Source organism: Schistocerca nitens, chromosome 3 (genome assembly GCF_023898315.1).
Source record: "Schistocerca nitens isolate TAMUIC-IGC-003100 chromosome 3, iqSchNite1.1, whole genome shotgun sequence".
Lineage (NCBI taxonomy): Eukaryota > Metazoa > Arthropoda > Insecta > Orthoptera > Acrididae > Schistocerca > Schistocerca nitens.
The window spans coordinates 650463342-650607520 of record NC_064616.1 but is presented as its reverse complement, the minus strand read 5'-3'; the positions used below and the strand labels follow the sequence as shown (position 1 = coordinate 650607520).

General features: G+C 40.1%; 1 protein-coding gene across 8 annotated transcripts; it reads left to right on the top strand.

The window, feature by feature from the left end:
- Positions 1–41693: 41693 nt before the first annotated feature.
- LOC126248615 (protein phosphatase methylesterase 1) lies at positions 41694–143977 on the top strand. Of its 8 annotated transcripts, none has more exons than XM_049949768.1 (11): positions 41694–42091; positions 72269–72455; positions 72530–72639; positions 72994–73239; positions 86391–86456; positions 94042–94261; positions 123328–123514; positions 123919–124010; positions 125298–125396; positions 131761–131861; positions 134357–135061. In XM_049949768.1, the coding sequence occupies exons 1-11, from the start codon at positions 42030–42032 to the stop codon at positions 134424–134426; spliced, it is 1440 nt and encodes a 479-aa protein (XP_049805725.1). In that variant the 5' UTR covers positions 41694–42029; the 3' UTR covers positions 134427–135061. The 8 variants fall into 8 exon arrangements, 5 of the variants coding, with proteins under 5 accessions (XP_049805725.1, XP_049805726.1, XP_049805727.1 ...); XM_049949769.1 differs by lacking the exon at positions 134357–135061 and adding an exon at positions 141522–143977 and having other exon boundaries at positions 41698–42091; XM_049949770.1 differs by lacking the exon at positions 131761–131861 and having other exon boundaries at positions 41701–42091.
- The last annotated feature ends 202 nt before the right edge of the window (positions 143978–144179 follow it).

Here is a 144179-nt window from a genome sequence, read left to right as displayed (position 1 = left end):
TAACTGAGTTTGGACATTATTTTCAAAGCATGTTGCTAGTCCTTCTGGCCCTAACGAAATGTAATGGACCTCAAGGAGGCAAGAATAATAGTTGGTACTAATCTATGGAACGATTGGAGAAGGTTACAAAGAAAACAGGTTTCGCATCTAGTAGATGAAGTGGTGCAAATAAATTCACGCCCACGACGGGGAAAGAGCTTCTTTCAAAGCTGACCAGTCTTCCATTTCTACGATTGTAGTATGTAAGTGCAAATGTTTTCTAGAGGACCCGCTGAAATCACTGTTGTCGATTAAGATGCCAAATACCGTAACACCTGGACTACAATTACCAAATAAAAAACATATACCTCAACCTGCGATCGTACCCTCTATCTCCTGCTCCAACTGTACACCACAAGCACTACCTCATGGCTGAGGTAGTTACCATACATGTGGTTACAGTGTTGCCAGATTGCCACTCTTTAACGTCCTTTTTCTGTAAGATGTACTCGCCGGACGAAATTTTGTGACAGCTTTCTTTTTTTCCTGGCATGTGAGGAATCGCACTGCGAAGCCCGAGAGGGGGAATTTAGCTTCACCCTGTATAGGGAAAGCTTGATTATAACCACCCAGTACATTGCAAGAAAGAAATTCATATCTATTATGTGTAAAACGAAATATATATGCAGACGTCAGTAGCAGGGGAATGTCTGTTCTGGGACATTTCTCATATCAAATGAATATGAAATTAATTGATCACCTAATCCCCCCCTCCTCCTGATGACATCATGGGATTTCCGCAACGGACCCATGGCCACCAATATGAGCGCACTTTTCTTTGTCACCTTCCCCTCTGGGAAATCCCACCCTCTCCCCTCCCCCTCACCCTCTAACCTCGCTGTTACAAGGCACTTTTTGAATTCCGTGTACTTTGGAATGGGGTTTCTGGTGCACTTTTCCTTGCCACCTCCCCCTCTGGGAAATTCCCAGCTTTTTTCCCTCCCAGAACCCTGGGCCACCTTTTATATCAAATTAATTGACTAATTAATTAAGTTTAGTGAAAAAAATTGACCAGAAATAGCTCAATTTAGGGACCTCCGATTAATCCATTGGTATTCTGTTGTGAATACGAGCTGCTTCAGATAAGGCCTGTGTTATTAGAATGACTAATTAATTAAATCGACATCCTTTTGTATGGGACAGCTCTCTTTGGTGGATACTACCCCCTTCTGAAAATATTGATTAATTGACAAGAAATCGATCACAGTGTATGGAATATTGTTTATTTAAACAATTTATGGGATACAGTTTGAGGAATATTCAAACAACTGCGGCGCTCTTTTATAAAGTCGTGCAAGGAATACATATCATGAAACACTCAATGCACGTAATTACACTGTCAGATATCGCGCTAAGTATATCTGGCGACTGCTGGGCTGCACCACGCATCGCTGGAAGGAGTGGCGCGTGACTAATGTTGGCTCCCACACTGCCCTGTGAAGGACCGGCACCCGTCTCGCAGTATTAGCATGCCTTGAGTGGCTACCTCCTGTTGCATGCCATTACTTGGGGGAATTCCGCCCAACCTGTCCAAACCAACACAACATGGTGTCTCGGAATACTGTATTCCTTTTTTTGTGACCATCCAGTAGCCAGATCACCCTGCAGCTGTGGCCCCCTTTGTTCATGGCTCTGTTCTTTGCCACCTCAATTGGCTACTTCTTGTTTGTGGGTGCGTGAACCAACCTTGCCAAAACTGTCATCCAAAATATCCCCGAATACTGCCTTACTGGTTCACACCAAATCAGTGGGAGGAGCTTGAGTCTATATAAGCCCTACCCCTCAACCCTCGGCCACATTCTGCTATCGTTCACCGTTGGGTAAGCTCGATTTGATTCCTTCCGCATGCATTACTAGTCTGTTTCCTTCATCGTCATCTTCTCTGTACCAACATGATGTGTTCTACAGCAGTATCAGACAACAGGAACAGTAGTGCCAGTGGTAGCAATCATCCAAGGCAGCCGCAGGAACGAGAATTACCTGGAAAGTACAGATCCAAATCGGCAACTGTAACTTTTTCTTCCACTAAGAATTTCGTAGTAGCGGTATAAACAAATTTCGTCTTATTGTTTCAGTATATGTCCAACATGCAATTGGTGAGCTGAAAGCTAGCAGCAGCGACAGGATCAGCAGCAACAGCGTTGTAACTAGTACGTATATTTTTCTTCTTCGTAGTACTGTGTGTACATAGTATGCTGCTGTTTGGCAAAAATTTCAATGTATACGCAATATGGTGCATATCCTTTCTTGTTGTTGTAGATAATTTCCTGGCAGAAGAAGAGGAAGAGGGAGGGGTATGTGTCGAGGATAAGAAGGAGCCATCGCAGATCATCTTTATGTGCATTTCTAAAAAATATTTTTTCTCATAATTTTTGAGTTTATATGTTTGTTACTAGATCATTATGTTACAGGTGATATCAGTGAGAGGGACAGAAGGCTTTTCGTCAGTTCAGGCGAGGACAAAATGCCACAGCGGGTGAAGGAGACGGAGAGAGACCTTAATTGGTATGAGAGGGCGTTGGGTAACCTGACGGAGATGCCAAGCAGCCAGCGGGAACTAGGTAATTTATATACATGTAATCATTCTACTAACAAATAATAATAATAATCAGTGTACTTTCTTTCCTTACAGCAGCTAATGATGTCTGGAAAGCTGTACTTAGTTTTTTTCGTTATTCTCTCTCTTCTCCAGTGACTACATCAGGAGAACCATTGCCACAAAACACTGTGGTCGAGGTACTGGGTCAGCAAAGCCTTCTTCTCCAAAGTGGGATCTGGTGAGATATGCCTCCTCAGCAAGGTCGCCACTAGTCACCACATGAGAAGCTGCCACTGCTGGTGAAGTTTACAGTCCCAGCACTGCTTTGGCGTCCAGGGATAGTTGAAGATCAGACTCCCACCCCTCATGTAAGCTGCTCAGGGCTGCAGCAGCCGCAGCCAAGCTGCACACACAGGCCTGATACCACATCATCTCCTACTCGTCCAGCTTCTCGTCCTCGCCCATCTCACAAGGAATGTGCATCTCATTGTGTACCCCTCAACAATTCACCAAGCCACCTTCACCAATGAGGTGGACGTGGTCATCATCTAGTTATAGTTGTAGTAATGGCGATGATCCTGTGGCTAGAATACTCAGTGATTGCGGACGCCTTTTTGGAGCGGATCTCGTTCACTAGAACTGAGAATCCTGGAGGAGGGTATCGCGACCCTGTTCGGTTTCTCAGAGCGTGCCTTCCTATCGTGGAAACTGTGCTCCTCAAAGTGGTTAATGATCCTACGTGTCCTGCCATTAACTGCAGTGCAGTGCTGTGCATTTGCTGTCGCATTCCCCTAAAGATGCCTTTGGCATTGAACAGACGAGTGTTAATTATCTTTGGGTGATAACAGGGAGCATATCAATCGATGAGTAGTTTAATGTATCCACTTGAGTGCTATGGACTGGTTTTCCGAGATGGAAGTTAGGGGTCAGCTGAAGCACTGAGCTGAATACTACATCTATACATCCATAAGCATGTCTATGATCTGGTAAATGGAGGGTCTAGCTATATAGAGCTACCTGAAAATGTAGCAGACAAGAAGGCTTGCATTAATGTAAAAAAAAATAAAATGGTTCAGTCTTGTTTTGTATGATTAATTCTGACTTGCGAGAGAAATTACAATGTACATCCAGAGCGTACAGGTTAATACCACATGGGTAAAGATACTACCTCCATAAGATAAAAGTTTGTCAGTATCGAGTTCCCCATCAAGATCCAGCGCATACCTATATTTGAACCTCAGAGTACTGGACTATCAGCCCATGTTTATGGCCTGGAGAAATGTAAGTCAGATGAGCAGAACGAGCATATTGTTGTCAGCACTGTCCATTCCTCAAAATTTGCCGGTGAGTGTAACATACTTGTAAACACGCTGTTATTCCCAGATGAGAAAAATACAGAGATTGGAAATTATCATTATGTTCGGATCAAACGCATGTCACAACTCCTTTCCTCCCAATTGTCAAAAAATACACTCTACAAAGCACATTTGCTCAAGGTGCTGCAACGCCTCTTCAACAAGTGACGTTTTAGCAAAGCATCTAGAAGATTGCACTTCCACAGGCATGGTATGTTTTATTATGGCTACTGAGGGAAACAAATTCATACAGTTTAAGAATGCTCACCATCAGCAGCGATGCCCGTTTGTGATGTATGCTGACTTTGAATGCCTCCTGGCTCCTGTGACCTGCTCTGAAATTGACGCTATGGCCTCACGTAGTACCCTGACATATAAAACACGTACCAAATTGTATCGTCTTAAGCGTTACAAATCTTACGTCGGGGATAATCCTGCAGTATGTCTTCTCACTGGGCTTGAAAACTTTCATGGGAGGTTGATGAGCTTTACAGTGACAACATTCCTTTGACCAAGTCGAATGAGAATGAAGATTTGCACAATAACGCGGTTGACTGTCATATTTTTGGGCTACAGTTAAATACAAAATTCATCATAGGGATCACTGTCATCTTACGGGGAAGCTGCATGGTGCAGCTCACAATACATGCAATTTGAAGCACCAGTTACCATGGCACAAACCCGTTTTCTTTCAAAATTTAAGTGGATGTGGCGCTCGCTTTCTTATTGAGCACTTCACTAATTTCGGCTGGGAGAGAAATCAGATCATCGTCCTACCTGAGAGGGTCGAGAAGTATTCTCCAGATGAATGACATCATGAATTACGCTCTGCTTTCTTGACTCGCTAGGTCTCATGCAGGCACCACTCCAGAAACTGTACTTAGGGAGGACGTACATATTACCCAAGCTCCATTTCCCAACGAGGAAAAGTTTCAACATATGACTAGGAAGGGGTTTCCCATACAGGTATCTGTACAGTGTAAAAAAACTCAACGAAACCAGACTACCTGACATAACTGCAGACCCCAGCACCTTACAGGCGATACCATAACGAATGCTGAGTAAGAGCATTCTGTGAATGTCTGGTAGGAATTCAACACCTCCACTTTAGGAGAGCATGCACGTCTTTACATGGACATAGACATGCACTAGCTTTGCGTACGTTTCCGTGAAATTACAGAGTTTATTCATGACCACATATTCTGTGGATCCCGCCTTTTATTACACAGCACCTAGGTTGTCTTGGGACGCTATGCTCAAGAAAACGAAACGCGGCATCGAATTATTGACCAATGCTGACATGCTTCTTTTCTTTCAGCGAGGGACCTGTGGGAGACTTTGTCATCATGTCCATAGGCACACCGAGGCAAATAAGACACATACGGATGACAGGTTCAATGCATCCCTTGGTTTGAGCTACATCATATATTTGGAAGTCAATAAGTTATATGGGCACACCATGCAACCATCACTGCCGATTGGGGAGTTTCTGTGGGTGCCCAAGGAGGAATATAAGGGATTAGGTTGAAAAATCGAGGGTATGACAGGTGATTCTGATGTAGGGTATGTTGTGAAGAATGACCTGACGTACCCTATTAGTCTGCATGATGTGCACGCCGATTTGCAGCTGTGTCCAGAGCAAGTAGTTCCGCAAGGAGGCTCGACCCTAAAACTTATGGCAATGCTGGGGAATAAGTGGAGATACATTATTCACTATCATAATCTCCAGCAATGTCTCAGCTTGAGGATGGAGCTGGTTAGAATCACCCAGGCTATCTCCTTCAAGCAATCCCATAGTTAAAGAACGATGTTAATTTGAATATGACACTGAAGGTTTCCACGACATGACTTTGAGATAGATTTTTTAAAACTAATTAATAATTCAATTTTCGGTAAAACTATAGAGAATTTGACTGAACAACGTGAAATTTTGATTAGAACCAAATGGGATGGGCGTAATGGCATAAAAAAATGTATCACTAGATCAAAGTTTAAAGGGGTTACAATCTGAAATGAGAACTTTGTTGCTGAGGAGATGGTGAAGGTTGGAGTAGAGTTTATGGAACCTATGTACAATATGTGAGGGTGTGCATACTAGACCTATCCAAACGCTACATGTACCGCTTTCATTATGAGCTTGTGAAACCCCATTTCGCTGATCCTAAATTACTTTATATGAATACAGCGGTGTACATCGGTGTTCGCAGTGCTCCGCCACAGTTGCAGCACATTGTGCGACAAACTACTATTTGATCGAGAGGACATGAGGTGTACTCTGTGCTGCAGTCTAAAATCGGCGTGTCCCTCATGATGATAAAAGGGTCATTTGTGATGACAAGATTCTCACACTATTCACTTGCTGAGTGTGTGGGAGGGGCGGGGACTGATAGTCTGAGAGGGAGACAATGAGACTGGGTAATTGTCCCTGTGTGTGTGTGTGATGTAAATATTTATTTGTGTACACTATGCGTGCTAGCTTAGTTTGTGTACTGTGAACATGTTTGTAAATACATATGCACGCTAAAAAAAATTGTATAAATATAAAGGCACATACCATCTGCACAAAGGTAAAAAGTATAGAACTGCACATCAGACTCAAAAAAATGTAATTGTGCCATCTACATTTGTAAATAGAATAGTCTTTAAGTTTCACCTGCCACTAGCCATCCAAGTCAGATTAGTTTTAAGTGTATGTAGTTCACAGTCCATTAGAACTCTTGTTGCTCATTCATGTAACTGGTACTTTTGGGACTGCTGTAGTTTAGGAATAAAAGTATCTCTGCATTAGTGTTTACAGTAGATTTATATATATCTTAAAACTGTAAATATTTCAACCAGTGATTTTTTTCGTTTGTTATTCTAAAAAAAATAGTATTATGTGAAAAAGATTCAACTTGTAATCTCAAGAACTGGACTGTAATCTCAAGAACTGAACTGTATCTGTGAGAACTGAATAAACGAAAATATTCGTTACCATACGTGTTTGTTACTATTTCCAAAAAACTTATCGCAGCTGTATATATAAAGAATATGCAGGACACAAATGACACTACTTTTGAACATGAAGGTGAAGTTTAACATCGAAGATAACGAAATATATAGATTGGTTGCATTGGATTATGCCTATGGTGCAGCATGAATTGGGTTGTGGGAACAGGAGGCATGTGACTGTGTCTGCTTCCAAAGACATATAGCAGACGTGTCTAAAATGATATCTCCTTTATATCTCCTGCGCTTGAAGAAAACCGCAGACACAGTATCTGAGCAAAATTGCATATATTTGACTATCAAAGTGTACAAGCATGGTGAAATCATTAAAAAAAGTACACACAATGTATGAGGTAAAAACTCATTTACTTCTCATCCAACTTAACAGTAATTTTATATTTTCATAAGCAGATGTAGCAATACTATTTTCACACATCATCCTGACTCGATGGAGCGCAGGACACTTATAGAATTCCAGGTCTTGAATAGCAGCATACTTGAAGATTCGACGCATCCATGCAACCCTCTCCTTCATCTAGATGATGGTATCCATGCGGTCGAATAATCGAAGCGGCGTCACCGTCTTTATAGGATATGCCAGGATTGTCTCAGTGAATTCCATAGTCGAAATGTGTTAACTATTTTGCACTCCTTCGTGTTTTAGTACATTTCACATATCTGAAAAACTTCAGTGATACAATGTTTGCTGAGAATTTCTATGCTATTTCGGCATCTTCTGTGTATGCTATGTATGCAGAATCTTTAAATATGAACTGTCTAAACTTATCATCATAGAAACTCTGAGCGCCTGCAATGATGTTCACACCTAGAGATAACATAGTGGAATGCTCTGGGTATTGCGCAGCACATGTTCTTTTAGACAGTTCATTGCGCAACACTGGTGAGTGGTCAATAGTTAATCACACAGTCATGTAGTACTAGAGCATACACTGCAGTGTGTCCAATGAAATTTTCCGAAAATTCGAGTACAATTCGTACATCTATGCTTCCAGATTTAATTATCTCGTTCTGCTTGAGCAGTCTATTATGACGATTGGCGCCAGCTCCTTGAACTTCCATGGACATCCCTCCTCTTCGTGGTGTGAAGCATGGAACCTTGTATATATGTCATATGCTAGACTGTATATATTTTCATCCCACGGCCGTTGTAAATAATCATACGGGTACAATTCGGAGTTCAGGTAGACTCTGGCATTAGTGAACTTGCAGTTATCAAATTTGGTGCAATCATTTGCTATATTACCTCTTATATTGGTCTGAAAGGCAAGTATGCTGAAACTAGGCGTCTCCAGTTGAGCGGAGGCTTTAATAGATCCTGTTTGCTTGCAGTCGGCAGCACTGGATACTCAAAAACATCCATGAACGGAAAGATAATGGTTGGAATGCACCAGCACTCAGAACTTTTAAAACCTTCAACTGCTGCTCATCTGATACAATGATGTGTGCCACTTTCCATATTATTTTATTGATGATGATCTCGTTCTCCTCTTGAATTCTTTGAATGTATAAGTTGTTATCTGTTGCACTCCATTCCAGAATAAGTTCCTGTTTAGTCATACGTTTTAAGAGCTGATGTTATGCCTTTATTGCATGTATCGTCAGTCTCGGCCACGTTAAGTTCATATAGTATCTCATGAAATACGAACTCTAAAGCATTGTGTGTAAGGTTTGATGCCATTGTAGCAGTACCATCCCTTTTCGTAAATGATCCATCAACATATATGAAACTCCAGCAAGGGAGGGTTAAAGCGTCTTTGTGTTGGATGAAAATCCTAATTTCATCGTTCTTGTTAAATGTGGTTGATGCATAAGGTTTATGCGATATGTATTCCTGTCATATAATACACATGCCATATTCCACTGGGCTTGTTATATCAAACGACATCATTGTGCAGCTCAGCTATTGATTTAAGAAACTCGATAACACGTGTGTTATCTATCACCTTTCTGTTCTGTTGTCAAATGCTGTGCTGTTCAGTGTGCACTTTGGTTTAATACCTTACATCCCTCCTCTCTTCATTGACAATATGGGGACGCTGCGATCAGGGATCGCCGCCAATGCTTCTGGTCTGGCAAGTTAAAGGTCATCACATCTGCGTTCAACAGGTTGCAAAAATCGACGATTTGATTATCCTGGTCCACAATATGCATCTCCAGATAGTCCAACGCCTGAACTGTTACTAGGAGGTAAATAGGCTTGGTAGGGGTCTCAGCGATCTTATTCCCTGTTTCTACTGGTTGGAAGACTCCATAAATTGTATGAATCAATCTGTTGTTAAGAGCATGTTGCACTGTTACAGTTGACAAAGACTGTACTGACAGGGAATATATCAACTGACTAGTCGGATCTGTAGAATTTATTAGGATCCTTCTTCAAAACTTGTCCTTCTGTGAAACCCAGTAGCCATCCTATTGAACAATTCTGGTTAAAGTCAATCGTTGCATTCATTGTCCCTATTCCAGATTTAAGTGTATTGATATTTGCACATAGTGCATTTTGTATTTGTGGAGGACTGTGGCCACTGGCTTTAAAGCGTTGTGCAAAGGCAGAGCTCTGTTTTACGTGTCCCCATCTATTAATAAAATATTCTTGCAATCTAATTTTGAAGGTTCTGCCTGTTTGTCCAACATCTTAAGATTTTGCAATTTGCGCAAAAGGGTAAGAAGTTAAACATTTTGGAAGAAACTGAAATATTTAGGCATATGGAAGACAAAGATTTGTCTCTCCTTAACGGCCAAATATTTGGCGCCAATCAGGCCTTTTAAGAAGTTATAAAATCGGTGTTATTAATGTAATCCTGGAGCTCCCGTTGTTCTGCCTAAATATGAGCCCTGTTACTCTAGGGGACTGACGACCATAGATGTTAAGTCCCATAGTGCTCAGAGCCATTTTGAGTCTGTTCCTCTCTGGTCTTATGTCGTCTTCTTAGCATAGCCATTAGGGTTTTTTTGACTCAAATAGGATACTTGGGAGTTTGTCGCTTTAAATGATGACGCATTTTACATATTTGAATGTAGCTATAAAAAAAGAGGGGGAAGTTTACCCTGCATAACGCCCGTCTTCCACGTTGGTGTGTATTTTTTAAGCCTAATAATTTTACTTGTATTTTATAAAAAAAGTTTTCTTGCTAGACTCTCTAGCTCCGAATGACGCAGTATTGAGTGTTATATGGGCGGCCTCTTTATTTGAAATTACGGTCGTGTGTTTTTAATGTTCTCGTTCTAGTGGTATATGATACGAAAAATCTGTATATGTACTGCATCTGTGTGTTGTATTACACACCTTGTTTTCTCATTTTAAATTTACCGCCTTCATTTATATTTTACTTCGTCAAAAGTTTAGGATAAGTTAAGCACAGGTGTTGCCCCTAGTAATTCCATCTTATCAATGTTTTAAGTGCATTACATTTATTAAGTTTTAGTGGGTATGTATATCAAGTTTACGACCTCTCACTTTTAATCACTGCTGCGTCGCAGCGCCACCTCATGAAGTGAACGGGAACGCGTTATGCAGATCTTGGTGCCTCTCGCGTCCATCTAGAAAAAGTAATGATTTTACTATTTTATATTTCTAGTTTTTACTGAGTTTAACGAAGGCGACGTTGCCCTGATATATTCGATGATGCCCTTTGGCTACACTGTCTAAAGGATTCTTAAGAAATACCAAATTAAGGCATTTGCTCTTTCAATAGGTGATCTGTTTATATTTTTAATAGGTGATCTGTTTATATATGCTTATAGGTTATCCAAGTCTGCACAACGCGATCGCCATTCTTAAATAGATGTATTTGTTCTCTGTTTTCTATTTAGATAACCTGAAGATGCCTAAGCCGGCCGGTGTGGACAAGCGGTTAAAGGCGCTACAGTCTGGAACCGCGTGACCGCTACGGTCGCAGGTTCGAATCCTGCCTCGGGCATGGGTGTGTGTGATGTCCTTAGGTTAGTTAGGTTTAAGTAGTTCTAAGTTCAAGGGGACTGATGACCTTAGAAGTTAAGTCCCATAGTGCTCAGAGCCATTTTTGAACCAAGATGCCTAAATAAGACGAAACGCGTCGTTGAAAAATAAGAAAACTAAAATTGCAACCAAGACTGTTTTTAACCAATATCATAAGATGTCGTAATTTCATGCATTTTCTGTTGCTGACGATCATTTTATAGGACTGATGACAGCATACCATAATTTTTGAACCGAAATCAGATGTGAACATTGAGGCCATAGACCTCTGGAGAGCTATATAGTGAATGTATCGCAAAGAATCTGTGTGTCCTCCCTTTTTGTGTATAAAGTAGTAGTTTTATGGGTGAATGTGTGTCAGGTGTTCGAAATATGTTTCCTGCATTGGGGCATTAACAGCATTGCATTCCATGCAACTAATATATTGGAAACCACACTGCTTTAACTTATAGCACGTTTAAGCGCAGAACTGTGTAGCCTTAGGAGCGTGTGTTTATGTTCTAGAATCGTTTCTCTCTTTCCAACATCTTCTTGTTATTTAATAGATACACTACAACAATATTACAGAATTGATAGCGCAAGTGATTTGCATAAAATGTTTCAGACTCCTTCCATCTGGAGCTCCATGATGCATAAACCATATGTTTCTTCTTCTTCTTAATCGTCTGTTACATCACCACAACATTCTCAAATGTATCAGACTTGTATCTGTTATACACCAATAAAGGGTGCTAGCTTCCTCAGCATGCATGCATCTAGAGAGATCGTGTGTAATTGGATGAGCGATATGAGTAAGATTGGTAGAGAACAGTCTCCATAGAACGGAAGTTACGGTTTTGGAATGAGAATGCTGGTCTATATCATTGGCGTTGGACGGCTGTGCAAGCCTGGAACACGTGTTAGGCTCTACCCTAAAGCAAAATATTGATGTGCATTGATTACATGGAATTCAGTTCATTCTGTTCCTTAACAAGACGTAGAATGCAGCGGGTATAGTGTGCTTCTATTTCTGGTCAGTTCCAAATTAAATTGGAGACAATGTTGCGAGGAGGATTGGTTAAAGACAGAGGAACAGTTGCAAGATGCATAGAGAGACCATTTAGAGTTTTGCTCAGGATCCATGAATACGAGAATACTTCAAAAAAATGGTTCAAATGGCTCTGAGCACTATGGGACTCAACATCTTAGGTCATAAGTCCCCTAGAACTTAGAACTACTTAAACCTAACTAACCTAAGGACATCACACACACCCATGCCCGAGGCAGGATTCGAACCTGCGACCGTAGCAGTCCCGCGGTTCCGGACTGCAGCGCCAGAACCGCTAGACCACCGCGGCCAGCACGAGAATACTTAGTTAGCCCTATTCACACAGAGAGAGATGGCCAATCGTAATAAAATCTTACCGAATTTATAAAGTGTTTCGGCTAAGGAATGCAGTTTTTGCACCTCCTCTCTGCTGATCGGTATTTCCTACACTAAGAAACAATATTTTCGTTATGTGGTGTACACAGTGTAACAGAGTTAACAATGTGTCCACATGTACAGAGCCCTCGCAAAGTTATGGAGGGGGGAGGCTTAGTAACGATACAGAAATTGAGAATCATGCTGCAGTGTCACTGGCTGATGGCATCACAAGATCGACACAATGAGATGTTTTGTTGACATGACAAGTCGTCGAGTGTGGTGATTTGGAACTTGAATAACGGGGTAAAATGCCTTTAAATTACGGGAAACATGGTAAAATTACGAAAATTGATGGAGAATACGTAAAATTGAGGGAAATATGACAAAAATGTGGACGAATGAGGGTACTTACATGCTCACCTTGGTTTGTGAAAATCATTTCATCCCTCCACTGGTGTGATTGACAACTGAAGGCCCATAGTATGGGTGCTGTATGGGTTTAAGTCCTGCAAAATACCCCTTGTTCTACATGCAGTTATGCATTGTAAGCCACAAAAATGAAAGATTCAGTGCCCACAAATTTTGTGGTCCTGGTGATCAACACCTAGGGCACTGAAACAATGACCTTATACCCAGGTGCAATATGCCCCACCAATATGAGGAATCAATGCTCATGGTCTCTTTGAAAACGGAACACTGAGGCATCTGGTACCCTGTCAGTTTGTAACATGAGTTACACCTTTGGAGAGCTGGTTGGAGACTCCCCACAATGCTGCAAACTCTTCCAGTTTCTATATGTTGCGATGTCTTCCATGTTTTTGTCAATAAGAAACTCCGCCTCTGTCTTTTATTTCAACCATCCTCTGTGTTGTGGGAGCAGCTTAATTTACACAATGCCATGTCCAGTTTTCTTTGAGCGCCGATGGATCAAAATGTGTTAATGCCAGTTTAACACTTGACATAGACCTCAAAGTCATGGCGGAAAACCAAAATGTATGGCTGTGTACAAAGCAGTAGTCATAGACTGCTTGGATGTGTTACAGCAAAAAACAATGTATCAAACTGCTTATGAAACAACAACACAGAAATCCTCTCTTGCGTTTGACAGTCTGTGGGATATGGTCCCATTACAATACAGGTGATAAAACTTTATACAGGTCTATGCAGGCGACTTCGATCACTGGGTACCTGCTCCAGTGGGTCAATATGTGTATATTAAATAGGAACACCACATATGCTCGATGTCAACACGCAGACGGTATTTCTTTTCGATGTATCAGAAGAGAGGGATCTGGTAATATCTGATCAAGTTCTCTACCGAGTGAGATTAACAAAGTTTTTATGGTTTGTTGTTTTACTCCGTTGGTTGTTATAAAAATAATGAGGAGAGAGAGAGAGAGAGAGAGAGAGAGAGACTGTGCTGTCAATGAAATCTCTGACACCATTATGTTGTCGTGTTTCTTACGTAGTAATCATAGGAACACGATAAAGGAGATGACGACATGTACAGGTTGATATTTGTACACCGTCATTTGATATCTATGAAGTATAGGTGTTATGCTTCTGAGCTTCTTTGTGCAGTCTGCGCATACTCTGCATGATTGTGAATTTCCTCCTGCACATTAATGTGCTATTTTTCTCGTTGTGAAAGCTCCCTATGTAGTTAGTGATGGGTGGAGGACTAGAAAGCCTCCTAACTAATGGAGCAGTGCTGTCGGAACATGATGGGATTTCAAGAGAATTAGCAGGAGTCTGTGACTTGGCGGGGGACATCTCTTACTCGTGGAAAGAATGTGGATTCAAACGCTATATATCGAACACTGGAATATTCGTGAGAATACAGCAGGTAAGTAATACTCTGAGGAAAGAGGAATTGATAGGTGAGCTCTATAATACTTCTTCTGTTATGGGCAAACATATTACCACGTCCCACATATGTCACATGAAGTGACTGCAGTGAGAAAATTAGGAGCTAAAATGAAGATTTTTACCAAGAGAAAATTAGCAGTAGAAGTTCCGTCAGTTGTTTTCTCGATAAATAAGAGAAAACATTCTTCCGTGAAGTTTGTGGGCGTGTAAATGGGTGGAGTGACATCTTAATAGGTAGACTAAGCTTACATTTACTTCTATATCAGAAAACCGGTCTGTTATAGCACTCAAAGTGGACTCACGAAACCACTCAGTGGCTGATGTGCTCTGTGTTATCACGTCATTATCACCCAAAAATAATTACGACTTTCTGTTTAATGCCAAAGGCATCTTAAGGGGAATGCAACAGTTCAATGCACAGCACTGCACCGCATTTAATGGCAGGACACCAAGGGTCATTAACCACTTTGAGCAGCTCAGTTTCCACGACAGGAAGGTACGCTCTTAGAAGCCCAACATGGTCGCAGTACCCTCTTGCCGGATTCGCGATTCTAGTGAACAAGATTCGCTCCTCAAAGGCGCCCGCAGTGGCTGAGTTTTCAAACTGCTGTACGGTTTCACTGACCTAATGTCCTTCACTGAAAGGACAGGAGACGGAAATGCTGCTAGCCACAGGATCACCATTATTACTACAGGTATAACTAGACGATGACTGCGTCCACCCAGTTGGCGAAGTTGGTTGCGGTGAAGTGTTGAGGGGCGTGCACCAAGGTGCGCCCACCTTTGCCAGATCAGCAATGACGAGAAGGCGGAAGAGGAGGAGATACTGCAGTATCAGGCCAGTGCGAGCAACCTGGCTGCGGCTGGTGCTGCAGTCCTGACGTGCTTGCCTGAGCGATGGGAGACTGATCTTCAACGACCCATGGACGCCAGAGCAGTGCTGGGATGGCGGTGTCGGCACTGGCAACAGCTGCGGCTGCTGCCGCTTCTCACGCGGCGACTAGCGGTGCCCTTGCCAGTGAGGCATGCCTTACCAGACCCCACTTCGGTAAAGCAGGCTTCGCCACCCTCGGTACCCGCGCCACAGTGTATTGTGGAAATTGTTACCCTGACGCAGGTTCTGTGGAAGGGAGAAGATAACGAAAAAAATTTAAGTACATCATTCCAGACATCGCCGGCTGCTGCAAGGAAAGAAAGAACACTGATTATTATTTGTAAGCAGAATGAGTACATACAAATTAATTACCTACTTCGCTGTGGCTGCTTGCCATCTCCCTCAGGTCATCCAGCACCCTCTCATACTGACAAAGGCCTCTCTCCATATCCTCGAGACCCTGTGGCATTTTGCCCTTGTCTGAACTGGGGAAGAGCTGTCTGTCCCTCTCACTAACATCACCTGTAACATAATGATCTACTAAAAAACATATATACACAAAAATTATGGTAAAAATATTTTTAGAATATGCACTTACAGGAGATTTGTGATGGCTCCTGCGTATTATTGACACATATCCCTCCCTGGTCCTCTTCTCATGCCAGGAAATCATCTACAACAACGAGAAAGAATATGCACCATACTACATACAGGGTGTTACAAAAAGGTACGGCCAAACTTTCAGGAAACATTCCTCACACACAAATAAAGAAAAGATGTTATGTGGACATGTGTCCGGAAACTCTTAATTTCCATGTTAGAGCTCATTTTAGTTTCTTCCACCTACGCTTAATGGAGCACGTTATCGTGATTTCATACGGGATACTCTACCTGTGCTGCTAGAACATGTGCCTTTACAAGTACGACACAACATGTGGTTCATGCACGATGGAGCTCCTGCACATTTCAGTCGAAGTGTTCGTACGCTTCTCAACAACAGATTCGGTGACCGATGGATTGTTAGGGGTGGACCAATTCCATGGCCTCCACGCTCTCCTGACCTCAACCCTCTTGACTTTCATTTATGGGGGCATTTGAAAGCTCTTGTCTACGCAACCCCGGTACCAAATGTAGAGACTCTTCGTGCTCGTATTGTGGACGGCTGTGATACAATACGCCATTCTCCAGGGCTGCATCAGCGCATCAGAGATTCCATGCGACGGAGGGTGGATGTATGTATCCTCGCTAACGGAGGACATTTTGAACATTTCCTGTAACAAAGTGTTTGAAGTCACGCTGGTACGTTCTGTTGCTGTGTGTTTCCATTCCATGATTAATGTGATTTGAAGAGAAGTAATAAAATGAGCTCTAACACGGAAAGTAAGCGTTTCGGGACACACGTCCACATAACATATTTTCTTTCTTTGTGTGTGAGGAATGTTTCCTGAAAGTTTGGCCGTACCTTTTTGTAACACCCTGTATACAATGAAATTCTGGTAAAACAGCAGCATACTACATATACACAGTACCATGAAGAAGAAAAATTTATGTACTGCTTACAATGCTGTCGCTACTGATTCTGTCACTGCTTTCAGCAGGCAACCCACCAATTATATGTTGGACATATACTGAAACAATAAGACAAAATATATTTAATGCTGCTACTACCAAATTCTTAGTTGAATAAAAAGTTACAGTTGCCAGTTTGAATCTGTACTTACCAGGTAATTCCCATTCCTGCGGCTGCCTTGTGTGGTTGCTGCCACTGGCACTACGGCTCCTGTTGCCTGATACTGCTGCAGAACGCTTCGTGATCTACAGGGAAGATAATGACGAAGCAAACAGACTAGCAAATCACTAGGAAGGAATCAAATTGATCCGACCCAATTGTAACAACAGCAGAATGTGCCTTGGGGTGGAGGGGTAGGATTTATATAGTTGTATAGACTCAAGTTCCACCTACTAATTTGGTGGAAACCAATCAGACTGCAGTGTTTGGAGATACCTTGGTCGACAGGTCTGGACAAGTTGCTTCATGCACCCACAAACAGGAAAGAGCCCAAAAAAAAAAAAAAAAAAAAATTGTTCAAATGGCTCTGAGCACTATGGGACTTAACGTCTGATGTCATCAGTCCCCTAGAACTTAGAACTACTTAAACCTAACTAACCTAAAGACATCACACACATCCATGCCCGAGGCAGGATTCGAACCTGCGACCGTAGCCGTCGCGCGGTTCCAGACTGAAGCGCCTAGAACCTCTCGGCCACTCCGGCCGTCGGAATGAGCAACTTGATGTGGCAAAGAACACTGCTGCAAACAGAGGGGACCATAATGAATGAGATTTTCACCCTGCAGCGGAGTGTGCGCTGATATGAAACTTCCTGGCAGATTAAAACTGTGTGCCCGACCGAGACTCGAACTCGGGACCTTTGCCTTTCGCGGGCAAGTGCTCTACCAACTGACCATGCCTGTGAGATGATCAGGTTACCAGATGGTCACAAAAAAAAAGAGTGCAGTATTCTGAGACACTATTGTCTGCTTGTTTGGACAGGTTGGGCAGAATTCCCTCAAGCAGTGGCACACTACAGAAAGTAGGCACTTGAGGCATGCCAATACAGCAAAGTGGCTGGTGGTCCTTCATGGAGTGGCGCGTGAGCTGACATTGGCCACGTGCTGCCCCTTCCAGCCACGTGTGATGCAGCCCAGCGATCACCACATATATTTAGCGCCATCTGCGATAGTGTAATTACCTCTGCTGAGTGTTTGATGTTGGTATTCCTTGCGCTGTGGAGTAAAAAAGCGCCACAATAGTTTATATATTCCGTCCACTGCATCTGATAAATTGTTTAAATAAACAATATTCCATACACTGCAATCGATTTCTTGCCTATTAATCAATATTTTCAGTAGGGGTAGTATCCACCAACGAAAACTGTTCCACACAAAGTGACATCGTTTAATTAAATAGTCAATCTGTTTGATTGAGTGGGAGGGTGGCTGTTCAAATAACTCAGATTTCACCTGAAGCAGCTTGTGTTCAACGACAGATTAGCGCAAGTGGCACAATAGATTAAGAGGAGATTCCTCAGTTGAGCTACTTCCTGAGATTTTTTTTCGATCAGTTACATTAATTTGTCAATTAATTTGATATCAAAAGTGGCCCAAGCTTTCTGGGAGGGAGAAAGGCTGGGATTTTCGCAGAAGGGAGGGAGACAATGAAAAGTGCACCACAAACCCCATTCAAAAGCGCACAAGATTCTCCTCAGCGGAGAGGGAGGAGAAGGGGGAGCAGTGTGGATTTCGCAGAGTGGAGGGTGACAGAGAAAAGTGCGCTTGTATTGGCAGCCACGTGCCAGTTGGGGAAAACCCATTACATTCACGGGGAAGGGGGATTAGTTGATAAGTTAATTAATTTACTGTCAATCTGATATCAGTTTGATATCAAAAGTGACCCAGAACTGACATTCCCCTACTGTTGACCTTTATATTAGTAATTTATAGTTTTTTTTCTTTCGTATAAAATTATCAGAGTCAAAATAAGTCAGTGAGTGTGGAATGTCTTGTACTATCTTATCCTGCTGCTTCACCGCAATATTATCGTCGGTTGCACCTAGAAACGAAGGTCCACGTTGACTGCGGTATTGTCCAGGGTGAAGAGGGCGTTGCTACATTGGCAAATGGGCTGTTGTCATGTGTGCCGAATATATCGTCGACGAATCCAGGAATCCAGCAGGGTTGAAGAATGCATCGTCATCACGTCTTCATGGAGCAGTTTTTGCAGGTGCAACTCTGAATCTGCTAATGTTCATCACATCTGTACCAGAAGAAGAAAAAGGAGAAATTAATCATCAGATTGCAGACATCATCAGATTGCACACAAACATGGAGAAAAATCGTATTAAATATATACCTGTAGGACCGCTAGTGTCAAGTTGGAGACACTTATTAGCCTCTGATAACCCGTCATCATAACATTTCTATTCCAGTACTTCATCTCTTCTGTTTCTATCAGTGCCACTAATGTTGCTGCTAGCAGATCTCAGACTTTTCGCACCGAAATGACTCGTGTTTATAGACGAAAATCACAGTCCTCTGCCTATTTCAACCAATAGAAATCGAGTATAGTTATCTATAGTCATGTGTTTTCACGCAGGATAGCACTGGCTCACAAATCTGCGTAGGCGGTGCTATCTTACACTGCTTCCGCAGGTGTTCTTAAATATAAGGTTATATTGCAGTGCAAGCGAATGTGCTGATCCATCTTGTGGGTGGTGCATCCGCTGATGAAAGAGGAATAATTTTCTGACACTCTGAGGCTTGCTGCACGCTGTGACCCCTACCTGCAAAGTAGTACCCATACATCAGATGCTATTGTCAGCTCTTTTCGAAGAACAACATGTATATTTTTCTAATACACCTTTACCAGTGCCTGATAGAAAGAAAGCCACCGATGTCATATGTAAGCCTCAGGCAGCGCTCAGAGTCCAATAGCTATCATGGAATGCAGTGAGAATAATTTTTTATTGTACCAGCAAGGCAACACCTTAGAGCTGCACAACATCCAGTAGTGGACAACCAATATCACGTACACAGCGTGTCCATGGCCCTGCAAGCACTGCACACTATCTGGTGACAGAAGTGCACATCTGAATCAAAACCTTAACAGCCTTTTGTGCATGTAAAAAAAATACTATAAAAACCTGAATGGTTTTCTACGAATAGCACTCTGTAAATGGTATTTGTAAATCGTCCTGTGGTATTTCATATGAGTACACCAACGGTATGAGTTCTTGTAATCAATTTCCATGTTAAATAATTAAAAGTGCAGACATACTTCTTAGTAAAGACCCAAGATGGCAGCTCTTTCGATCAAACACTCTTAAGTGTGGATGTAATTGTAATCCAACATGATTTTATGTGTGTGCTGTGAAATGGATATTTTTTGCATCTAGTCATTATATTAAGGAGCTACTGCCTCTGTCTACCACGTATTCCAGTTACTCTAACTGTTCATTTTGGGAGCAGATAGTGCTGTGATTCCAATAGTCCTCCCGCTTGGTACGAACTTGTAACTTTCATGGAAGATGTCCAACAGATCACTAGATACTTTGATCTAGTGCTTATCTCACAAATTTCGACAACCTCCTATGTATAAATACAGATGTATGACCATTTTGTATCCAGATTTTAACATATTTTTGACATTTTTACTGGTTTTTCATATTTTTTCATATTTTATCAATTTTTGCGTTTTTTCCATATTTTATCGTTCTTCCAATTTCTTTCCATACATTTCCATGTTCTATATATAAATGTATAAGTGTATATATGATGTTATTGCTTATGTTACCGGGTGTGGGTCGCCTTTTTTATCATCCAGCTGTGATGCAGAGCCCCAATACCACCAGACTATCTACAAATAATACTTTTTCCAAAACCCAACCCACGTAAGGCTGACTACCAAAGCCAGTGCTGAAGTACATGCATGTACATAGATTGCTGTGGAGGTAGTGTGTTGATGTTATTTTGTTATAAACACACACCCGCAGCTCAGATACACAATTTTGTGTGTTGTTTTTCCATGGGCTGCCCTCGAATCCCTACCCCAACCCTCAGCTCCAGCTTACTACAGTGGATCCATCTTCAGACACTACCCGGATTTAGTGCTGGTGGATTCACTTCTACACACTATCCTGGACTTACAGTGGTTGGATTCACTTCAAGACAGTACCTGGGACCAACTGCAGGATGAATCCACATTTGGTCCAACCCCAGCTTGACACATGTGGACTCATCTTCACACTCTGTTCTAGATGTAATGCAGTTGGATCCACCCTGAACAATATCCGAGGCATAATGGTAGTGGATCCACCTTTGGATAATACCCCAGATTTATTGTTGGTGGACCCATGCTCAGCAATATTCCAGGCATAATACTGATGGATCCATCACTGCATGAGTTCTGCACCATATCCCAAGTCTATTTTGGACGGTGGGGACCCCCATGGGAAAATGACACACAAAACTAAGCAGTGTGTGTGTTTACCGCAGAATAATGTAACAGTCTACCTACATAGCAATCCATGTATGTGCATGTGTTTTAGCTTTCGCATTGGTAGTTGGTGTTATGTGAGTTGGCATTTTATTTACATGACTTAGATTAACACCTAATACTATTGCTTGACATTTGTCTAATTTTTAACCATTTATCTTACTACTAACCTTTTTTCGATTGTTCTCTCTGGCAGTATCAGTCATGGGAAATATACAGCTTTTTACAATACATGATTGACTGTTTTGGAGCGTAGTTAACACACACTGCAGAGAGAGAAGTCTGGAAATGCTGTCAGCTCGACTGTTGTTCATAGCTCATCGCTAACGTGTAAGGTTAAGTCTGCCTCTGCTAATTCATCAAGAATGCCTGTTATCGTTATCTCACAGGCTGAAAGCTCTTGTCATAGCTCCACGGTTTTAATGTTTAACATTTTACCACTGTGAATTATTATTATTTTAAAATAAGCAAGTACGCTTTTTCTATAGAGTGGACGTGAGCGACTTTAAAAAAATGATTTTCCTTCATTAGTACATGTATCGATGTGTTAAGTAACACTATACACGCAAAAAAATCACATCCTCCCTACCCTTGGCTGAGATGGCAGCACACACACAAGATAGTGTTAGATTGCAGTTACATCCACTCTTAGAGGGTATGACCAAAAGTGCTGCCACATTGGGTCTTTACTCAGAGATTTTTCTTCCAATACAAATTGTCGACTAGACTTTGTTTCACAGGTGGGGGGCTATTGCAAAATATTATCTGTCAGTCAAAAATTTTAATAATCTAACATGGACATCAATTAAGAAAACTTGTTCTGTTGGTGTTCTCATATAAAATACCAAGGAACGAGTTATGCTCACTCCTCACAGAGTACTATTGCCGAAAAAACATACTCGTTTTTATCATATTTTTAACACATGCCAGAGGCTAATAAGATCTTGATTCAGGCGTGCACCTCTATTTCCAGCTATACTATGGGCATGCTGTGCACGGTAACAGCTGTCCGCTAATGGATGCTGCACAGCTGTCAGGTGTTGTCTCGCTGGCAGAGTAAAAAATTATTCTCACTACCTGCCATTAGTATTATTGTGGAAGCGGTGCGTATCGTGATAGATACTGGATGCCAAGCGATGTCTGATGCTTACATATGACATAGACAGGTTCCAAAATAGCATGCACCTGCAAAGCTGCATTACTATAGAATGTATGGTATTCTTTGAATGAATCCAACAGCGGTGTCTGGGGTCGGGGTAGTACACCACAGATAGTTGTTGTGTTGCACAACAAGTCTCAAAACATCAGAAAATTATTCCTATGTATCATTAGTGGATGCACTGTCCACATGACAGACCAGTGTCTGCACCTGTTCTGAAATACAATCCTGCTATCTGAGTACATACTGTTGCCTGGCTATGTATTTATTGTAATCTTTTATTAGTCCATCTCATCCTCCCCACTCTCTTTGCCCATTTGGTCCTCCCCTCTATCCATCTTCCCCTTCCCCTTCTGTCCATCTCCTCCTCCCGCTTTCCTTCTCTATGTTAACATGCTCATCCAAAGAGGAGGCTGGTGGTTCTTACACCCACAGTAGTCCTTTCCAGATTGTAGCTCATATGAGAAGCAAATTTGGTTGAAATCACCCCAGTGGTTTAAAATCAGCTCTCTACCCACGACTGTGCCTACGTACGCACATGTCAAACATATTTCACACATATTTAACGTATTTCACATATATTTGTACACATATTTCACTTATATCTTGTGAATTTTTCTCTGCTGTTTCATTTTCACACAGATCAATGTTTACGACATATCTCCTGAACTATGTTGATATAATGTGAATGATGTAATATTGCAGTTATGTCTAATAGTATATGTGACTACTGTCTGAGAAATGTATTGCAAATAGAGTCTGTAATAAAGAAGGGGTGAACTGAAACTTCATGCTTGATGTTGTAGTTTTTCACACATCTCAGTATTTGACGTCTCATTTCCTGAATTGAGTTGTGGAATTACATATTTTTGTGGATACATTCAGTGGCCTATGTGGATACTGTCTGTCAAAAGTTATGCAAATAGAGTTAGTATCAACAAAGAAATAAATTTAAATTTAAATGACTTGCTTGATGAGACAGTTTTTCAGGCATCTCAGTGTTTATGGCGTCATTTCTCCTAAACTACATATCGTACAATGATATAATTTTGCTGGTATATTCTGTTTTACATGTGAATATTGTCTGCAAAATGTGTCGTGAGTACAGTTAGTAGCAAAGAAGTAATAAATTAAAACGTCATACATCATGCGACAGTTTTACTGCATGAACAGCGAAAATGTAGTAAGAGATAAACTTCTTTCCCTTCTGCAGTTTGTGTAGGTTGTCCACAAGAAGAAGTTTTTTAAAGGTTTGAAATTACGTGTAAATTTTGCTGCAAGTCACTAAGTGCTCTCATTCTCAAATACTGGATGACTAAAGGAGGGGTATACAAGCATCATGGGCTACACAGCTTCTTCAAGCCCATCCCCACCCCCTCTCTTGGTAGGTATGTGGTTGTTACCCCCACAGCAATTCTTCCTAGACAGTAAGTGATATATGTATCAAGTTTGGTTGAAATAGATCCAGTGATTTAGGAGGAGATGAGAAACATACATACATACATATATCTTAAACAATTTTACTAACACATAGTTTTTATAGCATTGAAGAATACCTGAATATGGAAAATTAATATTATTTATATACACCGATGAAAAATATTTGTATTTATTATCCAAGTTTTTGAAACAAATTAAAGATAAGAAACTGTATTGTAATTGACTACATCCATACAATATATATTCTTAACGGGTGAATAAAGAGATTGATTGATTGATAGACATCCATCCATTTTTATAATATGTATGGGTATTTAAGAATACTGGTGGAACCGGTTTAAGAGAGTGTTTCCTGTGTACAGCAGTGAGCTGGTGCTACCATCTCTAAAATTACATGACAGGAAGTAAGAATATTCGAATTCTATTGGTTGAAATAAGCAAAGGAAAGAGACTTTTGGCTATAAATACGGATCGTCTCGATGTGAAAAGTCTGAGATCTCGTAGCAGCAAGATCATCAGTGCCGCTAGAATCAGCAGAGATGAAATGCCATAATGGACATGGTTATGATGATGGTTTATCAGGGGCTAATAAGTGTCTCCAACTTGACTCTAGAGATTGGGATGAGAAGTTCCGCCTTATGCAAGGCACTTTTTTTGTTCTTTTGTTTCACCCATACATGTTTCAGCACATTTGTGCTATCGTCAGTGCGTTCAATTTTTATTTTTAACTGTAAAATTGTTGTTACATATTAAATTTTGTGTTGTTTACAACATTATGTAAAAGTTCCATTTATAACTTAATTGGCGAAAAGTGGATGTAAGCATTAGTTAACATACCTTACATGATGTTATTGTCAATTTATTTTGGTAGCTATTCAGCTACACAATATACAACTTGTCATCTGCAAACAGCAAACCGTAATTTATTTTCTGTTTGTTATGCATTTACGAACGGAAATGAGTCTGCATCACTTTTTTGTATGTAACTTACAGTTTTGAAGTTTTCGTGCGTTCTGCTGTGTTGTTGGCGAAGTAAATAGGCTTACTTCTTAACCTATGGTCGCTTGACACTGCACTTTTTTCGATTTCTCAAAACATAGGCGGAGTTTTCGCTGCCATTACATGGCGACGCATATAGATGTGGTAGTAAGTCGGTCCATAAGTTGCGAGTATTTAGCGTCAATAAGGTGCAAATTATGCGACAAAATCGTATCAAGTGGCATTAGAATTTGTTCAGTGTCGCATATTTGGTATCATTCGCATTGCTTCGCGAAAATAAATCAAGAAAACATTTCGTGTACGTGTGGAACAAAGTGTAACGGACGTCTGGCAGCGAGTGAAATGTGCCGCGCAAATCGTGAAATAATAGTACTCGAATCACTGCAGAAAGAACTGAATCCCACAAGAGAACATGCTCTATTGTTGAAAACATTATTAAGAGCCTATCTGACCCATCACATAAAGTACTCAGTCAACTTCAGGAGTACAGTGACCCAAAGAAATGTGCAAAACCTAAGTTTGTTTCCAGTGAGTTAAAAGTTCCGTTAAGAAATCGATTTCAACATCTTATTACGGATGGTGAACTTAAAAATGTTGAAACAAGCAACTCACACAAAGACTATGAATCGGAATCGGCGGGCAGGAAATTTACAAAGCGCAATAAGTCAGTAAAACGTAACTGTCTCGATGTTGCAAAGAAAGTGACTCCTAAAAACTTTAGCAGGCCTACAGTTTTGCTTGCTGACAGCCACGGAAGAAGAATTGCAGGAATTCTTCGTTTCCAGCAGGATCTCAATATTACAAGTGTTGTGAAACCTGGAGCAGGCCTAAAAGAAGTTTTGAAAGACTATAAAAACAATAATCACGTGACATAAAGTGGATGCATTGTAATATTGGGCGACGCAAACGATGTATATAAGAATGAACTCATAGTACAGTCAGTAGATTAGATCTAGATTTTCTGTGTGATGAACAAAACTTTGAAGCTGCTGGTATAGTAATAGACAGTTTTAAGTTAGTTGTAATTTCCCTGTACAGGTCACCTAAGGGTATAACCAATATATTTTTTAGAAAAACTGGACCTGCTGTTACATGTACTTACAGATACTAGATGGATACATTATGATATTGTGATAGGTGGAGATGTGAATGCTGAATTCGATGTTACAACACAAAAACGTACTGTCACTGAACTCCAAAACCTACCAAGACAGTGCAACTTACATACAGTCAATAACAAGCCTACAAGAGAACATGCATGTCTTGACAATATTTTTGTAAATTTTAAAACAACAGAAAAATCATGTTTTGTGACAGTATTTCCATATTCTGATCATGATTCAGTATCTTTAAATTATACAAGTAGGTTCCCTCTTGATAAGAGTAATGTAAATAAGCCTGTCCCAGAAGTTGTGGTCACTAGACCAGTCACAGATGAGAAAATTGGCAGGTTTCGTACATCCCTTTCTAACAGACATTGGTTTGGCCTGTGTTATGACGAGACACATTATACTTTAAGCAATTATCTGCCAGTAAATGTACTATTTGATAGTTTCTTAAAGCATTTTTGGGACACTTTAATGACTGCATTCCAATAAAGAAATGCAAAGTAACTGACAGAGTCCTAAAAGCAAACCTTCCAAATAGACAAAATACATGGTATACAAAACAGCTGTCTACTATGAAAAATCAAGTTATGTTGTTGTACAATATTTATAAAAATCTGAAAACCAACAACGCTAAATTAGCCTATGTTAGGTCTAGGAATGAGTACAAAAAAGCAATTGTGGAAATCAAACAAGCACACGATTTCAGAAGTATTGAGAATAAGTGCAAAGCAGCATGGACACTAATAAATAGTGTCGCCAAAGATAAAAAAAGTGACAAAATTAGTATCTCTTCCCAGGAATTTAATAACTTTTTTATTAAATCAGTTAAGGAAGTAGGAAATGCTATAATTAAACCTGAAATCAGCTCATCACAGTTACTGTCAAAAAATAGAGCTAGATCATCAACAAACACAAGTACCTTCAATTTATCTGAGGTCTCACCAGGTTTTGTGTTAAGAATAGTGAAGCAGTTAAAATCATCAGACAGTGTAGACATATATGACCTGTCTTGTAACATGCTGAAGAAAGTAATAGACTGTATAGTGTATCCCCTAACATATTGTATAAACACGTGTATACTGGAGGGTTTTTTCCCTGATGAGCTTAAACTGTCTAGGGTAGTTCCAGTACATAAAAAAGGAGATAAAAATTCTGTCTCAAGTTACAGGCCAATATCCATAGTCCCAGTTTTTTCAAAAGTTCTAGAATGCATAATTTACCAACAATTATCTGTTTAATTTGATAACATAGGATTAATAAGTGGATCACAGTATGGCTTTATGAAAAACCTGTCAACTATTGATGCCATAGACAATGTTGTTAAATACATCCATCAAGTATCTGAAGATAAATGATTTGCTCAAGTGACTTTTTGTGACCTAAGCAAAGCCTTTGACTGTGTAGAACATACACTACTACTGGAAAAAATGGACTTTTATAGTGTTAAAGGTAACAGCCTGAACCTATTAAGATCATATTTACAAAACCGTAAGCAAGCTGTCTGTGTTGGGAAAGAAATGTCCAGTATAGAACAAGTTAGGGTATGTGTTCTGCAGGGATCCGTGCTGGGCCCTTTCCTTTTCCTAATAATCATAAATGACCTGACATCATTTATTAAATCCAGAACAGTACTCTATGCTGATGATACAACGTTTCTGAACGGCAGTAATGATCTTAATAGCCTTAAAACATGTGTTACAGAGACAATTGAGCAAGCTTCACTCTGGTTGAAAGCAAATGGGTTCTTGCTTAATGAAAGTAAAACCCAGCAGGTTGTATTTAGTTTAAAAGACAAGTTTCCATCAGATGATCCTAGTTGTGTTACATTTTTGGGGGTATATTTGGATGATAAACTTTCTTGGAATCTACATATTAAGTATATTAGTGGTAAATTGTCAAGGGTAATCTATTTGTTAAGGCAATTAATGCACTGTGTACCTAAAAATTATGTTAGAGTATCTTACTACTCATTTTCCCAAAGCATCATATCCTATGGTATTATTTTATGGGGAAACTCCACTTGTGTGCATGATATACTATTGCTGCAAAAGAAAGCTATTAGGATAATTACAGGCCCATCATTCAAGGCTCATTGTAAACCTTTGTTTACTCAACAAAAACTCATGACAGTAATAAACCTATCTATTTATTATGTTTTAATCTACACAAAAAAGAACTTCCCTAAAGTAAAACGCAGGGCATATATACATTGTTACAACACTAGGACAAACAGCTGTATCTATACGCCCTACCACAGACTGTCAAAATCAGTTAACAGTTATGAACTTATGGGCCACAAATTATTTAACAAGCTTCCACAAACTATACAAAATGTACCAGAGCAACAATACAAATAAACACTTTGTGACTGGTTAGTTGAAAACCCATTCTACAATATAAAGGATTTCATGACCTGTGATATTAAACTGTAACATTATTAACAATTCTGTTCTTTTATAGCATGTACTGTATTGTATTATGTGTATGACTTTGTCTATTGCTGTAATGGCTTAAAGACAATAAAATTATTATTATTATTGTTGTTGTTGTTGTTGTAGCTGTGTGGTGTTCATTTGTTTCGTAGCGTCTTTTGCTGGGTGAAGCGCGCGAGTTTGAATTTTATTTGGCGTTAGTGGTGTGTGGTTTGTGTGGGTTCGCATGTGTGTGTTGAGCACTGGGGCAGATAGAGAGAGAGAGAGAGAGAGAGAGAGAGAGAGAGAGAGAGAGAGAGAGAGAGATGGGGGAGGGAGGGGGAGGGAGGGAGGGGGAGGGAGGGAGGGAGTGATAGAGGTAGAGATAGAGAAAGAGAGGGAGGGAGAGGTAGAAAGATTTTCATTTCTATTTATTTATTTATTTATTTATTCTTTTCCCCCATGAGTATTTTTGGTGTGGGTGTTATTTGTATAGTTCTTGAATTGTGGCGAAGAGGGTTTTGTTGCACAATAATGTGTATTCATTGAGTACTTTCTGTCCTTGGGCTATTGATTTTTGGATGTGATAGTTTTCTTCTATAGTTAATTTTTGAAGTAGGCTGCTACTAGCTTTTAGGATGTGTAAGTCAGTTTCAATGTTTATTGGGCGTTGAATGTGTGCTATCAGGTGGTCTGCAAATGGGTGTGAGATATTGCTTCTCAGTGCACTGAGGTGTTCTGTATACCTGGTTCTGAAATTCCTACATGTTTGGCCCACATATACAGATTGACAGCAGTTGGAAGTAAGTTGGTAAATAATGGACTGGCTGTATTTGTCAGTGTTAGTGGTATTTCTTCCAAGTCTGCTTTGTATTGTGTTGTTGGTTCTGTATGCGATGTTGAGTCCTTGTTTCTTTAATATATTAACCACCCTGTGTGTGACTTTGTTGCTGTAAGTCATTATGTGTCATTTGTTGCTTACTGTATGCTGATTTGTTGTGTGTTGTGTTTTGTTTGTTTGTGTGTTTTCTGGTTATGTGTTGTTTGTTTTTGTATTTTGTGGTTTATTTTGTCTACTCTCTTTGCATCATATCCATTCTCCTGTGCAATTTGTTTTATTGTGTTCAGTTCTTCTGTGTGATCATGTTTGTTCATAGGTATTTTGTTCAGCCTGTGAAGTAAATATCTGAAGCTGGCTTCTTTGTGAATTATGGGGTGATTGGATTGGTTATGAATAATGGTGCTGGTGATTGTGGGTTTTCTGTTGATTGTGAATTCATGTTTATTGTTTCTCTTCTGTATGGTAAGAAATTAACTTTTTCATCTGTTTGTGTTTCAATGGTGAAGTGTATTTTTGGGTGGATGTTTATGTTTTCATTAAGTTCTTTTATGCGAGACTGTGATTCATCTATTAAGTAAATTATCTCATCTACATATCTGGACAAATATATTATTTTGTACTGTTTTGGTATTACTATTTTGTCAAAGATTTGTTTTCCTATCTGACTGAGGAAAATCTCAGCTAGGAGACCACTGATTGGGGATCCCATGGGTAGTCCATCTTGTTGAGAGTAAAATCTGTTTTTGAATGTGAAGTGGCTTTGTTCTGTAATGGGCCTGAGTATGGCCGATATTTCTTGTATGTTTGTTGTGGGTCTGTTTCCTTGTGATTGGAGGTGTCTTTCTATGATGTTGATGGTTTCTTCTGTTGGGATGTGGGTGTACATTAAAAATTATGTCAAATGAAACCAATGTTGCTATGCTTGGTATGTTTTCATTTCTTATTTTTTCTATTAAATCACTTGAGTTCTTTAGACTTTTGTTTTCAATGTATTTGTATATTGTCTGTAGCAGAGTGTGTGTGTGTTTGGCTAAGTGGTATGGCAGTACTTTGTTGAAGTTTATCAATGGACATATAGGTACTCCAGGTTTGTGAACTTTAGGCAATGATTTGTGGGGGGGGGGGGGTTGGGAATTTTCTGTATCATTCTTTTAATCTGTGTTTCTGTGAAAATTGTTTTTGAGTTTTTCAGGGGTTTCTGTAACTTTGGTATCGGTTTGTTGGGTCACTTATTAATTCTATGATGTTGTTGCTTTGGATGAATTCTAATGTTTTGTGAATGTATTCCTATTTGTTTATGACTACTATGAATTACCATTGTCAGATTTTGTCCCAATGGCATTTTCTTGTGTTAATTTGTTCTGTAGTTTTCTGTTTGTTTTTTCTTCAGCAGTCCTAGTGTTTTTTTTATGATAGTTTTGTTCTCTTTGATTATGTTTCTTATTCCCTCAGCAACTAGTTCTCTTGTTAAATTTGCATTGAATTCAGGTGTGTTTAGTTTTTCTTGTTGCTTTATGATGTGTTCAGTTTCTGTTATGATATTTGCTACTGTCCTGTGTGACACCACTGTGTTTATGTTATGTTTGGGTCCATTTACAAGTAGGCTATGTTCTTGTTCAGATAATTTTATGTCTGTTAGATTAATCACTTTTTTGTGAAAGGTGTGTTTGTTGTATTGGTGGTGGGATTGGTATGTGTTTGTGTGGTTTATCATTTTGGTGAGTTTCTTTTGTTGAATTGTCTGTTTTCTGCCTATTATGGTATCGGTGTATATTTTGAGCCTATACATTAGTTTATCAAAAATGGTGGATATGTTATGTGATTTGCTAGTTCTATGTGCAGTCTGTATAGTTCAATATTCAGAGTCTGTTTTTTGGAATACAAAGACCGAATTTCTTGCTTTATCCACATGATTACTGCATTACATTTTGTCTGCTGTGCTGCTGGTGGCATGTTGTTTACAGTTATGCTTACATAGTTAGGTACTATTTAATAAGCCAAACATAGTTTGTTGAACTTTATGTTGAGTATGGTTTTATGAAGTCTGATGGTTGTGTTCTGATATTTGTTGAAGAGCTGCGAAGGAAATACCTGGCTTGGCGTAGAAACGATCATCTTATGGTGCAGTTCTTCTTGTTGTGTCCATGCTTGCTATGAAAATGGGATGAGAAGATCCGCCTTCTGCAAGACACCTTTTTTGTTTTGTTTCAGCCATATATGTTTCATCACTTTTGTGTTATCGTCAGTGGGTTCAATTTTTATTTTTAACTGTAAAATTGTTGTTACATATTAACATTTGTGTTGTTTACAACATTATGTGAAAGTTCCATTTATAGCTTAATTGGCCAAAAGTGGATGTAAAGTCGATAGCTGCCACAAGAGCGTCTTCCACATCCTGGACAAGGCCCCCTGGCAAGCACACCAAGTGAACGTTGGACTTCTTCCCCGCCGTAGCTGCTATATTCCTTAGGGGCTCCATGACCCACCTAACATTGGAGCTCCCAATAACTAACAAACACCTGCCCTCACGTCCCTGTCTGGACTTCATTGACTACTTGACCCAGAAACCAGTACACGTGGAAATGCCTACCTAAACTGAAAAGCTCTTAAAGCTGAAGAACACTCAACCACCAAGAATGATGTCCCTTTGTCATATACACTGACTTAGAGTACCTCCTACTTACTGTGATGCATTGTGAAGGCAGCAATACCTCACAGACTATATTTACAGAAGACACATGCCATATGCAGCAGAGTATTAAGTTGTGTGTTCGTATGACTCAAATGTCAAAAAATTCGAAACGTAGATGGCTGGCTGTTCTCTGAGATCAAAAACTTGTGTTAGAAGTTGATGGGATTTACCACAACAACATTCCCATGACCGACTCGCAGGAGAATGATGCCTTATTTGAGCAGGCATATTTGTAAGCTGCCATTGGATAGAAAAGTGGAAAGTCCATGTGGAGACCACTAAAATCTAACGTGTAAGTTCCACAGCTTACCCCACAATGCATCCAACTTGAGTGCCAGTTGCTGTGACATATCAATGTGTTCTTCCATAATTTGAGCGGGTATGATGCCTACTTCCTTCTAGAGCACTTGGGTCATTTTGGCTTTGAAAGATGATTAGGCCAGTATCGTCCCTGGCACTGTTGAATAGTACATTTCATCCTACAAATGAATCACACCAAAAATAACTCCCTGTATCATGGATTTGCTGCATTTCATTCATGCTTCTCTTCAGAAATTTTCTGAGACGATGTGTGAGAAGGATATTCTCAGCACCAGAGCTGCAACTCCTGGTGATGTAAAGTTTCAGCCTGTGATGGAGAAAAGGATCTTTGCTTATAAATACCTAGATTCCATGTGCATGCACAGTTACGCCAAGGCAAATGACCCACGAATGAGTGAGGGGTAGTACAGGCTACTGACGATTTAAGTTACATCATTTACCTGGACATAAAAAAACTCTATGGGTATGCCATTGAACAAAGGGTTTCAATGGCTGCTTGAAGAGGAAATCGCCAAATTGAAGAGAAAGATCCATAATGTTTCAGAGGATGCCAGTGAGAGTTATCTTCTGGGGGTAGACTTGGCATATCTCACTCATCCGCATGACGAGCACAGCGAGTTATCACTGTGTCCAGAGCACCTAGTCCCATGAAATGGTTCCATCCAGAAGCTGTTATTAATGCTAGGGAATAAGCAGAGAGAGATTCTAAACTACAGAAAACTTCAGCATTGTCTCAGTTTGGGTATGTAACTTGTTGGAATCACCCATGGTATCTCCTTCAGCAGCATTGCTGGTTGAAGGAGTACATTGATGTGAACACCGAAAGGAGGGTTCTTGCGATGTATGATTCTCAAAAAGATTTTTACAAATAAATGAACAATTCAATTTTCTGAAAAGTCGTGGTAAATGTTGTAGAATACCACGTAATTCATTTAGTTTACCGCTGGGGTAGGGGGGGGGGTCGTTTGGCACAAGAAATTACATCGCCAGACCAAATAGCATGTGGGTCACCATCTTCAATAAAGCACTAGTCGCTGTGGAGATGACTAAGATCTCAGTGCAGTTCACAAAGTCTGTTTATATAGCTATGTGAAAACTCTTAACGTTGTTTAAAGAAAACAAACGTTAATAATATTATACATCACCGTCTTGCATGTCTACGTACACTCCTGGAAATGGAAAAAAGAACACATTGACACCGGTGTGTCAGACCCACCATACTTGCTCCGGACACTGCGAGAGGGCTGTACAAGCAATGATCACACGCACGGCACAGCGGACACACCAGGAACCGCGGTGTTGGCCGTCGAATGGCGCTAGCTGCGCAGCATTTGTGCACCGCCGCCGTCAGTGTCAGCCAGTTTGCCGTGGCATACGGAGCTCCATCGCAGTCTTTAACACTGGTAGCATGCCGCGACAGCGTGTACGTGAACCGTATGTGCAGTTGACGGACTTTGAGCGAGGGCGTATAGTGGGCATGCGGGAGGCCGGGTGGACGTACCGCCGAATTGCTCAACACGTGGGGCGTGAGGTCTCCACAGTACATCGATGTTGTCGCCAGTGGTCGGCGGAAGGTGCACGTGCCCGTCGACCTGGGACCGGACCGCAGCGACGCACGGATGCACGCCAAGACCGTAGGATCCTACACAGTGCCGTAGGGGACCGCACCGCCACTTTCCAGCAAATTAGGGACACTGTTGCTCCTGGGGTATCGGCGAGGACCATTCGCAACCGTCTCCATGAAGCTGGGCTACGGTCCCGCACACCGTTAGACCGTCTTCCGCTCACGCCCCAACATCGTGCAGCCCGCCTCCAGTGGTGTCGCGACAGGCGTGAATGGAGGGACGAATGGAGACGTGTCGTCTTCAGCCATGAGAGTCGCTTCTGCCTTGGTGCCAATGATGGTCGTATGCGTGTTTGGCGCCGTGCAGGTGAGCGCCACAATCAGGACTGCATACGACCGAGGCACACAGGGCCAACACCCGGCATCATGGTGTGGGGAGCGATCTCCTACACTGGCCGTACACCACTGGTGATCGTCGAGGGGACACTGAATAGTGCACGGTACATCCAAACCGTCATCGAACCCATCGTTCTACCATTCCTAGACCGGCTAGGGAACTTGCTGTTCCAACAGGACAATGCACGTCCGCATGTATCCCGTGCCACCCAACGTGCTCTAGAAGGTGTAAGTCAACTACCCTGGCCAGCAAGATCTCCGGATCTGTCCCCCATTGAGCATGTTTGGGACTGGATGAAGCGTCGTCTCACGCGGTCTGCACGTCCAGCACGAACGCTGGTCCAACTGAGGCGCCAGGTGGAAATGGCATGGCAAGCCGTTCCACAGGACTACATCCAGCATCTCTACGATCGTCTCCATAGGAGAATAGCAGCCTGCATTGCTGCGAAAGGTGGATATACACTGTACTAGTGCCGACATTGTGCATGCTCTGTTGCCTGTGTCTATGTGCCTGTGGTTCTGTCAGTGTGATCATGTGATGTATCTGACCCCAGGAATGTGTCAATAAAGTTTCCCCTTCCTGGGACAATGAATTCACGGTGTTCTTATTTCAATTTCCAGGAGTGTATTTACAGTCTTCTGCCGCTGGAGTGCTCCAAATTGTAGCGTGTAACATGGCAATGTGTAATGTAATCGAGTTTCGAATTTGAAGAGTTCGTCCACGCATGTAGGACCTTATTCAGCACAACAAAGCTGTATCACACATGAGAGATGTGATATCTGCAATAATTAGGCGTCTTGAATTCACTGTCATCAATCATCCTCCATTAAAGAATTTAAAGAACATCTCCAAGAACTTCACTTTGATAGCGATGATGTTGTGCAAGCAGTTGTGCAGGCAGGCAAGCAGAGGTGAGGTTGTGGCTCCGCCAACAAGGTCAGTGGTGGTATGAACGAAATGGTCTCTCGTTGGGGGAAATGTTTTCGTCACTCTGTTGAGAAATAAATTTGTTGACTGAAGGATAAGTATGTAGAAAGTTGAAAACGATCGTTTCATTTAAGAAGCATTCAGAATTCTCACATAAGGAATTTAAGCAGTCCCTTGTAATTGTAGTGAAAGTTCTCAGAAACTTTTACAATTAGGTAATAAAATTTTTTGTGCATATGCATAATATATTGCAGAAGGAATAGGAACCAAAAAAACACTAAAAATACTCTACACATAAATTTTCAGTATGAATAACCCATTACAAATTATTGTTCAACAACAACAAGGTTCATTTTTTGGTCATTGGCTTTAAGCCATAAATTTTAACATAAAAACACATTTGATTTTTCTCATTATTTGACAACAACGTCCATTTTACTCACTTATGGCATATGGGAAATCTCGCAAAAGAGTATCACACCATCATTGCTCCAGCAACTTTACATTTAAGTCTCCAGTCACTGGCTCATATTTATCAAGAGCCATTTTCAATCAGAGCACAAGGAGTTAGGGGCAACCCCTGTTCTCAATATAATGCACGTCATATTCTAGTAACAAGTCTTTAACCCATCTCACTTTCTTCAAGTCCTACACGAAGGCTCACAGCTCGGGTGTAAAAACTGAGCATATATCATTCAGCTCCATATCTAAAGGAGTACTCGCTGAGCCCATGCTGCGCTGATGGTGATTTTCCATCAGCCATATTGCCGAAGTTATACCGAATTCATAGTAGGGTTTTGTCCACTGTAGAATAAAACCACCAGAAACAACAATGCTACTTCAACACAACCCAACACCTGAAATGCAATTTCCTTCATAACAAACTTATTGTCTGTGGAGTGAAATCCTTGGAAATCAAAAATATGCGTTGTACATAATTCTGTGCGAGAAGTGTGTTATCACTGTACCCCTTAGAAGTCAAAGAGGTTTCAGGAAAGGAAAAATGATGAGAAATCTCACAAAACTCTCTTCTTAAGCATCAGACATTTGTTATTACCTTCAGTAAGATATCTGACAGACCAGTGAATAGAAGTAGGCAAATAAGCAAATTTACAGTTCAAGTTCAGACCACACAAAACTAATCAGTTTTATTTATTTCCTTCAATCTGTGCTCTGTGTGTTGTGCTGTATGATATGTCTTACCTTGTAGACAATTGAAAGAACTGTATTGCTTCAGTTGTAAGTGGTAGACCAGTTAGCAAGAAACCAGTCAATAATACTTTCCAATATTTCATTTGTTACTCAATCTGTTGTTGCAGCTCTGTTGGCATTGATTTTATACTTGTGTCATTAGTAAAGCACTCACTTTCTGCTTCTTCAGTGTAAGATGGAAGGTCATCTACATACAGCAAGAATGGGACTGGTTCCAAGATAGAGTCTGTGGGATGCCCACAGTAATTTATCACCACTCAGAAGAATATTCATCATGAGAGCTGCATGAGTCATCTAACATGACCCTTTGCTTCTTATTACTTAACATTATCCTATATTTACATATACAGAACGAGGTGGCATAGTGGTTAGCACAGTCGACTTGCATGCAGGAGGACGACGGTTCAAGCTCACGTCTGGCCATCCTGATTTAGGTTTTCCATGATTTCCCTAAATTGCTTCAGGCAAATGCCAGGATGGTTCCTTTGAAAGGGCACGGCCAATTTCCTTCCCCATCCTTGCCGATTCCGAGCTTCTGCTCCATCTCTAGTGACCTCGGTGTCAACAGGACACTAAACACTAATCTTCTCTCCCTCCTAAATTTACGTATATGCCCAAATTCTGATAAATACAGTACCTCTTTCAAAATTTTTGAGAAAGAAGTTAGTAGAGAAACAGGTCGATAGTTATGAACGTCTGTCCTAATACTATTATTAAAAGAGCAGCCATACAATGGCATACTTCCTTCTGTCTGGAAAGAAGCATATCTGCTACCTGACAATCTCAGCATACAGTGCTCTTTAGGTGTAAGACACCTATCCACTTTCATGGACTTCGTTGCAGAATTTGTATACTGCAATCCATTACTTTTTTCCATTCCAAAGTGAACCCACATTTAGAACATGTAAAGGACTTCACAATTAGAGAATGTCAGTAATCGTTGGTCTACCTTTGGTCCTCATGCAAGCGATTATTCGGCTTGACATTGATTGACGGAGTTGTTAGGTGTCCTCGAGAGGTATATCATGTCAAATTCTGTCCAATTGGCGCCTTACATAGTCAAAATTCCGACCTGGTTGGAGAGCCCTGCCGATAATGTTCCAAACATTCTCAATTGAGGAGACATCCGGTGACCTTGCTGGCAAAGACAGGGTTTGGCGAGCACGAAGACAAGCATAAAAAACTCTTGCCGTGTGTGAGCGGGCATTATCTTGCTGAAATGTAACCCTAGGATGGCATGCTGTGAAGGTCAACAAACGGGGTTTAGAATATCGTCCATATACTGTCATGCTGTAGGGGTTCCGTGGATGAAAACTTAATGTGTGCTGCAATGAAATGTAATGGCACCCAGACCATCGCTCCTTGCTGTCAGGCTGCATGGCATACGACAATCAAGTTGTTATCCCACTACTGTCTGAGGTATCTCCAGACACGTCTTTGCTGTTGTTTGGGGATCAGTTCGAAGCTGAACTTATCACTGAAGGCGATTCTACTCCAGACAATGAGATTCCAGGCCAAGTGTGCCCATGACTACTGCGGATGGGCTTGTTGGTGTACAGAGGTCAGTGGTAGTCGGCGTCAAGTTAGAAAAAAACGAAGAACATTTTTGTCTGACATTATCCATGTTGCAGTTGATTACGTTCTGTTTTCTTTTCATTGATTCTACTTTATTATCACCTGTTTACACTGTTTTGTGCCAAAATAAAAGCAAACTTGCAAAATTTTCGTTTGTTTCTTTAATTTTGGAGACTTGTCTACATCCACATTGACAGTAGCTGCCTCGTCCTATGTGACAATAGGATATCTCACCCTGTATGATGTTGGCTTAAAGCCATAAATATGAAGCCAGCGACTTACGCATTTTATTTAGACCAAAACATTGCGAGTAGGGTATGTGTACTGTAGGGTTATTAATAGAAATACAAACCTAAATTTGTATAAAAATGATTACTTATATTACCTACAGATGCAAAAACATGAGTGTTGAGTCAAATATTACTGTCTGTAGGTAAATGCTTTAGCTACAATAATGCAACGGCTTTAAAAATAGACTATTCGTTTCGAAGTTTTTAGAGACTGACTTTTATACTTATAATATGTTGGTTCCTGAGGAATAGCACATGGAAAAGCTTGTGGGTCAAGGCTTTGTGACGAAATATAGCACACACTCAAATACAGTACAGTATGTTCAGAATGTGTCCTCAAAACTCAGTTTGACTGAAGGTCGACGTCATATATTCACATCACATCCTAGCGCCTTTTTCATATTTTCTCTCATGCATGCAGCATGTTTGCTGCACTACAGTTTTCATAAATGAATGTAATGTTTCTGTGTATGATACCTATTTATTTGACAGAATTTGATATTAAACTTGTTTTACTTTGTTCTTGGCAGTTCTGTTCACAGCAGCTGACTATGCATTATATGTTTTACTTGGATATTTACCTTTAAGATAATCCAGTGTGTGAATGTTGTGAGTAGGTAACAAATTATTAGTTTAAAATTTTAAACGTACGAATTCTTTTCTGTGTGTGTCTGATTATTCTGCTCTGTGCTAATTGTTATGATGGAAGAGTTTTCTTTATTATTGGAACTGTTGCTCCAGAAAGTAATAATGACCGATGTGTATAAAAAAGTTCAACATTTCATGCAAATTCTACACATCTGTTTGTTTTCTATTGTTGCCAAAAGACATTCCCCTCAATCTAGATTTGAGGAACAGTTGTCATCTCAGTTTGCCAAGACAATATCCTGTATGTGTACCGTAAACAAAAGTTGGTAGGTATGGTTCTACGTCTGAAAGATGACATCTGTTCAAATTTAGCGTCAGTCGCGTAAGAGTGGTGCTAGTAGTGTCACCATGAAGATGTAGGTGAGGTTCGTTTTAAATACCCACTGCACAGTCGTTAGCCTTCGCTACCTTTGAGATTGGATGTGCTGAGCTGATGTTAGTCAAGAATGCCTTTAAGGCGACAAAGATAGCATTATCAACATCTCACTGAGTTTGAATGAAGTTGTGTACTAGGGCCATGAGAAGCCAGATGTTCCTGCTGCGATACAACACAATGACTTGGCAGGAATGTAGCCACAGTATGTGATTGCTGGCGGCAATGGTCCGGAGAATTTACAGTCACAAAAGACCAGACTCTGGGTGGCCACGTGGCGCTGCCAAGAGGGAAGACCATTGTGTTTAGCGTATGGCTATTGTGCATTATACTGCATCTGCAGCAGCAATTTTAGCACAGTTAGGATCACAATGACACAATGAACTTTCACAAATCAGTTACTTCAAGTATAGCTTCGAGCCAGATGCCCTGTAGTGTGCATTCTACAGACCACATACCGCTGCAATTTGCCACTTCAGTGGCGTCAAGCCAGAGCTCATTGTTGGAGGGCAGGATGGAGGTTGTTGTGTTTTCTGATGAAAGCCGATTCTGCCTCCGTACTAGTGATGGCCGTGTGCTGGTTAGGAGGAGGCCAGTTGAGGGCATGCAACCAATATGTATGCGTGCTAGACACCCAGAACCTACACCTGGAGTTATAGTCTGGGATGTGATTTCGTATTACAGCAGGAATACTCTTGTGGTTACCCCACACATGCTGACTGCAAAATTGTATGTCAACCTGGTGATCCGACCTGCTGTGCTGTCATTCATGAACGGCATTGCAGAGGGTGTTTTCCACCAGGATACACTCGTCCACATACTGCTGTTGTAACCTAACATGCTCTACAAAGTGTCGACACATTGACATGCTGTTCTGACCTGCTCGATAACCAGATCTGTCTCCAAATGAGGACATGGGTCATCATTGGACGACAACTCAAGCATCGTCCACAACCAGCATGAACTGTCCTTGTATTGACTGGCCAAGTGCAACAGGCATTTGGAACTCCATCCCACAAACTGACATTGAGCACCTGTACAACACAATACATTCATGTTTGCATGCTTCCATTCAACATTATGTCAGTTACACCAGTAATTAATGTACCAGCAGTTCATATTTGCCATGTTTTATCTCTCACTTTCATTAACCTGTGACCTTGCAATGTTAATCACTTAAATATGTTTCCAGGACAAATGTATTCCCAAAATTTCATTACTCTACATAAAATATTTTTTGATGTTGTGATTTTTGCCCGTCAGTATTTATCTAGTGCCATTTAAGTAAAATTGTCAAACGAAATTGATAGTTTATAAAATGACCTAAACAGTCCTAGAGAGGGAAGAAATGTGTGTGCGAGAGAGAGACATAGATAGGCTTTGCTTAGCATTATGCTTATGATTCTAATAGTAGCGCTTAATTGCATCTAAGCCCAGTCAATAATTTTCATACAGTACTGTCAGAATTGTCATGTTCCTTTACAGATAACTAAAAAGTGTCAGTTTGGCACTTATGTTCTGAAAATCTTGCATTGTAATAGTAAAATGGTAGGAAGGATCTTGTGCCATTTGTACTGTTAACCATTAAAGGTAACAGATAGACTAAAGTTAAAATGATCATCTGATTTGCCACGGTATGGTCAATGCCTAATGAATGAATTTTTGCATCGACAGATTAAGTGCTCAGCTATGAGCATTCCTCTACGAAAGTGTGTCATGACTAAGTACATACTCGGATGTAACTGTCAATTCAATGACCTTAAGTAGAGAGGACAAGTTTCACACAGGGTTTTATGAGAGAAATCCTTGTTTCGGTCTCAACAAGATGGCGGATTTCTGTGCCCCCCCCCCCCCTGCCTTCATCTAGTGCCTAGGTAATGCTATTTTCGTTTTCTTCTTATTCTAGCCTCCTTGTAACATAACCCTTTGGTGTCAAGTTACATTAATATTACAGCCCAATATATACATTTGCATCACTCACTGCTGCAAAAATTTTTACTATCTGTCAGTTGGAATGACACTAGGAGCGCTAGCTGCGAGAAAGGCTGCCGTAAAATTAATGTTTGTTTTTAATAATTTTTCTTCATCATTAACGAAATAAATATTATGTTTTTGCATTCCAAGCATTACTAAATTATCAAGAGACGTGCATAATCGTAAAATAAATGTAAAATCAACCGGATGCAAGTATTGTATTTCATACCAGTTTTTTATGTTCCAATTTCACTGTTTTGACTGGAAGTGTTGTGAAGAAAACTTTATGTTGCTGAGTAGATATACGACCATTTTTTGTAAAAGGTTATTTCTTCTACTTTTTACTAGCCATTCACTTGCACTGAAAAGAAGACGACATTCTTCAGTAAATACCTGTAAGTTACAATAGAATCGTAAATAAACTGTCCTGTAATGTACCATTTCATACCTCGCAGGGTCCTTAGGAGAGAAATAGAAAGACAAATGTGGCCCCATTTTTTTAATTAGTACCGATTTTGGTGGCACAGCATACGCCCCCTGTTGCAAATCTATGTTACAAATCAATATAAACGGTGCTATTCACGTTCGTCCGACATCGTATTCAAAAGTGTAGGTTTCGGTCCGCTGGGAGCGTTGTTTTCGCAATGTTCAACAAAAATGAGCAGGCTTGTATGTAAGGGTGGTAGGTAGTCTCTGTGGTAATATCTTTATGGGCGATTGTATGCTTTGGGGACGAAAGAGAGAATGCTAATTGGCGCGATGGCTAGTGGTGTGTTGTAATTTGTGACCGAGGAGTTTGTGTGTATTTGTTGGTGAAATGTGATTATTTCATTCCTATTAAGTTCAGTTTAGTGTTCAGTGAAGTGTTGTAGAAAATGTAGTGGTGTACAGACTCTAACCCGAAACCGACTCATCGAAATTTTTTTGATTTTGTTAAATGTCATCATCTGTAGCAGTCGTGACTCGAGCGTGATTTCACTTCAGACGTAGAATTAAATAATGTCATCGCTTCAGAAGAAAGCTCTAAAAACTAATCTCCCTCCAGGCCCGTCTGTCGCAAGGTATTGTTAAATTTGTTCATGATTATTAACGTTAGAAATAGTTGAGGTTTTTTAATATTAGATTGTTACGGTGTAAAATGAAACATTATGGTTAGAAATTATTCTGTCAAAATGAATCACTCTTGTCGTATCAAGTGTCTATAAATGACATCTTGTTTGGCCTACTGATTTTGGTAAGATTCAATTTGATGTCGTTAGTGATAGTTCTTTCAATACTGCTATTTGTACACAATCAATAGTATGCCGTGACTCATTTCAACTGTATACTTTTTATATCATTTAAAAAGTTTTTCTTACCGGCCTTTGTGATGGTAAGAAAAACGTTAAGTAGAAATTTCGTAGAATCGTTGTAACCTAGCAGTATACTTTTAAACCACTGATATTACCCTTGTTTACAGTTTGCCTACTGTGATAGTTGTATTCAGAAGGGATGGAATGTTGAATGATTGCCCGAAACTGCATTAATTTATGAAAATTTTCCCTGTGAGCGGTCGAGAAAGCAAGTAATTTTATGAAATGTAGGAGATTAATCATATTTCTTTTGTTTGTGTTCCATCAAATATGTTATCTATAACACAGAAGGTATTGGATGTTTGTCAAACAAGAATATCAACTTCTGTCTACAAATAGATAGTATCTTTTGTGAGTAGGATTACTGGAAATGCACGGGATAGGTGTAATTTTATGTGGTGTAAGGTGCCCCTCCCTGCCCCCCCCCCCTCCTCCTGCAATGGACAGGTTCATCTGTTAAGAGAAGCCAAATTCCATCTGTGAGAAGGAAACTATAGTTTTCCTCTTTGTGACAATTTGTTACTGAGCATATTGTAAGCTTTTGAATTTTATCCATTTCTGCTCCATACCTTTGTCCTCAGCGCTGAATATTTTATATTGACAACTCCATTTGTATCCTGTCACTGTTGCTAAGCAAGAGTATTTTCCTGTCTTTCATAACAGTCATAATTACACTGTATATAACCAATGATGCCATCACAGGCTTATCAGCATTGGTGGCCTAACTTACATTGAGTTGAGTAGTTCAGGTTGTTAATATGAGGTTTAAGATGTTGCCTTCAGGAGTTGTTTCTCTGCCTGCTGGAAGTAATTTTTGGGCAAGACATTCGGAATGATGTCAGGTGAATTCTTGTCTCTGGTACTTGTTTTGATTGTATGAGTCTCGTAGTCTACACCTGTCAAGTTAAAACTCCCCTTTCTGAACCACATTTGATGCTTAAATTCACCCACATAATTTCACATGCAGTAACCATAACAGCTTCACTGCATATTATTGAATTCTTTACTCCAGTGCCAGCATTGGCCTATAACCTTTCCTTGCAATAAATATTTCAATCTGTATTTAGGATTTTGTTGCTGTTCACATTTGTTTTCAACTAACTTTCTGTTCCTGATACTATATGGGCAGTATTATCTTAAATAAGTGACACTAGTTGTGGGACTGTACCATAGATACTCCTGCAGTTTTGTAATATCACATTAAACTTTTCTATTTCCAACCTGTGAGGCCAAATAGTGTCTAAGAGTAATGTGGCTGATCTATCTTCGATTTCAACAGGCAATTAATCACAGATCCAAACAAGGTGGGGTCCTCAAACTTGAAAAAAGGCTCTGTGGCAAGGAACATGAATGACAAAACACAGAAAATTAAGTTTTAAAACAATAAATCCACTATTCAAACTTGACTCTCATTTTTAGTGCTATCAGAATATACAAAAATACAAGACTTGATTCTTCTCATTTCATCTTGTACACTGTACACAAACGTGCACATTCCCATGAAGCTCCCTTGTGTACATGAACATGCTCTGTGGCTAGGTACTTCAAGAAGTACGATGCACTTGTAGTGCCTCTAAAATTTAGTGGTCTTGGAATGCCATTGACACAAAGTGCAAATGATGTGGAGAATTAGTTGCAAACGATCATGGAGAACTGAATAAGAAGCACCAGAGTACCTCAACACTGGATTAGGAGTGTCTCAAGTCTCTCCATCATGCCAGTATGGCACACACACAATTTGCATCCATTTCACATGCAGAAGGTACAAGCATTGCTGCAGGAGACTAATAAAAGAAGCTAGAATTGTGGAACTGCATTATACATCAGATGCAAGACCAGTGTTCCCCAGTAACAATTTTTGTAAGGGAGATTGTAGGTAGACTCATAATATGCACAAGTGTAAAAAAGTGGACCCTCTGGGCACTCTCATATGTACACAGTGACAAAAACAGTGTTGATATCTGGTGTAACATGTTTTCATAATGTAAGGCCATAGGTGCTACAATAAACATGGATAGGAGAAATGTAGGCCTATTTCAAAGTAATGTAACAACAGTATGCAAAGTGTAACACTGTCAGATAAGTGTCTTACCTTCTTACTTTGTTGATATCATTACTATAGATGTGAAAATGGGCACAGGCTGACACTGAGAAGTAATGTAATGGCACAATAGAACATACAATAAGGGTCAACATTTATAGATAATTTGACAGTGTATGGCAGATATTTACAATAGTTACATCATTCATGAATGTATTTGTATCTTTGATCTTTTTCGGAAATATTTTCAGAAGTTTGTTGACCAATCATGTGAATACAGAACATTATTGAGGACAGTTAAAGGTCATCTGGATCCTTTGATAGTGATTGCTTGTGGACACACTATCTAACAGCTAATTCGTGAGATCTCAGAACACTGGAGTTTCTTTCATGTGTCCATCCGGAATCTCCAATTTGTGAAGGGGAGATTTTAGTATCGTTTACTTGCAACAGAGAACATAAGTATGTGATTTTGGACACAGGCATAATGGATGTGTAGTAAGCAATTCTATTTTTTGTGCTATGTTGATAACTGTTGTTCTTTGTGACCTATCTAAGGCACTTGACAATATGAATCACAGTATTCTTCTAGATAAATTGAAGTTTTATGGGATTGATGGGATAGCCAACCAGTGGATAATGTCGTATCTAACCAGAAGAATGCAGAAATTTGTACTTTTAGTCCGGGGACCTAATTCTGACTGGGGTGAAATTACATATGGAGTTCCCCAAGGCTCAATCTCACATTTACTATTTTTCCTCATCTGCATAAATGATCTTCTGTGTAATATACAATGAGCAGAATAGTTCTTTTTGCAGATGACACCAGTATTGTAGTCAATCCAAGCATACATACAGAATGAGAAGAAATGGTAAACAATGTTCTTAAAAGTATCATTGACTGGATCTCTGTGACTGGTTTCACTCTGTTTTAAAAAGACACAATGTATTCAGTTCTGCACATTTAAGGGTACTACACCAATGATAAATGTAGCAAGTAGCACCAGTAGTATGTAGTAGGAATTACTAACTGAACTCATATACGTATATATTTTTTCTTTTTGTGTTAAAAAGGCAATGATTCGTGGAACATCTAACTAACATGTTTATTTCTTCCTGATAGTTCTTTTTGCTTAGATCACACACAAAATTTTGCCTCCTTCAATTCCCACCCTACACCACACCACTCTCACCCTCTGATAAGTCAGACCTAGAGCGTGTGAGCAAGAACAGTGTGCTATAGTGTAGGTTACGTGTAGAAAATGTGGCATATCAATTGGAAAAAATGTGTACTATGTACATAAAGTACATACAGAATAACAAGTGGAATCATTAATAGAACAGCAAATGAATGTAAATGAAGGAAAAACAGTTCTAAATAGAAATAGTTGGATTCAAAAGAGCTGCCAAGAATCAGTACCTGTATAATTAAATAATTTGCTTTGTATTACGGACCATTGAAGATGCCTAGCATGGATAGGCAGAACATGTACATTTCAGGTGCGTCATATAGCCATGTAAGAGGCATGCAACCTTTTATAGATGGGGAGCTTTTTTATATACGCTGTTGTTATGGTCACTGGAGAAAAATTTAGTCACTTGATGTTGAGCATTATCAGCAAACTCATCTCCAGGATATATGCAGAAAGGTTACAAATGTCTTTAGGAACACAGCTTTTTTTAAAGTAATTACCAAATAATGAAATGGACAAAAGTTTAGAAGAATGTAAATTAAAATGAACATACACTATGTGATCAAAAGTATCCGAACACCCCCAAAAACATACATTTTTCATATTAGGTGCATTGTGCTGCCACCTACTGCCAGGTACTCCATATCAGCAACCTCAGTAGTCATTAGACATTGTGAGAGAGCAGAATGGGGCACTCCACGGAACTCATGGACTTCGAAAGTGGTCAGGTGATTGGGTGTCACTTGTGTCATACATCTGTATGTGAGATTTCCATGCTCCTAAACATCCCTAGGTCCACTGTTTCCGATGTTATAGTGAAGTGGAAACGTGAAGGGACACGTACAGCGCAAAAGCGTACGGGCTGACCTCACCTGTTGACTGACAGACCGCTGACAGTTGAAGAGGGTCGTAATGTGTAATAGGCAGACATCTATGCAGACCATCACATAGGAATTCCAGACTGTGTCAGGATCCACTGCGAGTACTATGACAGTTAGGCGGGAGATGAGAAAACTTGGATTTCATGATTGAGCGGCTGGTAATAATCTACACATCATGCCAGTAAATGCCAAACAATGCCTCGCTTGATGCACGGAGTGGAAACATTAGACGATTGAACAGTGGAAAAACATTGTGTGGAGTGACAAATCACTGTGCACAATGTGGCGATCTGATGGCAGGGTGTGGGTATGGCAAATGCCTGGTGAAAGTCATCTGCCAGCGTGTATAATGCCAACAGTAAAATTCGGAGGTGGTGGTGTTATGATGTGGTCATGTTTTTCATGGAGGGGGGCTTGCATCCCTTGTTGTTTTGCATGGCACTATCACAGCACAGGCCTACATTGATGTTTAAGCACCTTGTTGCTTGCCACTGTTGAAGAGCAATTTGGGGATGTCGATTGCATCTTTCAACATGATCGAGCACCTGTTCATAATCATGGCATGTGGTAGAGTGGTTACACAACAACAACATCCCTGTAATGGACTGCCTGCAGAGAGTCCTGACCTGAATCCTATAGAACACCTTCGGGATGTTTTGGAACACAGACTTCGTGCCAGACCTCACCGATAGACATCGATACCTCTCCTCAGTGTAGCACTCGGTGAAGAATGGGCTGCTATTCCCCAAGAAACCTTTCAGCACCTGATTGAACGTATGCCTGTGAGAGTGGAAGCTGTCACCAAGGTTGAGGGTGGGCCAATGCCATATTGAATTCCAGCATTACTGATAAGAGGGCACCACGAACTTGCAAGTCATTTTCAGCCAGGTGTATGGACACTTTTGATCACATAATGTACTAAAGGGGGAGGGGGTAGGGAGCATCATAAAGATGATAATGGCATCATGTAAAAATACCAGCATCAGAATACAAATGAATGAGGAAATATAACATTATTTACAAAGTAACAAAGTGGCCAGTACGTGGTGTGAATAGTAGCACAAGGAGCACTGAATGTGGTTGACAAGCCAAATAGATGCAAAATTACTTAAAAACAAAGCACATCAATAAGAATGTTATACAGCAAAGATCATAAAATACCTAGTTGCCATATATCAGAAATAAGAGACTTACAATAAAAATATAAAACCTAAATGTAAGATAACGGATGAAAGCTAGATGGCACATTAGGCACATGTAATATTACATAAAGGAAATATGTAAATATTACATTTTACAAAAGACAGACTCTTATTAAGCTGCACTATGGAAGTCAAATTCATATGATTAAATTAAGAATGTGAAGAGAAGGGGACAGAGGTGCCCATTGACAATTTTTGTTTAATACTCACATTCACAAACAGTGAATAACATAACGTAGTATATAATTAAAATAAGTACAGTTTTAATGTTAAATCAATGATAAAGAGCCTAAAGAAATGGATATGCAACTCCATTGCAAAGGTTGAAGAGAAAAATGGTTTACATGATCAAATTTGAATGAAGGCTGATTGTTGTCAAAGTGCTGGTTGAAATATACTGTTGTAAAATGCATGTACATCAACAGAATCGTAATGAATGTCATCCGGATTTACATGGGCTCCATTGTAATTTATGAATGGTAGGTACATCAATAAAGAGTAAAGGTAAATAAAGGGGAAAGAGGAAAATAAAGTAAGGGCATGGAGATGGGTGTAAAAAATTTTGTTAGAAAGGCATAAAGGGGAAGGGACAACATGGGTCGGAAATAAAGAGAACGGTGATACAGGGCAACAGATAAGCACTGTGCAAGAGCAGAAATTGACAAACTGTAAATGAAAAGTAATGGTACATTGTTGCACAGTATTCTAAAGAGGGGAGGTGACAAAGAAGCACAAGAACCACGTATAAAATAATGAACCTATACAGGAAAAATAATAAGCAGGCTATATAGTGGAACGTGGAAATAAACTATGTAAACAACAGGTCATCAGGTACATTGAAAAACTATTGGTGAGCCAACCCTGTTTGTTGGTTAACCACTTTTGGGTGACTGATAGAATGATGAATATAAATTTAAAGCTCCTGAAGAATGTCTAAATCCTGCCCTTTAGGCTCGGTATCCAAGATTTCTAAGTTATCGTTAATCAAGGATAGTAGATGGCCTTCATTTGTAAAATGAGCCATGGGTGCTGTTGTTTTTATAAGTGTGCTCCCTTAAATGTGTGACAGTCCTTTCGAATCTGCCCTATGTAAACATTATCATGTGAGCCACAGTTAATTTATGCTCCAGATATTTTAAATTTCTCTCCCCTGCCATCAGGCAATGGTGTGTGTGTGTGGGGGGGGGGGGGGGGAGAGAAACCTATTTTCACATTGGCTCTCTTGAAGGTATAGCCTCTTATCATAAACAGGGCCAAAGTAAGATAAGGAAGCAAATTTGGTTTTCTCAGTAAATGGTGGAAGTAGGTGGTTTTTCTCTGTTCAGAATGTTATCACCCATTGCACGAATAAAGCTTTCAGCATCTCCGTTGGCAATTCCAACTTGAGTGATGATGTCAGTTTCTTTTCTAATAGTTGCAAATTTCGGAATGAAATTCCTTTCTCAAGCTGTAGGAGAAACACACACACACACACACACACACACACACACACACACACACACACACACACACACACATTATTGGGGGGGGGGGGGAGGTAGCAAGTTACCTTTGGTTTAGGCTTGGGAGGCTACAGCGGTGAAAGATTTGCTTTAAGGATAGCTGCCATCTGCGCAGTTCAGAAAAGCTGGAGAGGATCCATATGGCACGGGTTGTGAAGCAGCCACTGAAACCTGGCATTTTGTGCTCTGCTGCATGTTGTGCCACTTCTTCTGTTTGTAAGCAGTTTGATTGTGGCCATTCATTTCTGGTTGATAACTGGTTGGTTGTCAGATCAATGTAAAACACTGTGCAGTGGTTGCAGCAGAGCTGGTATATAACATGACTGCTTGCACAGGTGGCCCAGCCTCTGATGGGATAGGACAATCCTGTGACAGGACTGGAGTTAGGAGGTGCTGAGTAGGTGGGTAGGGCAGGTCTGGCATTTGGGTCTTCAACAAGGGTAGGATCCGTGGGGCAGGGGTTGGGAGTGGGAATGGCATAGTGATGGACTAGGATTTTAAGTAGGTTGGGTGGGCAGCGGAACACCACTTTGGGAGGGTATGGAAGTACCTTCGGTGGAGTGGGCCTCATTTCAGATCATGATGATAGATAATCATAGTCCTGGCAAAGAACATGGTTCAGTTGTTCCAGTCCCAGGTGATGTTGGGTGACAAGGGGGCACTTCTTTCTGATTGGTTCTTGGGATGGGTTGTGTGTGAGTATGGCACGGGACATATGTTTGCCTGTCTGCGAAGGCCTTCGTGAGACTTCACCCCAGTACACTCACTATGGGCCGGGAAAGAGCTGGCTGGTATTCGTGTGTGTGTGTGTGTGTGAGAGAGAGAGAGAGAGAGAGAGAGAGAGAGAGAGAGAGAGGAGGGGGGAAGGGCACACGTGCATGCATGCTTGTTCCTCCTGCAGCGTGAGAAAGGAATTTCATTCTGAAAGCTAGCAAAGCAAGCTCTGTAATTTTTGTTTTTGTATCTGTCGAGGACGCAGCACTTCTGCCTTTCAGTGAGTCATCTCTTTATTCCTTAATAATTCATTACTCTCAACCAGAACTTTCCATGCGTCTTTTCTAATAGTGTCATCCTTAAGTTGTTCAGCAAGCCTATCGAACGTAGAAAGGAAATGTACTCACTTATGGGAGATGGGATGATTTAAGTCTATGTCAGTAATTATTATCAGTGGTTATTAGCTTATGATAAATATCAGTTAGGTCAGGGCCCTCCATACTTATTGTCAGACCCAGTGCTTATAGGGCGAAGGTTTTAATGTGTTGCAGAGTGGCTGGCTTCTCCTTTTTTATTCTCATGGTGAGCCAACCATGGTAACCTGCTTTGTTGTTTTATTCTCTTCATCCTGTTTCTTGTATTTCTGTGGTTTTCTTGTCCACTTTTGTCCATGTTTGTTGCCCTTCATCATTCTTGTGATTTTCCCTTTCATTCTGTTCTGAGTTGTCAGTCTCTTTTGTTTTATTCTCACACTTGTGGCATTGTTTTATTTGGAACAAGGGACTGATGACCTCGTAGTTTGGTCCCTTCTCCCTCTTTTAATCCAACCAACCAACTTGCTCATTCTTGATGGAGCCACTATGATTATGTGGTTTCCTGGTCACATCAGTCTGAGAGTAACAGAGACTGCTGCCAAGGCTGCAGTCCTTGTACCTCAGGCCACTAGTTCATCCAATCCCTCTGATGATCTCTCTGTTGCTGTCTGTCAGCAGGTGGTTTCACTTTGGCATCACCACTGATCCTCCCTTTGTGGGATCAAGCTCCAGGGAAAGAAGCCTTTTGGAGTGGCTTGGATGACCACCTCTGGGCCCTCTCGCCATGAGATCATTTTAGCTAGGTTGCGTATTGGACACTGTCTTTTTATCCATCGCCATTTGTTAAGTGGTGCTCCCCAACACTTTGTGCTCATTGCCCTCAACCTTGGCCAGGCTACCATTTCCTGACAGAATACCTTGTTTTCAACCACTTAACGTTCTCATTTGTATTTGCCGTCTGCGTTATTGGCCATTTTAGAAATGACGTGCGGGCTGTCGACAGCATTTCACTTTTTATCTTTCTCACAGTATGACAAATGACATTTAATCTTTAGTCTAGAAGCTGCATTTCTCTATGGCTTATTTTATAGACCTTTCTCCACATCCCTGTTATTAGCTGTTTTTCCTTCCTTCGGTTGGGCTTAACATGTAGTTGTTTTTAAATCCCGTCATTGTCTTCATGTTATATGGTTCTGACATGGGCATGTATGACCCTAGTTATTTTTGAGCCCTAAAACAAAACAAACAGCTGCAGGCCTTCTTGGGTAAAGTTAGTTATTATTCTAAGTTGCTCCCTCAAGCAGCACACATTATGCACCCACTTAACCAGTTGTGGAAGAAGGGAGTTCAGGTAACTGGCTGCCTGTGAGCATGCTTTCAGCCAGCTGAAATACCTTTTATGCTCAGGGCCCTGCGTTACGCCCTTTTCTCCCATCATTTCCCTTTGTTTCTGGCTGCTGATGCTTCCCCCTGTCGCATTGTTGCAGTGCTTACACATCGAAATGATGATGGTACTGAGCAACCCATCGCCTGTACATCTGAGATACTGACACCTGCTTAGAGAAACTACTCACAGTTAAAGAGGCTTTGGTGACCATCTTTGCTCTTAAGAAATTCCATGTGTACCTTTTTAGGACCAAGATTACCCTCACTACTGACCACAAACCATTGGCCACACTCTCCACTTCCAGAGTGGATGGCTGAAAGGCCCCAGCATTGGGCTCTTTGCCTTAGTTCTTATAATTACACTACTAAGTGCAAGCTTACCATGCGACATGCAAACATAGAGGCACTCTCTCGTCTATCCTCCGGACCAGACCTGGCATTTGACCGACAGATCTTCTGTTTCCACATTGACATAGAACAATGCTACTTGGATGGATTTCCCATTACTGCTACTCACATCAATGCAGTTACGTGCTGGGACCCTATTTTACGGTGTGTTACTTTATGTGCTACATGAGTGGCCCACTTGTTTTTTAAAATCAGCTGATCCACAACTCCAAGCCAGGGCTCACCTCTCTCACTACCCCCCTGCGGGCCCAGGGTTAGAATAGGCCCGAGGTATTCCTGCCTGTCGTAAGAGGCGACTAAAAGGAGCCTCACACATTTCGGCCTTTATGTGATGGTCCTCTGTAGGGTTTTACCACCATTTTTTCAAAAATTTTCCCAAAGAGCGAACCAATTGAGGAAGGTGCATTGTGTCCATTGTGCATTAGATCTTTCGCGCACTTTCTCGTCGTGGCATTGCAGTCCCACTCATCTTCCATCTCTTGGGCGAGGACACTTTCCTGGGTGTGTTTTCCTCCACCCACTATGCAGTGTCATTTTCTGCACAAACGATGACCATGGAATTCTTTGCACCTCATATCCAGCACGGTAGCCAGTCCGTTGTGGTGGGACTGCCATGTACCCTGTTGGCTGTAGCCCCCTGACTACACAAGGATTGCTCTGCTGATGCCTGCACCATTAACTCCCCATGTATGCCCAAGAGTAGATGCCCGTCACCCTGGGGCATTGGGACTACCTGCAGTGGCCATCCTGCCAGGTGGCCTTTGCTGCAGCTGGGTGGTGCTCGGGGGAGGGCCCCCGGTCAGAGTGCGTGGCATCAGAGCGATTGACACGCGATGAAGGTACCATGTCATCAATTGCTGGTGATCAAACGCCAGCAGTCTCTAAGTGTTCCAAGTCGCAGTACAATGCAAGGAAGTATGATCCTAAATAGTTACCCTCCCTGGCCACACCATGGGAGGAACACCAGGCTAAGGATGGCAGCTAACCTTTCTTGCCCCGTTACCTCATATGTACAATAGTGATGGGGACTCCTTTGTTTCAGTAAAGCCTCAGTTTTTTTTTAGAGCATTTAGAGGACAGGTTTGGGGAGGTGGAGGGCTTGTCCAATATGTGGTCAGGGTCAGTCTTGATAAAAACGACATACTCTGCCCAGTCACAGGCATTACTCGCTTGTGATAAGCTGGGGGATGGTTCCGTCACCATCGTGCCTCATAAGAGCTTAAATATGGTTCAGGGTATTATATTCCACATGGACCTTCTTTTGCAGTCCGACAATGAGCTGTGCGCCAACTTAGAGCAATGAGGAGTTCATTTCATCCTGCGCGTCCATTGGGGTCTGAGGGATAATCGGGTTGCCAATGGTGCCTGCCACTGGTGCCTTCATCTTGGCCTTCGAGGGTGACACATTAACCAAGAAGGTCAAGGTGATGGTCTGTCACTGTCATTTCGAGCCATATATCCCTCCCCAAATGTGGTACTTTAAGTGCTGGAAGTTTGGCCAAATGTCTTCCCGCTGTACTTCCAGTATCACATGTCGAGATTGTGGACATTCATCCCATCCCAATACTCCATGTGCCCCACTTCTCATCTTTCTCAACTGTGGAGAGCACCATTCACCTTGCTCGCCAGACTGCAGGATTTTACAGAAAGAGAAGAAAATCATGGAATATACGACCCTGGACTGACTGACCTACACTGAGGCCAAGAGGAATTTTGAGCGCCTACATCCTGTGACTGTGACCTCCTCTTATACCGCTACTACAGGAACAGTTGTAGCCCCATCAGTTCCGTGAGTTCCAGTCAGCTCTCAGAGCTGGAAGACTACACCTGCCTCCTTGATGGTAGGGCCACTTCCCTTCCTGTTGCTCCCATACCATATACCTCAGGAGCAGTGTCCCCCCCAACCATTGGGGACACCAGTCCCCACTTCTCAGCTGGAGAAGCGTAAGTCTTCTTCGGCTCCTCTTGCTAGGAAGTTGTCCCTTGTATCACTCCCTCCCCAGGTTTCTGATAGTGGGAAAGATGACTACTGCCAGTGGCTGAAGTGCTCAAAAGCAGCTGGTCGTATGGCTTCACGATCATCCTCAGTCCAAGAGACTGAATCAGTGAAGCCCTCCCAGCCAGATAAAACCAAGGATCAACAAGAGAAATCCAGAAAGAAGACGTCCAAGACCAAGGGAATTGCAGTGGCACCCACACCACCGCTGCCTACAAGCTCTGGCGTCCACTGAGGACCTAGATATCGCCAGACCCTCAGACACAATGGGTATAGCCTGCTCAGGAAATAAGTCAGTGGCAGCAGGTGACCCTGAGGTTTAGACTGTATCATTGAGTGTTTCATGCCTTCCCAGTCTCATGATCACGTCATCCTCTAGTGGAACTGCAGTGGTTTTTTCCACCACCTGGCTGAGCTACAGCAATTGTTAAAATTTACACCTGCTTTCTGCATTGACCTCCAGGAAACCTGGTTCCCGGCAATGTGGACCCCTGCCCTACGCGGCTACAGGGGATATTGCAAGAACCATAGCGAATATAATAGTGTCAGGTGGAGTTTGCATTTATATCCTGAACTCGGTATGTAGTGAACCTGTGCACCTTCAAACTCCTCTAGCAGCTGTGGCTGTCAGGATACGGCCGACGCAGGAAGTAACTGTCTGCAACATATATCTCCCTCCAGATATTGCGGTATCCTTGAACGTATTGGCTGCATTGATTGATCAACTCCCTGAACCTTTCCTACTTTTGGGATGTTGTAATGCGCATAACCCCTTGTGGGGTGTCACCATGCTTACTGGCCAAGGCAGAGATGTCGAAACTTTACTGTCTCAGTTCGACTTCTGTCTCTTAAGTACTGGGGCTGCCACACATTTCAGTGTGGCTCATGGTAGTTACTCTGCCATTGATTTATCAGTTTGCAGCCCAGGACTTCTCCCATGTATCCACTGGAGAGCACATGACTACCGTATTTACTCGAATCTAAGCCGCACTCGAATCTAAGCCGCACCTGAAAAATGATACTCGAAATCAAGGAAAAAAAATTTTCCCGAATCTAAGCCGCACCTGAAATTTGAGACTCGAAATTCAAGGGGAGAGAAAAGTTTTAGGTCGCACCTCCAAATCGAAATAAAGTTTGTCTAATTGTAATATGAGACACAATTTAGGTCGAATGAATGACGATACAGCTGCAGTAGTTTGGTTCGAGTCGTAAGCTTAGCAGTTACGGTTTACCTGGTAGCCATTGCTACGCGTCACGCGCTCCGTCCGTATTTATACGGATATCCTTCCTTTTTCACGTGCTTCGTCTGGTTTGAATTGATTGCTTATTTTTCTTTGATCTGATAAGTGCCGTTCTCTTTGTTATAGGTGTTTACGTCACTCTAAGCTGAAAATGCATTACTGTACTGTCATGCATTGTTTGTCGCATTCTGATAGGTGCGTGTTTACGGCCTGTCGCCGCTCGCGGCGTGGCTTGCTTTTGTGCGCGCTACCGCCGCTTACAAATAAAAAATAGAGAGGAATCGTTTCATTAGCGAAACATTTGTTGTTACTTACACTACAGCTTTCTTTGATAATGATCAACAAGAACCAAATAATAGACTGCGTATGATAGATGATGTTCTGAACGAGAGTTTAGCGAAAATTTTTCTCCGTTTGAAAATCTTTGCAGGTGCCTCTTTAGTTCATTAGATTCTGCACAGAAATTAGAGTCATCTTAGATTTAAAAATCTAGTCAGTTGCCGTGCTTCATTTCTGACTGTATCACTATCAGGCATAAGAATAATACGAATATAAACATGACATGATATGTATATTCTTCCGCGTTTGCTGTTGTCTCACTCTAGTTTCGTAGTTTATTAGGCAGACAGGATTTAAATGAGATAGTAGCAAACACGAAACAATACATGGCAAAATGTTTATATTCGTATTAATCTTATGGCGAAGAGAATACTACATGTGATTCACAATACATAAAAGCTCCTATTAGCAACCATCTCTTCTCACAGGTAGGAAAAAAATTCAGAACGTAGAGTTGGCCATATTGATAAACATCCCAAACAGTCTTGCCAGTCGGATTTTCGTAGTACATTGAAATGCTGCTACATTCGAAGATCAACAATACAGAATTTGTATTTACTTCGTTGGATAATGTACCAAAATTCAGTGGTCGAAACTCTGGGCGGAGGAAAAAGGCTCGTCTTCCACTTTTTAAATTTATTTACTGACGCAGAGATTTTGGTGCCAGTATTTATCTTTGTGCCTACAAAGCATGCCTGTGTGGCGCTACATATATTCGACGACAGAAGTTAGTTGTGGCGGCACCCACCAACATTTTTCAGAACTCCCGCTTGCTTTGCACTCGATTCTAAGCTGCAGGCGGTTTTTTGGATTACAAAAACCGGAAAAAAATTGCGGCTTAGATTCGAATAAATACGGTACCTGTGTGGTAGTGACCGCTTCCCCATCTTCCTGTCACTCCCTCGGCATCATGCCAGTAGACGCCTACCCATATGTGCTTTAAACAAGGCAGACTGGGTAGCCTTCACCTCTGCTGACACTGTTGAATTGCTCCCACATGGTGCCATTGATGTTGTATTTCAACAGATAACTACAACAATAGTTTCTGCAGCAGCAAATGCGATCCCTCATTCTATAAGGTGCCCCCGGAGAAAGACAGTCCCTTGGTGGTCGCTGGAAGTCGCTGCGGCAATTAAGAAGCGTCGGCGAGCTCTACAGGGGCATAACCGGCACCCTTCCTTAGAGCACCCAATAGCCTTCAAACAGCTCCATGCCCTCATTCGCCAGCTTATAAAATGGTGAAAACAAGAGTGATGTGAGAGGTACTTGTCAACCATTGGGTGCCATACATCACCTTCCCAAGTATGGACGAAGATCTGACATCTTTTTGGGTACCAGACCCCTACAGGTGTCCCTGGCGTTAACATCAATGGCGTGCTCTCTGACGCAAACGCGATGGCCGAGCACTTTACTGAGCACAATACTCGAGGCTCTGCATCAGAGAACTACCCCCCAGCCTTTCGCACCCTCAAACGGCAGATGGGAAGGAAAATCCTCATTTTCATTACACGCCACAGTGAACCCTATAACGCTACATTTACGGAGTGGGAGCTCCTCATCACCTTTGCACATTGCCCCGACATGGCTACTGGGCCTGATTGGATCCACAGTCAGATGATTAACCATCTCTCACCTGCCTGTGAGCGATATCTCCTCGTCACCTTCAACCATATCTGGTGAGATGGTATCTCTCCATCTCAATGGCTGGAGAGCACCATCATTCTGGTGCTAAGACCTGGTAAAAATCCGCTTGATTTGAATAGCTATCAGCCCATCAGCCTCAACAACATTCTCTGTAAGCTGCTAGAATGTACGGTGTACCAGCAGTTGGGTATGTGGCCTACTGGCTCCATGTCAGGACGGCTTCCGCCAGGCTCGCTCTACCACTGATAATCTCGTGTCCCTCGAGGCTAATTTTAGTGCATTTTCTTTGGTCCTCTGTGTCCTCCGCCCTAGGGCTTTTAGGGTGGAGGTTTTAATGTGTTGCAGTGGCTGGGTTCTCCTTTTCATGCTCATTGTCAGCCAGCCATGTTAATCTGCTTTCTTGTTTTTAATCTCTTCTCCCTGTTTCTTCCATCTCTCTTTGGTTTTCTTGTCTTGTTTTGTCCAGTGTAGTGTTTGTCGTCCTTCTGTCATTCTTATGGTTCTCCCTTTCTCCTGTTATTGTGCTGTACGTCTTCTTTCTTTTCTTCTTTCCCTTGGATTATTGTTCTACTTTGGAACAAGGGACCGATGACCTTGCAGTATGATCCTTTTTTCCCCCCCCTTTAAAACCAACCAACCAACCTCTCTCACTCCGTCGCCTTTGCGACCACATTCGTCTGGACTTTGGTGGTCCCTTTCTGGGATCTATGTGGCTCATTGTCGTGCATGCTTATTCCAGCTATCCACATGGGGTGAGCATGGTATGCACCACTACCACCACATCACTCAATACACTTAAACCAGATTTTTGCCATCAAAGGGCTTCCCCGCATCCTCATGTCAGTGCCCTTTGAACAGTTCTGCAAAGCCATTGGCATCAAACACCTGTTCAGCCCAAATTTTCACTCATCCTTCAATGACGCAGTAGCTAGATGGTGCAAACATTGAAACAACAAATTTTGAAAGCTGTGAGAGCATCCATTAGTGCAGGAGCACTTAGGGTTCTTGAGCACCTACATGACAACTGCTGTCCATGACCGCAGCCCGGCAGGTCTCCTCCATGGGTGTCCGCTGCGTGTTCTACTCCACCTTCCTTCACCACAGCCCTCTGAATGCCAGATCCAACGTGCTAGACGATACCCCCAGGTTCAGTGGTATGGCACACTCATACGGAGCAAAACTTTCATGGATGCCTGCTACAGTGGTGGCCACTTGATACTCTGAGGGCTTTGGAACATTGGCCCACTGCCTATTGACTGCCCCATCACTGAGTAACTTGGGAGTTGTAGTGCCTGCTTTTACAAATTCCTCAACCAAATGGGTACAGTAGGAGCTGCAGGACACTGTCAGTGGTTCCAATGGACATGGATATGGATCTCACTGCAGTCTCCTACACAGCCATTTGCCAGCCCATTGTGCAAAGTCCCTTGTTCTTTCTCCCAGCTGGTGAGCTTCTCCACCAACAGTGCTCCTTGTGAAACATCATCCTGGGTGCTTTAGGTCCTATGTGCCCATTTTGGAGTAGAGGGGGGTGGAGGGGGGGGGGGCAGAATCTGGTATCCCGGCCTGATGATTTTGAAAGCCCGCCAGAACACATGGGCCTAGACGACAGCCTCTATGTGGCACACCTAAAATTTGCAAGTACTGCTGTCGCCACCTCAGTGCTATGTGTGGGGCACTCCACACATGCAAGCCTATTGACACTTGCGGCTGCACTATAAAGCTAGCAGCGCAGGAGCCTGAACCTCAGTCATGTTCAGACTGTGCTGTAGTATTGTTCAGTGTATTCACTGTTGTTTGGTTCCTGATATTGCCATGTCTGGGCTCTATATTTGGTTCACTCTCTGGACTTGTCATTCTGCCACTTTCTGGACTTGTCATTCTGAAATGTTGTCTTCATTGTCCATCCATTGCTGTTGTTAGCTTTCCGTGCTATTTGGCGTCTCACCATTGATGCCCTCGGATGGTCAGCCAGTGTCTCCTGGCCGTGTCCAATGCTTGTATATTGTCTCATGTGTTATTGGCGTAGTTTCTTTATGAGGAACAGTATAAAATATCATTGAACACCATTTTTCACATAACTGAATGAGTGAATACTATATAGGCCTACTACCCACCACATGTTGATGCCTGATAATTCTTTGGACTCTTGTTTGACCTTTCCTCTGCATTCTATTTGCTAATTATGGAAAAAAAAAGTTGATCTGCTTACAGCCTGAGTTCTCTTACTTTATCCATATGATACATTTGTGAAATATGATTGGGGTTATAGAATCGTATTGCAGTTTGTCTTAAGTAAGTAGACTGCTGGCCATTAATATTGCAACTCCTCGAAAGGTAGTGAAAAACAACATTTTATTTATGTATGCAGTACAGTAGGAAGATACATAGTTTAAATTTGTAGGTGATGTGGGGCTTTACAGGGGAAATTAAGTACACAGAACTGTCACCTCAGGCAGAAAGAATGGCTCTAACCCAACTAGGCATAGAGTCGAGCTAGGCTTGGATGACAGAAATTGGTATGTCATTCGATGATGCTTCAACTGTGGCATAGAGTCCATCAGTCACAATGGCTGGTGAGTGGTGGCTGTGCTGGTCGGGGCAACAGTTGAACACCCTGTGCATTGAGGTATGTCAGGACAGCCAGGGCAATGTATGGTCATGCATTATCCTGTTGAAAGCTAATGTCACAAGGCCCTCAAAACAGCTGCTGTCAAATAACTGCCTATATAAACCAGATGTGATGATGATATGTACCCAGTGGCACCCATACCATCACATCAGGTTCTGGTCTTGCATGAAGTTGACAAATGCAGTCTGGTCATGGTCATGTTTGCTGGTGTGGCTGTTTTCTGCAGCAAGTACATAAATATTCATTTTATAAATTAAAAATGCTATTTTATTGCTGCAATCTATATTTATTTGTGTTACAGGTGCATTTTGCCTTTGTATTAAGGCATCTTCCATGGATTTAATCTGGAATAATATAGTTTGTTTTTATACTACATTAAAGATTAGAAAACACCTCATGTCCTAATTTGTACATTACTACATTATTACTTATCATCATTTGCTTTTCTGGCCAAAATCAGCATGTTCTCATCTGGTCATAGGCTAGGCGTCACACTGTCACATCACTTAGAAAATGTAGACACATTTTCCACAAAATTTAGCTTATGAAATATGAAGACAAAACACAATGATTGTCATGTGAAAATGTGTCAATGCTTTATAAGTGAAATGAGTGTACAGCCTCTAACCAAAGACTAGATGAGAGGAAATGTAGATTTTGACTGGAAAAACGAATAATGTGAACCGTTTCCTCACCTGTAAATGTCGCATATAAAAACAAACCTGTATTTTTCACATATTAAGTCTACTGAATATGTAACACGCAAAACATGTCTGAAACATAAATATAGTTTGCACCAAGAAACTGGCAATTTCAATTTATAAAATAAACTGAAAATGTTCATTCTCCTTGGAGCCTCCACACACAGTTACATACATCGTGAAGTTGTATGCTGAACTGAGACTCATCTAAAAAAGCCATGGTGTCACTGATCTGTTAGTGCTTTTGTCGGAGGCATATTCATAGACATGCTTCCCTTTGTTGCTGCATCAAGGGAAGCCTCAACAATGGTCACCAGACTGACAGTTTGTGGAGCTCAAGACATCAGTGTACTGTCCATGTGAATAGTTTTCTTGCTGCAAAGAAGCCAATTTTATGACTCGAGGTGCACAATATGATATGTCTGTCTGATCCTGCACTGCTGACTAAACAACACATCTGTCCTCCCGGATGCTAATCACGTGGAACTCTATAGAGTCCTGCATGGCAATGAAAGTGGCGCTCCAGTGCTCCTGAATTACGTATTTGCATAATAGTTATGGGGTCTCAACCAGTGTGAGCAGCAATATTGCAGACCAATGAAGCGCAGGTCTCGATAGATCACAAACCTTCTGCTGTCGAATTCTAACTTGGTGGTAGATATTTATCCCTGTTACATGAAATACAACATGATTTTCTCACATACAACCAACATTCAAATATGATTTTCTGATTGAGAAATCCACTTCATAATTGTTCCTTATATACCGAATTTAGATGGTATTACTCTTATCTAATTTGTATTTTGCAAGTGCAGACATGTACTACATTTTGTGCCAATTTGACATTAGTAGCTTGCCGCATTTGTGCTGTTCCAATTTTAATGGAAAAAGTGTACTTCTCCAATATTGGATTCTTAAAAGAATCTCACTTTTCTAACAAATATTTATAAGTAAGATCTCAGAGCATTTGTAACATTACCAAAGACTCCAGTTACAAATCTAAAAATATGTATCTGAATTCCTTTGACCCCCTCTTTCCATCTGACATGTTGAAGATATATGTATAGATCACCACCAGAATTCAAATTGATTTGAATGCTAAAGAAAACTTGGGCTATATTAACTACAATGTTCTTGATATTTGTCTAACCGTGGTAAGTAGAATGGGGTTCCACAAGGGTCAGTCTTGTGTCCTTTGTTGTTCTTATTATATATTAATGACTTGCCATTCTATATTCATGAAGAGGCAAAGTTAGTTCTCTTTGCTGATGATACAAGTATAGTAATCACACCTGACAAACAAGAATTAACTGATGAAATTGTCAATACTGTCTTTCAGAAAATTACTAAGTGGTTCCTTGTAAACGGACTCTCACTGTATTTTGATAAGACACAGTACATACAGTTCCGTACAGTGAATGGTATGACGCCATTAATAAATATAGACCTTAATCAGAAGCATATAGCTAAGGTAGAATATTGCAAATTTTTAGGTGTGTCCATTGATGAGAGATTAAATTGGAAGAAACACATTGATGATCTGCTGAAACGTTTGAGTTCAGCTACTTATGCAATAAGGGTCATTGCAAATTTTGGTGATAAACATCTTAGTAAATTAGCTTACTACGCCTATTTTCACTCATTGCTTTCATATGGCATCATATTTTGGGGTAATTCATCACTGAGGAATAAAGTATTTATTGCACAAAAGCGTGTAATCAGAATAATAGCTGGAGTCCACCCAAGACCATCCTGCAGACATATATTTAAGGATCTAGGGATATTCACAGTAGCTTCTCAGTATATATACTCTCTTATGAAATTTGTTATTAACAACCAAACCCAATTCAAAAGTAATAGCAGTGTGCATAACTACAATACTAGGAGAAAGGATGATCTTCACTATTCAAGATTAAATCTAACTTTGCCACAGAAAGGGGTGAATTATACTGGCACTAAAGTCTTTTGTCACTTACCAAATAGTATCAAAAGTCTGACAGATAACCAACAAGTATTTAAGAAGAAATTAAAAGAATTTCTGAATGACAACTCCTTCTACTCCATAGAGGAATTTTTAGATATAAATTAAGAAAAAAAAACAAAAAATATTAAAAAATAAAATAAAAAAATAAAAAATAAAGAAAAACAAAAAACACAATAAAATAAAGTTGTTATATTAACTTAAGTATGTTGTTAAATTAACCTAATTATGTCATGTATTGGAAAATTCGACTCGTTCCACATCATTACGAAATATCGTATTCATGATCCATGGAACTAGTATTAATCTAATCTAATCTAATCTAATCTGTCAGTTATTGTTGTCATTGAGTTTGCAAAATTCCATTAATCAAATTCTGTCCTTAATTGTGGGTAATCCGTTGAATTCTTATTTTGCAGTTAAGAATATGATGCATACATTCAGTGGGGTTGACCAATAATGTGAATAATTCTCTCTCTCTTGTTCTTTATTGCATGTTGCTTGTCTCTTGGTACAGCAGAACTGTTCAAAATTTGCCTTATAACCTGAATCTTTTTAGAGTGCAGTTTCTTAGAAAGACTTCTTATTTACAGGGTCATTTCAGCTTTTTTTTTTTTTAAAAAAAAAAAACGGGGGGGGGGGGGGTCACATTTTAATTCCTGATTGACATGATGTTGCAGTTTCAGGGTAATTGTTCAGCAGTAGCAAGATTTATGTTCTGGGAGGAATATCCCCATGGCAACCTCAGAAAATTTGCTTCAAAATCTGTATTTTGTTCTCATAAATTCGTCTGCTTTCATATATATGTATACATAAAATGCTTGATATATTATGTTCCATAATCTCATGGCACGTTAACTGATGTCAGTGGTGTTCATCCACTCTCCTGTTATCTCCCTCCTACTGTTGTAGGTAGTATCACTACTAACTTCATATCATCAAATATTTTTGCTGGATATTTTACTAAAAAATCATCAAATTATGCACAAGCAAGACTAAAAACTTTCTAGTTTGTCAGGTTCAGTTAGGTTAGTGACATCTGACATTAATAAGTGGAAGACCAGTCCAGTTGAGATAATTTGCAAAGTTGCTGGAATTAAAAAAGCCTCAATGCAGTATGAATGTACATTTCCGGAAAAACTGGTATATGCACTGGAACAGGTGAGTTGTCAGTTGCAACTAGTAGAGAATTTCTCACTGACATCATTTTTTATAACTATTAGGTATCGATATGGATGGTACACAGTTCTTAAAAAAAGTGGCTCACTTTATATGGAACCTTACATTTAATAATTGATACCTGGTTGTTTCCAGTGAAATGTGGGGGAGATATGTTAAACACTTTCTGTATTAGGAGCAATTGCCCAAATACAAAACATAAGAGGGGGGGGGGGGGGGTTGGGTAAAGCCTTATGGTAACACTCAGCTAGGATATTAATGCAGATGTGATATTTGGACTATTACTCCTGCACAAGAAAAATACTATATTTGATTTGTAAGCAGAACAGGGGAAGTGTGACTATGAAATCTTTTACAACAGATTTATTGTTGTAAATGTTCTCAGTGTACTTATCGCATTAAATTTCAACGAAAAAAATTAGCTTTTGGCAGTATTCGCCATTATGACAAACTGCCTATTGGCTTCTGTCTCGGGTTCTTCGGCCGACGTTCATCTAATGATTTTTCTGACGTTTCGCCAGCACGAGTGGCTGGCATTGTCAAAGCTTCACCCTCCATTGCCGGTGGTGAACTGGAGCCGAGCTCGCGGGCGCAGGCTATATGTACCTGGCGCGCCAACGTCCGAGGGCTTCTCCGCGGTCATTTCCGGTGCGGTTCTCCTCTTGCTACCTGCGACGGTCGTTCGCTGCAGTACGGGAAGCCAGGATCCGTTGACCTTAAGGCTTTCCTCTTTCTTGTTCAAACTGTTCGCGTGTTTTTGTATTTCTACAGCTTCTCTGAACAAGCGCGTGTGATAGTGCTTCTCTACAGCCAGAACTTCCGTGTCGGCGAATTTTATTACATGGTCGGTCTCATTCAGTGCGTGCTCTGCCACGGCCGATTTCTCCACCTGCCCCAACCTGCAATGTCGCTTATGCTCTTTGATCCTGGTGTTAATGGATCGTCCAGTCATTCCGACATAAACTTTTCCGCATGTGCATGGTATGCGGTATATTCCCGACATTGCAAGTGGGTCTCTTTTCTCCTTCGCCGATCTAAGACACTCTTTGATCTTCCTTGTCGGTTTGAAAATCGTCTTTACGCCATGTTTGCGCAATATACGGCCGATTCTGTCCGTCACTCTGGGAATGTATGGCAGAAAGGCCGTACCCGACAATTCTTTTTCCGGTTCCTTACTTCGCCGAGGGTTGGGCTCTGTTACACTTCTAATATAATTTGTGGAGTAACCATTGCTCCTCAGGACAGTTTCCAGGTGTTGCATTTCTCGTTTGAGGTGTTGCGGCTCACATATTCGTCCTGCTCTCGTTACGAGCGTACTAACCATGCCTCTTTTCTGGCTCGGGTGGTGGTTTGACAGTTTGTGCAGGTATCGGTCCGTGTGAGTCGGTTTTCGATACACGCTGTGTCCCAGATCTTCGCCGTCCCTTGTGACCAGAACATCTAGAAATGGCAGTTTCTTGTCCTTTTCTACTTCCATGGTAAATGTTATGTTGGCATGGAGGCTGTTCAAGTCTCTTAGGAAGTCACTGAGCTGTTCTTCACCATGGCTCCACACCACGAAAGTATCATCGACGTACCTGTACCACACCTTAGGTTTGCAAGTCGCCGAGTCCAGTGCCTGTGCTTCGAATTGTTCCATGAAGAAGTTGGCCACCACTGGACTGAGAGGACTACCCATGGCGACGCCTTCCAGCTGTTCGTAGAAATCGCCATTCCACGTGAAATAGCTCGTGGTGAGACATGCATGGAAGAGCTTTCTGATGTCTAGCGGAAAAATGGAACCGATGTGCTCCAGAGCGTCACTGAGTGGCACTTTCGTAAATAACGAAACAACATCAAAGCTGACCAGGATGTCGTTTGGTGCAAGTTTCAGTTTCTTCAGCTTCTCAATGAAATGTCCTGAGTCCTTAATGTATGTGTCGGTCTTCCCCACGTGTGGCTGGAGCAGAGAGGCCAAGTGTTTTGCCAGTTTATATGTCGGTGATCCAGGAGCGCTAACGATCGGTCTCAGTGGAACGTTGTTCTTATGGATCTTGGGTAATCCATACAGCCGAGGTGGTAGGGCTTCTGTGTTGCGCAGATGTTCTGGTCACAAGGGACGGCGAAGATCTGGGACACAGCGTGTATCGAAAACCGACTCACACGGACCGATACCTGCACAAACTGTCAAACCACCACCCGAGCCAGAAAAGAGGCATGGTTAGTACGCTCGTAACGAGAGCAGGACGAATATGTGAGCCGCAACACCTCAAACGAGAAATGCAACACCTGGAAACTGTCCTGAGGAGCAATGGTTACTCCACAAATTATATTAGAAGTGTAACAGAGCCCAACCCTCGGCGAAGTAAGGAACCGGAAAAAGAATTGTCGGGTACGGCCTTTCTGCCATACATTCCCAGAGTGACGGACAGAATCGGCCGTATATTGCGCAAACATGGCGTAAAGACGATTTTCAAACCGACAAGGAAGATCAAAGAGTGTCTTAGATCGGCGAAGGAGAAAAGAGACCCACTTGCAATGTCGGGAATATACCGCATACCATGCACATGCGGAAAAGTTTATGTCGGAATGACTGGACGATCCATTAACACCAGGATCAAAGAGCATAAGCGACATTGCAGGTTGGGGCAGGTGGAGAAATCGGCCGTGGCAGAGCACGCACTGAATGAGACCGACCATGTAATAAAATTCGCCGACACGGAAGTTCTGGCTGTAGAGAAGCACTATCACACGCGCTTGTTCAGAGAAGCTGTAGAAATACAAAAACACGCGAACAGTTTGAACAAGAAAGAGGAAAGCCTTAAGGTCAACGGATCCTGGCTTCCCGTACTGCAGCGAACGACCGTCGCAGGTAGCAAGAGGAGAACCGCACCGGAAATGACCGCGGAGAAGCCCTCGGACGTTGGCGCGCCAGGTACATATAGCCTGCGCCCGCGAGCTCGGCTCCAGTTCACCACCGGCAATGGAGGGTGAAGCTTTGACAATGCCAGCCACTCGTGCTGGCGAAACGTCAGAAAAATCATTAGATGAACGTCGGCCGAAGAACCCGAGACAGAAGCCAATAGGCAGTTTGTCAACAAGTGGCCACGAAAGCCTCAACAATTTTGTATTCGCCATTATATTGGCAGGAAAGCACCTGACAGTTAAAGCAAAAGAATTACACAGATATAACTGATACTATGTAATACTGCCCACTGTGACCCGATGTTACATTAGAGCCAACAATTGAAACTTCACTGACATTGTCTTTATTTGCATCAAAGTATGTCGTTTTTACTCCTGTACCTCTAAGTATCATCCACAGCAGTCACCACTACATCAGTTAAATCTTTTTAATACCTTTATTTTTTTTTTTTGACAGTCAGTTGCATTCTTGGCACTGGCAGCAGTGGACATTGTGAAAAGCTTGAATTCTCATTTGGAATTAAAGTGACAAGTGCTCTGAGACCATTTAATACAGAAGAGGAATAAGTTTGTATGTTGGCTAATGTGGTTATACATCTAGTACTGCTTCATTTGACGCTTTTCTGAGAGACAATCTCCAATCGTTCCAAATTAGCAATGTACTAGCTTGAATTCAAAAAAATAGTAGCGACAGCAGTTGAGAGATACACATGCCAAATAAATTAACAAGCGGTGGAGCTGATACTCCTTTGTACACAAAAAGGGTCAAAACACTGTTGCAGAGACAACGAAAAAAACATGCCAAATTTAAACGAACGCGAAACCTCCCAAGATTGGCTATCTTTTACGGAAGCTTGAAATTTAGTGCGGACTTAATGTGAGTTGCTTATAATAGTTTCCACAACGAAAGTGTGTCTCGAATCCTGGCAGAAAATCTAAAGAGATTCTGGTCGTAATGTAAAGTATGCTAGCTGCAAGACACAATAAATGTCCTCTCTGCGTGATAGCAATGGAAATACTATTGATGACAGTGTTGCTAAAGCAGAGTTACTAAACACAGCTCCTAAGAAGACAACGTAAACATTCCAGAATTTGAATAAAGATCAGCTGCCAACATGAGTAACATAGAAGTAGATCTTCTCGGGGTAGTGAAGCAACTTAAATCACTTAATAAAAGGAAGTGTTCTGGCCTAGACTATATACCAATTAGATTCCTTTCAGAGTATGCTGATGCAATAGCTCCATGCTTATTGATCATGTACAACTGCTCACTCAACGAAAGATCTGTACCCAAAGATTGGAAAGTTGCACAGGTCATCCAATATTCAAGAAAGGCAGTAGGAGTAATCCACTGTCGTTAACGTCGATGTGCAGCAGGATTTTGGAACATATATTGTGTTCCAACATTTATGAATTACCTCAAAGAGAATGGTCTGTTGACACACAGTCAACACGGATCTAGAAATCATTGTTCTTGTGAAGCACAACTAGCTCTTTACTCACACGAAGTGTTGAGTGCTTTTGATTCTGTATTTCTAGACTCCAGAAGGCTTTTGACACTGTACCTCACAATCGGCTTGGAGTCAAGTTGTATACTTACAGTATATCTCTCTGTTATGTAACTGGATTCGTGATTTCCTGTCAGAAAGGTCACAGTTCATAGTAACTGACAGAAAGTCATCAAGTAAAACAGAAATGATTTCTGGTGTTCCCCTAAGTAGTGTTATAGGCCCTCTGCTAAACAATTTAGGGGACAATCTCAGCAGCCATCTTAGGTTGTTTGCAGATGATGCTATCATTTATAGTCTAGTAAAGTCATCAGAAGATCAAAACAAATTGCAAAGTGGTTTAGAATAGATACCTACGTATGTTACAAAAATTAGCAATTAACCCTAAATAATGAAAAGTTTTAGGTCATCCACATGACTGCTAGAACGAATTTGTTACACTTTGGTTACACGATAAATCAGTCAAATGTAAAGGTCGTAAATTCAGAATTATAATTAAGAACAACTTAAATTGGAATTAACACATAGAAAATGTTGTGGGGAAAGGTGAACCAAAGACTGCGTTGTTTTTTACTGCAGAGCTTTATGCTGTTCTCCAGGCTGTCCAATACATCCGTCACCGTAAGGGGATACATTATATTATATGCTCGGATGCGCTCGGCTCTCTTCTCAACCTCCAAGCTCTTTATCCCATTCATCCTCTGGTCCACCGGTTTCAGGACTGCCTCCACATGCTCCACTTGGGAGGCATCTCTGTGGCATTGCTCTGGCTTCCAGGGCATGTTGGTATCTGTGGAAACAAGGCAGCTGATATAGCAGCAAAGGCTGCAGTCTCTCTCCCTTGGCCCGCTGTTTGCATGGTTCCCTTTGCCGATCTACAGAGTGTTTTATGTCATCGTGTTGCTCATTTATGGTACACACATTTGTCTGCACTTCCCAATAATAAATTACAGGCCGTCAAACCTCTTCCCGGTCCTTGATAGGGCACTGTCTTTTTAGCCATCAACATCCTTTAAGTGGCAGTTCTCCCCCGCTTTGTCCCCACTGCTCTCAACCATGGACGGTGAGACACCTTTTACTTCACTGCCCCTATTTTAATCCGCTACATGCCCATTTACAGCTGTCACCTGACATATTCACTTTTAGCAGATGACACCCGCTCAGCCGATCACATCCTTGAGTTTATCAGTGTCCGTGAGATGACATCGGTCATTTGAAGCTCTTTTTCGGGGAAACCACCCCACCTTCAATAGCAATTTTCTAAGATTTCCTTCAGTTTTGTTACCCTCCTCCTTGAGTTTTGCTCCCATCGCTGCTCATTTGAAATTCATCTTTTTACCCCTTGCTAAGCCACAGAATGGAGACTTATGACCATAGCAATTTTACACCCTAAAGCCATAACAAAAAGGTTGTGTTTTGTTGGCAGAACACTTAGAAGATGCAACTGATGTAGTAATGAGACCACCTGCACTACACTTGTCTGTCCACTGTCGGAATACTGTTGTGCGGTGTGGGATTCTTACCAGATAGGATTAAGAGTACATTGAGAAAGTTCAGAGTAGAGCAACACATTTCGTGTTATCGAGAAATAGGGGCGAGTGTGTCATTGACATGATACAGGAATTGGAGTGGACATCATTAAAACAAAGGCATTTTTTGTTGCGGCGTAATCTTCTCATGAAATTTCAGTCACCAACTTTCCCCTCTGAATGTGAAAATATTTTGTTGATGCTGATCTACAGAGGAAGAAATGATCATAATAATAAAATAAGGGAAATCGGAGATCACACAGAAAGATGCAGGTGTTCATTTTTTCCAGACACTGTTAGAGACCAGAATTATACAGAATTATTTGGTAGAGGGTTCATTGAAGCCACTGCCAGATGCTTAAATGTGTTTTGCAGAGAATCTGTGTAAATGTAGGTATTATATCTGTAAGACTGTTGGTGAAGAGAGAGGGCATATGGTGTAATTTGCTAGATTGTATGGTCATAACTGTCACTAAAATACTTTGAGAAGGTTGCAAGTTGTTCAAATGAAATGGATACAGCCATGTTTACTTGATCCAGTCTTCTTTACTTGAGGTATTGATGGTTTTCCCAAATCATTACAAGTATATTTGTGAAGGTTTCTAGTAAATAAGGCATTTTCCTCCTTAAATTCCTATTGATAATATTGGCAGAATGAAGTAAATTTGGACACACTATTTATTATTGTCATGGTGTTGTTTAATTTTGGAATTTCATGGTTCCTTTATTAATCTGTGTTTACTTTATTTTATTTATTTTTTATATACTTCTACCCAATTATGTTCAGTTTAATAAAATCAGTAAGCAAATACATAAAAAAATGGGCTGTGACAAGATTAGATGTCCAGTCCTAAATAGCAAGATTTTTTTGTATATCGGTTATACTCAGAAACATCCAATTGGCATTGAAAAATGCTTTAAGCATTATAATGTCACAAAACTGTGAATTACAGGAGCTGATGAGGTCGATCGATATAGTGTTACTGATAGTCATTTAATTCAAGAAAAAAATGTTTACTATTAAAAACTTCCAATTTTCTTGGTTTTTTTTTTTTGTCATTTCATGCTTCAGGTACTCTGTCTTTTTTAGTTTTCTCACATTTATGTTACCTTGTTCCACATTTTTGCACTGTGATAAGTTTCAAATTCTACTTGTATTCTAATTTGTATATTACTGTCACTGTACTAATGCATATATTGATCCATTGTCTTTGTTGATTCATTACTCTCTCCTTTTTTTCCATATTTCAATTCTCATGATGTTTACATATGCTGAAGACTGTACAAGGTCATAATTTCTGCTCACTGTTTCTCTAACACCTGAACATCACACACAAACTTTCCAGTGTTACCAATGTTTCATAGCAAAGTGTCCATTGACTTCTAGTGTTAAAGTAATGCGGTACACAAATGTAATCCATTATGTGAACTACTGGCAGACTAATGAGTCTTTCCCATCCATTTCTGTTTGAAAATATAGACACTCATTTGGCCCTGCATGTGTTGTATTGCTACATTCTCACCTTTCATTAGGCACTCTTCTTAGTCTTGTATACTTATATCCAGAAACAAACTTCCTTGATCGGTCCATCTTCAATCCATTCATCTGACTATGTATCACGCTAACCTCTTTCATTTTGATCATAGTTGTAATTGCGTCCTGCACTGTATGCTCTTCCCTTGATCCATTTATTTTCGTGTACCATATCTCTGAATAATTCTTGCCATAATTCTCTCAACTACCCACTGAGCAACCCTAAGTTTTTAAGATTGTTTTTGCATTAAAAGCCTGCCTCAGTGACATAAGGCAAAACTGGTAATTCACATTGATGGAGAGCTTTCATTTCAGGTACATCTGGATCTTCATTTTAAAAACACTTTAGTTTAGCAAAAGCACACCACACCTTTTTATGCCAATTTCGGTTTGTGTAAGTGTAATCATTGTCTTCAGTTACCCGTAGTACTGAAACTAATCCAGCTGGTTCTATGACTTCGTTGTATATTTGTACTGTTTTCTTTTTAATGTGTTGATTATGCATTTTTTCTTGTCTGTTTACATCAGCCTCTAATTCTTGTGTTATAACATTTTCTTGGGGATGGAATCTTGAATTTTTGTTGTTGTTCTCGCTCTCGCTCTCGCTTTCTCTCTCCCTCTCTTTACTTTTTTTACTTCATCTCATCTCCCTGTATCCTTGTGTGTTTCTTGCGCTCTTTCAATAAAAAGTGGTAGTGTTAAAGTTTACAGTTTTTATTAGGCTTTGTCTGCTGTTGACAATGTTGTTTGCTAGGAAAAGACAGTTAGCCAGGTATGAGAAGTTCACACTTAAAACAGGTGGAAAATGAAGTTTAAGGTTCTAGAGTATTCGGTTTCAGAATCTAATAGTTTTACCTGCGTGGTGCTGCCCTTGTCATTAGTGTTGTGTAGTATAATCATTCTACAATGCAGAGCTACATTTTGTTCTCACTCACAGCCCCTAGTGATTTTTGTCTCTTAGGATATACATTCTTTTCTTCTTTGAGACTGGGTCTACAGAACAAATGGCAACTGCTGGTAGCATTAAATAATTTAAACATGTGTTATTGTTTTACAGAAGGCGCCTTGCAGTGGGCAGTAAACGTGATTACGCTCCCACAAAATGGAATAAATATTTCAGTGAATATGAAGATGTGCATATTCGAGAAAACACATTTCGTGTGTATAAGCGAGGTGACAGTGGTCCTGCTTTGGTTTTATTACATGGTGGAGGATTCTCTGCACTTACTTGGGCAGTCTTTTCAGTAAGTAAATTCTCCAATCTACAACTGTTGCACAATTAATTTATATGATAGTGTCAAAGTCTCAATGTTCATAGGCATCGGTGACAAATTTGGTTGCGTGCCGAGTTCTGGCTATTGACCTGAGGGGCCATGGTGACAGTGAAACAACAGATGATGAGGACCTGTCTGCTAAGACAATGGCAAGGTAGGTTCATTAAACAAAAAGTTTTGTAGCTTTCTAAATCTTCCTCATGAAGTTAGCTAAAAAGAATTGCTAAATGAGAAAAATATTTTGTAAACAGTTTTGACATAGGATGATAGTAAGATTTTTACAGAGGAACAGTAGTAGCACTTTTCATTAAAGCTTGTACCCAGTTCTCACTTTTCTAATTTTCCAAAGAAATGAGTCGTCATAAATATTTGAAGTGCCATTCCAATTTCGACTATTACATCTACAGACAGTATTAAATTTGAATCTTGAGTAATGTCTTACAGTCACCAGCTATAATTTTCGTGAGCGATGATATTGTTTTTTGAGTGTTCTTATTTTATTTTTTAGTGATGTTGGAGATACTATAAGCATGCTGTATGGCACTGATGCTCCCCCAGTAATTTTGATTGGACACAGCATGGGTGGGGCAATTGCAGTTCATGTTGCTGCTGCTGATTTAATACCATCACTTTGTGGACTAGTGGTAATAGATGTTGTTGAAGGGACTGCTATGGATGCTCTTACAAGTATGCAGAGTTTCTTACGTAGCCGCCCCACTGGGTTCAAATCAATAGAACAAGCTGTCGAATACAGGTAAGTGCTCAAAACTTTCAGCTGGCAAAAATATGTATGCTATCTTCAATTAAGGGGCTTAGTAGTAAATAAAGAATATCAGTTAAATACTGTGTACAAGAGACATATCCTTCATTCTCAATTGTTGCGTATGTGGGTGTCTTATTAGCATCTAATTAATTTTGTTTTGAGTGTTTTTATGTTGCTGAAGAAGCCTAAAAATGTAATTAGCAACATATATTCTACTAAAATTGCCATATTTTACCTTTGAATTTAGCCATTCAAGTAATTTTACAAGGCATCACCGAACATTTTAATGGGAAATAGTTTTGCAAGTTATCAGATTCCTTCTGCCACGTGTATAAAATGAGAAACTTAATCCATGGTTAAACTGTTGTTGTCAACAATATTACTCTCTTATGGATCCATTTTGTTTGGTGTGTGCTCACTTCAGGGCACAATTAGTTTATATTGTCCTACTCAGTTTGATAAACAAATGACTTACTTTCTTATGAACGGTTGATTCTATTGACAAGGAACCCCTTGAGTGCTAGGTTGACGGCCAATGATGTTTTCAGCATATGGTGCGCCCTCCCCCCCCCCTCCCCCATGTTGTCTACCATGCAACCACAGTATTGGCTGCAAATGGCAACAGTAGTCGGCACTGGATATATCAAATGGTGAGCATAGCATGAGGCTTTCGAGCATAGTTGAACTGCTTAGTTGACTAGTAACTCACAACAGTGCTACAGTGCTAGTGGTGTTGATACAAAGCGGAGCAATAGCAACGATAATCAAAGCAAACATTGCATTATATGTACAACAACAGTTGCCAAATTTGACATTTGGTCAGAAAGGAACCCAAGGAATTTCACAAAGAGAGAAAGAAATGGCAGATGAAATATTAGCATTTCTGCAAGATGAGTCAGTGGAATGTGTGGTGCTGTATACACCTGATTGTGTGGACAATGTACATGAGGAGTACGATGATGATGATGATGATGATGATGATGCTTAACAAGTGAAAGTGATATTGAGACAGGTGTGGAGCCATATACATCTACATCTACATTTATACTCCGCAAGCCACCCAACGGTGTGTGGCAGAGGGCACTTTACGTGCCACTGTCATGACCTCCCTTTCCTGTTCCAGTTGCGTATGGTTCGCGGGAAGAACGACTGTCTGAAAGCCTCCGTGCGCGCTCTAATCTCTCTAATTTTACATTCGTGATCTCCTCGGGAGGTATAAGTAGGGGGAAGCAATATATTCGATACCTCATCCAGAAACGCACCCTCTCGAAACCTGGCGAGCAAGCTACACCGCGATGCAGAGCGCCTCTCTTGCAGAGTCTGCCACTTGAGTTTATTAAACATCTCCGTAGCGCTATCACGGTTACCAAATAACCCTGTGACGAAACGCGCCGCTCTTCTTTGGATCTTCTCTATCTCCTCCGTCAACCCGATCTGGTACAGATACCACACTGATGAGCAATACTCAGGTATAGGTCGAACGAGTGTTTTGTAAGCCACCTCCTTTGTTGATGGACTACATTTTCTAAGCACTCTCCCAATGAATCTCAACCTGGTACCCGCCTTACCAACAATTAATTTTATATGATCATTCCACTTCAAATCGTTCCGCACGCATACTCCCAGATATTTTACAGAAGTAACTGCTACCAGTGTTTGTTCCGCTATCATATAATCATACAATAAAGGATCCTTCTTTCTATGTATTCCCAATACATTACATTTGTCTATGTTAAGGGACAGTTGCCACTCCCTGCACCAAGTGCCTATCCGCTGCAGATCTTCTTGCATTTCGCTACAATTTTCTAATGCTTCAACTTCTCTGTATACTACAGCATCATCCGCGAAAAGCCGCATGGAACTTCCGACACTATCTACTAGGTCATTTACATATATTGTGAAAAGCAATGGTCCCATAACACTCCCCTGTGGCACGCCAGAGGTTACTTTAACGTCTGTAGACGCCTCTCCATTGATAACAACATGCTGTGTTCTGTTTGCTAAAAACTCTTCAATCCAGCCACACAGCTGGTCTGATATTCCGTAGGCTCTTACTTTGTTTATCAGGCGACAGTGCGGAACTGTATCGAATGCCTTCCGGAAGTCGAGAAAAATAGCATCTATCTGGGAGCCTGTATCTAATATTTTCTGGGTCTCATGAACAAATAACGCGAGTTGGGTCTCACACGATCGCTGTTTCCGGAATCCATGTTGATTCCTACATAGTAGATTCTGGGTTTCCAAAAACGACATGATACTCGAGCAAAAAACATGTTGTAAAATTCTACAACAGATCGACGTCAGAGATATAGGTCTATAGTTTTGCGCATCTGCTCGACGACCCTTCTTGAAGACTGGGACTACCTGTGCTCTTTTCCAATCATTTGGAACCCTCCGTTCCTCTAGAGACTTGCAGTACACGGCTGTTAGAAGGGGGGCAAGTTCTTTCACGTACTCTGTGTAGAATCGAATTCGTATCCCGTCAGGTCCAGTGGACTTTCCTCTGTTGAGTGATTCCAGTTGCTTTTCTATTCCTTGGGCACTTATTTCGATGTCAGCCATTTTTTCGTTTGTGCGAGGATTTAGAGAAGGAACTGCAGTGCGGTCTTCCTCTGTGAAACAGCTTTGGAAAAAGGTGTTTAGTATTTCAGCTTTACGCATGTCATCCTCTGTTTCAATGCCATCATCATCCCGGAGTGTCTGGATATGCTGTTTTGAGCCACTTACTGATTTAACGTAAGACCAGAACTTCCTAGGATTTTCTGTCAAGTCGGTACATAGAATTTTACTTTCAAATTCACTGAACGCTTCTCGCATAGCCCTCTTTACGCTAACTTTGACATCGCTTAGCTTCTGTTTGTCTGAGAGGTTTTGGCTGCGTTTAAACTTTGAGTGAAGCTCTCTTTGCTTTCGCAGTAGTTTCCTAACTTCGTTGTTGTACCACGGTGGGTTTTTCCCGTCCCTCACAGTTTTACTCGGCACGTGCCTGTCTAAAACGCATTTTACGATTGCCTTGAACTTTTTCCATAAACACTCAACATTGTCAGTGTCGGAACAGAAATTTTCGTTTTGATCTGTTAGGTAGTCTGAAATCTGCCTTCTATTACTCTTGCTAAACAGATAAACCTTCCTCCCTTTTTTTATATTCCTATTAACTTCCATATTCAGGGATGCTGCAACGGCCTTGTGATCACTGATTCCCTGTTCTGCACTTACAGAGTCGAAAAGTTCGGGTCTGTTTGTTATCAGTAGGTCCAAGATGTTATCTCCACGAGTCGGTTCTCTGTTTAATTGCTCGCGGTAATTTTCGGATAGTGCACTCAGTATAATGTCACTCGATGCTCTGTCCCTACCACCCGTCCTAAACATCTGAGTGTCCCAGTCTATATCTGGTAAATTGAAATCTCCACCTAAGACTATAACATGCTGAGGAAATTTATGTGAAATGTATTCCAAATTTTCTCTCAGTTGTTCTGCCACTAACGCTGCCGAGTCGGGAGGTCGGTAAAAGGAGCCAATTATTAACCTAGCTCGGTTGTTGAGTGTAACCTCCACCCATAATAATTCACAGGAACTACCCACTTCTACTTCACTACAGGATATACTACTACTAACAGCGACGAACACTCCACCACCGGTTGCATGCAATCTATCCTTCCTAAACACCGTCTGTACCTTTGTAAAAATTTCGGCAGAATTTATCTCTGGCTTAAGCCAGCTTACTGTACCTATAACGATTTCAGCTTCGGTGCTTTCTACCAGCGCTTGAAGTTCCGGTACTTTACCAACGCAGCTTCGACAGTTGACAATTACAATACCGATTGCTGCTTGGTCCCCGCATGTCCTGACTTTGCCCCGCACCCGTTGAGGCTGTTGCCCTTTCTGTACTTGCCCAAGGCCATCTAACCTAAAGAACCGCCCAGCCCACACCACACAACCCCTGCTACCCGTGTAGCCGCTTGTTGCGTGTAGTGGACTCCTGACCTATCCAGCGGAACCCGAAACCCCACCACCCTATGGCGCAAGTCGAGGAATCTGCAGCCCACATGGTCGCAGAACCGTCTCAGCCTCTGATTCAGACCCTCCACTCGGCTCTGTACCAAAGGTCCGCAGTCAGTCCTGTCGACGATGCTGCAGATGGTGAGCTCTGCTTTCATCCCGCTAGCGAGACTGGCAGTCTTCACCAAATCAGATAGCCGCCAGAAGCCAGAGAGGATTTCCTCCGATCCATAGCGACACACATCATTGGTGCCGACATGAGCGACCACCTGCAGATGGGTGCACCCTGTACCCTTCATGGCATCCAGAAGGACCCTTTCCACATCTGGAATGACTCCCCCCCCCAGTATGCACATTGCTTTTCTTCCCCTCTCTTGCTGCCATATCCCTAAGGGACCCCATTACGCGCCTGACGTTGGAGCTCCCACCCTCTGCGACCGCCCGGATCTTGCAGACTGAGGGGCAACCTCTGGAACAGAACAAGCAGCCACATCCGGCCGAAGATCAGTATCAGCCTGAGACAGAGCCTGAAACCGGTTCGTCAGACAAACTGGAGAGGCCTTCCGTTCAGCCCTCCGGAATGTCTTTCGCCCCCTGCCACACCTTGAGACGACCTCCTACTCTACCACAGGTGAGGGATCAGCCTCAATGCAGGCAGTATCCCGGGCAACCACAGTCTTAGTCTGATCGGGGGATGCGTGGGACGAGCTGGCCGTCCCCGACAAACCCCCATCCGGACCCCCACAGTGATGCCCATTGACAACAGCCTCAAGCTGTGTGACCGAAGCCAACACTGCCTGAAGCTGGGAGCGAAGGGATGCCAACTCAGCCTGCATCCGAACACAGCAGTTGCAGTCCCTATCCATGCTAAAATCTGTTTTGCAAAGAACGTCTGAACTAATCTACAGAGAGCGCAAACAAATCGACAAAATTTAAACGGTTATTAAAATACAAGATTGCCTAGTAAATGCAGTAATGCTGCTACTTGCGCACTGCTGACACACTGCTCGACAGCGGAATGAGACTACGCGATTTTACACTGTTCAGGTACTAAAACGCGATGCTACAAATCTCAAATACTAAAATACGCCCGAAATTTATGAATTAAACAATGCAAGTACCAAAAACACGCAAAGAAATTAAGAATTAAACTATGTAACAAAATGAGTGAGCTAGGAGTATAAGACTTGCTGCTGCAGCTGCTTATCCAACGGCGGCAGGGAGCACACTGACTGTGACCAACCGACACTGGCCGTTCAAAACCAAAACAGAAGACAAACGACTACGCGAATTTACACTATTCAGGTACTAAAACGCGATGCTACAACTCTCAAATACTATAATACGCCCGAAATTTATGTATCAAACAATGCAAGTACCAAAAACACGCAAAGAAATTAAGAATTAAACTATGTAACAAATGAGTGAGCTAGGAGTATACGACTTGCTGCTGCAGCTGCTTATCCAACGGCAGGCAGTGCATCATCATTGCTGGACAGGGAGCCACAAATCCCGTCTACAGTGAAACATAGTAAAGGACAATCGTCCAAGGAGCTGGTACTAAACATAATTATATATATGGAGGATTATCCGTAGCATAGTAAAAATAATAAACAAATAAAATTGTGAATAGATATTCAATAAGTGTGCAGCAATATAACAGTGTAGCTCATCAGAAAAACTACAGATATTCAAGAGAGAACAAGGTGCACCTGTTACAAAAACTGGTGTTTGCGAATTTCAAGGATGCTTGATTCAGTTTGAAGGATTTGCACGACAGTGACCTACTATGTCATGCTGCATGCAACATAGATTAGTTATTTCAGGGGAAACAGTGGATGTTTGCATAACTTGAAACAATACTACATAACTGGAAAACGTAAGATAATGAAATTTCAAACAAAGCATTAACTTAATGATGCACACCAAACTGCAGAATTGGCCTGAAAATTTGTAGATGGATAAACAAACTTATCCCATCATTCAGTAAGGAATTTGTGTTTTACTCTGACCAATGGAGATTTGAAGAGCAAACGCATGTGAAAGAAGCTCTGTAAATTAGAGGTACCAAGACAGTTGTGTGAAAATCGACTAACATCAATGCCTTAACACATTTGTAGACAATTATGCCAATTGTTAATCTGGATGGTAAATTGGCTGGAAAGTTATTAGTGATTGTGCTACAAGAAGTTGGAGGTGCTCTGCCTCCTAAAATTCTTTCACATGTGCGTGATCTTCAGAAGGAATATTTATGTCACAACAAGCAAGAATTGGAAAATTGGTGTAAGAGAACTAAAACTGTGGTATGATCACTGTTTTTGGCCAGTAGCTGGTCAAAATAATTTGCTTTTGCTTGATTCCTGGTCTGCGTGTAAAAATGATACGTTTTTAGAACAAACTATCCCTCCTGAAAAATTTGTGACATTGTAAGTGATACTACCTGGAACCACTGGACAAATTCAGCCTCAGTATGTTTGTTCTCTACCATGCCTCTAAAACACATTATCGCACTATCTGCAGCTCCGCCTTCCAGGATATCCAGTTTCATAATGATTTCAATGACAGACTGTTTCGCATTTGGTTTTATGCCATCACAGTCAATCAGTTCTCATTACCATGTTACACCACTATGAGTGTACATGCATTCTTTAAGAGTGGAAACGTAGCTGAACATCCTGCATGGTTTGTAACTCCCAAGAAGTTCACCTTTGATCTTGAAGGTGCAAATCTTTGTGATCACTGACACACCATTTTTCATGCGGTTTTCATGGTGTAAGTTAGTGGTCTATGTTGAACATTTCTTGAATGTTGTTGATTTCCATTTTGTGAAGTGTAATACATACATCCCATTGAAGGTTGATCTCTGCACCTCCTGGACACTCATTTTCTGTCACCCTTCTGATGAACATGGTGATTCGAACTTATGACCTCACACTCAGGGGGTTCCATCTCTCTCTCTCTCTCTCTCTCTCTCTCTCTCTCTCTCTCTCTGTGTGTGTGTGTGTGTGTGTGTGTGTGTGTGTGTGTGTGTGTGTGTGTGATTAACATCAGACAGTAATGTGTTTGTTATGTAATGTGATGCCATAATTGATGTGACGTGAAATAGGCTATTTAGGTCATCAGGTTAAATAACATAAACTTTTTTTTGAAGATAATAAATCATGTTTTCAGAGTTAATTGTTTCCAGTGTATAATGTTACTCAGTGTCTCACAAAATGTTCTTTCTTCTTCAGCCACACTGTCCAAAATTAATAATTCACCAATTTGGAAACATTCATTATTTCAGCTCTATCCGTGATTTTAAATAATATTGTCATGTAGAAGGAGGTGTAATTATATGAATGACTTCACTTAACGAAGGTTTATTCAGCACTTACACATACAAGAGCATGGAGTGAACTGCCTCCGACCAGGACACATACAGTATATGTACAGCTACAGAACAGTCCAGTACACTGATTCTTGACATTTGTGGATACTTCTAGAATGTACTCGAACCAAATATAGAAAATAAAATTGTACAGCCCAGGTGAGTTTTGAACTCGCAACCCTCCCTGCAACAGTTTAGTATCATAACCGGTACACCAGTGATGGTGCTACTCGGCTTCTTCTGCAACATTGCTCCCTCCTTAAGAGAACAGCGTCTCAGTGTTACGTTCTCATAGTCTGGGACAGAGTCATCGGTCCTGCATACTCCGACTCCCAATGACTGATGTTCACCCTGGTGGTGATCCTCTTAGAACTTCCTTTGCTGCTACACTCTTCATCACCTTTCCGCTTGTTGCCTGTTGCAGGAGCTTCAAATTTACCCTGGGTTGCAGGATCCTTGTGGGGCTTCATTCAAAGGATGTGGACCGTATCTCTGATCTTTCATCGTCTTATGTTGGGGTCGAAATCTTCAACATCATAGGTGAAATCAGACAACTGTATTACAACCTTATAAGGTCCAAAGTAGCGCTTGAGGAACTTCTCAGAGAGACCAACCTTCCATACAGGAGTGAAGATCCAGATGAGGTCACGAGGCTGGTAGACAACAGGGCGGTAGCTCGCGTTATACCTTCGGCAATTGTTTTCTTGAGCCTGCAGCATGTAGAGTTGAGCTAAGTGCCAAGCTCAACTCTGGTTAACACCTGGCCGATGTAGTCGTTGTCCACGTCATCAGGATGTAATGGAAACACAGTGTCCACCGTCGTAGTCGCCTCACGCCAGTGCACCAGAAAAAATGGCGTAAATCCTGTGGTGTCTTGTTTGGCAGTGTTGAAGGAACACATCACGAAAGGTAGCACTTCGTCCCAGTTGCTCTGCTCAACATTGATGAACATTGATAGCATGCTGGCCAAGGTCTTATTAAGGTGTTCAGTTAGCCCGTTAGTTTTCGGATGGTAGGCAGTCGTCATATGATGAGTAATGTTGGACTGATGGTTTATCTCTGTCACAAGATTCGATTGAAAAACTTTCCCTCGATCCGTAATCAACGACCTTGGGGCACCGTGTTTTAATACAATGTCTTCCACAATGAATTTGGCTACCTCAGATGCTTCGGCTGTTTTCACGGCTTTTGTAATGGCATTGCATGTCAGATAATCAGCGCAAACAATAACCATTCTATTGCCACTAGCAGACGTTGGAAATTGTCCGAGGAGGTCAATCCCAACATGCTGGAAAGGCATTTCGGCTGGTGGAATTGGTATGAGTCGGCCACGTGGTTTCTGAGGAACTGCCTTTCTCCTCTGGCACTCTTGACAGTGCAACATATAGTGGCGGACACTCCTAAATAAACCTGGCCAGAAAAATCTCTTGCGGATTCTATCGTATGTCTGAATAAATCCTAAATGTCTGGCGTCAGGTGTGTCATAGAATTTCTGTAGAACATCTAAGCGCATGTGTTTAAGAATCACTGGTAGCCCTCTCTTTCCAAATGGATCAAAGTTTTTCCTGTGAAGTAATCCATTAACTACCTTAAATTGTCCTTTCACATCCTCTGACAGACTTAAGGTGAACATAATTTGAGATATCTTGGCATCCTCCTTCTGCTCAGCAGAGAGATCTTGGAGTGCAGCGTGACAGTCACGATCTTCATCAAAGTCTTGATGGTCTTGCACAGGGTTTCTTGAGAGACAGTCGGCATCTTGGTGTTTTCTTCCACTTCTGTACACTATGGTAATGTTATACTCTTGAAGACGTAGTGCCCACCTGGTGAGTCGTCCTGTTGGATCCTTAAGTCCTGTCATCCAACAAAGTGAATGATGGTCTGTAACAATTGTGAATGGCCTTCCATAAAGATACTGTCGAAATTAGCATATGACCCAGATCACAGCAAGACATTCTCTTTCTGTAGTTGAGTAGTTTCTCTCAGCTTTTGTAAGTGTCCTAGAAGCATAGGCTATAACCTTCTCTTTTCCATCTGAAATTTGTACCAGATCAGCACCGATCCCATACCCACTGGTATCTGCGTGTAGTTCTGTAGGTGCTCTCTCATCATACAAACCATGTACAAGGTCGGTCAGTCAGAACATTTTGCAGCACATCGAAAGAATCTTGTTGAGCACCACCCCAGATAAATTTAGCATCGGCTTTTACAACTCTTGGAGTGGCCAGGCTTTGATACAAAAGTCTTTGATAAAACATCAGTAATAAGAACATAATCTGAGGAAGCTTCTCACACCTCTAATACTTTTAGGAATAGGAAATTCTGTTATAGATCTCACCTTTTCTGGGTCTGGCCGCACACCTTCGTTTGACACAAGGTGTCCAAGTATTTAGATTTCTTTTGCTCCAAAGAGACACTTTCTTAGATTAAGTTTCAGTCTGGCTTGTTGGAGACACTTAAGAACGGCCCTCAGTCTTTTTATGTATTCATCAAATGTCTCTGCGAACACTATAATGCCATCTAAATAACAAGGACACATCGTACACTTCAGGTGACTTAGAAGATTATCTATCATCCGTTCAAAAGTTGCTGGTGCATTACACAAACCAAACGGCATTCCCTTAAATTCATACAGGCCCTCAGGGGTGATGAATGCAGTTTCCTCACGATCAGCTTCATCTACTTTGGTTTACCAGTATCCTGAGTACATGTCCATGATTGAGAAAAACTTAGCCCCCTTCAAGCAATCTAGTGTATCATCGATTCGTGGAAGATGGTAAACATTCTTTTTAGTTACCTTACTAAGCTTCCTGTAATAAACACAAAAGCGGCAACTGCCATCCTTCTTCCTAAAGAGGAGTGCTGGTGACGACCATGGGTTCTGCAAAGGCTGAATGATGTCATTCTTCATCACTTTCTCTAACTCGTCATGAATTATTCGACATTGCGTTGCTGACACATGGTATGCTCTCTGGCTTATTGGCTGATGGTTTCCAGGGCTAATTCGGTGCTTCACCATCGATTTGTCTAATTTGTTCTTCACCTGTTTATTGAAGCATTCAGAGAACTCTTGAAGAACGGCAAGTAGCTTCTTCTGTTGTTCCTTAGTTAGATAGTCGAGCTAGAAGATCTTGTCTCGTAGTGGTAGCACTAATTTTGCCCACAGACTTGGCATGGGAGGTTTCTATGACGCCCAGCTGTTCTTCAATTAACGGCTCAGTGTTTGCTACGCACGTGTGTCTTGGAAGGATCTGCGGTTCTCAGCGACATTTAACTATCCACAATTCAGCAAATCCATTCTTAAATGAGATGACGGAGGCTGGGATGACTAAGTTATTCTTCAGTGGTATGCTTCTCTTACATTCCACGACAAGATCCATGGGTTGCTGTATGGCATGATATGTTACAGTTACCTTTTTTAGTGCTGACTGCAGGACCAAGGAAGACTAACATCTGGAGGAGCACACGTAGTCTCCACACACTTGGATGCACATCTTCCTATCCACAGTATCTCATCTCATCTAGCATAATCTTCGAGCGACCACAATCTATAATTGCCTGACGAGCTTTAAAAAAGTCCCATCCGAGAATGACGATTAATTCTAAGGGCTGTGTATCGCCACTTATACCCACACGAATCTTTGTGTACATTTTATATATTTCCCATTAGCCACCTTCAGCAGAGATGTTTTGTTGTCGACGAATACGGCTTTCTGCAAGTGGCGATGCTACTTCTCTGAAATGACTGAATATGGTGCTCCAGAGTCCACAAGAGCTTGGGCTGGTTGCCCATCCATGAGGATATCAACGTAGTTTCCTATCATTTTTGTAGTGATCGACGGCGGAAGATTTTTCTCTTCGACGGCCTCACCTCCAAGAAAGGTCGCACCCTTTAGTTTTCCAGGTTGCGGTGGCTAGGTGATTGGCTGGAGCTTCTAAACGGCAATAGAGACCTTGATTGGCATGTTTGGGAGCGTCCTCTCCAGCGGCTAGCTTGTGTTGATGGTGACCTACGTCATCCTGCACCCACATCTTTTTGTTCATCTTGGTCGTCCCGGAGTTGGCGTCGGCTAAGATCGGTCCGCTGTCTTCTGGCGTGGTAGTCATCAAATATCTGCTGCCTTTCTAGACAATAGCGCACCACATGTCCCAGTCGTCCGCAGTGGAAACATACTGGTTGATTATCCTGGGTCCTCCAGACGTCAGTCTTCATTGGTGCCCAAACAGGTTCCTCATGCGGCATTGTAGGAACATAACTTCGCCTTGGTCTCGACTTTTTCAACGTTTTAAAGGGAAATGAAGGACGAGAGATTTGATTCAATGTTTGTTCCACTTCCTCCCTTATGACCTCTTGAAACGTCTGAGTTTTTTGCTCACCGTGCAATCCAAATGCCTTCTGAACTTCCTCTCTCACTATCTGACGAAGAACACTTGTGAAATCAGTTCCTTCCTCCATCACAGACATCGATATAACTTTTGGAAGCCGTTCAATCTTCTTGCGCCAAATTTTATTTTATTTTATTTTATTATTTTTTTTTTTTTATGCATTGTCTCGATATACTGGCACCATCTTATGAAGTCATCTGCTGTTGAAACCACCTTCAGGAGTAGGGCTTGATACATGTCCTAAGCAACACCCTTCGTGAGATGTGCAACCTTATCTTCCTCCTTCGTTCTAGGATACACTATTTTTCACAGCTCCAAGACATCTTGAATGTAGGATGCTGTAGTTTCTCCTAGAGGTTGTGCCCTCCACTTTAATCTATCTTCAGCCTTGCACTTTTGTTGTTGCGTGTCGCCGAAATACTTGCGCATTTCCGCCAGGAATACTTTCCAGCTTGTGAGCTTCTCCTCGTTGTTCTCATACCATTGCTTGGCAGTGCCCTCCAAGTAGAAAAATACATTAGCCAAACACACGGTGTCATCCCATGTGTTAAATTTGGCTATACGCTCATACACCTTGAGCCACTTGCTTGGATCTTGGCCATCGTCACCAGAGAACCCGGAACGATGTCTCATGTAGTGGCACACAGTTGCTGTCATCGTAACATCCTCTTCTTCTTCTTCTTCTGTCTCTGATGGATTGCAATCTGTTGAATATGGCACGAACTAGGGTTTCTCGCCACGTAAACGGCGGCTCTGTCGTTGGCTGATGGGAGCCACTGTGTCGTCAGTAATGTGCGGTATAACAGGTTCCAATACCCGGCGCCTTCACCAGAATAATGTCACTTAGAGGAAGGTGTAAGTAGATGAATGACAAACACTAACTTCACTTAATGAAAGTTTATTCAAAACATGCATATACAGGAGTGCGGAGCGAACTGCCTCCGGCCAGAACGCATACAGTATATATACAGCTACAGAGCATTCCAGTACAATGAGGACATTTGGGATACTTATAGAATCTACTCGAACTGAATATACAAATTAAAATTGTGCAGTCCAGGTGAGTTTTGAACTCATGACCCTCCATGCAACAGTTTAGTATCATATCCGCTACACCACAGTAAAGGTGCTACTCAGCTTCTTTTGCGACAATATTTTCATTAAGAAATTTTTTTATATTGTCGTAGCTATGATAATCATTTCCTTACACACACACACACACACACACACACACACACACACACACACACACACATCCCGTAGCTATGGTTTGTTATTCTCTGTGAATGTTAAGTCTTTGTTTCATATCACATATATTGGAAAAAAATACTTACATGCAACAATTGATATGACATAAAGTTATATAGTATTTATTTATGTATTTCAGTGTTCGCAGTGGACAAGTCAGGAATTTGGAGTCAGCTAAAGTTTCTATGCCTGGCCAAATAAAGAAGTAAGTATAATATAGGCTTATAAAAGAAAGTAGTGAAATAATGTTGTTGTAGTAGTGAATGAATGAAACCATTATCTAACCTACAGCAGATTTTAAAACCCAGTAACTTCTATGTAACATTTTAGTAGAATGTTTTCCACCCTAAGTAAGAAATATATGAAAGAGTTTTACTTGCCAGAATTGTTTGCATGTGTGAAAGAGTTTGAGAAATAAGGCAAGTTCATAAAATTTCAATATTTTGCATTAAATAGTATAGTGAGAAGTAAACTATGGAATGTCAGAGTTTGGACACTTTTCACTTACAGCTTCAGAATTCCAATGCCGAATGTTCTGCTTGTTCACATACTCCGATAAATGCAGCCATGCTTCATCAGATAAAAGGGCATTTCAGGATTATCTTCATCATGGGCAGTTGCAGTACTAATGCCAAGCTAAAGTATGTGCATTGGTCAGTCAGTGCACTAGAGTAACTTGGTAAAGTTTGAGTTTGTGCACAGCTCCGTGAGCCGATGCTATTGGTGAATCAGTCTGAAGTGCTACAGTTGGGCCACTGAAAGAAGGTCTGGGGCAGCCATTGTCTCTTTTGCCTGTGCTTCTACATGGCTGTTTGCTGTTAAACCATGTAGATTACATGATTACGACCATCACACCAGAAGATTTTAGAGCCATTGCAGTGCCAAACTACTGAAATGTGAAAAAACATTAATAATCTCGAGGATCAAAACACTCTTGTCTTCATAATTAAAAAGAAAAGGTTTGGAAATATATTGTGAGGTAAAGAAAAGATTTTAATGTTTCAGTATGTATTTAAATGCATAGCTGCACCTGTTGCCTGCATCTTATGGAAGAGAGTAGACACCACAGTCTTCAGTGTGTGTGCATTCAAGATCAACATCTCCTGTTTCATCATCACTGTCTTTACTGTACTCCTGCTGCTGCTGCTGCTGCTGCTGCTGCTGCTATAATCCCCTAACCTTTTACTAACTCTTCCACTCTGTGTTCCTGTGCAACTTCTCATTACGATTCCTTTATGGGAGTAATACTGCCCAATGCCTCGTACACATTACAAATTCAATACCTTTTAAATTCAAATTTTTATTTCTGTCTGCAACATTCAGATTTCTCCTGAGCCCAAACGAATTCCTTTGTGTTGAAATGGCAATGATATGGTGGATGGCACAATACTTTATGACCATTTTCCTTGCAATTTTGTCAATGTCATAAATGATATACGATTTATGGTGTTTCCATATTTCAAGATTTGTCAGGGTGTATATGCCCGGGGAGATCTGGGAAAAACCCGGTAATTTTTTCGTCTGGGAGAAAACTGGGAAAACCTGGGAATTTTTTAGAATTCCAGGAATTTTTCATTATTTTAGTTTTCAGTTAAATTTTTGTAATTTTGGCTGGTTGAACCGAGAATCTAAGAAAGGATATTACTGTATCCCGCTACTGCAGAATAATACTGAAGCAATAAAATGTGAACGAGAGAGAAAAATGAAAATAAAACTTCATTTCCAAAGGAAATGTGCCACATACATAATCAAAACACAGTGCTCATACAAGTGTCTGCCAACAGCAAAATGTGTCAAAGCCTTTAGGAAGACTATGAAATACTTCATAACAACAAATTGCCCCTGATGAGCGTGACATTACAACTGTTTACATTAGAGTCTTTCGAACAGTTGAGAGCGGGCTCATACGCATACACAGTTGAGTCACATATGAGTAGTACATTCTCCCGCTTCTGGCTACAGAAGTGTGACTGTCAGGTGTATAAGCAGTAGCAGTAAGCAGCCAAATGCTACCTGAAAAAAATTTTACTGGTGCGTCCAAGCTGCCAGATTCACGCGTGCACAGCAGGCGCGGATCTTGGGGCCAGTGGTGGGGGGGAGGGGGAGGGGGGAGAACCGGGGTGTCTGGGTCTGGTGTTTGGAAATATCGTAGATCTGGGGAAGATGCACAGAGCGGTCTGAATTATAGTGGGAAGGTGGGTAGTCTCCACGTGACCCGTGTTTACGTTTAGTGATTTTGCTGTTTCCTGTTTGTTCACTGCTCTCCAGTAAAATGAAAACAAAACAGATTTCTGTGGCCTGGAGCTATCAAGTGAATTAAAATACATTCACATAATTATGAAGGCCTAAAATGTTGTTAGTTTCAGATCTTATTTTATTTCCATGTTTCTGACAGTCAAGCATTAATCGCCTTGCAGAACAATGAAGTTATTTTTGTCAGTTTGCTAAAGAATTTTGGCTTTTATTAATCTTTTCTGCTGAGGCAGTCAATTTATTTGAAACGAAGTGTTTAATTCCACGCTATTGGCTAGTTTCAACTGTTCACTGCATTTGAAGTGCACATTTTCATCGTCTACCACATATGGCATTATGCCATAATAAAGAACCAACCAAGAAATAATACAGTATTGTTACTCCAAGAACATTTACGTCTTTAAAACCAGACTGAAAAGCTTAATATCATGTCAAGGCCTACTTCATTGGGAATCTGGACATACAAATGTGCACTATAAGCCGAATTATGCATTTTAGTATGGTTCATGAAATTCAGATGCTCGTGGATTATCCATTGATGTCTTGTTTCTTTTAGGACATAATGTAAGATATTTTCTGTACAAACATATGGGCTTCCTACGTAATTGTAGCTGCACAAGTGCAGTGACGACTGTTTTCTGCTACACTCTGCCAAGTGCTGAAATGAACCTATTTCTAACAGGTCACGGGAAAATATTGTGAATGGTGGTTTGAAAAGCATTAAGCCTATTTTGTACAACGACTGTGTGCAGATATCCAAAAAGGGAACATTATTCTCCGTTCCCCACTTCATATTTCAGTTCGTCCACACACCATGAACACATGTAACCTCAAAACTCATGCAACTAGTGTTGCCAAAGTTGGAACACGCCGAAAGTGTTTAGTTTCACAGAGTTGCGCGACTGTGCGGCACGCATGTGCAGTGGCCGGTAGTGCAGTTGCCTGCAACCTAGTGTTGTGTAAACTAGGCTTTACTTTCAAAGTAAATTTCCTTTTACGCAAGATGAACTATGTGCGAGAATGTACGATGAATTTTTAAAATCAAAGAGCGTTTGTCTCTCATTTAAAAATCAACTCTTTGAGGGCAAGCCATTTAGAAGAATTTAGAGCCCAGAAGATCAGACATTTATGTCGTTATTAAACATTTTTCTGGCACATTTGTGTGATGTATCTTAAAGTGTAACATGCACAAAAGAAATTAACATTATATGGGAAAGCATAGCTTTTCTCCGCAGCTTATTAATCTATAGGTAGTGGAGAGCGGGCGTGGTAATTAAGAAGATAATCACTCATTCTCCCATCACTTACTATGAATACTTTTATTCTTGCAGTGTATACACAGTGCGTGTAGCGTAGAGTGCGTACTACAGAGAACTGATCTGACAAAGATAAAGTTGTTCTCGCTACGGTAGGGTAGTGACATTATTGGGGAGGGAGCCAGAGTCCTACGTCCCCACAAATCAGAGAGACCAATATTATATGTGAATGAGCTGTTATTCTTATAGCAACGCTATGTATATTAATTTAAACCATCAACTTTTCCTGTTTGTCTTTTCGCGCTACTTAACAGTGATATTGCTATTGGCTGACTACATCATATATCCTGTACTCTGAATATCCACTGTCATCAGCTGGCAAGGTTATGTGACATGAGCTGTGACTGGCTGAAAAAAGTGCATCACAATCTTGATTTCAGTGGTTCAGAAAGTAACATGTGGTATTAGGTGAAATTCGCATTTATACTTCCGTAAAACGAAAATATGCAGCGTCCATGTTGCTGCACGTCAAAGATCTTTCCAAAACACGTTCCCCTACTGAGTTTCGTTTTCTAAAGTGCTGAGAGAGTCTACACCAATGTTTAAAACCATAGCCATTCAAAGGATTGATAACTCTTACAGTTAAGAGATAAAGTATACTGTGACGTAATATGACAAAAGTGTATTTTCACCTAGGAGAAGATTAAATTTTAACCGGGAAAAATCCGCAAAATTTTTTTCCTTGTCTGCGTATACACCCTGTTCGTGCTTTTTTCATTTTACTATCAAATGAATATATGCCGTTCTTGCCTAGTTAGTCCACTGTGTCACTTCCTGCTGCTGCATGTAGAAGCTTTATTTAACTGAACAGGTGATACGATGCATTATCAAAAATTATTCAGTTGAATTTTCTTCTGTGTTTGGAAGCAAAGAGTGTGCTAACTATCCTTTAAATTCTGTTGCTGTCATTTCTTCATGGTAGTCTACAGATTTCTTCTATGTAACCAGCAAAACATTTGGAACAAACCCACTGATCGTTCTAGCGTCTAAAACAGTGAGCTGACTGTCTTCTCCATTTGGAACTTGCAGTGTCATGGATCTATGCAGTTGGTTTGAAATGACTAATATTTACCTGCATTTAGTCCAAACAAATGATTTCGTGAGGTTTGCATTTGCATACCTCCCTCAGAAACTGCTATCTTCAGGCAACAATACCTTCCCATTCAAGCAGAACTCGTCTTCCAGGAATTGTTTTCCATTAAAATCTCATCTTCTTTAGCACCACTGAAAGTCTGGTTTTTCATTAAAAAAAAACCCCTCAGGATCTCATAGTGAGAGATTGAACTTCTTCCAAGTGAGATATTTTTTCTGCACGTAACAGTCTTATATATGTTGCCGAAGTGCGTCTTCTTGAAAATGATCCAGTTCCATCATTTTAGCAACACACTCTCTGGTTTTTCCTCAAGTCAAAAGGGTAGCAGTTGTTTCCTTTAAATCTTCATCTCACTTCTCTCTTATTTCCTTCATAGAGATAGTTACAATTTTCAGAGCTGCAGCTACTTGTTCGACAAAGATGTAAGAGGCCCACTGTTATAATTTTCTTCATCAAAATAGCATCGTATATTATATACAAGCCCATGATATTGGCAGAGGTAGCTCCCCTGTCTACTTTCCTGTGGCTTGAGGAAGAGTTCATACTTACAGATACATTTGAAATTGGCAGTACCACATTTCACACCTCACTATTAACAAAATCTGTATCAGTAACTCATGATCTGCAACAAATGTGCAGCCTTGAGTTGTGTAAGTGTGGCAGTGCCACACCATCACTGTAGCAAAGTTTATTAGTTCCAGAGCACAGATTGGCACTGAAGTGCCCCCCCCCCCCCCCACTCAACACACACACACACACACACACACACACACACACACACACACACAATGCGCTCTAAGTGTATGAAGTATCAGGTATGTTATTTCTGCGACCTTACTGTAAATGGTGCAGTGATTTTCTTGTACTTCTTTCCAAGGCCTCTCCTAATTCATCTTATTTATATGCAGCTAAAATAAATACACCACCTGCCACACTGTCCAATCACTTGACCAGAATGTCATGTGATGATCACAAACAGTCCATGTAGGTACTGATTCAACTCAAAGCTGGAGACTGCACTGAATTGTACATGAAATGCCCTGTATTTTTGAAGCTAAATATAGCTTACTGTTAAAGTATTATTATTTATCTCAAGGTTGTTGCAACCAAACAATTTAAACTCGAGGATGTCGTATTCACAACAATATTAGCTTTCCCTTTTGTGAAGATAAATGCCTCTCTTTTGTGATATCACTATAAGTGTCATCCTCTTCATATTCAGATATCTCAATTCTACCTTCATTTTAATCCTCGTATCCTCTGAAGATCAGGAGGACGTTATCTGAGAAAATAGATTAAGGAAAGGCAAACCTACATTTCTCGCATTTGTAGTCTTAGAGAAAACTTTTGACAATGTTGACTGGAATACTCTCTTTCAAATTCTGAAGGTGGCAGGGGTAAAATACAGGGAGCAAAAGGCTATATACAATTTTTACAGAAACCAGATGACAGTTATAAGAGTCGAGGGGCATGAAAGGGAAGCAGTGGTTGGGAAAGGAGTGAGACAGGGTTGTAGCCTCTCCCCGATGTTATTCAATCTGTATATTGAGCAAGCAGTAAAGGAAACGAAAGAAAAATGCAGAGTAGGTATTAAAATCCATGGAGAAGAAATAAAAACTTTGAGGTTTGCCGATGACATTGTAATTCTGTCAGAGACAGCAAAGGACTTGGAAGAGCAGTTGAATGGAATGGACAGTGTCTTGAAAGGAGGGTATAAGATGAACATCAACAAAAGCAAAACGAGGATCATGGAATGTAGTCGAATGAAGTCGGATGATGCTGAGGGAATTAGATTAGGAAACAAGACGCTTAAAGTAGTAAATGATTTTTGCTATTTGGGGAGCAAAATAACTGATTATGGTCGAAGTAGAGAGGATATAAAATGTAGACTGGCAATGGCAAGGAAATCGTTTCTGAAGAAGAGAAATTTGTTAACATCGAGTATAGATTTAAGTGTCAGGAAGTCGTTTCTGAAAGTATTTGTATGGAGTCTAGCCATGGTTGGAAGTGAAACGTGGACGATAAATAGTTTGGACAAGAAGAGAATCTAAGCTTTCGAAATGTGGTGCTACAGAAGAATGCTGAAGATTAGATGGGTAGATCACATAACTAATGAGGAGGTATTGAATAGAATTGGGGAGAAGAGGAGTTTGTGGCACAACTTGACTAGGAGAAGGGATCGCTTGGTGGGACATGTTCTGAGTCATCAAGGGGTCACCAATTTAGTATTGGAGGGCAGTGTGGAGGGTAAAAATCGTAGAGGGAGACCAAGAGATGAGTGCACTAAACAGATTCAGAAGGATGGTACTGGGAGATGATGAAGCTTGCACAGGATAGAGTAGCATGGAGAGCTGCATCAAACCAGTCTCTGGACTGAAGACCACAACAACAACATCCTCTGAAGATATACCAACTCCTCTTCATGTGAAGGCTACATATTGCTATTTGTATAATAAAGTGTTGTGTTATGTTCTAATGTGTGTCTTTTATACAGATGCCAAGATACTTCATCTGACAAAGTTGGTCACTTCCTTCTCATGCTATCCTTATCTGAGTGTGTTGAATGTTTATGAAATGTTGCCTTAAACCATCCTTCCGTATGACTGCTTTTGAAAGGATGAAATACCCAAATTGTTTTCTTACATAATGAGGTGTGCTACGTTTGTTTTAAACAGTAGATTGAAATGTTTAATGGTCTCACAGGAATTGAGGACATAATTATTTTCAGTTACTAGTAAATGCTTGCAATATTTTCAGGAACTAGCTTAGAAAAGCATTCTTTTAGTCTGTTTGTCTGTGCTAGCTAGTAATTTTTTGAACATTGACCGCAGTAAGTGTCACTGTACTAATTGGACTAGAAACAAGGAATCAAATCTATATACATGTCTCTATCTTGTCTGATCTGAGGTCCTTTTGTATCTTAATGTTTTCACATATTTTGATTATAATTTCATTTATTGGGGTGGTGGACATTCTGAAAATGTTACTACATTTTCCACTTCTCACAATGTATTGCATTGTCATCTTACCTGTCAAGTCATTAAACGTTTATTTGGATTTGATTGCTTTGCCATTGCGTATAATTTCATTGATGAATTAAACTATTGTTCTTTCTCTTGTATACACAGCTGTGTTACTAACAAGGCAGCTACAAATGACCTTAATTTGTATGAACCTTCAGAGGAATCACTCGTTGCTGAGATATTATCTTCAGAGAATGTTATCCAAGAAGAACCAAGTGGAGAAGAAAATGACAACACCTCTTGTAGTGGTACAAATGCAACTCATCATACCAAAGACTCTTCAGATACAGATGATACCTGGGAACAACAAAGCTGTTCTGTTCAAGTAAGGGTAGATCCTTTGTAAATTAGCTGTTCTCTACAAATGAAGTGAAACTTAATTCTGATAAGTCACACAAAAGTTGTGGTGCTTTATCTGCATATTAATTCCTGGTTGTAAAGTCTGTTCACCATTTCATCTTACTAGAGTTTTGAAATTAGTGGGCTATGAAGTACTGTGTCTAGATTGTCAGTGGTGGAAATAATAGAAACAATTTTAGCAACATAATTGAAGAAAAAATCTGATGCTATTTTCTATGCTGTGCAGTCACAATATTGAATGGAACGCACTGTATGGTGTCACAGACACTACCGTCCCACTATCTGCAATACTATCTCCTTTCTGCCATTTAGCCACGCAGATTTAGAAATCTATATCTTATTGTTTATGGCAACTACGGTACGTTGAACTTAGTATTAAAAAAAAAAAAAAAAACACACACACACACACACACACACACACACACACACACGCCAAAGTTTTGCATCACCCCTATATTTCAAAATTCATGGCACAGAAACATAATTCTGAGACATGCGCATAATTTCTTTGCAATGTTTCTAGATCACCAAATGGAAAGAAAATCGTGTAGTGACAAAATCATCAGTTTCACATGGAAGTTTTTTTACAGCACTCCTTACTTCTGTTCCGGCTTGAGTCTGTTGTGGCATACCTTTGATGAGATCATCAAGTCAGCCTTAGTCCAAATTGTCCCACTCTTCAATGGCGATCCTGCATGAGTCGCAGTGAGTGTGTGGTCATTGTCAACACCCAAAAACAGCTTGTTTCAATTGATCCTACCCATGTTCAATTGGTCTCATATTGTGGAACAGGCAGGCCACTCTGTGGTGGTGATCCTAGCATGCTGAAAGTATGTGTTGCACGAGAAGAGCACCTTGAGCGTGAGAGTTACCATCCATCAAGATGAAATTGTCACTAAAATGTTGACAGCATGGTTGCATTGTTGGTTACAGAATTTCGTCCCTGTACATTAGAGTGGTGATGTTTCCCTCAACAATCAGAAGAGCTGTACATCGCCTTATGCACCCCAGAACATCTCTCTGCCACCACCTTGATGCACATGGGAAACACAGTGTTGGGAGACATTCAGTATTATCTGGTTGTCTCCAGACACACAGTCTGCAATCATCGCTGTCCAAATATCAGAGCTGCCTGCATCAACACCACTCGACCCCAACTCGGGTGCATCCATTCTGTAAGATTTCTTGCCCATCGGTAATGATGTTCTGGTTCTCACCATGTCGTTGAGAGTGGAGATTCGCATCGTGCACTCTTCTCCTTATAGTTTGGTGCAATCTGCAACATCCTGTAGCCCTTCGCATGCTGAATACAGTTCTGGAGCACTCAGCCCATGGTTCCGTTGACTCAAAAGTTGTAGATATCTGCCATCTTGTGCACTTTGCAAATGTGGACAGTATGTGTGGTGTGAGTCCTCAAAACCATCTTCCAGGCGGGTCTGATACCCCATCCACAGCACATCACTTTGACTCTGGTGCACATGTCGAGCAACTTCCTTGGTTGATAAGCCTTATTTGCATTGATGGTTTGGACCCGATCATTGGTTGCAATTGTCCTTCGTAGCAGAATGGATGTTCACTCTGGTGTTCCCGTGCTGTCCCTAAGGCCATACCCTACAGCAAGTAACATCTGGATATGCGACATCCAGAAACAAGTGGCAACATCAGGCGATATGCTTGGGTGTGCTGCATGCAAATGATAGTCTCCCGCCACAAGATGGCTTCTAGAACTGACCATCTGTTTCTATAAAATGGCACCTCTAAACTGTAGAACATTGTAGCTTGAGGGTAAGGCAGCAAAATTAGTTTTGCTTAGGAAAATAAAGTGATACAGAAGCACTGTGCATGAAATTTATGAAGGGAGGAATCTTCATGGAGAATTTCGTAATTTATATCATAAAATGTGAAGATTGCCACACAAATGCTTTGATTATAAGTGGATGAGCAGAGACACATTCAGATGTCTCGTCAATAAATTAAAGATGAATGTTTGTGACATGACCAAGAGCTTTCAACAACTAGTAAGTGCGGGAGAGTGACTAGGTAAATATGGAATAATGAGCGATTTACTGCTGAAGGTATACATGGTGTAACGGTTGCATCATAAAGTAGTAAATGGGATCATTATTAGGTCCCAGGTTCGATCCTGGCTACTACTTATATTTTATCACCTATCCCGGAATATATCACACACATTAAATTCTTAATAAAACACAATGAACAAGCATGAAAGTTTACTGATATTTTATTGTTGGTAACGTAATTCATCAGCAATCATTGTTAAGGCCAAGTGTTTCAATTCATCTAAATAGTATGTGTAAGTAAAGCATACCAAATCTTTGAAAAGGAAGTGAAAATTTTTGTGAAATAGCATAATAAAAGTAAGAAAACAGGTTACATGAATATTTGATGCATCTCATTTTCTGTACATGATTTCGAGGCAAAGGCACATCAAATGTCTCTGATCTGTTTTATTTTTTCAGACAAATCATTTTCACAAAATATTTAACAGATTTCTTTCATTTTTTATTTTTATTTATTTATTTATTTTTAATTCAGAAAGCACGATTTCATTGACACCCCATTTGCCTTCCTAGTATCTTCTGTTCTCAAAATTTCTAAATTTAGCACTTGATTTGAAGGAAGCCCTTTGGGCAGTTAAATGTAGCACCAATGTATCTTTTTATGCACAAGGTAGCCAGACCTTGAAGAGATGAACTTTTTCACACTTCATTTACATAGCTAGCAGCAGCTGTTCATGAAATATTTCAGTTTTCCTCAAATCGGTAATTAAATTTTCCTTAATTACCCTGATTACTTATAAACAATTAAATATTTTCTTGTAATACTGGACCTCACACTGGTCACTTTGATACCTCATTTGCCCATTTCTCACTCTTTGTTTGGGTATGAAAATTTGGACAAAATCTCTTTGTGTAATTTATAGGAAGTCTTGTTTTTCCTCCGCTCAAACATTTGACCGAAATGTTTAGAGTGTTACTCATACAACAAAACACATCCTTTTTGTCTGCTGTCATTTCCAAAAACCTCATCTTGATACCTTGAATCATTTATAAAATACGACGATTTTTACGGTCACTTGATTCCAGGTCCTAAGGAAATCATTCGGGTGTGCTGCAAACGACCTGTCGTCTGATATAAGAACCAATAGCTCAAGAATGAAAAGAGCTATCATTCTGCTCTCAACTTTAAATACAATTTCGATGTGTTGGCTGCTTTTAATATGCAATGATGTATGGCTTAAAATGAACTACATGCAAAGTCTACTCAGTGTGATTTTATCTGCGGAAACTCTTAAAAATTTTGTGCAGTCATTTATTTAGTTTCGTGCAGCACAGCAACTATGACAAATAATGAAAAGAAATTCAGCCCTCCATTGAGCGAAGATATCAAGCTGCAAGATGCAGAAGAATCAAATGTTTTCATAGAATAGTTTTCTTAAAATCAGATAAGTATTTCATAAGTTCATAACAACCATCACATCTGCTCCTGTGCTTTGCGGAAAAGACTAGTAGCTGTCACTGTCACTGCCGCACATGCTGTGGCAACAAGATTCAGACACATTTGAATCCAAGCTGCAAGGGACAGGCAGCTCTATGGACGTTGCTTACCTAGGAAATTTCCATAACTATACCTGTGGTTGTGTTTTGTCTTTTGAAGCAATCGTGTGCTGTTGGTTGCATCTATTGCTTACGTAGGACATGGTCTAATGCATCGCTAATGGTGCTTTACTTTCAACTGAACTCTTGCAGTCTAATAGAGGGCAGCATTCTACCTATGGGTAGTGCTGATGGTAACTTTGTGTATATTGTTGAACAGCATTGGCGATGACCTTCAGATTGGTACAGGAATGGTCACAATAGCATAAATTGTTAATAATTCGGGACAGGAAAAAATCATTTAATCTTGTGGTCAGATTTCGGAACTCCTTTTTGGCCAGATATCAGTGTACTTTTTTTCTCTCCCCCCCTCTAAGTTTTATGTGCCTGTTTTGTTGTTATTTTTTCCCAGTTTCGGTATTTTTGCCAGATTTGGTGTTATTTTTGAAGTCGCATCATAGCTCGCTATGCAGGAATTGAACTGCTATTTTAGGAGTATATGCAAACCTCAGGCTTGAGGAAAAAAGACAAAATGCAATTTCAGTGTTCAATAACAGTAGAATCGCTCTGCAGTCAGCCTCAAATGCCTGTTCTCTAAATTTGCACAATAGTGCCTTGCAGAAAGATTGCTGTCTTCCCTCCAGATGCTTTCATTTGAGTTCATGAAGCATATCTGTAAATACTTGCATGCTTATGGTATCTACCATTAACAAATCAAGCTGCACGCCTCTGAATTGCTTTGAGCCTTCCTTTAATTTGACCTTGTGGGGATCTCAAATACTTGAACAGTCCTCAAGAATGGGTCGTACTAGCGTTCTGTATGCTGTCTCCTTTATGAGTGAGCTGCAGTTTCCCAAAATTATCCCAATGAAATGAAGTCAAACATTCACCTTCCCTACCACAAACCTTACATGCCTGTTCCATTTCATCTTGCTTTGTGCCATTACGCCTAGATATTTATAACACTGTCAAGCTGCATCCTGCTAATCCTGTATTTGAATGTTACAGGGCTATTTCTTCTGCTTATCCACATTACCTTAAATTATGATATGAATATAATAGAGGGAAACATTCCACGTGGGAAAAATATATCTAAAAACACAGATGATGTGACTTACCGAACGAAAGTGCTGGCAGGTCGATAGACACACAAACAAACACAAACATACACACGAAATTCAAGCTTTCACAACAAACTGTTGCCTCATCAGGAAAGAGGGAAGGAGAGGGAAAGACGAAAGGATGTGGGTTTTAAGGGAGAGGGTAAGGAGTCATTCCAATCCCGGGAGCGGAAAGACTTACCTTAGGGGGGAAAAAAGGACAGGTATACACACACACACACACACACACACACACACACACACACACACACACACACAAGCAGACATTCAATGTGTCTGTTTGTGTGTCTATCGACCTGCCAGCACTTTCGTTCGGTAAGTCACATCATCTGTGTTTTTAGATATATTTTACCTTAAATTATTATTGATTTGGAGCAAGCTACCAATTATCACACAAACTAGAAATTTTGTCTAAGTCATCTTGTATATTCCTACAGACACTCAATGACACCACCTTCCCAGTTCACCCCTGGTAGCTGAGTGGTCAGCATGACGGAATGTCATACCTAACACCCGGGTTCGATTCCTGGCTGGGTCTGAGATTTTCTCCGCTCAGGGACTGGGTGTTGTGTTGTCCTTATCATCATCATTTCATCCCCATCAACACGCAAGTCACCAAAGTGGTGTCAACTCGCAAGACTTGCATCAGGCGAATGGTCTACCTGACGGGAGGCCCTAGCTACATGACATTTATTTACCACCTTCCCATACACCACAGTGTCATCAGCAAACAGCTGAACATTGCTGCTCACCCTGTCCGTCAGTCAGGTAGAGGAAAAACATAAACAGTTCTGTCACACAGTCTTCCTCCGAATGCGAAAATATTTTGTTGACACCGACCTATATAGGGAGGAACAATCATCACGATAAAATAAGGGAAATCAGAGCTTGTACTGAAAGACATAGGTGCTCATTCCTTCCATGCGCTATACGAGATTGGAGTAATAGAGAATTGTGAAGGTGGTTCGATGAACCCTCTGCCAGGCACTGGAATGTGATTTGCAGAGTATCCATGTAGATGTAGATATGGAGATGTAGATGTCGATGTCCTGGGGCAGTCTTGATGACACACTGTCTCCTCTTTGAGGACTGCCTACTGGCTTCCATTACTTAAAAAGTCCTTGAGCAATTCACACATCAGGGAACCTAAACCATATGCTCGGACCTTTGTCACCATTCTGCAGTCAGGGCACCAAGTCAAATGCTTTTTGCAAATCTGGGAATATGGAATCTGTCTGTCTGCCCTCCATTCATGGTTTATAGGACATCATGTGAGAAAACGGTAAGCTGAGGTTGACACAAGTGATGTTTTCTAAATCTGTGCTAATTTCTGGACACACACCTTTTTGTCTCAAGGAAATGTGTTACATTAGGACCTGGAATGCGTTAAAGAATCCTGCAGCAAATCGATGTTAAGGATACTGGTATTTAATTATGTGGGTGAGTTCTTTTACCTTTATTATATACAGGAGTCACCTGCACTTTTTTTCCATTCACTTGGGGCTTTTGGCTGGGTGAGAGGTTTGCGATAAATGCAAGCTAAATAAGGGTCCAAAGGAGCCAATGCTGCACAGTACTCTATATAAAACTGAATTTGGATTCCATCTGCACCTGGTGACTTACTTGGTTTCAACTCTTTCAGTTGCTTCTTTATGCACAGATGCAGATTCTTTGTCTCCCAGGTGAAAGTGTGTGCGTGTGACAGTCAAACAATGGTATGTTTGTACAATCTGCATGCATGAGTGATTTCTTAAGTGTGAAATTAAAAACTACAGCTTTCATTGTGCTGTCTTCTACAGCCACATCAGACTTAATGAGGAATGGCTGGATAGAAGCCTTCAACCCGCTTACTGATTTTACTATGTATGACCTGAATTTTTTCAGGTTCTTAGCAAGATTTTTCGCTAATGTGCAACAGTAGAAGTTGTAGTTGTATGCATCATGAACTGATCTTCTTACCTACACACGAATTTCTACTAACTTTTACCTGTCGACATTTTGTTTCCCCCCCCCAAGAGTGCAACTATCTCTGTTTCCTCAGCATTTTCTAAAGTTGATTATTAAACCGTGGAAGGTCCTTCCCCATCATTAATCCATCAAACCACATGTTTCCATAGTGTGATTAACAGTCAGTTTAAACATTGCCCATAATCCGTTTGCATCCATTGTACTGGAGCTAAATGATACTCATTCATTGTCTAAGTGGGGTGTTAACAACTGCTTATCTGCTTTTTCTATCATAAACATTCTCCTGGCTTTTTTTTTTTTTTTTTTTTTTTTTTTTTTTTTTTTTTTTTTACTGTTAGTAACCATTGTTACAATGATATCATGAACCCCAGTCCCTGTTTGTATACTGACACTGTTGATAAGGTCAGACCTGTTTGTAGCTCCAAGGTCTAAAAGATTTCTGTTGCTTGTGGGTTGTTTAACTAGTTATTCAAGCCAGCTTTTGGAAGAATGTCCTCAGAAGTACTTCACAAACAAGATACCTAAATTTAATGGTTTGGTTTCATCTTCACTTCACCTTAAGTAGTTTTTTGTTTTCTTTAATTTGATGAAATTGCTCTCACCAGATGCTGCAGTCACAGGAATTGTCATAGTATCCTCAAAGCTGTTTTAATGTTTGGATAAGCATCTCTTAATGTATACTTTGAATGAGAAAGACCTTCAAAATTTCCGAATGGAAAGCTGTGTCAATGCTCTTTCATAATCTCTTTCACTGGATCTTGAAAGCAAGTATTTCATCAAGTAGCTTTGCTGTATTGATATACCTCTTATCTTCATAAAAGAATTATTTAAGAGTACTGCTGCCAACATGTGCATGTTATGATGTAACATTTTTGAGATGGATTCAGTCCTAAAATAATTATGGAATACGATATCTGATTTTGTGTGTGTAACGTAAAAGAATATGATAATTACAGTATGTAATATGTTACGCCACATGTGCTTTGAAAATAACTTAAGGTCAAAATTAGCCAGATGTGTGATTCAAATAAAGAACATTCACATTACGGCCTAGAACTGCCTGTGTTTTCATTTAGGGGTCCTCACGGAAACAAAATTTATTACCTCTTATATTTGGCACCATAAACAACTGCATATTTTTTGAGATAAGATAGAGATTTCATTTAAGGCATATGCTGACAGGATATCAATCAGGAGAAATTATGTGATACAGCTGAAGATCGGTTGTCCATTTCAGTCCTCCTCCTCCTCCTCCTCCTCCTCCTCTCATATACTTTGAAGCAATCAAACTGAAATAGTTCACTGTGACAACAGCATTTGTTCACAGTTGTTGGCTGAAGGAAAGACTTTTTGTCATGTGCACAAGAGAACAAAGGGTAGAAAAGCCCACCACATACCTCTCCTGTTGGATTCTTTTTTTTGTCCATTTACGCCCCCAACCATGGCAAAGGTACTACTCACCACACCTGTGGTGCACCCTAGTGTGGTGTGAAGTGTAAGCACTCTGTTTAATTTTTGGACCTGAGGATATTTCACACCTCATCAAAGAGGTTGGTTCCTCTTTACAAGAACATAGTAACTTGGTGTATGTATCAAAAGTTTGGGCAGATCAGCTAGAAAATACACTCCTGGAAATTGAAATGAGAACACCGTGAATTCATTGTCCCAGGAAGGGGAAACTTTATTGACACATTCCTGGGGTCAGATACATCACATGATCACACTGACAGAACCACAGGCACATAGACACAGGCAACAGAGCATGCACAATGTCGGCACTAGTACAGTGTATATCCACCTTTCGCAGCAATGCAGGCTGCTATTCTCCCATGGAGACGATCGTAGAGATGCTGGATGTAGTCCTGTGGAACGGCTTGCCATGCCATTTCCACCTGGCGCCTCAGTTGGACCAGCGTTCGTGCTGGACGTGCAGACCGCGTGAGACGACGCTTCATCCAGTCCCAAACATGCTCAATGGGGGACAGATCCGGAGATCTTGCTGGCCAGGGTAGTTGACTTACACCTTCTAGAGCACGTTGGGTGGCACGGGATACATGCGGACGTGCATTGTCCTGTTGGAACAGCAAGTTCCCTTGCCGGTCTAGGAATGGTAGAACGATGGGTTCGATGACGGTTTGGATGTACCGTGCACTATTCAGTGTCCCCTCGACGATCACCAGTGGTGTACGGCCAGTGTAGGAGATCGCTCCCCACACCATGATGCCGGGTGTTGGCCCTGTGTGCCTCGGTCGTATGCAGTCCTGATTGTGGCGCTCACCTGCACGGCGCCAAACACGCATACGACCATCATTGGCACCAAGGCAGAAGCGACTCTCATCGCTGAAGACGACACGTCTCCATTCGTCCCTCCATTCACGCCTGTCGCGACACCACTGGAGGCGGGCTGCACGATGTTGGGGCGTGAGCGGAAGACGGCCTAACGGTGTGCGGGACCATAGCCCAGCTTCATGGAGACGGTTGCGAATGGTCCTCGCCGATACCCCAGGAGCAACAGTGTCCCTAATTTGCTGGGAAGTGGTGGTGCGGTCCCCTACGGCACTGCGCAGGATCCTACGGTCTTGGCGTGCATCCGTGCGTCTCTGCGGTCCGGTCCCAGGTCGACGGGCACGTGCACCTTCCGCCGACCACTGGCGACAACATCGATGTACTGTGGAGACCTCACGCCCCACGTGTTGAGCAATTCGGCGGTACGTCCACCCGGCGTCCCGCATGCCCACTATACGCCCTCGCTCAAAGTCCGTCAACTGCACATACGGTTCACGTCCACGCTGTCGCGGCATGCTACCAGTGTTAAAGACTGCGATGGAGCTCCGTATGCCACGGCAAACTGGCTGACACTGACGGCGGCGGTGCACAAATGCTGCGCAGCTAGCGCCATTCGACGGCCAACACCGCGGTTCCTGGTGTGTCCGCTGTGCCGTGCGTGTGATCATTGCTTGTACAGCCCTCTCGCAGTGTCCGGAGCAAGTATGGTGGGTCTGACACACCGGTGTCAATGTGTTCTTTTTTCCATTTCCAGGAGTGTATGATCTGCAACGAGCACCTTTTATTGGCCAATAGGATGTAAATGAGTACTTAAAAGTTATCATACTGTTCTTGCTTTCTCTTTGGGAAATGAAATTTGAATGAAAATATCACTGTAGTTATTGGTCTGATTTCTAAGTGTAGACAGCACAGTGTGGCAGAAAGTCACTGTAAAATATTTCATGACAGCATAGTTAATGCTTTACTTTCCTACTACCGTAGTAATTACTTACTTCACTGAGTCCTTTCAGAGAAAGAACTGTCCTGAATTGAATTGAAATGTAATGTTCTTCAGATAAGAAAAGCTGTAAAAACTTGGCTGCCCTATACGTTTGAACATGGCGCATAGATATACAGGGTGTTACAAAAAGGTACGGCTAAACTTTCAGGAAACATTCCTCACACACAAATAAAGAAAAGATGTTATGTGGACACGTGTCCGGAAACGCTTAATTTCCATGTTAGAGCTCATTTTAGTTTCGTCAGTATGTACTGTACTTCCTCGATTCACTGCCAGTTGGCCCAATTGAAGGAAGGTAATGTTGACTTCGGTGCTTGTGTTGAGATGCGACTCATTGCTCTACAGTACCAGCATCAAGCACATCAGTACGCAGCATCAACAGGTTATTGTTCATTACGAACGTGGTTTTGCAGTCAGTGCAATGTTTACAAATGCGGAGTTGGCAGATGCCCATTTGATGTATGGATTTGCATGGGGCAATAGCTGTGGCGCGGTACGTTTGTATCGAGACAGATTTCCAGAACGAAGGTGTCCCGACAGGAAGACGTTCGAAACAATTGATCGGCATCTTAGGGAGCATGGAACATTCCAGCCTATGACTCGCGACTGGGGAAGACCTAGAACAATGAAGACACCTGCAATGGACGAGGCAATTCTTCGTGCAGTTGACGATAACCCTAATGTCAGCGTCAGAGAAGTTGCTGCTGTACAAGGTAACATTGACCACGTCACTGTATGGAGAGTGCTACAGGAGAACCAGTTGTTTCCGTACCATGTACAGCGTGTGCAGCCACTATCAGCAGCTGATTGGCCTCCACGGGTACACTTCTGCGAATGGTTCATCCAACAATGTGTCAATCCTCATTTCAGTGCAAATGTTCTCTTTACGGATGAGGCATCATTCCAACGTGATCAAGTTGTAAATTTTCACAACATGTGTGGGCTGGCGAGAATCTGCACACAATTGTGCAATCACGTCATCAACACTGATTTTCTGTGAATGTTTGGGCAGGCATTGTTGGTGATGTCTTGATTGGGCCCCATGTTCTTCCACCTATGCTCAATGGAGCACATTATCATGATTTCATACGGGATACTCTACCTGTGCTGCTAGAACATGTGCCTTTACAAGTACGACACAACATGTGGTTCATGCACGATGGAGCTCCTGCACGTTTCAGTCGAAGTGTTCGTACGCTTCTCAACAACAGATTCGGTGACTGATGGATTGGTAGAGGTGCACCAATTTCATGGCCTCCACACTCTCCAGACCTCAACCCTCTTGACTTTCATTTATGGGGGCATTTGAAAGCTCTTGTCTATGCAACCCCGGTACCAAATGTAGAGACTCTTCGTACTCGTATTGTGGACGGCTGTGATACAATACGCCATTCTCCAGGGCTGCATCAGCGCATCAGGGATTCCATGCAACGGAGGGTGGTTGCATGTATCCTCACTAATGGAGGACATTTTGAACATTTCCTGTAACAAAGTGTTTGAAGTCACGCTGGTACGTTCTGTTGCTGTGTGTTTCCATTCCATGGTTAATGTGATTTGAAGAGAAGTAATAAAATGAGCTCTTACATGGAGAGTAAGCATTTCCAGGCACATGTCCACATAACATATTTTCTTTCTTTGTGTGTGAGGAATGTTTCCTGAAAGTTTGGCCGTACCTTTTTGTAACACCCTGTATTAAACTGTATTATACTGTGGGTCTTTAAATTCATGTCCACGTGTCAGACCAGACTGACCACCATCCTGTCCACAAATCTGGTCTCTCAGCAGTGCCATGCCTAAGCTCCTACCTCTGAGCTTTGTTGGTTGCCAAGCTGTCACCTGCTGAAGCTTCTGCACATATTTTGATTATTTCTCTCTTCATTTTCTGTACAATTCTTTGGCTCTCACATTCCAACTTGTCAAATACAGTTCTCTCCATGGTTCTGACATCTCACCTTTTTTGTAATCTTTATGTATGCCTTTGGGTTCTTACTACTTTGAATGGTTATATTTTAAGAATTTATGATTATGTCTTTCTATAACTCCATGTCCACCCCATTTGGCTTCCTCAACATCATGATACTGTAGGACAGTTCCAAATTTGTTGTTATTTGTGTGTTTGTGGCCATCACTGTTGATCAATGTCATCTTGAGATTAACTATGTTCATGTATTGTCCAAATATGCCATGTTGTTTTGCTCATCACAGTACAATCACCAACATACTTCATCAAAGCTCAGAATTATCTTCTGTGACAGTTTGGTACTAGTTTTGAACTGTCATATTGTTACTGATTTTCAACTTGCTGCCTTTTCTTTTGTTTTTTTTTTTCCTCCCTATCATATTAGTGGTACTTAATTACATTTTAATAAGTCCTTCAAATTACCCTGTTGATTCCAGATGATCTGAGCCCAAAGAACTATGTTAGATTCTTTTTTTCTTTCCTACTTTCTTAACTTGATGCATTAATTTTTATTTTTACAGCTTACTATCTAGACTTTTCTATTGAACATTCAGAATTCTTAGAAATTGTTTGTATTTTTATTCCACAGAGGACTCTCCACTACTGTTTTGAAATTGCATATGGTGCTTAACTTCCCCAAACATCTCCAGTTTTATATAGTTTCCAGAAATTTGAATATTTTGTTTTTTAACCACTGGACAGTTTCTTATTTTCTTATTTTTCAGGTAGGAATTTTATTTCTTAAAGGATTGTTAGTGTTATCCTTGATGATGGCATGTGCCTTCTCTAAAATGTGTGTTACATTTTAAACAAGTGTTAAATACATTCATATTTATTCGTAGGTAGAGAGGAGGCTCTGCCAGTAGCCATTGGATACACTGGTTGCAACTGGCTGTATGTAGATTGAGGCCCACATCACACAAAGTTGAGTTACATGTGCCGCTAGTCTTGTACGAGGGGTGGAAGCACAATTCTTGATTTACAGCATAGTTCACAGAACTGCTTGTAATCCTTTAGTTTGGAGCTGATAGAGATGTTAAACTAGAATCTCAGAAGTTTCTGTGCCTAGCTTTGATGTGGATTACTTCACCTATTTCATCAAATAGAAAGTAATTCCCCTTAGCACTTTGAGGGCTGGGCAGCTAGGGAGTCATTTAAGTGGCTGATACTGCGCATTTCCACAATTTTTTTGAATTTTATGTAGGAGGTTCTATTGCACAGAATTAAGATTAGTTTGTTGCATTTGGAAGACAGATTTTGTTTTTGTGAAATGCTGCAAAGAAACATAAATGTACATGTATGACAAATATTTTATATCTAAATAAAAATGTGTTATTTTCACAACAAAATTTTTTTCTGACATAATTTCCTAAATGGAGATAAGATTAGAATTTGTTGGTATTAAAAATAAGACTGTTTGAAAATGTATTTTTTTGTCTAAAATTGCTTAGTTATATTTGGTTTAGTGTGAAAACTTCTGAAGCATTCTGGGCGATCTTGTGGCAAATTTGTAGACTAAAGTCAATTTCTGTTTTCTAACAAGTCACGTATGTAAAACCACAACAAAAAACTTGTGCAGTTCACTGAGTTTCAATAGACTCCACTAATGCCAAACTGTGGGTGGCTCCAGGTTCCATGTTACATTTAACTTGTCAGTAGTTGTTCTAGCAGAGCGGTTTCTCTCTCGTATTACCTTCTTCAGCAGTTCTTTGCCGAAAAAGTAGGTGAAGCAATCAAACACTGTAGAGTCCTTGTCAATCTGAGTTTGAATTCCAATTGATTCTCCAAAACCTTGAAGCTGTGGAGTAGTAGTGTTACCTCTTCAGTGCACAGTTGAAAGAGGTTGCTGTGTGTGTGACATTGGGAGACACTGCATATGGCAGCTAGGTGAAACAAATCAAAGCAAGCAGCATTCCTTTCCCACTAAGGCAAGTGACACAGGCTGCCAATAGCATTTTTTTGTGGTCGCACAAGTGTTAAAGAATCCCTTCATGCAGAGGAGACATAAAACAAATTTTGGGATTCACATATGAAGCTGAGAAACTGCAAATGTAGCTCCTACATAAATTATTCTTTTTGGAGTAAACCTGTGCGACACAAGAGCTGTGTCGTTCATCTTGAAAGTGTTAATAGGTCAAATGAGCAGTACCCACAGAAAGCATCTGCAGCTCATGATCTAGTGGCTAGCGTTGCTGCCTCTGGATCATGGGGTCCTGGGTTTGATTCCCAGCTGGGTCTCTGATTTTCTCCACCCGGGGACTGGGTGTTTGTGTTGTCCTCATCATCAGATCATCATTCGGTTAGTGGAGAGAGACTGGAAATGGAAAGATTGGAACTCATCCGGGCGCTGATGACAACGATGTTGAGTGCCCCACAACCACCACCACCACCACCATCACCACAACCAACCAACCAACCACAGAAAGTGGTTACTCACTAAGCAAAGTGTATATGTAGCCTGGCATGTTACATGTGGTGTTTACATGGGGATTGTTTTTTGAGGCTAGAGGAACATGTCAGCAAGTAGGTATGACATCTTCAAATGTATTTATGTGCCCCTTTTTTTTTTCAATCAATTTTAGTGTTGCATTACACCATCCTCAGACCTATGAATGCAGTATACTATCTTTGTTGTAATTGTACATAATGCAATATCGAACCACCTATATTTACTTCGAAATTGGTTACATATTAATTCCATTAAACTAAAACAACTCCAGCTTTGATATGTATGTATGACCAGCAAAGTGTTAAAACAATAACAAAAGAAATGACCCATGTATATGGCACCAATTTATAATGACTGCACTGAAATCTGACAACCTATGATGTAGGTTGGCAACACTGCACCGACGTGGACTCTTCGAGTATTTGCTGCACTAAATAATTATAAAAAGCGTTGTTATTAAGCTATTTTTAAACGTGTACAGGTGTTATAAATATAATATAAGTGTTGTTGAATTAGTGGAAGTGTTAATGAAGTATAAAATAAGATTAAACGGGGTAAGAAGCATATTTTTCTTCTCGCGCCTGTAGCACGAATCCTAGGCCTAATTTCACGCGCGCGAATCGTAAGTAAGCAGTGAATTAAACTTACAGATAAACGTTTCCAGTTGGTATAAATATAATATAAGTGTTGTTACATTAGTTGAAGTGTTAGTGAAGTATTAAAGAAGATTAAACGGGGTAATAAGTTTATTTTCCTTCTCGCACCTATAGCACGGATTTTAGGCTTAATTTCACGCGCGCATATCGTAAGTAAACAGTGAGTTATATGTAATCACCAATTTTTTTATTCAGTACTCTTTCAATTTATTTATATCTGCCTGAATAGTTTCTAGGGTCCTTTGTTTACATTTTAGTCACTACTTAAATCAGCTTATACGATTTGTTTTTACCATAAGTGAGAAGTGTGTGACATGCCGTAGGATCGTTAGTTCCGGGGTATGGTATGATGGGTGCTGTAGTTTCTTTCATTGGGGCGAATGTATTGGCGTGGGTCTCTGCCTCGTGATGACTGGGTGTTGTGTGTTGTCCTTAGGTTAGTTAGGTTTAAGTAGTTCTAAGTTCTAGGTGACTGATGACCATAGCTGTTAAGTCCCATAGTTCTCAGAGCCATTTGAACCATTAGTGGCGTGGGAAATGGGGACATAAATGAGGCTCACCAGTGGTATTGTAGGATCTGTAGTAGAGATAGGAAAATACTGGAACAGGAAGGGAAAATTGCAGCTCTTCAAGCTGACCTAGACAAGGCAAGGGAGGATCTGGACAGGTTAAAGAGGGAGAAGGGTGAACACAGGTGGGAAGTGGCAACAGGTAATAGGGGGAACAGGCACAGGAGAGCATCAGACAGCTTTGTCATAAATCTTGAAAATAGATTTGACCTGTTGCCTCAGTCAGAATTGGATGAGCCTCATGTAGCTGAAGCTGTAGAAAGGGCACAACAAGCTTTCAAGGACTTGAAAAAGGTAGGGAAATTTGTAAAGAGAAAGAAAGTTCTGTTGTTATGTAGTTCCCATGGTAGAGGTGTTGGCCAACTACTGCAGGAAAATTTAGGTCCAGAGTACCAGGTCACAAACTTTTTCAAGCCTAGTGCAGATCTGGGTCAGGTAACAGAGGATGTAGGTGCTTTATGCAAGGATTTCACAAAGGAGGATGCCGTGGTTATAGTGGGTGGTCCGGGAAATAGCATTGACAGAGACTCTGAATATTCCATAGAGAGTGACCTGGTGAAGATAGCATCAGCAACGAAGCATAAGAGTGTGGGATTTGTGTCTGTGTTGAGACGCCATGATCGGCCTCATTTGAACTCTTCCGTAGGGAGGGTGAACTTGCGAGTTGGAGTGGGTGCTTAGGACGGATGTAGGGTCCCATATTGGTTTGATTTCTGTGGATGCTATCGATAGGTGGGACTACACTAGGCATAGCCTTCACCTCAATAGGAAAGGGAAGGGAAAACTGTCTGGGTTGATTGCAGAAAACTTAAGGGGGGACACTGACACAAGTGGTAAAATACCAGTGGTCACAGGTGTCAGAGGGATGCCTTTTTTTAGGATAGGGAAGGGGGAAAGAAAATGAGTTTTAAGAGAGATTGGCAGACACACTCAGTTTGAGAAAACAGGTGAACAGGAGTAAGATTTTATCATACAGCCTCCATTTAAACAGTGTTGAACAGAAAGTAATCAGAAACTGCCAGTTCATGTTCGCCAAAGCAGTTACAATCCCATTAGTATGCAGTATCAGTTATCTTTGTTACATCAGAACATTCCGGGACTTAGAAATAAAGTTGATGAACTACTCATTTGTATCGATGAAATGAATTCATCTAACCAAATTGACATAATCTGCCTCTCTGAACATCAAGTGACCACTGATATAGATATGTTAGACATTTCAGGATTTAAGCTAGCTGCCTACTTCTGCAGAGTGGATATGGATGGAGGAGGAGTTGCCACATTTATCAAAAACTGCCATAAATTCAAGAACATTCACATTAATAAATTCTGTTTAGAGCAACATCTAGAAGCATGTGCAACAGAAGTAGAGTTCCATAACAGATCCTATATAATAATAACTATTTACCAAGCACCTGCAGGAAATTATAATCTATTCTTATATCATCTAGAAGCTCTTTTGAGTTATTTAACAGGAAGAAACAAAGAAATTTTGATTGCTGGTGACTTTAATACAGATTTTCTAATGCAATCTTCCAGTAAACATTCACTGCAGTTAGTAATGTTGTCTTTCAATCTAACTCACACTGTAAACTTTCCAACTAGGATCACTAAATCCTCAAGGACAGCCATTGATAACATTTTTATAGACAAATCAAAGGAACAAAATCATATCATAAAACCAGTTATAAATGGACTATCAGATCATGACATGCAGCTCCTTGTTTTAGATGTAAATTCTAAGCAGATTATCAAGACTGCTATATCTGAGTACAGGAGAGTAGTCAATCAACCAAAAATTGAGTGTTTTAGAAAACTGCTCCAAGATATGAACTGGAAAGATGTTTATAATGCTCATGACATGAATGAAAAATATAACACATTCATGAACAATGTCAGTACCATGTTTGAAAACTGTTTTCCTCTAAAAGTTACTCAAATTAAACAGAAGTCTATAATAAAACCATGGATTACACAAGGAATAAAGATTTCCTGTAAGACAAAAAGGAAAATGTATCTGTCGACCAAGAATAGCTCCAATGCTGATGATTTAGCTAAATACAAGGAATACTGTAAAACATTAAAAAAAAGTAATTCAGACGTCTAAACAAATGCACTACGAGAAGAAGATAGCAATGTCAGGGAACAAAATAAAAACAATATGGGATATAGTGAAAGAGCAGACTGGTAGAACCAGAAAGGAACAGGAGCAAATATCACTAAGGGTAGACGACACATTAGTAACTGATGGGCATAGTGTGGCAAATCTATTTAACGAGTACTTTATATCCGTTACTGATAGAATGGGACTTTCAGGATCAGTAAATAATGCCCTTGATTATCTGAAACTAGCCTTCACAAATAGCTTCAAGTACATGAATATATCACTCACTTCACCAAAAGAAATAACGTCCATAATAAAATCTTTAAAAACAAAGCATTCTAGTGGGTACGATGAAATATCAACAAAGTTAATTAAGGCATGTTCTTGTGAGTTTAGCACAATTCTAAGTTACTTGTGTAACCAGTCAATTATAACTGGGACATTTCCTGACTGGCTAAAATATGCAGATGTTAAGCCTCTATTCAAGAAAGGGGATAAAGAGACACCATCAAACTACAGACCTATTTCACTTTTGCCAGCATTCTCAAAAATTTTAGAAAAAGTAATGTACAGGCAGCTGCTCAACCATCTGACCACAAATAACATATTATCAAGAACACAGTTTGGATTTCTGAAGGGTTCTGATATCGAGAAGGCTATTTACACCTACAGTGAAAATGTACTTAATTCATTAAATAACAAATTACAAGCAGGAGGTATTTTCTGTGATTTGTCAAAGGCATTTGATTGTGTGAACCACAACATCCTTTTAAGTAAATTAGAATTCTATGGTGTCACGGGCAGTGCTGCAAAATGGTTCAAGTCATAGCTCACTAACAGGAAACAAAGGGTGTCAGTGCAAGGGACTAGTGAATTAAGTCATCAGTCATCATCAGAAAGGGAAGAAATTACATGTGGTGTCCCACAGGGATCCATCTTAGGGCCATTGCTTTTTCTTGTGTACACTAATGATCTCTTATCAGTTACACTGCCAGAAGCAGAGTTCGTTTTGTTTGCAGATGGCACAAGTATTGCAATAAATAGTATGTCAAGTGTAGTTCTAGAAAGATCTGCTAATGATATTTTCATGGATATTAATAAATGGTTTAAAACCAACTCACTGACATTAAACTTCGAAAAGACTCACTATATGCAATTCAGAACCTGTAAGAGGTTTTCACCCAGCATATGCATAAAGTATGAAGAACAGCAGATAGAAGAGGTTGACAGTCTTAAATTCCTGGGATTACAACTTGATAATAAATTCAGTTGGGAAGAGCACACCACAGAACTGCAGAAACGCCTTAACAAATCTGTATTTGCAATTCGAGTGTTAGCAGACATAGGCGACATAAAAATGAAAAAGCTTGCATACTTTGCCTACTTTCATTCCATAATGTCATATGGTATAATATTTTGGGGTAACTCTTCAAGTCAAACAAAAATTTTCAGAGTCCAAAAGCGTGTAATATGTATTATTTGTGGAGTAAATTCACGGACGTCCTGTAGAAACCTCTTCAAAGAACTGGGTATACTAACTACTGCCTCTCAGTATATTTACTCATTAATGAAATTTGTTCTAAATAATATATCTCTTTTTTTTCCAACAAACAGCTCAGTTCATACATACACTCCTGGAAATGGAAAAAAGAACACATTGACACCGGTGTGTCAGACCCACCATACTTGCTCCGGACACTGCGAGAGGGCTGTACAAGCAATGATCACACGCACGGCACAGCGGACACACCAGGAACCGCGGTGTTGGCCGTCGAATGGCGCTAGCTGCGCAGCATTTGTGCACCGCCGCCGTCAGTGTCAGCCAGTTTTCCGTGGCATACGGAGCTCCATCGCAGTCTTTAACACTGGTAGCATGCCGCGACAGCGTGGACGTGAACCGTATGTGTAGCTGACGGACTTTGAGCGAGGGCGTATAGTGGGCATGCGGGAGGCCGGGTGGACGTACCGCCGAATTGCTCAACACGTGGGGCGTGAGGTCTCCACAGTACATCGATGTTGTCGCCAGTGGTCGGCGGAAGGTGCACGTGCCCGTCGACCTGGGACCGGACCGCAGCGACGCACGGATGCACGCCAAGACCGTAGGATCCTACGCAGTGCCGTAGGGGACCGCCCCGCCACTTCCCAGCAAATTAGGGACACTGTTGCTCCTGGGGTATCGGCGAGGACCATTCGCAACCGTCTCCATGAAGCTGGGCTACGGTCCCGCACACCGTTAGGCCGTCTTCCGCTCACGCCCCAACATCGTGCAGCCCGCCTCCAGTGGTGTCGCGACAGGCGTGAATGGAGGGATGAATGGAGACGTGTCGTCTTCAGCGATGAGAGTCGCTTCTGCCTTGGTGCCAATGATGGTCGTATGCGTGTTTGGCGCCGTGCAGGTGAGCGCCACAATCAGGACTGCATACGACTGAGGCACACAGGGCCAACACCCGGCATCATGGTGTGGGGAGCGATCTCCTACACTGGCCGTACACCACTGGTGATCGTCGAGGGGACACTGAATAGTGCACGGTACATCCAAACCGTCATCGAACCCATCGTTCTACCATTCCTAGACCGGCAAGGGAACTTGCTGTTCCAACAGGACAATGCACGTCCGCATGTATCCCGTGCCACCCAACGTGCTCTAGAAGGTGTAAGTCAACTACCCTGGCCAGCAAGATCTCCGGATCTGTCCCCCATTGAGCATGTTTGGGACTGGATGAAGCGTCGTCTCACGCGGTCTGCACGTCCAGCACGAACGCTGGTCCAACTGAGGCGCCAGGTGGAAATGGCATGGCAAGCCGTTCCACAGGACTACATCCAGCATCTCTACGATCGTCTCCATGGGAGAATAGCAGCCTGCATTGCTGCGAAAGGTGGATATACACTGTACTAGTGCCGACATTGTGCATGCTCTGTTGCCTGTATCTATGTGCCTGTGGTTCTGTCAGTGTGATCATGTGATGTATCTGACCCCAGGAATGTGTCAATAAAGTTTCCCCTTCCTGGGACAATGAATTCACGGTGTTCTTATTTCAATTTCCAGGAGTGTACAATACCAAGAACAAAAATGATCTGCACAAGGACTTAAAAGCACTTACTTTTAGTTCAAAAAGGGGTCCACTACTCAGGAACACTCATCTTCAATAATTTGCCAGTAAACATAAAAAAATTAGTTACAAATAAAGATCAGTTTAAAAGGAGCCTGAAAGACTTACTAGTGGCCAACTCCTTCTACTCCATTGACGAATTTTTTAATAGAAACAAATGATGTATATATTCATACTATTAGTATTGTTATTTCAGCTTAAAAAAAAATTGACATGTTCCACATCCCGAGGATCTCCTCAGCACGGATCTATGGAACGAAAACTAATCTTATCTAATCTAAAGAATTAATAATTAAGACCAGTGCAGTCACACAAAGTAATTAGATGTACATGTGGTTATTCAGTAGGGTGAAGAAGCTTATTGCTCTACTCAGCCTTTGTCAGCATTCACTGCTTGGCACTGGTACAGGCAGTTACATCTACATATATATTCCGCCAGCTACCAAGTGGTGTGTGGCAGAGGGCACAATTCGTGCCAAAGTCATACCCCCCCCCCATCTTTGTTGTAATTGTACATAATGCAATATCGAACTACCTATATTTACTTCGAAATTGGTTACATATTAATTCCATTAAACTAAAACAACTCCAGTTTTGATATGTATGTATGACCAGCAAAGTGCTTGTTGTCCAGAAGGATGATGTAGCATTTTGTGTATGAAGAAATGGGCACCAGGAAATAGTCCCCAAATACTAATCAAAGACTATGATAGAGATTTGTCAGCTCAGCAGTACCTCAAACTGCCTGCCATGCACCCAAGCACATCTTCCTCTACGTCAAAGATACATTCATGGTGTAGTAGCATAGGAGACAGATGATTTTGAGAATTCAATCCCGCGTCCGGCCATCCTGATTTAGGTTTTCCGTGATTTCCCTAAATCACTCCAGGCAAATGCCGGGATGGTTCCTCTGAAAGGGCACGGCCGACTTCCTTCCCCATCCTTCCCTAATCCGATGAGACCGATGACCACGCTGTCTGGTCTCCTTCCCCAAACCAACCAAGATTTTGAGAACACAAAGTTGCTGTGTTGAGCAAACTGCTGCTGGGGAGGTATTATTATGGGGAAACCCATGTAAATAAGGATCCTTGAGAATTTTATTTTATTGAGGAGGCCAAGTCCCATCCTGAGATTACTGCCAGTGGAGGAAGAGAGTTTTGTTAATGGTGGCAAAAGTGATCAGCTAAGTCAGATGTGAAATTCCTTGTTGGAGGCTATATGCATAGAGCACACCCAACAGTGGACAGCACATGAGACAGATCAAAAATGACCATGCAAAGGTTAAAGTGTCTCTCTTGGCTCCCCACCCCACCTCAATTCGCCCTCACACCACCTCAACCCGCCCACAACGTACACAAGATTTAACTAGGCCACTGCCAGTAGAGAATTAGAAGTGTAGGAAGAGCTGCAGTGTCTCAACACCACCAGAAGATGATTTGACATTCACCAGAACTTCTCAGTATCTCAATACTAGTCTAGGTTAATTTCTGTGATATGTTGCTATATTTCAGATGCACAGTGTAAAGTGAGAACCACACAGAGGGATGTAAGGTCGTATAAAAAAAAAAAAAAATAATAAAAAATAAAAAATAAAAAGATCTTTCACGTACACTTAAGGGAATTATTATGAGCTGTACTTTGAAAATTACTTCACATCTCTTTTACAGTGTCAAATTTGTGTGTGTGTAAGAAGAGTAAAGAACAGCAGAAAAGGCTTTACAGAAAATTGTGTGTTAGAAATGATTCAGTGTGAAAGGGAATATTTTATTGCCCTCACAGCTTTCAAATATGGGACAGAAAAGTGCTTTGCATCTTCTGAACTTTTGATGTCCAAAGGGAGAAACAGCAGTGTTACACAGAAGTATGGGTGGAACCAATGACAGTGTTCCAGTTGTACAACTTACATAGACAATAAGAAATAAGTGGGATATGTTCTTGAAGTAGACAGACATCTTGGAAATATGATATAAAATTGACAGGAAAAGCTGAAAGTAACTGCCCAGAATTTTTTTCCATTTCCTTGGTATCACAAATGCATGTCCTCTCCAAATTAAGATCCCCAGGTGTGTCAATGGCTGTGAAAGTATTTTGTATATGCATTGTCAAAGGTATTCGCACAAAAAGGAATTTCTCTGAGAGAATAATTTTAAAGACAGATATAAAATGCCCTAGAAATGTAATCCAAAAACTGCACAGGACTAAAGTTTCACAGAACATAGGCAGTGTAAGCCTTCTAGTATATGACATGCTTAAATTGGAGCACCAAGCAGGAATCACATCACTTTGATGGATCTTCAGAGTATTTGATTTATCGGTGTGTCTCACATATGAAATAAACTACGTTGTTTATTTTTACTCTAAGATGAATTTTCGCAGGTAATATAACCATATTCTGTACCAAGAACAATTTATTTTACAGCTCTTGGACTATTTCCCTTAGTATAGCATTCTTCAGGAACATACCAGTTGTAACTTTTTTCACCACAGCAGTCCATAATATTTACATATTTGCTCAACAGTTACTAGTCCAATTCACAACTCCTAGTTATCTTCCATTTCACTGTGACTTGTCAACTGTATATGTTACTTTGATGATTATCAACAATGTAGGAAAAGATAGAAGGCTACTTACCTTAAAGAGAACACACTGTCACAGACAGGTACAATTAAGACACTTACACATAAGCTTTCAGCCTCAGCTTTCATCGGAAAAAGAGAAACACACCATTCATTCACGCAAGCAAGCAGGCCTCACTCAGACATGACTGCCAACTCCGGCAGCTCATGGCCAGAATGCACCTACCACTTGGGGTGGAAGTGGCAATTTGGAGAGGGTGGGGAAGGGGAAGAGAGGGAAATATACAGGTGGGCGAAGAGAGGAGCATTATCTGGCGGAGTGACTAGAATGCCAACAGGCATAGTGTCAGCAGGTTGTGGGGAAAATGAATTACAAAAGGAAAGAAGTGGGGAAAATGGGTGGGTGCACTGTTAGAGGGTGGGAGAAAAGAATGGAAAGGAGGTGATAGGACAGAGGGGGTGGAAACTGTCGGGTGGAGGGTGTGGGGACCATATGTTCCCATAGGTTGAGGCTGAGATAGTTAGACAGCAAAATTTTTGTTTGTAACTTTCAGCAGCTTGAGAAGCTAATGAGGCTAAAAATTCACGAGAAACTCATGATTTTGACATTTAGGGAGCATTAAAATAAGAACGCTGAAGGAGCTAAACATCCCAAATTCCTCTATGACAAACACTCTGATGCAGACAGGTTTTGCATGTTACAATTTTAAAAGGATTTGTTTAGTTGTAGCACCATACAAGTTTCAGCATTATCTTATTTGAAAATTTGAAATGCCACACACAAAAACGTTTGGACTTGGCACTGGAACCTACAAGACAAATGAAGCACCCAGTGTATCTGCTGAATATGATGAGCTGCTAATTGCTTTCGTGCAAATTGCATGTAAGGTACATTACTAATGATGTTGATCACCAGGCTACAAAGTACAAGTTCCCAACAGCAGCATGGTCATTTATGATACAGGTGTACTTTGGAGGGTCAGATGCGAAAATTGTTACTTAAAGCTATGACACTGTTCACACATTTGGTTTTAAGAAATCTTGACCCAAAAATTCTATAATACGAGAGAAATATTACTCAAAATCGTGTATAAACTGCTCATTAAAAGTTTAGCACCAGCTGGATATCTGCAAACGTGTGGGCTTACATTCAAGGAGAGTGGGAAATGAAATAGTAAGCTTTGTGAGACGGAAAAATATTGTAATGAAATAAAAACGAAACAATAGCTTAAATAAAGACAGTTTATTTGAAAGTGGGCATTTTTACACAAGTGTGAAATCAAAATTTGCTGCTGAGCAACACCCTCCCTTGGCATATTGTCTATAAGGTGCTCAAGATGATATCAGCCCTCGAGAGGTATTCCGGTGTGTGAATCAGGTTCCTGTGATGATGTTTTGCAAGTTTCAACTGACCCCGCATGTGCTCTGGTTCAAGTCTGTAGATGTAGCAGTCCTCTCCATTCAGTCGATTATTGCCTCCAAGAGTTTGGGTACGGATCTCATCTTTTCATTCATTATCATCTCGAAAGGCAAATCCTTTGCCGAAACGTTCACTATAGGGAATCGACAGTAGGTTGGAGGATACTGTCCTGGTAGTGCACAACTGAAATTACGTAAATTGCAATAAGCTGTGTCGGACATCTATACGTGGTTCAAAACATGATTGATCCATCTCCCTGCTGAACACATGGACATGCATACCAGCGATGTGATCCTCCTCTACTACAATCGTCACGTGTCACACAATTCCTACATTTGTCAATGTAGGAAACCAAACACAAGTTATCCAGGTTTCATTTCAGATGACCCCTTGTCCCCCCTCCCCCCCCTCCACAAACCTCATTGCAGGAGGGTTTGTACTGTTCTTTGTAATGGACATGTAAATTCAAAATTGATCATGTGGAGACGGTTGTGTACTTTCTGGGGTAATATGTCCTTGTTGCCCCAAAGGTAGCACATAGTTCTATTGCATTCTTCCCTTCATTCCCCGTTTTGCTCTCTTCTTCCTATTTGATTCTCCAGTCTCCCTGCACATCTCTCCTTCTGTAAGAGAGGCTGAATCAGTACCTGAAGGAACGATCACTTTCTCCAGTTAAGTTATTCCCTAATGATTAACGTAACTTTTTTGTTACCCTAGTGAAAATCACAAACCACCCTATGCAGATGCTATGTTTTATTTTGTATTTTAAGGCTTTTGCGTACCAGGAATATTACTGAACAATTTTGGTAAACATTTTTGGAAAACAGTGATCAATTAATTATTATATTTTGACTAAAGTTCAGTCTTGATCACACCATTTATGTTTTAATGATATAGGTAACCGGTTTCGGTTCTTTTTACAAAACCATCATCAGAGCTGTGAATACATTTTAGGAAATACTAGAAACCAATCTTTAAATAAAATGAAAATGTCTAATGATGTCAAAATTTAACAAGATAAAATAAAATTAATTATACCCATGGCTCCCTTAGGATGGTAGGCGGAGCTCTCCTCACTGCTACGCAGTCAACTGATGGTTATGAGTACTGAGCACGAGCTTAAATATGCAGAGGCTCCGCCTACTTCCTGTCACACTACTTCACAACTGCCAATCAGCGTTCATAATATGACGCTATCGTCAAAGTATAAAAGTAGGAAATATACTAATAACATAAAACTGATTCGTTTAAATGTCTGATTAACAGATAGTTAGTATGTGTACAGCTTATTTATATTTTGGATAAAAACAGTAAACTACGATATGTAATAGTTGTGCCCTCTATGGGCAACCTTAATACTATTACAGTGTCAGTTACATCAAAGATGTGAAAGTCCTTGGAGTTGTGGTATATATCGATTATACCGAGTCGCCTACATCACAATTGCATCTTTGTTGGATGCTGCAGAATCATCTTACTTTAACTGTAGTTTTCATAGCATTATTCTTTATAGCAGTAGGGTAGCAGCTAAGAGTACGTTCTGCTTTATCTATGTCTGAATAACTGATGAGACAGCTGATTAAATTTTTAAAACTCATCGATCTAATAGTTTTTATAATAATCAATGTCAATTTAATAATTATATGTTGAACAGCATATTTTACATACATAGCTTTTGCCATGGGTATAACTAGTCTTATATTTTAAAAAAACAAAAGAGTACATGCTTTTATTATAAAATTTCGTCAAAAAGGTCGTAATAATATTTTTCGCGAAAATCTAATTGTTCATTGAGCAGCATTGATGATTTGGTTTTCAAGTATGGTTTGGCCGATATATATTTTCTCACAGTCTCTACATTGGATCTTGTACACTCCTGATCTGGTAGATTTTTCATATAAAGCATATATCTCGATTTCTTCTAGGATATTCATAAGTAAGCCTTTATTTGCATAATGAAGAACTTGTAAATTCTGCTCTACTGTCCCCTCAGCATGATTATTGAATGCTATATGATGGCCAAATACAGACTTTGTTCGTGAGGTACCCGACGTATCTTCTTTGTACCTTACTGCAAAATTTCGACCTGTTTGGCCGAAATATATATTTTCTCACAGTCTCTACATTGGATCTTGTACACTCCTGATCTGGTAGATTTTTCATTATCTTTACTTATGGTATGTCTTAATTTTTGTTGTAAAGTATTGTCAGTTGTAAATGCTATTGTTATTCCAGAATTTTTTTGAATAAATTAGTAATTCTATCTGATATGTTTCCCATATATGTCATCTTCATATATTTTGGATTACCTATTAGTGGAGTACTTTGTGATTGTTGCACTTTATTAAAAATGATATCTACGTGTCGTGTGTTGAAAGAGTTGGTTTTTACAATTTGTTTTAGGATGGTCATTTCCTTTTTGATCTCATTAGCTTCTAGCGGTAATTTTAGTATTCGGTGTATCATAGACTTAAAAAATGCTTTTTTATACTTGTCAGGATGACATGATGTGGCATTAATAATATCAGTGGTTGTAGGTTTCCTGTATATGGTGAAAAAATGTTTCCCATTGTTATTAGTTATAGTGAGATCTAGGTAGTTAATAGATTTTCGATTTTCATGCTCAACCGTAAATTCTAACTTCGGATGCATAGAGTATAATTTTATAGCAAGTTTCTCCATTTCATCTTTTGAACCATTATAAAGCAATAATGTATCATCTGTCCCAGCCAAAGAATTGCCCATTGCTAAGCCATCTTTCTGACAATAGATTTTAGTATTAAAAGAGAAATAATTGTAATCTAAAGTGCATTCAAGCAGTTCTATAAATTCGGTTATTTCATCTTTAGTCATATTTTTGTATTGTACTAAGTTATCCCTAATTATATTAATCGTCTCATTAATGGGTATATTTGTATACAAATTTTTAATATCTAATGAGACGAAACTTGCACTAGTTGCAATGTCTATATTGTGGATTTGTTGTGCTAGTTCATAACTGTTTTTGATACTGAAATTGCTGTCATATATATAGAATGCTTTCAAAATTTTATTAAGTTTCATATTTAGTGTATATGAAGGACTACTTTTGTAGTTGACAATAGGTCATACAGATTTCTCTTTTTTATGTAGTTTAATCTGTGATCTTAATGAACAATTAGATTTTCGCGAAAAATATTATTACGACCTTTTTGACGAAATTTTATAATAAAAGCATGTACACTCTCTCTCTCTCTCTCTCTCTCTCTCTCTCTCTCTCTTTTTTTTTTTTTAAATATATAAGACTAGTTATACCCATGGCAAAAGCTATGTATGTAAAATATGCTGTTCAACATATCATTATTAAATTGACATTGATTATTATAAAAACTATTAGATCGATGAGTTTTAAAAATTTAATCAGCGGTCTCATCAGTTATTCAGACATAGATAATGCGGAACGTACTCTTAGCTGCTACCCTACTGCTATAAAGAATATTGCTATGAAAACTACAGTTAAAGTAAGATGATTCTGCAGCATCCAACAAAGATGCAATTGTGATGTAGGCAACTTGGTATAATCGATATATACCACAACTCCAAGGACTTTCACATCTTTGATGTAACTGACACTGTAATAGTATTAAGGTTGCCCATAGAGCGCACAACTATTTCACATCGTAGTTTACTGTTTTTATTCAAAATATAAATAAGCTGTACACATACTAACTATCTGTTAATCAGACATTTAAATGAATCAGTTTTATGTTATTAGTATATTTCCTACTTTTATACTTTGACGATAGTGTCATATTATGAACGCTGATTGGCAGTTGTGAAGTAGTGTGACAGGAAGTAGGTGGAGCCTCTGCATATTTAAGCTCGTGCTCAGTACTCATAACCATCAGTTGACTGCGTAGCAGCGAGGAGAGCTCCGCCTACCATCCTAAGGGAGCCATGGGTATAATTAATTTTATTTTATCTTGTTAAATTTTGACATCATTAGACATTTTCATTTTATTTAAAGATTGGTTTCTAGTATTTCCTAAAATGTATTCACAGCTCTGATGATGGTTTTGTAAAAAGAACCGAAACTGGTTACCTATATCATTAAAACATAAATGGTGTGACCAAGACTGAACTTTACTCAAAATATAATATTACTGAAACCTTGTGTAATTTGCATTTACTACTGAAAATCTTATAATTTTCCAGGAAAAGAAACGCAGTAGAACAGCTGACAAATATACGTGGCGAATAGACCTAGCAAAGACAGAGAAATATTGGTCTGGATGGTTCAAAGGACTGTCTAACATTTTTTTGAATTGTCCGGTGCCAAAAATGTTATTGTTGGCTGGAATAGATAGGCTGGACAAAGAGCTCATGGTTGGGCAAATGCAAGGTAATGTGTTCAAACAAGTTTTGAGCCTGGATAATATGTGTTACCATTTTGCTGAAAACTGTAGAGAGCATTAGTTGTTTTGAACTGTTGTAATAAACCCTGAATATCCCCTGATAAAAATAAATATCCATGCAACTTATACTTAATTTTCTGTATCACATATTTTAGGAATTTTAATAGTTAGAGGGCAGCTATCATTGTGATACTGTGCATGTGTATTGCATGTTTTTGGGAGATAAACTTGCTATGTTACACAACTACTAACATCTCACTCAAATTCTGTGGAATTGTTGTCTTAAATGTTTCTAATGAGAGAGAGAAATACTCTTTATTTTGTGAATATAGTTGGTTTATAATATGCTTACCTATTTTATTTTGTTTTGAATATTGCATCTCATGTGCAGGTAAATTCCAGTTACAAGTTTTGGGACAGTGTGGCCATGCTGTGCATGAAGATGTTCCAGAAAAACTAGCAGATATAATGGCATCATTTATGGTGAGATATAAATTTGCAGAGCCAACAGCAAATTTTCAGCGGTATGTATTGGTGTTGTGGAATGATGAAATGTTTTTCAGTAGCTGCTCTAAAGCAATTAATTTGCTTTTATTTGAATCTCCAATAAAATTTTCATTTGACAATGTACTTTTTTGTGGCGACATTCTTGTATAAATCCTTCAGAGTTTTTGCCATGTCTGATTTTTTGATCTTCAGCGCTCAATTGCATCCTCTTTAATCATTGTCAAATTTCAGGCGTTTGTTATAGGTACTTAAGTTGGCTGAATTACCGTCACGGAAATGTCATAAAATAACGAAACTTTCATGTGCTACCAGAGATTATGTTGATGTCTGTGACTGAAGAACGTTGTTAACAATGTTGATTATGTTCGTTTAGAAAATTCACCATATTGTCCACAGTAACTTACTGAAAACAATACTGTGATACATTTAATCACTCTGTGGATGTATGTGGGATAATCCATCTTAGCTATCTTACTGTGCAGACTATGGCTTGTTTATCTCCATTCTGTAGGCTTTTGATCAGTATCTATTTCCAAACAATGATACTAGACAAATTATTGTCTTTGAAATGAAAGGATCTTTTTTAGGATTCAGTGGATAGTTGTATTATGCACCATCTGGTCATATGTTTCTGGCTCCTAATGTACAAATAGTGAAACATTTTGTGGAATATTTGAGTACTACAAACTAAGCTTCCTCCTCCAGATTCTTGTGCCACGAGGTTAACAATATAGCGGAAAATTCATGAATGATACAAATAGTACACACCATGAAAGTTGTTAGTTATGCATCACCATCAAACTATTGTGCCTAAATTGGAGATGTATACAAGACTAACACTAACTGTAATTGTGAGGTCTATGACAAGGAAGAAAAATTTCTTGTAACGACATGTATAAAGACTGTAGCTTCCTAATTGATGTGCTTGGTTGGGTGATCAGGAACATCACTGCCACCCTGTTGAAGACTGACCATCCCTTTTTCCTGTAACATAAATCTGTAGTACCAGCAATAGACTCAGCTTCTTCTCATTACATTGGAATTGAGTGAATGTCATTAGCTTTTCCCCAATGAAGTAGAAGTTGAAAAAATTCTCAAAAAATTGCCATATTATGTTTCCAACCCATTTGCTAACTGACCAGCTGCAAATAGTATTCTTTAAATCTTAAGTTAAATTTTTGGCTTTCTTGTAATGAGTAGTAGTATGGACTAAGCAATGATTATTTGTACATAAAACAAAAAAAAAAACATTATTGTTCACAGGACTTTCCCTGCATGCTAAAAAATAAGAAAGAGTGCAAGAAGACAAGAAACTGGGAAATGCAATGTGTTCTGAGCTGGAGAAATTGGCTGATAGTTCTGGTATGTGAAATGGAATGTGGAGCAGAGAAAAAAGTTAATCATTTATCCAGTCATGTTAAGATATCTCAGCCAGCTGTACTTTTATAAAAATAAGTGTACTGTAGCTGAGCTTATGGCCTATCTTAATAATCTATGGTGTAGTGTGAGAGAGGGATAAATGGATTGATAGCTGTTCAGCACTTTGTATTAATTCCTTTACCAAGGTGCAGTGTTTTTTAAGAGACTGAATAGCATGCTGGTGTGTTTATTCTCAGCAACAACAGTAATTTAACAATTTATTCTTGTATTGTTAATGCTATGACTTTCAATTTCAGATTGTGGTTCATTGCAGTGATTTCTGTTTTCTAATAACTTGTCACCTTTCATCTTTAATTCAATGTTATTCCAAGAAAGTTATGTAGAAATTCACTGTGATCTTGGGAACAGTTTATAACTCAGTGTAAAAGCTCATACTAACTCCAAAAGCATTTAAGTATGGGATTTTTCTTTGATTTTAACGTCATTGTAAGTTTAGTGAAATTACTATGTAAAATTCACTGTTGTGTAGATATACAGGCCGTCCCAGGATGAATGGTCAGTATTCAGGGAAATGACAGGAATGATCATTTGAATCAAAAAACTTTGTATGAACATTTGCTCTATGCCAAATGGTTTCCGAGATAGAACTCATGTAATATAGATGTTAACAAGAGCCTTGTGGCTCCTGCCACATCCCATATATCGGCCTCCATAATAACCTATTTTGTGTTTTCAGTGGTCAAGCTTCTATCGCTCACACCCCTTCCTATCCTTTGAATACATTTAAGTCCTGGTCTTCCTCTGCACCTTCTGTTTGTTGGTCTGTGTTCAAATAGATTCTTAGGTAGTCTTCCTTGTCTACCGGGCGAGGTGGCACAGTGGTTAGCACACTGGACTCGCATTCGGGAGGACGACGGTTCAATCCCGTCTCCGGCCATCCTGATTTAGGTTTTCCGTGATTTCCCTAAATCGTTTCAGGCAAATGCCGGGATGGTTCCTTTGAAAGGGCACGACCGATTTCCTTCCCACTCCTTCCCTAACCCGAGCTTGCGCTCCGTCTCTAATGACCTCGTTGTTGACGGGACGTTAAACACTAACCACCACCACCACCATCTTCCTTGTCTCATTCTCATTAAATGTCAAAACCAGAAAAGTTGTCTGCATTTCATTTCATCCAGTATGGTATCCCATATATCCTCATTTGTTCTTTGTTCCAAGTGAGACATACTTGAAGCTTGTCTGTATTATCCAATACATTGTCAGATTTATTCATGTACGGTAGTTAGTAAATATTATAGTATGTGTTTTACAAAGTGCCAACTGATTTGTACATTTTATAACACATTTATCTGTAAGCAAGATCATACACTTCACATTACGACTGTTGTACAGTTCCCAATAAATGTTTCAGTATCCCTCCGTCAACTTCAAGGCATTTGTGCACTCTTGGGAGAACATTTGTGTTGCATGTCTGAGTGCTTCTGCATGTTACATAATGACGGCAGCAGTATCCACGATGTGACCAAGCAGTACATCTTGCATATCCACTTTTTGACCAAGCAGTACATCTTGCATATCCACTTTTTGTTTGTACACATGAGACATCATCCAACCCCTTTTACAAAAATCTAATGGCATAAGGTCTGACGATCTTGGTGGCCTGTTAATTGTACTACCGTGACCAATCCAGCGATTAGGGTAAGTTTGTGTGAGATGTTCCCTCAAACGTCTGGGGAAAAAGTGGAGGGACTCTGTCATGCTGAAATACAACACAATCTGTGGGGCCAAAGAAACAACCATCGCCAAGGGGTTTAACAAATGAATTTTCCCATAAGGGGGGGGGGGGGGGGGGGGGGGCAAGTTATTCTGTCTCGTCATTCACTCTTCGAACACGACTGGATCTGTTTGTTACAAAACATGCTCCACCAAACATTGATTGAAAAACAAGCTTGGAAATCAGTTTCCTCTGTAGCATATAAATTTTCCTAGATGATTATTGTGTGTGTTGTTGATTCACTTTTGTGCAAAGGTGACGTGATCGGTGAATAGTATTAATGGAAGCAGATGATGATTGTCATTTAACCAGTGACAGTATTAGTCCTGTGGTATTGTTGTCAATGTGAAGATTGTAGACACAATGTGTGTGAAATGAGTGCAGTTTTTCCCAGTGTAATCTTTGCCGTATACATGTTCATGGGACATTGACATATGTAGAAAGTCACCGTGTGCTGCTAGTAAGATTATACTACACCATTTCAAGAATGTGTTGCTGTTTCAAGACAGGTTGTTGAACTACATGTTCAGAAGAAAAATGAGAACTTGGAAGAATACCTGTTTCACACAATGTGCTGAAACCTCTGGTAAACACTCTGTCATCAGGAATTCAATGAGTCAGAAATTAGCAATTGTATTGCTAAAGGGCAGCAGGAGCACTACCATTGCAGGAGCTATGTATAAACTCAGTTAACAGACACTTCTCTCTGCTACGTGCTCAGACTCCCACACTACTTTACTCACAACACACAATGGACAGCTGTACATTCCATGGGCTAGTTTATTGGCAAAAAGACATCTTGAGCAAAAAGGTTTGAAAGCAATGAGGTAGGTTGGGCTAACATGAAATTTCAGAGGTTGAGTGAATAAGACACACATTCATGTGTGCCACTAGCCTGAAAACAAATGTACATTATATGTATCCTATCCCAGAAACCATTCAGAATAGGAAATGTGTGCATATGAAGTTCTTTTTGCTATGAATTAGTGTTCCTGTCGTATACCTGAATACTGACCATTTCTCATGGGACACACTGTATATCACAGTAGTCACAGCAAGTGACCAGAAAAATTAAACCCTGCTTGATTTACTGGAAACTTCATAGTACTATCTTGTGAGATATATTTAAATGCAAGTGCGCCCCCCCCCCCTCCACACACACACACACACACACACACACACACACACACACACACACACACATGCCAGACTAAGTGCATTTTGTTAAAAGGTAATACTGACAAAGAAATTAGCTTCCTTTTGTTGTAATTTTTTAGTAGTACTGTAAAATGTTTAATGGAGTCCTTTATAGAGAATGAGTTGTGAAACAGTTTTGGAACCTGACTGCCTTCAGTTATCACAAAATGAATGTCTTTCTACTACTTTCTAGAAGCAGTGTGGGTGATGTATGTGGATTAGACTAGCTAATGACAATGCAGTATTTGTCAGGTAATCAGTCTACTCTGGTGGGAATCTATCATAGTCAACAGCTATTAAAGCATAATTCAACTTATATTACCCCATACCATTTTGTCAAGCTGAAGAAAGATTGCCCACTTTTTGAAAAACAGGAATTTACGTTACCATTGTTAAACATGTTTTAGTGTCCACCATTTGTGGCACATGTGGAATGATACGTGCGAGTTGCTCTGATGTTAACATGCATTGTCTCTTAACTAGCAAGATTGTGGCATCATTGTCCTTAGTTGGCTATTTGAAGCTTTGGTAGTGGGACTATAAATAAACAAATCTCCTTTCAGGTTGCTACCATATATGTGGTGTTTTTGATTTCTTATTTGTTCAACTGATCTGAACCAGAATGGAATACTTGTTTCTCCATGCTGTAACTGTCTTTCAGAAAGATCCAGACATAGGCAAGGAAGAGAAGGTTTTTGAAAATGCTGAAGGTAGTACTAAAAATGCATTGCCGATAACTATTGGATGGCTTACATTCTTTCATCATTTGTGTGAAGTGATGAACACTGGTAATCCATTTATTATGTCAAAGACCAGCTTGAAGTAAACATAACTTTTTGTAGTGTGGTTGAAGTGATGTATACTTGAGCTGTAGGTTTTCTTAAGGAGAAATTAGTGGTTTTTGCTGAAGATAATCTTACTTATTATAGAGTTTGGAGACAACTGGTTACCCTCCATGAAATGAATGTGAGAAAAATATTGTCACCACAGAATAAGAGAAACCATGTATCAAACTATTTTGCAACATTTTAGTGGCACATTTCAGGTGTGTAAGGTTCTCCCTTAAGTGGAATAATATGGAGATAGTAATTAAGAGCCGAATAGTTCATTAATGAATTGTTCAAAGCAGTTCTCCACGACATCCTTTCTCTCAGGTGTGCTAGTGTTGTGTGGGTTAAGCAGCAGAGCATCTTTTTGGCTTTGGAAATTACTCAGATTTAATAGTGTGCCGTAAATTGCTAGAGGGCTTCATATTTTGGTACTTTAGTGTTAACAAAACACTACAAGAGGCATAAAAAAGAAATGTTATATGATGATGCATAGTAGAAGTCTTAAATAACAGCTTATAAATATCTGACAAGTTCTGTTCATTTGCACATTTTGGTTTGGTGGCAATAGCAAAATTGTGTGTATGTTGTATAGTTATTCATTGGCACTGTGAAGATAGCCACCACAAAACTGTAGGCAGATTGTTTTCATGGTACACAGGGGTATATTCATTGTTACAAAATGGGCTAAGTATCGATTCATAGTCATTGTAAATTGGTGGTAAAAGAATACATTAATATAAATACTATGTCAAAGTGTATTAATTTACTTTCTGACTGTAAAACATTGTGATATACGTCATGTAGGCGTGCAAAAATCGAATGTAGAGCTGTGAAACATTTATTGAATATCGGAAAGTATTGGAATTATTAGGTTAAATTATATTAAAAGACAAGTTTAGACACAGCTTACTTTTCATGCTAGTCCCATCTTAAGTGGTAGCTCAATTGGTGTTACCAATGTGTAACACATACAGTTGTGACACACACTGCTGTGAAAGTTGTTACCCCAGAAGTTGGAACAACACTAGCTCCCCTTGTGGTGAGAAAGCAACTGTAAGATGACATTATGTGTTTAATTATTTTTCTACTTGATTAACAAAATAGTTACTATATTTCTGCAGTTCAGTTGTTGGTAAATTATCGAAAGATGTGATTGATCCTGAAATAAATGTAAAAACAGCTAAATCTCACTGATTCAGCGCTATAAGCTACAACTTAGTCATGAATAAATACTTTTGAATATGTGTATAATTGCAGCTTATACGGCTGAAATTGAGAGAATATATACAAGTATTTTATGCCTGAGAAACACTTAATTCTGTTGTCTGTTCTTATTATGATAAGCACTTTCTTTGACATGTAACAATTTTGTGTGAAGTCTAATGATTTGCACATTCTTACACTTCTCTCAACTTTCCAAAGTATGAATATTTTTGTAAATGCAACTGCCATTGCTTCGAAAGTTGAAGATTCTTGCCATTTGTGGTTCAGATGTAGCAGCAATAACAGAATTGCTTTCTTCTGTGTTGGGAAACAGGTGTACGACATATTTTTGCAAAAGGTTGGGTTTATGCTCTTTACTAATCCTTTCTTCTTGTTCATCAAAGAAAATGATATTCTTCAATAAATATCTGTAGGTTACAAGATAATTGTAAATAAAGTGGTCTGTAATGTACTATTTCATACATCCCAAGGTCCTTAGAAAACTAAAGAAAATCAAATGTGGTGTTACCGTCAATTTTTATGGCACTATATATGTTGTCCATTGTAAAAACTATGTTGCAAATCAATATGAGTGATAGTATTCGCACTCGTGCGATATCATTTTCAGAAGCATATCTTACTGGCTGGTTAGAGTGCTGCTGTCACAGTGTATAACAAAAATTAACAGAAATGTCATGACTCTGTGTGTTAAACTGTGGTGTTACTAAGTGATGAAAATGAAGTGGAAGTGGGGATGTTGTGTTGTGCAGAATCCTTCATGTAATGATTGCTAGTTAGTCTACCAATGGTAATTGAGCTGATATCTCAAATCCCAGTGTTTATTCTTTGTTAATGCTTGAATTTTTTTTTCTTGTAATATTTTTGTTTCCTTTACTGTGTCTATAAAAGCATAAATTACACAACATAATTGTTTTCACAAAAGTCAGTACCGCCTTTAGCGAGGTATTTGATGTTGCCATATGGCAATGCTAGGTGTTTTCAGTACCTAAATTTATATGGATTAGTACTTCAACAAAATAAATAGATTATTGAAAGTTTTTATTGCATATATAACTTTCATTTAAATTTATTATAAACTCTTCGTTATACAATTGATATTTTATGACACAATACAATTGCTAACAATACATGGCTAAAAGAATCAAATACCTCATACACAATCCCACATTACACTTGGAACATTGTTCTCACAGTAGATTTACAGTCATTGTGAGAACATGTATTCTTCTTCTTCTTCTTCTTCTTCTTCGTCTTCTTCTTCCCTCCTGTATGTCAGATGAGGTGTTGAGTTTTATCAAATCTAATTGAACCTGATATACAGCTCTCAGAAGATGCCTTTGATGCAGAAGTTCTTCCAGCTCCTTTGGGTAAAGCTTTTTATCTCTGCAAGTACACAGCTGCTACTTCGCCGTTGAATTCCAGGTGAGAAATATTTTGGTTTCTTCTTTTATTATACAAAATCCAACTCTTTTGTATGCCAACATCTTACATCCTTGTGTGTGTGTGTGTGTGTGTGTGTGTGTGTGTGTGTGTGTGTGTGTGTGTGTGAGAGAGAGAGTGCGCGCGCTCTCCCACTTTTTTAGTTGCGAAAATCTCTAGACTTGCTCAACTTCTGGAGCACCACCACATGAAGAAGAGATTGCTGTGACAACTGAGTTGTCCAGTCACTGCACATACTGCTCTATTGCTTCTCAACTGCTGGCTCAAAATGTATTGGAAAATGATTTTTTGTTTCCCAGTGGACATTCTTTAGGAATTGTATTTTCTCTGTTGGTACCAATGGCAGAGTATCCACAGTACTTGAGAAATGAAAACAGAGATGCACCTGAAAGTAGATTGTCCATGTGGAAACTGTAGCAAAGTTCTCTCTTCACTTCAGGAATTTCATCTAATAAAACAAGTTAGGGACTTGCTGCCTTGTCAAAAAACTGCTCATAGACTGTATTCCCTTTAGGACCTTCGCCCTGATAAAGTCCATAATTTACCAAATATCCATCTTTGGTGTTGAGGCTCCAAATCTTGTAGCTGAACCTAATAGGCTTACCACAGCTGAATTGTTTGCGTCCATGACAGCCAGAGTACATCAACATACATTCATAATATGACACGTGTTCCTCAGGTATGAAATTCTCAATGCAGTGCTTCATCTCCATAACTGCAGCCCTTGGTCCCGCTGGAGATCTGCCCACCGTCCTCACAGATACCGATACCAGTGTTAACAGTTTGGTGAAATTTTGTGAACTATCAGGCCTCATCCCTAAAGTGGTGGGGAAGGGCAGCAGACTTTAGTATGTTATAAACTGCTCTGCATGTGGGGACAGCCTTCGTCCCCACCCATGAGATTTCATGTTGACTTTTCGCCAGGGCACTGATGACCGTGATGTCGAGCGCCCCCTCAACCCAAATCATCATCATCATCATCATCATCTCCATAACTGGACAGATTTTCCGTGCTTTGTTATTTTGATCGATCTTAGTATTATGTGCACAGTGTAAAAACCTACATATTTGTAGAAATCTCTCTCTTCTTGTAGGCTGAGACACAGCCAAGTTTTGCATGTCATCTTTTGAGTCCCAATAGTCCCTTTTAGAAGGTAACTTGTTGTAGCCACTAACATACAAAATAGAGATTAAACACTATATCTTGTCTGCTGTAATTTTTGGGTGCTGACAATTGAGAACTAATATTAATGCTTTGTTTCTTTCATCAAATGCTCAATAAATTCCTGGTCAATAAAAAGTTCAAATGTATTGATGATCAACATGATTCTGTATCTTGAGTACGTAGGCCTTGGAAATGTAGAGGGATTTTGAATGTCAAAGTCAGCTCCTTTCTCCCACCTCTGCCCACATGTATCTCCATTAGAAGACCAGTTCACAATATTGCCATGTAATAAGGTAGATCCTACTTTGGATACAGAGTGCTCTGGTAGCCTTGGACATAGTGCTGGTTCAGATGCAATAGGATCTGCGCAGCATTCATTGATTGTGCCAGCGGGTCATGGTCCTCATAATAATTACAAATCCTTTTGTTGTTTGGCAGCCTTATTTCAGCACTAGGTCATAACTGGCGAGAGGACAGCTTGTCTACTAATCTTTAACAATACAAAATGGAATAAAAAATCATAAAGTAGTCTGTGTCAGTATCAGTAAACAGACAATTCAAAACAAATCAGTGATAGGCCTACTTACCTGCCAACATAATTTCCTGAATCTTCATCTGTGTTTAAATTCAGATCTGACGGCTCAACAAACACATCACCGTCAGTATCATCATTATTAAGAACACCCAGTGCCTCAGAAAGGCTAAACCTCTTCCAAAACAAGGAAGGGATTTTTTTTTTCATTTTACTGAGTAGAAGTGCCCCATGGCAACACCAAAGTTCAAACAGCCTAGCTCAACATAAATTATTGCACAACAAGCAATAATTTTCAAAGAATTTATATTTGAGTATACAAAGTATAACCATACTAAAAACAAAGTCATATTTCATATATTATTGTGTAAAACATACTTACTCAAAATTATATTCCATTTTTCTTTCTCATTCAGCAAGTGACAAATTCCAACACTGCATACATTGCGACTTTTAAATGTACTGTTAAAACTTGCATTGTAGTGATCTTTACAGTCTTATGAAATAGAAGCAAGTGCTACCAACACTCTTGCTTCATTGATGTCGTGGAAACGATTTTAAAATAGTGTAACAAGCATTGCCATATGACAACGCACAATGCTAATGGGTTAATGGTACATTTTGTAGGACTAAAGCAAGTTTTTTGCAGAAATTAAGCTGTTATTCATGGTCTGAAAAAGCAAATACCAGTATAACTATAGTCTGATTAAAATTACCTTTTAGTTGACTTCTGTCACTTACTGTTACAGTGTTGTCACATTGGCTGCTGCTCTGTTACAGACGACACACAAATGTGGCTGGTCACTTCACAAGTGCTGTTAAGGAACCTGCACTGTTTGATATTTACTGACAAAACTAGTTTGTCAAACTTCCAGTATAGTGAAGCAATTGTCACACCATCAATGATTTTGTCAATATCCTCAGTTGACAGAGCTATTTTACAAGGTTAAGATGTTGAAGACCCAAAATAAAGCATGTGCCACAATTATTCTAGCTTTAGGTGGTAAACAGCAGAAAATGACAAGTGGAAATAAGTCCAAGAATGGCTAAAAAGAGAAGTGACTTGTTGCATGTTTATTTATTGACTAAAATCTTAACCATGGACACAAGATTTTGTAAACTATTTTCTTATGAATTCTGCCTCTTACAACAAATTATTAATGTTTGTATGGCATAAAATAGGAAGCAAAATTCATTAATAACAGAAGAGGCAATCACAGTCAAAGAGAGATCAGATGTAGCTGAGTTTTCTGACAACAGGCAGGTCATTCGAACATTTTTATTTTAGTACTGTATTATCAGTGAATACAATTAGCAAAACTGTTATTGAAACCTGTGAAGTATTTAAGTCAGTCCTGCAATTATAAATTCATGTGAGCAATGTAATTTATGTTTTTTGCTATTGTTGTGAGGCTGACCTGTATTTTTCACTCATCTCAGTCTACTATGTTTCTAAATTAATAAAGAAGGCAGTGCCATAATGAAGCCTCCACTGACCACCTTAAAGTGGTAAATATAACGACTACCACTGCATAGTCCTATTGAAACTTTTTTGTGCTAAGACTTCTTGAAAAATTGAATCAGAGGGATGTTGTTCTTAAAGACGAAGTGAAAACGTAAATGGTGCATAGTAACATTGTGTGGCTGGTTCATGAAGTTCTGTCAACATGTTAATAGTGAATATTGTGAAACTGTCAGTTCTTGACCTTACACTCGGTGTGTATTGAGAATATGTTTTTAGGCCATCAGTACTGATTGTCAATATATCTGGTATATCTACTATTGACAATACGCTAATACACATCCTCAGTGGGTCAATATATTCAACAATATTTTTGAATGTGTGAGGGCCTCTTTACCCACGTGTAACATGGAACAGTGTTGTCATGAGGTATGACGGGAACGCGAGATGATGTGTTGACAGCTGATTTTAACTTCGAACTGCTATCGTAACCACAACCAAGTGATATGCAATGTATCCAAGATAATGGCAGCCAACAACTATTAAACACACTCTCTTTGTTCACATCAGTTAAAACTAACATATACAAGCAAACTCTAGAAAGATGACAGTGCTAAAAGCAAACTATCATTTCTCACTTTCGTTGGTTACCTGAAACTAGTCTCACACTGGTGACATGAGCTGACACATTATGGGTTAACATGGGTACAGCATGTAGAAATAAAGCCTTCCTGCTAAAAAGTAAGGAAATGTTTTCTGTGTACATATCTCCACCAGTTGCTAACTGCAGACAGCGTCTTTGTCTGAAAAACTGTAGATACCACTGATTTCAGAGTCACTGGAACTTTCCAAAGTGGATGAACAGCTGGAAGCAACAAGTAGTTCCTTAAAATTATCTTCAAGAAAACTGTTGTGGCGTAACAAGCTAGTCACGCCACACTGAGGAGGAAGCCGAAAGGCACGCGTACACACACGCCGACTGGCGTCAAGTCTGGAACAGGATACGTATTGAATACTATAAAGAAAATACGTATCTTTGGAATATACTTAACTTTTAATCAATCCTTGTGATACATCTCTCTTGACTATACAAATGAGACTTGTAAGATACATGCACTGTGACAATTGGCGCCTTGCTAAGTCGTAGCCATTAACTTAGCTGAAGGCTATTCTAACTGTCTCTCGGCAAATGAGAGCAAAGGCTTCGTCAGTATAGTCGCTAGCAACGTCGTCTTACAACTGGGATGAGTTCTCGTACGTCTCTCGAGACCTGTCGTGTGGTGGCGCTCGGTCTGCGATCACACAGTGGCAACACGCGGGTCCGACATGTACTAATGGACCGTGGCCGATTTAAGCTACCACCTAGCAAGTGTGGTGTCTGGCAGTGACACCACAAAAACCATCATTATTCCACACATCAGTTACTCACTTTGAATGCATAGCAACAGGCCCCTAGTCCATTTCAGTAACTTTTCCAGGCCTTGGTAGTTAATTGGTTTTATGAAGTGGCAAGGGTTCTAATAATTATAGTTTCTCTGTGTATCATCCAAAGTAACTTAGTGTTATCGTAACCACTGAATAATGTCTGATGAGTTTCCTGAACTTGGTAACAACGTATTTTTGAACCAGTTTCTGTGGTGTACTTCAGGAGAAGGTTGAGCAGATAAACAACCCCCCCCCCCCTCCACACACACACACACACACACACACACACACACACACACACACACAAATTATTAGTAATTTATTAAAACTTGAACTTTGTATATACTTAACTTTGGAAAAAATTAGTATCCACTTAGACAACATGTATTTGATACTGTAACTGACACTTGTATAACACTTACCACTTAGTTCATTGTATGGCTATAGTTTCACATCAGAGCACAGTTGGCCTTAAGTGGATATAATTTCAGAATAACTGTTCTGTTAGCACACAGCCAGATCTGTGCTAACACAATACTATTGTTGTTAGCAATGGTTACAAGTGGTTGCTGATTACAGAGGGACTGGGCTGAGTGGCACTGCACTTGGACATAAATAACTTTCCGTTTGCAGTGGTGTAGGGAAACACATAGTGCAACAAAAGTCTTACTTGTGGTGCTGTCTTGAGGTACCAACGTCAGCATGTGACCTTGTTCTGCAGACGACACCAAAATTTTATCATGGTACTCTGACTTCTCTTAGATTTGTATACTCTCACTTTTCTTCAATTTAAAAATTGGATAGGCGGGAATGAAGCCATGGTAGATAACAACATGAAAAAGAATAATCCTACATTCTTTGCCTGTGGAGAGTGCTATACCTTATCCTTCGTAGTCATTCCAATCTTTAGTAATGGTATGAACAGCATTCACCCATGCTTTATCAGTCCAAAATGTCCTTGAAATTAATGTCTCTCTTATGTCGCACAAAAATCTTTGTCGCCATGCATTTATGTCTTCCAGTTCCATCAACATTTTATGACCTGAGATATCTTTGCATTTAAAACTGATCCTTTTGTTTCGCATTTCATCAGATGTGATCACAAACACACACACACACACACACACACACACACACACACACACACAGTGAACTGACTATTTGTGTTGGCATTTTGGCAGTAGCATGATGTGGAGTGCTCTGTTGAGGAAACCAGCTCTGTGTGAAGTGTCAGTCAGACTATAGAATCCTAGTCCACGTTTTTGAGTGAAACAAATTGTGAGCAGTTTCCCTTGCTCTATTGCTTTGATGCACATAAGGTAGTCATGGCACTGAGCAATCAAAGGTTACAGTTAAATGACAGACTATAATAATAATAATAAATAATAATAATAATAAAAATAGTTGTTATTATTATTATTTCTGTTTTTCACAACGGAGATAACATTGTTGCACAGTGACGTCTACTCTAGGTTACTTCTGCTTCCTCAAGAGTAGGCCTGATGACTTGAGTGATTTTATAGTACTTTAAGCAAGATGTAGGCAATACCAAACAGTACCTTATCTTTTATTTTACTTTCTTTACTACATCCTGGAAATCCATACAGTGAACTGACCTTGATGCTCAGATCGTTGTATTTAAATTTCTTCTGAGCTGCATTATAATGTATGCTCCCATGACACTGAACTGAGACATCAGTGAAGAGGCATACTCTTTTTATCTGGCTGAACAGTGTCAGACTCGTTAGCGGCAACTGTACTATTGGTATACATTTGTTAATGGGACAGGGTAGACTTGATCTGCATCCACTACAACGTCTTCAAACTAGGCAGTTTGGGTCCTGCCATTGCAAAATTTGTTGTCAGATGTGACGGAGACATAACATTAGGAGATTGCTGAGAAAAGGGGAAGTATAACCTCCTTATGTAGAAGCAAGTATACATACATTAGTATAATAGAAAATCTTCACTGGAATAGACAGACATCTGCGCACCAAATGAATGAGATATTGTGCAAGGGATAAGGACAGCAACAAAAGATTAAAATTTGCATCTCAGCGTTTGAAGTTGAGCAACCTGTCGTGATCTCATCACAGTGTCGTCAGCTGTGACCATGAAAGTATAACACACTTGGACAAATACACTATTTTGCTGCCAGAAACAATGATTGTTGATGTTCTGCTGCCATTGTTGGTATATATCCTTGTACTTAGTATTACACCAGACTAATTTGAATTTGCTTAATTGAGTGGGCACATGAAGTTGCGATTTTGACAACATATTTTGTATAATGAGAACCTGACCGATGGTTCCTTCTGACAGGATGCCAAATGAAGCAGTTCATGGAAGTCTTTTTTTGGGCTGATTGTGGGTGCACACTCCAAAAGAAAATTGTAAATATCTTTAGAAATACCATGACCAAGACTGCCAGTTTGAACAGTTATAAGATGCCATTTGTTACACTTTTAGAGTAAACATGGCTACTAAATTCTAAAACAGAATACGGTGTAACAAAGATTTAAAATTGTTAGAAAATAGAAAGATTCAAGAAAGGCAAATGAAACAGTGTGTAATGTTATAGACAGTTGTATGCCCCAACCTTATTTGTATGAAATAAGTACTGTACACTTATTACACAGTCAGCTGTGATATTCCAGAGTACTGCCACATACATTGCTGTAACATATATTCTGTTCATTTGTAATTATTAAACTTGGAATGAGTTTGAGAAGTAAGTTCTAGATTGCTATTTGTAATACATGAGCTGTAAAGCCTTCTTCTTTCAGTAGCACAATTCAGTAGATGGTTTTTGGACTTTGTTTTCAACTCTTAGTTCTGCATGAACCATAGTAGTGTGAGCCATTCTACAAGAAAAATATTGATTGTTACGTGAGAAATTATATGGCAATATTTAATATGACTGTTTCTCGTGCCCACTCGTTCTGACTCGTACAGTTACTTATGAAGGACTGTTAGCAGGAGCATATTGTTGGCAATATTAACATTTATAATTACACCACAATTATATTCTGAAGTAATAGTAGCTGCAGCTACTGCTGCTCCTCTGTTTCCCATATTCAAGGCGCAAACTTAGCGTATTATATTCTTTTAGAAAGTTACTTGTGAAGTGTGTACTGTGTGATTGTGTTTGCAGATTGCTTAGTCCATATTGTGGTATATCTGGAATAGTTTAGAATGTGGGTGCTTCCTTAAGGTGCTGTTAAATATAAATTACTGGAAAAAAAATCTGCACGGGAACATGAACATTTGTACAAGATTTGTGAATTATCAGTTTACCTATGCATCTATGAAAACATGATGTTGATTCCATTCACTATTACACAAATTTTTATTCATAAATGTACTATCAAGCATTATGGAAGCAGGGAAGAAATAAAGTTCCACTCAACAAATGTGCAGAGGAGCACTAGAAAGTGCAGATCTATAATACCAAGCCCTTAAAACATTTAAAAATTGGGCTCAGGCTTGTGAAATGAATATACGATTCTTCTAAGAACGTATTCCTTTCGTGAACTGAAATGAACTGTTAGTGTATTTTAAGGGTTTTGTACATTCTAAGACTTACCTCTTGGTTAGTGTGTGCTCTGTTCCATCAGTAAAAAGTATACGTGCAGAAGTCAGTATATTTAGTGTTGTTTACCAACCTTATTAAACTGAAATGTTTTTTGAGCTCACTGAACTACAACTACACCTGGACCTGGATGTAAATTCCACCATTTCGAAATGTAGAACATGCAAAAATTTTATAAGAAGTTTTTGCTTTTCTTAGGATTTAGAAGGATGAGGGAGAGCTTGTATGTGACCAGTGATGTATTTGGGTTGTTTCTCAAGCATCCTTCTAACAAAAGGCAGCTACATTAAAACCATTATTTCTGTAAAATGTGCTTTAAATATGAAACTTACTTTAAATTAGAAACAAGTGTCCTACATTCTCCCATTAACATGGTGTACTTTAGTTGCTCCTTCTGAAAAGTTTTATTGTTTCTAGAGTTCAGATGTACTTGTTATGAGCATGTACATTTCTTTTCATGTTATCACTTTGTGTGCATTAAATGTGTCTAGTTAAATGTATGACAGTAGCTCCAAGTTTGTGATGCAGTGTATTCAAATGATTTCGTATTATAAGCTGAAATTGCTCAGAATTTTAAAAATTAGACTTTATATTCTCAAGTATTTCTGTTAGTTCAAATCCAGTTATGAATTGCCTCTCACTTATAAAGATATATTTATCAGAGAGCTGAATTACCAATATTGAGCACTATAAGGATGGCTGTTTCAATTGTTTTGCAAAATTTCTCACTTTGTTATAATGTCCTTCATGTAAGATTACTATTGCTATTCGATTTTTAAGTTTATTAAAGAAACAGTCATTTGGAAACAAGCCTTCTGTTCCTTGCAGTGCAAGATTTGTCATTCTTGTAACTTGTTAGTGGTGTACTTCATACATACTTACAATAAGTTTTCCCTTGATAGTTGTGCAGTTGTTTTCATGATTGACACCTTACTCACATGACGTCAGTAGATTAGTAAAGTGTTCTGTCTTATACAAATTTATGGTTTGATTTGAAGAATTTTGTCCACACATACCCTAAAAATTTCTAACGTTATGACTGTATACGTATATAATGTGATTCTGATGGAAAATTATGTTTCTCCATGGAGTGATTTATTAGGGTATATTGCTTACTTTTAAAAATAATTGTTTGTGTTCAAGAAGTAACAAAGAATTTTTATGTAATTAAAAAAGCATTATTTTTTATGGAAGGTAGATTGGGTTGTAGGTATATTTGCTTAACATATATGTGACAGTTACAGAAAAAATCTTATATACTCCATCACAGGACGGCCCAAATTTAACAGAAACACACATTTCCCCTTAAAATGTGTTTTGCATCAAAATTGCCAATCATCAAATAGGATTTTTAAATTCTAAAGCTTGTTTGCTTGTTAGTCCACAGGACTGCTTTACTCAAGTATTCAATCTTTGTCCACTTATGTAACAAATCCTCTGACTACATTGTATATTTTGTTTTGCAGCATGTAAGAGCTGAGCAGTATGCATTATGAAGGTTCAGAAAATCGTTTCAGTGGGGAGCAGCTTTAACTTTCAATTTCCTGGTCCCAACAGTGGTTGTTCAATTGTAAGGTGTACTTTCGTGCTGTTCACAATACTGTAAATTTTGAGAGGGAGAAACTGAGTTCAATGGCTGTACAACAAATAATATAATAAATGACTTTTATCTCCCTCAATAAAATAGATATGTATATATTATTAACATCTTGCCTGTTGTTGTGCATTCTCAATGGTTTTTGGCAAATAAGGCATTATTAATGTCTGCTATATCCTTTTGTCTCCTTATATGAATGAAATGATGATAACTTTCATTACTGTCACTTACAACATCTGCAAAATATAACTTCAAACTGCAGCGTAGCAGTATTATTTCATACATCCAGAATGTCTGCCTTTTTGGACGTGTTCCATAACGATAGAGTAAGAGTGAGTGTGTAGCATACTGTAGGAGAAATTAAGATATTTATTACTTGCTTAGACAAATTCCTGAGTAGATTAATAAATGTAATTATCATCTCTACACATTTTCACATCTTCAACCACTCTCTGCATGAAATGGTACAGGGTCATTAAGCCCTTTCTTTGCTCGTCCTAAAGTAGATATTATGGTCAAATCATGTCAGCAAATTTCTGTTTGCTGCTGCATCAATCCTCTGAAGTTGCATTTCATGTTCCGTACTCGAGTAATTTAACATGTTGACTACCATGAGGCCACTGGTGGACACAGCAGAGCCTTGTGGCTGACATTGCATGCCTGCTGACAGCCACACATTCCACTCTATTCAGTCTAGTAGTGTGCATTAACTGGTATTCCTTGATTAAGTTGATTCTAGTGTACAGGAAGTCTGGTACTGTATCTTGTTCAACTTTTATTATTATTATTATTATTATTATTATTATTATTATTATTATTATTATTATTTTGCAAGTTTACGTTCAATGGTTTTTATTACTAATTCTTTACAAAATTACGTCATGGCTCTAAATCCATTATGAAGCTGACTCGTAATTTACCTTTTGATATGGACAGTGAGATTTCCTGTCATATAAAGTGAATGTAAATGGTTTTCACTCAAATAACTGAAGAATTATTGAGGATGTCGAAAAAATAAGGTTTTTATGGTGAACCAGAGTTATCATAGCTTTCTTGTAATGAGGATGTGTTTGTGGGTACAACTGATAGCAACACCAGTGACAATGACGTATTGGTAATGGTGATGGTGATGGCAATAGACAGCAAGAAACCTACAGTAGTTTGAACTGTACGAGGCCACAACTATGACGAAGGCTAAACTGGTAATACCATCCATTTACAGGCTGCATTGATCTGCAGTATGTGATTAACAGGGTGCAGGGGATTGTGATGGAATTATGAACACAACCTCCAAACATATACTGTATTGAACAGAGTGGAACTAGGGGCTGCCTGCTGGCACACATCGGGCTTGAGACTCTGCTGCATCAGCCAATGGCCTTGTGGCAGTCAACTTGTTAAAAATGCATCCCATTCAGTTACATTACTCACCAATGCCTTATGTGGATGCACATGAGAATTATTACACAAGTCTCCAATTTCTTTTACTCTGGGAACCCATTGTGCAATATAGCACAGTCTTCTTGACTTCGTCAATTTCTATTTTGAGCGTAAGAATGAAAATTATCATAGTTGTGATTGTTGTTGTGTGTTGGACAGTATGCATTAAATGAGCAATATTGTACTCGATTTTGCCTGTATAAATTTGTTTTCTTTTGTGTTACTTGTACTTTAACCTATATAGTTTGCCTCTGACTGTTGTAAGCGATGTTGTCTCTTTACTGTTATCGCCTTTTAATGTTTTAGTGCCTTTTGTTTTTCATAAATCACTGCTTTTATACTATAATGGGAAGCAAAAGATAACATCTCAGTTTGTAGCACAAATTGTGTCCAAAACACTTTTTCTCCTAACTGATAAGAACCATTCATTTGATCAACTTATTTTCATAATTTGTTGAATATTTATTTTTTTCCTAATACCAGTGCTTTAGTGCACTTGTCTTGAAAGACTGTTTAATACTATGTACAAATTTCTTCAAATGGTATTATGGCGAAGATAAAACAAATCTTTTACTGCAAAGGGTCCATAGAGTTATGATACAGAAAAGTAACAATTCTGGAAATGATTGTTTCCAGGTATATTTTTGAAATACATATTGCCAACACACTTTTTGTGGACATTTGATGAACAAGCCAATTTGTATTCTGATTTGTTTGTTGTTTAAAGTTGAAAATATATTTATTTCATTCTTTGAAGTAGACATTATGCCATAACTGTAACTTATCACACCCTTCAAGTAACTTTGCAATGGGCCAAATTCAGACAATTTTTTTTATTTTCCGCTATGACTGTTGGATGAAATAAAATAAACTGTTCTAAAAATGTTTGTTTGTAGAACATTCTTTATTTTCCACTACTAGACCAAGGAGATTGTGCAGAAGGGTGCCCCAAGATGTGTAACATTGAAAGAATTGTATTGTAAGTTTGGTTAGAGTTCTACATTTTGTTTGGCATTCCGGATCTACAGAATAGAATTATTTAAAAATATGACTTTCCAACAGGTTTCATGTGTTTTGTCCTAGAGTT

Coding starts and splice junctions, on each gene's coding strand:
- LOC126248615 (XM_049949768.1), top strand. CDS start 42,030: ATGTCATCGCTTCAGAAGAAAGCTCTAAAAACTAATCTCCCTCCAGGC. Junction 86,457..94,041: donor ATGCCTGGCCAAATAAAGAA/GTAAGTATAATA, acceptor TTGTATACACAG/CTGTGTTACTAACAAGGCAG. Junction 131,862..134,356: donor ACTTCGCCGTTGAATTCCAG/GTGAGAAATATT, acceptor GCTCTGTTACAG/ACGACACACAAATGTGGCTG.